Raw genomic sequence first — 144,179 nt, 5'->3', positions numbered from 1 at the left:
AAACCTCCGCTGAAGCCGTAACTCCGTACACCATCTGCTATGAACGTAACTGAAGGAGGAATTGGCGCGCCTGTAATAGAGATTAGGCGCAAGAAGTTTCTGAAAGGAGAAAAGATTCTCTCTATTCCTTTTGAATTTCAGATCCGCACTGCCATTGTACCCGCCACGCATCGTTTGGATGTTTCGCGAACTCAGTCAATCGCGTTATCTCGGGCGCTGTCGCCTGCTTTATGGTGCCGGTCACAGACACTTTGGCATCGTGTTCCTTCAAGTGCTAGCTGTGACCTTCGAAATTGCAGATTAGCGAGACCTGCACGGACATGACGGGAACCTCTGCCTGCGCTCGCCTCCTTGGGAGCCAACGCTCATTTCAACACCGTGAATGAGATTTTCACTGCTGTTGACGAAGCAGTCAGCATGTTTGGTCCGCACAAGAGTTAGCACATCGTGGAAACTGATTATGCAACTGTATGTTAACTGAATTCAATTTATGTCGCATATATTAGCATGCAGTGAAAGCCATTCACGTGTTCACATAAACATGCACTAAACAATTCTTGCAATTATTTATGATAGTAAGGTACAGCCGGCCAAATCTTTAGCTGGCGTGCGCGACGGCTGCTTTTTCCGTGCTCCTGCTGCTCATGGCGGAACAAACTTTCGAAAATATCTCTAAGCACAGGCTCTAAGCACAGGCTCACCAAGCCCGTGCCTAACATCGAGCCTTCCGCAAGCTTGCTTCGTCACAAAGCGCAGGAGCGCAGAAAAAACGGCCATCGTGCACGCCAGCTAAAGATTTGGCCGGCTGTACATCATACATGCATAATTGCAAGCACTCACTATGCACAGAATAATCCTTATGTATTACATGAACAGTATACACAGATCAACAGCATGTATTGCGTGAATGACGCACGAAATGATGTACTGAACATGTCGGCTGCGCCTGGTGCGCCGACACACATTATCTGCATTGTACGAAATGCTGTAACATAGACATATAGTGTATTTTTAGGAATATTTCTTTTAGACTGAAAATAACGGGAAGGATATGTGTCAATAAAACCATGGAAAATAGCACCGTGGTTACCACCGTTGACCAGTAGCCTAACCAGTTTTAATATCCACAACAGCAAAGAAACAGTAAGATGGAAAGTTGGCAGAGTTGAAGCGCTCAAGTGTCTTTCTCCTACCTTGTCCTCATTTTTGGCACTAACTACATAATGAGCAAAGAAATGGTGTAAGAAAACCCAAGTAATACCCCTGTCACACGGGCATTTCGAGGGCCCTCGAACCGATAGTCTATCGACTCAAAGGCGATCGAGCGCTGCCACACGGGCAGTTTCAATGGCGATCGAGTCAATAGCCTATCGAGTCAACGGAGTAGCGCAGAACTCCATCGAGATTTCGAGGGCCTTCGAGCGCTGCCCAAGGTTGCTAGCGTTGCTCCGAGCGGCGCCAAGCGCACTTTCGTACACGACACATTCACGGTGAAAAAACATGAACAAACATTATTCGCATAAAATTTAATGTAAGCAGCCTGTAAAATTATTTTAAAATTATATTAGACTGGTTTTAAGCGCATTCATTTTGCGTTGCAGTCTTTGCGTTGCTTGCGTACTTAACGTTGACAACATGGCGGCACCCTGCCCGCCCGCTTCACAGCGATAACAGCTTCGTCGCTAATCCCTCAAAGCAATATCGTGTTCTAAGCTGTTGTATTCGCCTTCGATTTGCCCATTCTTACTCTCGCATAAAGTTTCAAGAGAAAAATAGCTCTTGTTTTTCAGATATCATGGCGATTTCCCAGGTCTTAAGCCTGACGAAGCAGCGCTCCGACGCAGTTGGACTGGCTTGGTTTTGGCTCGTCTTGTATTAAAGTGGCTACAGCAGTGTATGCATATGTACGTCGCGTACGTGCAACTAAAAGGGTTTTTAACGACTTTCGCGTATGCCTGTATTTCAGCATTTAGTATACATTTATCAACTATTTTTGTTATTTTTGCAAAATCCAAAGTAGCGATTGTGGCGCCACTCATTTGTGGCGTAAGACACGAGAACCATTTCAATGGCCATTGAGATTTGCCGTGTAGCAGCGGCGAGTTCGATGGCGATTGAGAATCTCGAAGACCCTCGACTCGAGGGTGATTGAAACTGGCCGTGTGACAGGGGTATAAGGCTTGGCATGCAGCCGCACGCAGAGCAAAGGGCAATGATACATCCGCCCACCTACCCTACTGGGCGCAGTTTTGGACCACTCCGCATGTGAAGCAAATGCCATGCGAACACCCCTACATGCACGTTTCGGTCGCCCATTATCATGGGAATTAATGAGCTTTTATTCGTCCCCCAACCACTATGAACATAACTTGAGGAATTGGTGCTAGCGTAATTCATGGCTGCTGGGAGGTATAGGAAGTTTCCTCCCTCTGTCACACCTGTCTTTTTGACACCGAAACTACCTGAAAGAATAAATTCAATTTCAAGTTTGGTACTGAGTGCACATGGTGATTCTGCTTACTAATGTATCACACATCATTCGTAAGCAAAAGTACATTACGAGAATTTGGAGCCTCTGTCCCTTTAATGCGTCTTTCATGTCATTTTGCCATGTGCTAGCTATCAGCCGTATGAGAAAGTTCATTCTTGTGACAAGCACGAGATTGTGCAAGCTAGCAAGCACTGTTTGCAAAAACCAAAATTTTTGAAGTTCAGGGAAGCAGGAAAAGCCATGATTTTCGGATATTGGTTCCGTGCTTCGAACGGGCAATGCGCAGTGCGTGTCAGATTATGCTCACAAGCTATTCAAAACTGAATAGTTTTATACCCTTGCTTTCTACGAGTGTTGCATGGAAAGTGTGTGTAGCCAACATGTCGAAGCACCAGCTTTGGTTTTGTTTCAGTTTTGTTCTCGTCAAAGCTTTTCAGTTACATTTGGCGCTGATGTGGTGCAAAATTAGGTTAGCAAAAATCAATTCCGTAGCAATTAGCACAATTTGCCATCTGGCGCAGCAGTTCCACCACTGATAATGTAGATATTGACTACCTGATTTATTTGTGAATAAGTTACGTGCCAAAAAGCTAATTATTTGTTCCTCTGACAGCAGCAAGACAGATGTGTTCATGTACATGTACAAGCAATGTGAAATGGTTTGGTTTATGGGGGTTTAACGTCCCAAAGCGACTCAGGCTATGAGGGACGCCGTAGTGAAGGACTCCGGAAATTTCGACCACCTGGGGTTCTTTAACGTGCACCGACATCGCACAGCACACAGGCCTCTAGAATTCCGCCTCCATCGAAATTCGACCGCCGCGGCCGGGATCGAACCCGCGTCTTTCGGGCCGGCAGCCGAGCGCCATAACCACTCAGCCACCGCGGCGGCTCAATGTGAATGCCAGTTAGCACATGACTCAATTCTCTAACTCCTGCATTAAATTTCAAAATGAAGTTTCAATCCTTGCGATGACAATAATGTGAAAATATGTCAGTAATGTCTGCAGCTAAATCAATAACCAGGAAAGAAAAAGTAATGAGCACTAACCCAGTAACAGACACTTAAGCACATTTCTTTCTGTTGTAGGGCAGGAACCAGAGCAGACAATAGAGTTTTAGCACCATCATATGATAAAATATTCTAATTACAGTAATTACGACCATAAGCAAAATAAGGCCAACAAAGTGCAGCAGCAGTGGCAGGGCATTACTATATTGTCACTACTGTGCTAAAGTTCTCTAAAGCCACTGCAGCGTCTCAGTGGTTATGGCACTCGGCTGCTGACCCAAAAGACATGGGTTCGATCCCGGCTGCGGTGGCTGAATTTTGATGGAGGCGAAATTCTAGAGGCCCATGTACTGTATGATGTCGGTGCACATAAAGAACCCCAGATGGTCGAAATTTACGAAGCCTTTCACTACAACATACCTAATAGCCTGAATAACTTTAGGATGTTAAACCCCCATAAACCAATAAGAACCAGCAATGACCAAGGCTGCATTTATATTGCGAAGTGTAAAATAAATACAATGCATATTTAAATGCATACATACTGAGGATTACTTGTCATTTACACAACACCAACACCTGAGAAATATACTGTAAATTTCCGAGCAAGCGCCCCCACCCCGCAAGTCGAAATTATTGCAAAGTAGGAGGGGGGCGCTATCCCGGAGTGCGCCGAAATTCAAGATGGTGGCAACATTTTCCCGCCAGAAAAAAAAGAGCAGTCCACATGGATTTAAAACGTCCTGCCATTCTTTCCTGCTCGAAGTACTCGAAGAACGCATCATCCACGCATTCACTAAATACTGGCACGGCATTACTCAACTTTCTTCGAAGTTTTGCTCTAGCAATTTCTCGTTCTTGTCCCATTCCCATAACCGTTTCCGATCGAACTTGAAGTCTCGAGACATTTGGCGAACACTCCGTTTTCCCAATGCCATTGTATGACCTCATGTTTCTACGCCATTGTGTACAAATGCATTGCTGACTTGACAACGCCAAAACAAGACAAATGGCGCGTTACAAACAGGCATGCAAATGGCTTGAAAAGCAGCATTTGATTGGGTTGTGTTCTTGGACTGGATGGCGCAGGCCAGTGTTGCCTGGGATTATTCTAGTTCCCTGTAGCCTGGGCGCGGTGCGTGATAAGGGCGTGGAGGGAGGGCGGGGTGGCGCTTTCCCAGAATAGCGCGGAAATGTGAAATTAACAGTGAAGTTTGGGGGAGCCCTTGCATGGGTGGGAGCGCTTGTTCGGAATTTTATGGTAAGCAAAAACCACTTTCTCAAGAATCCGTATGACCTCTCACTGAGGAAGGATAAGCATCCTGCATTAGAAACAAGCATTCAAAGGTGATGTATAATGCACTGCCCACCTGAACTTTCACAGCAGGCTTCATATTTGCATTTTCCAGCACTGAAGAGTGGGACAATATGCAGTTAAAGATAAAACCAAAATGAAATTGTGATGCCAAGCAAACACATCTGTCTTTGGCCACTGCATTTCCTTGACACCGTTGCTCACTGTTCACTTGAAAAAAACAAGGACTGGCCACAAACATTCATGTTACAACAATATAGCATCTCACGGCAATTTGAAGATATCGCACCACATGACACACACTGTCAACGTGGTACATGCTGAAATATCCTCCTGGATTTTCACAATAAAGACCGCACAGGGAAGTTTACAGGCATAGAAGGTGTACTATGATGACAGCCCACAACTGTGCAACTCGATGCTCGTGGAATACCGCACAGCTTCACAGAACAGCAGATGCTGTCAGATTATATAATTTCTGCACATGGTACTCCAAGTGTAGACTGTACTTATATCCCCTGAAGCAAAAAGGCCTAAAGTAGAGTTCAATTCTTGTGGCACCGCAAGTGATGATATAGGCCCGAATTCTGAGCAAAGGCCATGGGACAAAGGTGGCAATGGTACGGCTTCTCGCCTGTGTGGATGCGAATGTGGTCATTCAGGGTGGCCTTCTGGGTGAAACTCTTGTTGCAATGATTACACTGGTATGGCTTTATGCCAGCGTGGATGAGGAGGTGCCTTTTGAGGTATTTTCTCATCTTGAAGCTCTTGCTGCAGTCACTGCAACGAAAAGGGCGCTCTCCGGCATGCGCTGTCTGGCATCTCTTGAACTTGGATTGAACATATGTGGCATAATCACAGTCATGAGGCAGGAGCTGCAGGCTTCCTCCTTGCATTCTGTTCACGCATTGAGCGGCGCGTGGTATGCGCTGTTGCCGAGCCTGTGTAAAAAAAGGGCATTTTTCTTGAAAGCTGAAGCTCATGCCTCAATGCTCTCTGAAGACCTTTTTAAAAAGCGATAACGACTGATGAGGATGCTATTACTCAGGTTGGCATATGAGATATCAAGTTTATTGGGCAAAGATTAAGACATCTTGGGTTTCAACCAGTGATGCTCTTTTTTCAGGTTGGCATGCATTACTTATCAGCACCACGGCTACCAGTTCATCACCAAAAAGCCCAACCACATTGCAAAAAACAAACATGGCAACAAAAGGCAGCAAGAAGTGTTAGAAAGAAGCAAAGAAATATTTTACAACTTAGAATAGAGATGTGCATCAAACGAAGCCTTGACACCAAATTCTTCCCATCATACAAAAATTGAGAGAGGGAAGTAAAAGTGAACTCCATGCATGATTAAGACTGGATGTTGCTTAAATTTTCAGAACAGCATCACTTTCAATAAGTCAGCGTGAATATTCCATAACCTCGAACATGAATTCGGTCAAATGGTAAAGAATTTGAATCGATCTAAATATTTCGTATATTCAAAACCTTGAAGTATTCGTCTCAAGCAAATAATTTTTCTGGAATGCCTGCTTCGTGTGGTTTTGGTTCAGCGTACCTCACAAGGATGGCATCACAGCACACGCGCAGCCAAAGCACTGACTCTGCAGACGCCTGCTAGACATACACGCCTCGTGCCTGCGCGTATGTTGAAGCCGGCCTGTGCATGCATGAGGCAGCAAATGAGAGCAGGTGCAAGCATGGCACCCCCCTTCTAGGTGTCTGCACGCGTGTCGGTTAATCTGCACGGATGCGCAACGGTTCCTTTGACTTTCGCAGGACGAGCCTGAACTGACTGTAGCTGCCGCAGGCGCTCTTCTCCACGCGAAATACGTTATTCAAGCATGACAGGGTGCTAGCACAAAGCACATGGTGGTGGATTCCTTTCAGGAACTTGACGCGGGGTGGTTCCGTGCATGCAGGCACACACCTAGCAGATGCCTGTGGAGACACTGCTTAGGAGCAACACCTGTGCAACGACTCAATTGCAATTATGACCAGCAGTTGGAGGTCTCACAAATAGGTCCCACATCCCACAAATACAAGGGATCTGCATGCAGGTAGACTCCCACAATTTCCGACAGCCATTTTGGCTGGAAGTCGACACGGCTTCAGTGCACTTTCTCTTTTACACGCAATGGCCTTGTGTGTAAGAAAATATGAATCTGAAAATGCCTATTGTGCAGTTCAACCTTTTCTCTGTGCCAGAAGTAACCAAAATATTGGCCCTGAAATTACTAGAAGAAAATGACTACTCGCTTCTAACCAAAAAAAACAATCACACAGGCCAACTTTTAACTATTCCCTGCCTGTACAAGGCGGACTCCATATACACTCCAAACATTGGAAAAAGACTAAACACTAGTGTCTCCTCAAAGCCCACATCACCTGTAGAATAAGGTTTTCAAATAAGCCAACACATTTGTTTTGAACTTAATATCAGACTAAACAGGGTTCAGTCATTTTCAGCCACTGCACGATTTATCAGAAAGGCAGCACACTTTAAAGTTGACCCGTAACAGGCACTGATCTGCCATAATGAATGCAAGCTTTGCTGTAGTTACAATATTCATTGGTAGGATGTTTTATCCTCCCGTCTGTTACATAACATTACACAACTGTGGAATTTGTTCAAACTACTTCAGAATGCAACAAAGAGCATGAAATATGGCAAGGATGTAAAGAGAGAGATTGGGCACCACAAGTGCCAGCTTTTAGCCAGCTTATGAGGATAAAAGCTAACATGAGTAAATGGAAAACACAAAAAGAAAGGCAGGAATCGGGTAAAGACTGCCATTAAGTCATCAAAAAAATAATTACTCCGCTGTATCTACAACACTGCAACAGCCATGCAGAATCGCTGTTACCGTATTAAGACATGTTTGCACACAAAAAATGACTAACACTACATTTCCTCAGAACGCCTAAAAACAGATGCAACGCAACAGTTCCAGGCAAGATTTACGTTCCCCAATGTCAGCAAACACGCAAAAAAATGCATGACAACTACATTTCCTCAATCAACTGTTGTACACAACAAAAAACAAGAGATATCGTTTGGACTTCTCACAAAGCTAGCTGTGTTCTGTGTACCTCACAAGCAGATGAGATCAACCATAGCAGTTTCAAATGAATTGGTAACACCCTACAAGACATGTTCATAAAAACACACACAGGCATGCCAAACACAACATAGAAATGAAGCGCTGACAATGACGCAACTGATTAATCCTAATGCCCTAAATCAAATCCCTGCAAATTTTCTCACGCAAGGGACAGTTGAGGTGTCAACACAGTGCACTGCACTGTTTAGGCACCTTGTGCCGTTGACAAGGGTGCCAGCCAGAGGTGGCTGCAGATCCATGTCACTTCAGTGGAAACACGACAATACTAGCTTGCAACCCTCATTTCAGTGATGAAGGTCGAAGAGTGGCAGGTCATCACGTCCACATTCCAGAGGCATTGCTCCTTCGATAAGGCAGTGCTGCGGACAACAGGACTGGAGCAGAAGCTAATAGAGTCCATATCAAGTCAGATTTTGGGAGGAAAGAACGACAAAGCCTACTTGGCACCTTGCACCACTGCCAACTGGAACTATTTGCATGATTCCATCTCAGCTTCTCTTTTATGTCTCTTAATTTTGTCGTTGTCTTCTACCCAATTTTTCTTCATCCTCTATCTGGCTTCAAATTTGTTTTGGATCTTTCTTCCTCCCTGAGAGTTCTCATTTTTGTTCTCCTAAGTCTTAGTCTTTTTTAGTTCACTCACTTCTGTCCTCTAAAACAGATTTCTTGAGCTTTTTTGCTGCTTCCAGCACAGGACTCAAACAGCACCCCACTTAAGAATTCACTACAACACAGCAAACAAGGCTCGCCAGTGCACTTCCTTGGTGGCGTTGCTCACCAATCACCTGTTGAAACTGATAATCATTCAACCAAAAGTTTATGACCTCTCATAACTTTTCAGAAATATCGTACCACATAACATACACTGTCAACATTGTCCTTGTCAAAATATCCTCATGGATTTCTTCAACAAAAGCCCCAATGCCAAATGGGCAGACTGCTGAAACTCAGAACGGTTGCCACCAACTGCACTACACAATGCAGGCACAACACTCCATAGCATTATAGTGAACAGGATAAAAATGGCTTCATTTGAACATAATCTGGCCACGCTACTTCAGATGCAGCCTGATTGCAAATCTACTGGAGCAAAAGACACTTGGATTGTGTTCTATTCCTGTGCGATTGCATGTGATGACCTAGGCTTGACTTCGTTACAAAAGTCATGGGACACAAATGGCATCGGTACTCTTTCCCATCCCTGTGGCGGTCAAGATGCTGTTTAAGGCTGGAAATCTGTATGAAGCTCTTGTCGCAATGATTGCAGTGGTATGGCTTCTCCCCCGTGTGGATGCGAAGGTGATCCGTCAGGTGCCCCTTCATCATGAAGCTCTTGTCGCAATGACTGCAGTGGTATGGCCTCTCCCCTGTGTGGCTGCGAAGGTGTTCCGTTAGGTGGCCCTTCAGCGTGAAGCTCTTGCCGCAATGACTGCACTGGAAGGGGCGCTCCCCACTGTGTTTTCGCTGATGGTTCTTGAAGCTTGTGTTAAAATCTGTGGCATAGTCGCACTCAGGACACAGGAATCGGTGCCCTCTTGTTTGCAATTTTTGCTCACGCAATGAGCCACACCTTCTGCCAGCTCCAGATAAACCTGCACAACAAAAACGAAGCATATATCTCTTCAAATGTGATTTATATGCCTCAATGTATTACTAAGAGCTGGCCCCTCTTTCAAAAAAAGTTAATGAATGCAGAAAATGATCTTACTCAGGCTGGTATATGAGTTCGAAACCACTGAGCCCAAGGTCAGACAACTCTCTTCAAACAAAATATGCTCTGTTGGAATGCACATCACAACAACCAGTAAACAGTTGTCATTGTGTATCAAGAAACACAGCTGACACTTCAGCTGAGGAAAAAGCAATACAAGACCAGCTCAGCCTGTACTCGTGGCTTAAGAGGGAACGTGGCAATAAAATAGCCAATTTGGTGAAAATTTTCAATTTCTCAATTTATTTTGTATAACCTTCCGGCCTATATCTTCTGAAGAAAGGTTTGGTTTGGTTTACAGGGGTTTAACGTCCCAATGCAACTCAGGCTATGAGGGATGCCGTAGTGAAGGTATCCAGAAATTTCGACTTGGGGTACTTTAACGTGCACCGGCATAGCACAGTACACAGGCCTCTAAAATTTCGCTTCCATCGAAATTCGACCACCACGGCCAGGATCGAACCTGCATCTTTCGGGTCATCAACCGAGCGCTATAACCACTGAGCCGCTGCGGAGGCATCTTGCGAAATACTTAAATATGCAGATTAGTGGAATATGCAGAAGAAATATAGAAAACAATGTTTTTTATGTGTGAGCATCGAAAACTGAGCTATACATGCTTAGTTCTTATGGTCCCGGCTCATCGTTAATTCCACAGGTTTGCAACAATGGATCAGCATCATCATAATATCGCCATGCAGAGAAGAAATTGGAAGATCACAGCTCTCATGGGCTATAATGCCTCATTTCTCCGACAAACAGAAAAACCTTCCGAGGCAATAAGCGAGACCAAACTAGGAGAATAAACATTAAGGTTGATTTTCTCAGCTTTCACTTCTTCAGCATGTGACATCACTCATCGCTTTAGAATTTCGGTAAAGAATGATAGTAGAATGATTCTGTTAGCTGCGAGTGGATCCTGAGGTGTTGAGGACTTCAATAAAACTTGATTTTTCTACGTACATGTGCAATAGTTTTTATAGCGAAAGCTCCACTTCACGACCAAAGCTACAAAAGCCAGGACATCATTGAAGCCTTGAACTTGAATAAATAAATAACATAAATATTGCTATGGCTGGGATTCGAACCTGCGGCGCAATGAACAGATTAGCTTCACTGGCCACTGCACGACAGCATTACACTACCACTGCAGCCGATCACGCCTCTTTTTAAAATGCAACACACTCTCGCGCTGTGCATTACACCCTGTCTTTAACTTCAGTCTGTGGCATGAACATATCAGGTCAGCTTAACCTCAATCAGAGCTTATCCTGAGGCCAATACCATTACCAGATGTGCCGACGACCCAGCAAAGCAAAACCATGAGCTAATCAGGATAAACACTTGCTTTCGCACATCTACACGGTTTAACTATGTTGAAACCCTGCCATTTTTTAAAAGTTACTTTTGTAAAAAACGTTTTATGCAAATATGCATGCTGGGCACAACTGGGCACAAAAAAAAAATCAGTGCACAGAGCAGAGCATTGTGAACATGCCGACAGAAAAAAGAAATTGTGCACTTTCTCTTAAAATATTTAATGCCTCGGGGACGACTTTACGGGCATGTTACTTTAAATTACTCAACTATATATGTCCTGAAATCAGTACAAAAAGTTAGATACGTGTGCCAAATATGGTTTCATTTGATGCGTAAATAATGAAAATAGTTTTAATTGGAACGTACCCTCTTAAACTGCAGGCACAATATTTTTGCCATAACTTCCCCTCAAACACCCATGATAATAAGCATGAATCTGAAATGCAACAGGCTTGAATCGTAGTGGTCGCTGTCATTGACTCAGCATTCTGAACCATGTAAAAAGGATCAAATGGCACGAGACAAAAATTCAACCATAAACTATCACAAAGTTAAAATTTGGCACCTTTGCAGATATGGCATCATTTCCACCAACATGTTAACTGAAAACTGGTAATCGGAGCTTAATTAGTAAAACATACATGGACAATAAGTAAGCAACAAGCTTATTTCCTAGTCATTCTAAAATCAAGGTTTTTTAAAAACATTTTGCTGTAACTACACTGGTGAAGCCACTACTGGCAGGGTGTTTCATCTTATTCACTGCCTGGTTCACCACAACGGTGTGGAATCCACCAACTATTGAACAGTTCAAGAAAAATATAAACCGAGTGTTTCAAATTGGGCTAGTTGGTTATTAGCATGGCATTGCATTGTTGCACTTTTGAAAACATTTTAACACAAAATGAGAAAACACCACACAACACAGATGTGCAAACTGTTACCAATGCTTTTTTCAATGGTACAACAATGCAATTTCAAACCAATAAGAAACTGACAAGGAATAGGCAGCAGGATTACAGCAAAAGGCGCCAATTTTTAAGCAGTGTGGCGAATTTCGTTGGGGGGGGGGGGGGGGGGGGGGGGGCTGGGGTAACCACCCTGTGTCAGTGAGAAATATTCTTTGAAAGAACCATGAAGACCATTTTTTGTCAAAGAAAGTTAGAACAATGAACTGCGCAGATGGAACTCCCCCTCAACTGCCCACTCCAAGAGTCACACACAAATTCGCCCGTTCTCTGAGGGCAGAAATCAAGCACAGTGAATAGATTAAGAAACACACAGGAAAATCAGGAACTCGACAAAGGTCAGGAAGCTGTGAAATCAAACATTAGTGTCTCACGTTTGCAAAAACACTGAAACGACAATGCAACAATGTTGCTACCGCATTAAAATACATTTTTGCATGAAAGATGTTTGCCCTCTCCCTCTCTCCTGATCTCCAGAGCACATGCAGCAAATGTCACAGCATAGCAAGAGTACAGCCATTTAGCGAGAGTACAGAGCATCCAAGTTGTGCACGGTTGACACCGGCGTGGGCAGCCAAGAGCAAGACACTGAGTTTTTGCATTAAATGTGCAAAAATGCATTAAGAAGGGCACCGTCAACTGCCCAACATCCGACAAGACAATAATGTGCAGCCCATTATATGCACGAGAAGACTTGCACATCAGTACAGTGTAGTGGCAATGATTTTTGGCAAAAGCAAACAGGACTCCCACACCACAAAGACAGTATCCATATTGAAACTTTGATGAGAGACAATGATAATGTAATCTGGTGCTGCACTTCTGGCTTCCAAAGGCAAGTAAAGGAGTCATGTTTCTTATGGTTCCAAACCCTACTAGTTCTTACATGACCTAAGCAACAGTGTTGTTACTGTTTTCTTTGGGAATTTTGTGCACCACAACAAACATGAAGCATGAGCAAAAGCATCATCAGCGACTCATTCAAAACAATCTCATGTCTAGATACAGGCCATCAGATGTGCCCGGAAGCGATACTTCGATCATGCAATGGGCAGGCCAAATGCGATCTCTCTTCAGTGGTGTGGTGGGCTAACACATGGTGCAACGATGTATTCCAGCCTACTGTCACAAGTAACAAGCCTCAATGCCCCCACAGTGCCTGCGAGCACTGTCCGACTCATTTGCTAAACCCACAAGCCGTCTTCAAGAAGTCCAGCTACTTTTAGGCTCATGTCTGCAGTTTCACCTCTGGTATACTTCAAGCTGCGGTACGAATGAAGCAACAACAATAAATCGCGAAATAATGTCGAAAAAATTTCTGCTGGGAATGCAAGAAATAAAAAATGTATGGGCTAAATTGGCACAAATGTTCACAAGCTGGTAAAGTGCGATTATAAATGTCTAACGACGAAGACAATGGTTTGCTGCAATCTTGTGTTGACTTGCAGGGCACGTCACAGTGTACGCTTGCACACCCTTCAACGCAAAGCACTACAGCAAGGACAGCAGGCAAGGCATAGATGCATGGCCGAGAGTAATGCAGAGAATGCAGCAGTGCAGACATGCACTCCATCAGAGATGTCACAAGGCAGGCTCACTACCTGAAATACAAAAAGGGAAAATATGTCATAACTAGGCAGAACTCCCTCCAGTTTCTTTTTTTAATACTTTGCCGGTACAACTGCACAAGAGAGTGCAGGCTGCTTAATACAACAGGAGAATAAAGGAGGAAAAAAAAGTTACAAAAACCGAGAAGGGATGACTAAGGTGTTTTCTGAAGAATTGCTCTCAGTGTTACCACAACTCACACTAGTTTCTCCGGTATTGACATATCATGTACCAGGGCCAGCTTTTATTTTGAAGGCTGCCTCTCTTACTGATGAGCCGCCAAGGTGGCTCAGTGGTTATAGTGCTTGGCTGCTGACTTGGAAAGCACAGGTTCAATCCCAGCTGCAGCAGCTGCATTTCGGGCCTCTAAAGCGTTCCAGGCCTATACAGGCCTCTAGGAGAAATGCTAGAGGACTGTATACTATGCAATGTCAGTGCACATTAAAGAACGACACGTGGTCAAATTTATCCAGGGCCCTCAACTACACAGTCCTTAATAGACTTAAGTACGCGGTACTTAATAGGCACAGTGACAGGGGTCCTTAATAGTCCCCTGCCACACAGGCATCGCAAAGGCCTTAGAGAAGCACGTCCCTACATCCAAAGGTGTAAGGAGTGAAGCTACACGGCGAAAATATTGCACCTTTGCCGCTAACGTCCTTGGTGGCGAAGGCACCCGTCCGAGTCCTTTGGAGCCCAAAGGAACGGCCTAGGAGAACCTGCGATGGCACTGCCATCCAACGTCAAAAAGTAAAAGCAATGAAAAAAAACATATGCAGCCAACAATGTTTGAAAACATCTTTTAAAAATATGACAGGTGTGCTTGGCTTTGCTTTTTGTACGGGTGTTTATATTTTATGTCCAGATTTTAAGACAGTAAAGTGTTGCACCAACACTAAGTGCCCCTGGTCGCCAATGCAATGCATAAAACCCGCTGCTGCCAATGAGAGCAGCTGTTGAAGCTGTTTCACGGAAGCAATTAGAATAAAAAAATTGTCTATCTGAGCACAACAAATGAACAGGATTCCCCACTTTAATTTTAAAACACTCACTTCAGCCGGCTCGAGCGCAGAAGCGGGTGCTAAGCCTCAACGACCGTTTCACCTTTGGGCTGCACCGTGTAGCAGCGCCGCTGCTCCTTTAAGCTTTCGCTCCTTTAGTGAAAAAAGGTGCCTTTGCTGGAAAGGCCTTCGAGGAATGCCGTGTGAGAGCGGTATAAGTTGCTTTGGGACATTAAACTCCGTAAACCATAACCACTTTCCGCTGATGACCAAGATGCCTGCAATATAGAAAAAACCTTTTCTGGCACAAAAAGATATGCAGAAAAAAAGTGTTTCGTTATCCCTGCATCAGCAAAAAGCATTTGGTTGTTTACCTAACTTGAACTTTTAACTCAGTAGAGATACTCTAAACAATGGCCACAGGTGTCAGCCACAAGGATGGTTCCATACAGTAACAGTCTTTAGCCCATGACAGAATCTCTCAATAGGAGCTTTTTTGAGAAGAGACATCGTAGCAACGGGAATGGCTGACTGCCAGGAAAACCACAAGGCACAGTCTTAATTGATTTTGTGGCACCGTAATAGCTTCTGTGAGGGCAAGTAGAAATATATAATGGAAATTTATAAACACACAAAACTAAAGTGAGAAACCTACAGGCACAATATGCAGCAACAGTGCATGAATGTGAGAAATGCCAAGACCCTAGTCAACGAGCTGCAATACAAAGAGCAAAACTGACAAATAACAACTGCTTGGCCATGACTAATTTAGAGATGGGTGGATGGAGACATGCAGTTAATTGAAAATGAAACCAGATTCATGTTCCATAAGCTTCAGTCCCCAACAGAACCTCTTAATAGATGCAATATTGAAAACAGCAAACCAATGTTTTTAGCCAATGGGCATAACACTCTCAGGAAGCACCCTTACAAGCATGAAATGGACGTATTAGGCACAGTTTTTATGTGCATTATGTGATCTGTCACTTGCGCCGTCACAACTGTCTTTCAAGTTCTGAAATCGAAGCCGAAACTGCATGTAAGAATAAATTCAATGTTAAGTTAGCCCCTGAACATAGGTGAATTTCATGTGGCGATTTATTTTACTAATGTCTTATGCATTATTCGAATGCAAAAATACACTATGAAATTTTGGTGTCTCCACCCCTTTAAACACTTCTGATGCACATTTTTTTCAGCTTTCCAGCATGAACACAGAACAAGAATGCAAAAAGTCTATGACTGCTAAGTGCAATAGAAAATTGCAGAAGCAAAAAGTTAGGGGAAAGCTCTAACCTTCGCTAAAGTGGCCAGACACACGAGATAAATTCAGGCATCCTGAGAAGGCATGCTGTTTCACTCCTTATTGATGAATTCAGATATCTGAACTCTGCCAAATACCCGCCATGGACTGTATTCATCTAACAGCATAAATTTGCGGAACAGTCATACTGCCCACTATCACACACAAGACGCACTCAACGAAGGTCGAAAATGGCTGCCTTTTGAGGTACAAAGTCACATGCATTCTTAAAAGCTGCAGAAAAGAAATAAATTCTAAAAAATTATCAATTTGACACCTAAAATGTTAGACTCAGTAACAGCAAAACACTAGCGTTATTTGTCGTGCTTATGCATGCTTCCAAGATGAGTACATTGAAGTTTGGTAACAAACACAATCATGACATCAGAAGATAGCAACAATGAAGACAGCAATTCTGTTGAGGCAGCTATTCATAAAAATGGCAATAGCAAATATGAAGTCATGACAGAATGTTTAGGGTGGAAGGTTCCTCAAATATAAGCTAATATAGCCACAAAAAAATGCAAAAAGGATCACATCAAGCATTACGCAATGGCAACAAAGACTCTACACATAACACACGGGCCTACAAAAACATTAGCACAACTGGCTGTCAACGACAGTCCAATTCATAACAGTGCTATTACCCTTGGCAAAAAGAAATGAGATCTGTGTTACATCACTGTGCCCCACACACAAGGGACTAAAATCACTGGACATGTTATTTCATGGACTATGCCTTCTGAGCTATAAGTCAGCCCATTAAAATTGGCAGCAGCGGCTCTGAAGCACTGTTCACCTCAGACTTTATTTTCGCTTCTCTGTGTGAGCTCCAATGCCAGCAAAAACAAGCAGTGATGCATCATGTTTAGTGTGCTGCTTGTTACATTCTGTACGCAATGCACAAGCAAAAAGAAGTAAAAATTTTAACTGCTGAGCGTGCACCACCAATTACGACCGTCACTGTACACAAAGACAGTGTCACAAGCAGATGTGCCTGACTGCACTAACCATTCCACATGCAGACCTTGGGTGCTCATCATATTTCTTGACTCTAGCAAGTCCTATGCAGGTTTTTGTTCTGCTTGGTCATGCAATCTCCAACCTAGACCTTGTGACCTAAGGACAAACTCCATCCAAGTTCTCTTCATAAAAATAAATTGTGTGGCTCTTTCTGAGTGGGTTAATGTTTGCCTGGGAGCAAAAAATGCATTTATTGCTGAGAAAATTATAAATATAAATTTTTACATCATTGCAGTCAAATTCGTGACGTCTACACCGAAAGACACACTCCGCGACCATCATTTTGAGGTGAACGGTCACGTAGCCTAGCCTCCGGTATCCATGCCCAAAAATTTCTGTAGGAGCATGCAGTTTACTTCCGAAATCAGCCAATGATGACACATCTGTATATCATTCTTGACTATTTCTAGCTTACAAACCCCCCCTTGCAGTGAACAAAGAGGTTTTAATATCAAAATGCGATAATTTATCGATACAGGCCAAGTTCAATTTGTCCTTAGCATCCCTTTGTGCTCACATGCCTTCTCTCAGTGTTTCATCCCTGCTTGTGCAGACTTCTGCCACTGAGCACTTCCCAACAAACCCAACTGGCACCTCACAGGGTAAATAATGCAGCAAGCAAGACCTAATAGGTGTGAATAGTGAAAAATATTCTGATAAGTAATAACAAAAACACATTCCCTAATCTTTAAATCACACTTTAAAAGGATGTTGCAAGGAAAAAAATGCTATGAATTCATTACCATGTAAAACCCATATTTACCGCTAGTCATGGACTCTGGTGGACTTTCCATTGGTCAGTACTGAAATGCCTGTCAGTTAATCACACTTCAGCAGAGCCATTAACAAACACTTCGGTAGAAACATAACATTCAGCCACTGATCATACAAGAAAACTGAGACATGAACTTCAGTGATAATCATGCAGTGCATACATTATTCACAGAACCTGTCTATGTAACAGCTGATGCAGTGGTGAGAGCTACAAAAGAATGCACCCAACAAAAAAGAAATAAAATAAAGCATCTTGCTCCAACTGCCAATGACACAAAGCAGTCTCCTTATATCCTACAGTCTAGCACGATAACAAGTGGTCCTCACTGCCGGCTACCAAACTGCGGGTTGGGTGGCCTTCATTAGCATCAAATTTTGGTACACAGCCTATTCACAGTCAAACAGCAAAGCCCTCCCAGTCATGAAGCATTAAAAAATGTGATGGAATGGGCAAGTTTTAATTAAATACAAGCCTTCTACCTTGTACCAAGTCAAGGCCTTACTCCAGCGGTACCTCACAAAGAAGAAATGTAGTTAAGGGTGTGAACATAGCATATATCAATGCCAAAATGTTAGGCTCACGAACTTTGGCAGCACCGTCAGAGCCCCACCCCGAGGACCTCCGTCCCTTGCAATGATTATCCTGAAAAAGAGGGCTGGTAAGTGGAAGCAGCCAATGACAACTGTACTAAGCAAACTACCTGCTTAAACGCACAGCATTCGTAGCTGACAGAGCAGTCAAATAGGCAGCACGAAAGTGGTACAAATTATGGGTTACAAATTTTTCTTCCAGCTAATGTACCTAATTAATTACGACTTAAGTTACCTGGAAGAAGTGCTATGCCTAGCTAGTCTTTCGTGTTGCTGCTTTTGCATTGACTTATTCACTTTTATTAGCTACACACAATGCCAACTTGGCATGCGTGCTCCATACGGCTACTCTGACCCCGACACGGTATGTTGACACGTACGATATGTGTGCGGCACTCACAAGTTGTCGGCAGGAAACCAATACGCACACCTTTCATGTCTCACTGCACTTCGTCGACCGGCCAGCGTTTCGAGACGTGGTTTGAAAAAACGATCGCCGTCACGGCTATATGCAAAGACCATATGCACAGACACAACATCACGTCCTGTTCGTTTCAATGCATACATTTAACCTACTAGGAAGAATGCCAAGTGGCTGTTCACCGCATAAGTGAAGTAACAGCCTACGACCTACTTGATGCGTTGTGATGCATGGACCCATCAAAGAAGCGTTGAATCCACTGAGCAGCTCTCCGAGAGACCATCTGTGAAGCTTGTAAGACACATTCGCTGGCGCCAACATAAAAACGAACACAAAGACAGGTGGTAACCCGCCGGCCTCTCCTTTATGCAGCGCATGATGAAATTAATCGGTACTAATGAAAGCATCACGGTGCCCCATTAAAAATTGTAGAGGGCCCTTGATATCGGTGCATTAATTTAGAGTATAGCAAACGCTCACGAGATGCTACCCGCAGCAGACAGAACGCGATACAAACACGCTTGGATGTCGTCCACAAAACGCGGGGGTTGCTTCGCGCAAAACAGAACAGCCACGCAGACGACGCTCGCAGCATGATGATCGGTACACACACATCCATGGGTGCAAACACAGAGCTTACGGGTGCACATCATGGAGGAACGAAAACTCTATTCTCTCACACATTTTTGACCAAGATGTGCCGGCTGGCTTTCTTTTTTTCGCTGCCTTCTTCATGTGGCTTGACTAGCGCTTGCCCCCACGAAGGTTTGAAGTTTTCGTTCACCTTTACTGCTTCTTTCCAGTTTTTGTGGCAAGCAAAAAGCTTTCAGTACTCTGAGATATAATATTTTGAAGCCATTATAGGACCTCCTGCATGTTTGTAAACAAACGAGGTGGCGCTGCAGTCGCTAGCGAGCTCGTGGTAGGCAAAAGGTCGGGGAGTGGCGTCGCGGATGTGTTGTGCGCGGGTTTTCAAGGCATGTAGGCGCGTTTCCAGTTTCTGCGAATCACAGCAATGGTCGATGCTTCCAACTTAGTAATTTGTCGAAGTACACGAGCTCGCGTTGTCCACGTGCGGCCTATAAAGAGAAATAGTTTGCCACTGTGTATTGTATATATTGTTAGTAGTAAACATGTAGAAAGCGTTCCTGCCGTTTATTTATGCGCTAGGCATTGAATAAAACAAGTTTTGACACTCTGCACTAGCCGGAATGATTTTACTTCGGGACACTAGTGAGGGGAAGCGCTGGCGTTGTTTCGCCGGAGCAGACATGCGCTCATCGTCTGCTGACATACGTACGTGTCGCGCTGCGCGAAAAGTGGGGACAGAGTCGTGTCCCCGATCTCCTGTCTCGCTTAGCGCCGTTTTTAGCCGCATGACCACGCACCAGCCAGGCCGACTTGTCCTCTTGTTAAGCTGGTCGATTTGGTGAAAATTTTTGATTTCTAGAATTATTTCCTTTCCTAGCCCTGAAGTCTAGTTTCGTGACGAAAAATTATAGCAAAATATTGAGTACAAATTTATAAATTACGCTTTTTAGAAGTGTGGTCGTCAAAAATTGTGAGGTAATTTCTTTGATTTCAGTGCCGCATTTCTTTGACCAAAGCGAAAGCGAAGATGCCATAAACGAGGGAATAAACTTTAAGGCTCGTTTTCTGACCTCTCACATTTCCTGCGACCGGATCACTCACCTTCGTAATTCGCATGAAAATCAAATGATTCCATTTGTCGCAAACTATTCCTGAGACGTTGAGGAGCGTAATAAATCTCTCGATTTTTTTCCCTACACGTGCAGTATTGTGTTAGTTATTGTTTGTAAGAAACGTTTTCATGTAACTATGTATGCATAAGTACTGATCATATAGAAAAACAACTAATCGCGTCATCATACAGAACAGGGCTTTATGCACATGCTGGCATAAAAAAAAAAACTGCGCACTATCTACTCAATTAGAGACCTAGCTTGGGGGGACTTGACGACGGTGTTAATTATAATTACCCAGAACTGCGCCAGGTATAGCTATAAATAAAAGGAATGACTGAAACTAGCGTAGGAATTTCATATTTACACCAAGTTTAGTTACAACGAAAACACTTTTCATGCCGCGTCCCCTCTCAATCTCGCCACGTGTCTGTTAGTAGCACGCCTGCGGCTGCTTCTTTTCAAACAAGCTTCGCGATCATGTATTACCTCATGAAACATGACACATGCATGATGCAATGAAAAAGCATATGGCGTTTAGCACACTTAAGGTACGCTATTCTAAGCACACCAACGCGACCGCGCAAGATTGACACAACTTACCAGACTTCTTTCTACTCGAATGAAATAATTACGTCGTCATATCAAGAAACAGTTTCAAGTAACTATTAAATGTCACAAAACGCGCCATTTAAACATGGTGTGCTATTAACAAAAAAACGCATTCCTTGGGGGCGAGTGAACCTGTCGGCGCCCCGTGCACTCCGGCTCAAGGTGATAAGTACGTGTGCAGCTACATGTCTTTTTTTTCCTTGAGCAATTATCAGCCTACTATCCTGAAGTTCAGGTGAATGAACGCAGTAACTTGCATGCATTAAGTGCATAAAGTGGCAGTGCCTATCGACTCCCAGACTTCGCGCTTTACTACCGTGGCCCAATGCCTGTTAGCCAGTTTCCAAATACGGCATTTATGCGCGAGAAACCTATCGAGGCTAATTTAATATTTTTTATGCTACTACGCGGATCCAGCAGTGACGCAGCTGGTCAATATATGCTGCTTCTGCAGTGCACAGGCTTGAAGCAGCCGCCGGTAACTGCGGCAGCTGCGGTAGGCACGGGCAAGCGGAACCTGTTTTGCCTACCATGCGAAAGTCGCTGCTAACATCAGCGCCACCGCATCTTCGTGACGTCGCGGGGTGAAGGAGGTCCATAAAGGAACAATATTCAAACTGAACGCCCAATCAATGCCTCCTGAAGAACATGCCTTAAGCGTCCCGTCGATTTCAATGGGCATCCGAGATCACCTCGAAATTGCGCAGACTGGCCACTAGGCGGCGCTAAAAAATGGGCAACAACTTTTATTTTCTTAATGACAAAAAACATGTTTTTGAAGAGAAGTCTGAGCTGACTTCCACATAATACTGAAAAAGGATCATCAGTTTCGATTTCGAAATCTGAAAGTGTGCTATGCACGCCGTTTTATCAGGACATTTTGTCTGCTGCAAAACCAGTAACTTTTGGACGGTTTACAGCAAAAGTAACATGTTCGAAACATTCATATCGCAACAAGTGCTTGAAGTGGCTAAAAATGCCGCAAAATACGTATTTACATTGAATGATGTATGGTTGTATATTGCACTGTTGCCAATGGGAAGAAAGCAACTACTTCGGACAAGCAAAAAGGGAAAATAATCCATGAGATATAATAAGGACCGGAGGAAGACCGGAATTACCTGAGCTCTCAACTGTAGCCAGGTGACCCGTGGCAACTGCATATGGCACTCAATGAATGGAAGCCGGAGACGTCGCGGTAACTTGCCTGGGGGGTCGCTGGCCCGCAGGGGGAACATCCCTAATAATAATGTTCTTATAACTTTGCGAAGCGCACGTCTGTTACAATATTGCTGCCGGAGCATTGCGAGAGTGAATTGGCTGAAGCAGATCTTGGAGGGCGCAGCGCCTAGCTGCGCTGTTTATGGTCATTTTTCCGACGAGCTTTCACCGAACGGTACTTCCTTGAATAACGTTGACAAATTTCAAATAAACACACGCCCGTTTTCTCTATTCTTTCCGCAAGAAACACAGCTCGATCACTATGTTCTGTTATGCACACTGACACAGTGCACAATGCACAGTAACACATGTACAACAGGCCTAGCGGTGAAGCCCTTTACAGAAAAGTATCAAGTGTCCAGCCGTTTTCTCCTCCTCTCCACAAGCACCGCACAACGTGTTAGTCCCGTGGTACCTGACTCTATATGTCTTCATACGTCGGGACCAGTATCCCCTTCCCCCCACTTCATAGCAACAACCACCACCCAGTTCGCAAAACTACCGTCCTACCCTCAAGCTTTGGCTTTTCTTTGGCAATTTTTAAAGATCCTCTATGTTCCCAGTGCCGATTTCGTCAGCATCCTTGTTTTCCACAGAGCTCTCTCTCTCTCTGTTTCTTTAACCTTTTTCTTAACCGATAATAGCTGATTTGCACCCCTACTGCTGTCCAGATATTTGCTTGTCAATTTTCTATAGTTCGCTTTCTCCATTTCATGTCAATATTCCTTATGTTGTATCTGAAAACTTTCATAGCCCACCGCTTTCCCCCCATTTTTCTCCATCGCTCCTCAAATGCTATCTTACGACTAGCTGCTCTCGAACGAAGCCCATTCCATATCACCCTAGTACCCCCTGATTTGGTGCAAATAATTTTGCCATATGTGCTCCCAAAGCGAGACTTCCCACGCCACGTTGTTTGATTTCTAACCTTGCTTGAACATCTGGTCTCATGCACAGGACTGCATTGCCGTCAGTCTAGGAACCATCACCCCTTTCCAGATTCCTCTTACGTACGTACCACTTCATACCTATTTCCACAATGCCCTATTTTTCATGGCAGCTGCATTAATCCTACTATATATAGCTATATTCACAACATATTTTTCATGCTCTGTCAGATACTCAGCACCGTTATATTTATCCACACTCCAAGATACTTGTACTACTACAGCGTGAACTGCACTCTGGCACTCGCCTCCCTCATCGTTAAATACATCCTGCAGATTTTTCCTTCTAAACTTGAAACCTAATCTATCTTGTAGCACAAATGTCGATAACTTCTGCTAATCTTCCTTAATTGTTGTCAACTGTATAATTCATTCTCCTTGTTTGAAAAAGAAAGGTTGATGCTTAGTCCGCTCCTCTCTATAGGCCCTGATGCATTTTCCCCATTTTATAAGCACCGTGTTACCTTTATATCCATGCCTTTATATATATATATATATATATATATATATATATATATATATATATATATATATATATATATATAAAGATCCTTCTCCCACGTCCGATGTGCCCAGTCTGTCCCACAAATCCTCTTGAATAACGTTGTCGTAGGCTCCCCCGATATCCAGAAATGCTAGCCATAGGGGCCTGTTTTCCTTTACAGCAATACACTGCGTCAATGAAAACAGATTGTCCCCCAACCTCATTTATTGTTTCCGGAACCCATTTTACAGCCTTCCTAGCACCCCCGTCACAATGTCACAGTGAAGAATACAAAAATGAAGACCTCATACTTTTATCTCCTCATGCAGGGCCCTAACAGCTAGCGCATAGCGAAATACCAAATGGCTCTGCTAAGCCGGATTTCTTTGTATGTGTGAATATATTTCATACAACTTTTGCTTTATTTTTCGTACCCGATCGAAATAAATTTCTTTGCCAGATTTGTATTCAACTATAGACCAATCATCCATTCCAGGTCAGTGCATTCTTCCTATTATCTACACAGCACTAGCAGCAGAAAGAGACATCACAGGCATCATGGAATATCATTGTACAACTTTCGCCATTTAGGACAATGTGAATACATATATATATATATATATATATATATATATATATATATATATATATATATATATATATATATATATATATATATATATATATATATATATGACATCAAATCTACATCTCTTAAGCCTTATATAAATAATGCATGCTGCAGGTTTTACCTGAAAATAATTTTTTCTAACACTTTCAGGAAATATGGTTTCACGTATCATGTAATTCACTTCGTGAATTCTTATTTGCTATAATAATCACCGAATTTCATTAAAACATACATCTCTGTTCAGTTTAAAAGTCTGGGTTCTTTAAATTTTGCCAGCTTAATATTAAATTTCATTTAATTATGATAATTTTCATATGTGGCTTGATAAATGGCAGCTAGTGCCAGCTAGTGTATATATATATATATATATATATATATATATTTCGCTATAAGGCGCCCGTGTGCTGAGCGATATCACATGCACGTTAAAGATCCCCAGGTGGTCGAAATTATTCTGGAGCCCTCCACTATCCGCTGCACCTAGCTATGGGCTCCGGGCGCTGGTATGGTGGCGCCAGCAGCGACCACATCGCCAGCGCCGCCTCGTGGCACTCGCCGCGTTAACCGGACGCTCAGTCACGGCCGGTCTCTCGAAGGGAGAGCGCGTGGCCCCCTCCATGGTGTCCCTGCGCCTTCCTCCGTGGCTAGAATACCTATCTAGTTCACTGTATCCGTGGCCGATGCGTTCGCGTCAGCCTGGCCGCATAGCAGACGCGCACTGACCGCGATGCCATTCTAATCAACGCCTTCTTCTCTGCGGATTTCAACGCATTGAAAGCCTTGACGCCACTACTGCTGCCTACCCGCCGCGGTGGCTCAGTGGTTAGGGCGCTCGACTACTGATCCGGAGTTCCCGGGTTCGAACCCGACCACGGCGGCTGCGTTTTTATGGAGGAAAAACGCTAAGGCGCCCGTGTGCTGTGCGATGTCAGTGCACGTTAAAGATCCCCAGGTGGTCGAAATTATTCCGGAGCCCTCCACTACGGCACCTCTTCTTCCTTTCTTCTTTCACTCCCTCCTTTATCCCTTCCCTTACGGCGCGGTTCAGGTGTCCAATGATATATGAGACAGATACTGCGCCATTTCCTTTCCCCAAAAACCAATTCTTCTTCTTCTTCTTCTTCTACTGCTGCATTTAGTTTCAATTGCTTTCAGGTTGGGCTGATCACCGATTCCGAGCAACCATGATTGTGTTGCAGTCCCGACGGCACTGCAATATCTGGCAGCGCAGTTGAGCTTATTGAGATTAATTAAGTACCTTTACAGTTTGAGAAACAAGGCTCCGGCCCAAATAATGAAATCAGCTATGTAATTTACATCCACTGTGACATCGACTATGTGAATGGTCGGATAGAATTGCGAAAAACGCAAACTTACTACACATATATATCAGATGATAGTGTTCTATATCCTGCAGGGTCGACACTGCTTTACTTTGTGTATTCCTCTCAGAGAAGCATAGCTCTAAGCATACAAAAAGACGATGGGTTTCTTGCTAAGTATCTTCCACAGGACTTTCATTTCAGGAATTTTATGAAGACACCAATTACATGAATTATTTTGGTCGTATTTCTCTTTTGGTAAATACTTAACTACAGACAGGCCGCCGCGGTGGCTCAGTGGTTATGATCAGCTGCTGACCGAAATGGCTCGTGTTCGATCCTGGTTGCGGCGGTCGCATTTCGGTGAAGGCAAAATTTTAGAGGCCCGCGTACTGCGCGATGTCAGTGCACGTTAAAGAACTACAAGTGGTTGCAATTGTCTGGAACCTCCTACTATGGCGCCCCTTATAGTCTGCGTTGCATTGGGACAATAAACCCAATTAAAATCAAGATTAATTCCCGAAATTAAGGGTTTAGCGATGTTGTGAAATCCAAGAAATATATATAGAGAAATTCGAACCACTCTCTATTTTTCTTTTTATTCGTCTAGAAAAGGATTTGAGATCTCATAAATGCAACAAATAAAGATACAAAATTTTAAACCACTGAAGGAAATAAAATGATGCAAATTATTACACAAAAGCTAAGGTGAAACAATGGGAAAAACGACATAAGCACTATCAGAAGTACGACGTCGCTCCCACTGCACACACACACGCACGAAAAAAACTACAAACAAAATTGACACGCTGAACCACAGAGGAGCATAATAAACGAATACTTAAACTTCAGATGCTAGCTCCAAGAACTTCACCGTAAACCATTTCCATGACTGACTGAGTGCATTCCTTCGCTCTACATAAAGACATAAAGCAGCTCCTACCAATGATGGCACGTTCAATACACCCCAGTCCCAGCTCCCACCCATGAATTTAATTCCACAGTGCAGTCATTTCCAGCAGACCCTCTGTGCATGAGCGAGCATGCACAATCTCCAAGGAAAGCGTTTAAATATATTCGTTACCTTGACTGCAGTGTTTTTATAGCTTTTATGACATTGGGTAAACACGGCAGTAGGTAGAGTACCCATAATTATCCAAGTTGGTTTTCGCCTTCCGACGAAACGCTTCACCGCTCGCCTCGCTCACTGCAAACTGAACCAGAGAGCGGCGTTGGCTGCGTCCGCCTTTCGCCACCGCTGTTAACCAGGTGGCGCCACTCGCGCGCACCAAACTGCGCTCTTTCTTCTTTCATTCCTTCCCTTCCCTTACGGCTCATTTCAAGTGTCGGCCGATTTGTGCGACAATCAGGTATGCGCCGTACTTCCTTTAATTCCTCCAAAAAACAATTTTCAACTTTTTTTCCATCGCTGTATTTTTCTCCCCAAGGATCCTGTTAATTCACAGCCATTTACGAATATTTACTGTTTCTTGTATGAAGATTGATTGCAATTTATTTTAGATATTTTTAGCCGCCTTGTGTGTCAATTAAGCGTTGCGATCTATCGATTTTATAACAGTCATGCATCGATCAGCAGCATATGACTGCAAACTACGCGCCATTGGACTACTTTTTTTTTTAGTTCAGAAGGCACATGACGTCCAGTTTATTTTGTTATTTATTTATATTTCTTATTTCATTTTAACATTTATTAAACATTATATTTTCTTTGCATCTTTTTTTTACTTGCACTGGAATTTCTTTATGCATAACCTAATTTGAAATGGGCAGCTTATATATAAAGATCTATAAACATGATCGAGCGATCTAAATTGCATTAGAAAAAGTTAGCGCGCGGCATTCTTTTGAAATGAAATTGCTTTTTGTGGGAGGTATTGGCGCAGTGTATATCTGTCTCACATATCGGCAGACACCTGAACCGCGCCGTAAGGGAAGGGATAAAGAAGGGGTGAAAGAGGTGCCGTAGTGCAGGTCTCCGGAATAATTTCGACCCGGGGATCTTTAACGTGCACTGACATCGCACAGCACACGGGCGCCTTTGCGCTAATTTTGCCTCCATCAGCCGCCGCTACCGGTCGGGCTCGAACCCAGGAACTCCGGATCAGTATAACCGAGCGCCCTAACCACTGAGCCACCGCGGCGGGTCCGGAAATAATCCGCCTTTTTCACAAGGCCGCTCTGCGCATGCGCGCCTCTTCAGTTCCACTGGTTGAAATATCATGTTCATGTTAGTGACAGGCGCATGCAACAGTAGCAGCAGCTGTCTCTCTCTCTCTCTCTCACACGCGCGCGCGCACGCACGCACGCACGCACGCACACACACACACACACACACACACACACACACACACACACACACACACACACACACACACACACACACACACACACACACACACACACACACACACACACACACACACACACACACACACACACACACACACACACACACACACACACACACACACACACACACACACACACACACACACACACACACACACACACACACACACACACACACTTTGCCACTTTGTTGGCGCTCCTCGTGGAACCTGATCGCGCCTACGTCTACCATGCGCCTTAGCAAATTTTCGCCACTTCCCAATGGGCGCCAAACTTTGCAAAAAGGCAGATTCTAGCTGCTAACCATGCTCATGCACAGAGGTCAGTTAGTCAAGGTCTGTTGAGAACAGGATTATTTTAAGTTATTCAAATAAAATGCTATTAGGACTGGCTACGATGCCAACAAGCCCAGCCCCACCGTGCTTTGCATTAATAACGTCTAGAATCGAAGCTTTTGCAAGAAATCTGATCCGAGTGCTGGGAGGGGGCGAGGGGCACTTCCTCCTCCGAAGCATATTCAGGGTGGGGGGATCAGGTCATGAGGATCTTTCCCTTTGCCACCCTGTTTCAGCTAGGATCCTTGACATGCACACAACTTCATCCAATTATTCTTCTCAGCAAAAATTGATTGTCTATACTCTTTCTGGCCATGTTGACATTTGCCCGGAAACTAATTAGATGAATTTTTTGGCGAGAAAATTGTGTTTGAACATCGGCTACTGATCCGGAGTTCCTGGGTTCGAACCCTACCGCGGCAGCTGCGTTTTTATGGAGGAAAAACGCTAAGGTGCGCGCTGTGCGATGTCAGTGCACGTTAAAGATCACCAGGTAATCTAAATTATTCCGGAGCCCTCCACTACGGCACCTCTCACTTCCTTTCTTCTTTCACTCCCTCCTTTATCCCTTCCCTTATGGCGCGGTTCAGGTGTCCAATGATATGAGACAGATACTGCGCCACTTCCTTTCCCCAAAAACCAATTATTATTATTAACATTTTCCTGCTTGTGGATTCAAACTCGTGATCAATCCTTACAAAAAAAAAAATGGGTTGTCACCGTTTTGAAGTGAATGGCAGTGTAGTGTAGCCTCTGAAATCTGCACCCAAAAATCAGTGTTGACGCATGATTTTACTTTCAACATCTGGCGGTGATGACACCTGTTTTCATATTTTTTCATCTTTTCTAGAATATATAAAGCTCCGTTTTCAGTGAGTATTGTGGTTAGAATGTGGTACCCTATGGGTGCGGCCAACTTCCATAATTGTCCCCACCGTACTTTAAATCCCGTCCAGGTCTAGCTCTTCATGCAGTTTGGCAGGATGATAGTATGGCAGGACCCCACTATGGCCCAGGCCGATTATGGGCCTTACACCTCGCCTTGGCATGGCTTGCATCTGCTGCTCTGCATAGCCTCCACTCGTCATGCATGGTCTTCACCGTATCTCCGGCTATACGCAGGCATTCTTGTGGCAATGATTCGAGGAAAGTAACGCACTCAGCCATCACTGATGCAGGCCTAGTATTGAAGGCACAGAAGCAGGCCTGGGACTTGGAGTTACAAACTTTGTATATGAGTTTTTCCATCGCCGCACCTTGAAATCCGGAGTAGTGGCGATAAGCCCAAGATATACAGAAACAGAGTCGTAGTCCCCAACAGAGCAGTCATCTCGAAGTCTCTTTTCAACCTGGTGAGGCACAGTCTTGCTGTGAAACTGCCTACAAACACCAGGAGTCCATGCACTGCGCGTTATATGGATATCATGGTTTGGATGGAGCCTGGTGAACCGCTATGCGCACGACCAAAGCGTAGTGCCAGGCTATCCAACATATGCTGGACACCATCGCAGCGTATACTTCCCACAAAAGGCATGGTTTACATGACGGCGTGGATCACAGCATGTCCTGCAGGCTGTGCATTGCGCGACTGAAATATCGCTCATATGCACGGCTGTTGCTGCCAACGCCACCCTCCCCGCGTAAGAGGGCAGCGTATGCTCCACATTTAGTCCATAGTGAGAAACAGACACGAATTTATTTACTATATTTACTTCATTGGTGAGAAAGCGCTTGTCTCGTGCATTTTGCGCTGCTTTTTCTTTTTTCTGTCACGGGCTGGCTTAGACTGCGGGTTGAAATAAGCCGGATTTGCTACGCATACGCGCGATCTTGATGGGTAGGACTTTACTCTGCGACTCGAGATGGCGCAGAATGAGTGGGCTCCGTAAGGTGCCTCAAAACGTTATCACACTACATCGAGGCACCCTGCGGCTCCGCATCACGCAGCTGGCGAGTATGAGCCAACCACGGAAGTGTGCCAGTTGAATGTCACAGTGGACGGTCACAGTGCTGCTCCTTCCTTCTAACCTTCTCTCCCACCGGCTGTACATAAACTATCTGAATATGAAGTCACATATATGATCGACGTGTTTCCTTGCCTAAGACAAGAGTGAAGGGTACACGAATTTCTTTCAATTCCCAATGCAGTTGGCCCACATCGCAGTATTGCGTGTCTATTGGCCCGTCGCAACCCTCTGTGCCACTGCACATGCATAAAGCTACCCCATAGACATCCGTAATCTAGCAGTAATATTGCGGCTCTTGTTGGGGTAGAATTACCAATAACTCATACCTTGCTATGGGTCCATACAAGGCGTGCTCACTGACTTGACGTTAATTGCGCACACTGCGAAAATTTCTGTAAATTTGTGATAAAAAATTCGAGCTAACTGCTGCTTGATGGAATTTCAGCAAAACATAATGCACAGACATAGAGAATAGTTTATTTCAACACTGCAGAAAATGGGCATTGCAAAGCATCACAGTGACATTACAGAGCAGAGAACCAGCAGCCAAAATGTTATGTCAGCAAACCAGAATTTATAAAAGTGTGAGCTAATGAAAAATCTAACAAAAAAAATCGACTAAGATAAAATAGAACTATATGTAAATGAAGTGAAAATACAAGTCTCGAAATGGTTCACCTTGAACCGTTCATCAGAGGGCAACCAAATACTTCATTAGGTAATAACAACCATTACAAGTATCAAGTTCTGGTGGTGCATACTGATAGTAATGGTTAGGTGAATATTGAGCAGATTCTTGAAATTCTCAAATGGTTGTTAATGCTGATTGCAGAAGAGTTGGAAAAACTGATGCACAGTGCACTGTGGCATTTAACTTGCATAACCACATTTAATGAAGGGGACACAGATAAAACATTAGAAAAATAAAAAAAAATGTGTACCAGAAAGTCCACTGTAAAGCAAATCTCAAATAAGAAAAACAGAATATTCGCACCAGCAACTCATGGCAAACATTCAGCTGCACATTCTCTAGTCAGTTGCTTATTGATTCGTCAAGTCAGTATTTATCGTTAAGGCATCAGTTATCACAATTTCCCTTCTCGTCAAACATTTGACGAAACACTGATGGTTCAGCTGTGTGACAAAAAAATTTTGGGTTACTGACCAAGTTGTAACTTAAGGTTGAACGTTACAGGTTCTTACGGAAAGCCTTGCATGTAATCAGGGGCTTCACAAGGAACCAACACTGAAACGCACATTTTGACTCTGGCAGTGGTGCAGTTTTTTCTCATGAAAAAATTCCGCTCGCAACACCAAACAACTCTCACAAACCTTCATATACTCAATACACAGGGCTCAGGCCGAAACAGTCATAACCTAATGACAATATCTACACTTCAAAACTGTTGCAGAGCTTCCAAACTAGCAAACAAAAAACAAATTCTCACATTCATTCCGGGGCTGCTTGTGCAAACAATATGCTCTTGAAGTAGTAATTTTATTGCACAGGCAAATTAATGAAAGAGTGGCAGAATTCTCCCTGACCTCGCAACATTTCGCCCAAGTCGTCCCCAGTTTATACTTTTCACGATGTTCAGCCCGACGGCGCTCACCGAAGCAACAGCCCTTCAGTTAACAACTTTGTGCTGGCAAGCTGCATGTTGTGTTAACGAAATATGAATAGAGTGTTTTGCCTTTCCTGTATCTCATTTTGTCTGTCCCACAAAGTATTTGAGATGAAATGGTTTTGCTTTGAAGATTTGGTCCAGCCTACCCCTAATGGGGGCGACTGGAAGAAATTTCTATAGATTAGGGACGACTCTGCCGCCTTTTCCTCACTTAAAAGATTTACTACGAAAGCATTGTTCACACGCGTACTCCTGATTTGCGTTCAGCAGGTCAAACAGCACGTGCCAGCACAAGCAACCACTGACCTGAAAGACATGCCTTGCTAATTTGCTCTTAAGGCAATATTTGATCCATAATACGAGGCTCCAGACAGAGTTTACACTGGCACTTTTCAACTGGGCTATAAGCTAAGTAAGAAGAGAACTTTGTACACTGCACCAGTAAAAATGACAAAAGTGGACGGCATAATCGCCTCATGGCAGTTACAGCAAACAATGTTCCTTTCGTAGCCTGTCAGTTTTGACACTCAAAAGATTGCAGAAACAACGAATTGCTAGCCAACGCGGGAGGCGGACTTAACGCTTGGAGTCGAGAGTGAACTGAAATGCAACAGAAGATAACATGTGCTTTGAATTACATCTTTCAATATTTTTATGTGCTTCGAGCAGTTTTGGCATCTCTATTTAGTCATCTTTGGTAATGAGAAAGCACCATAGTTAGAGAACAAGTGTTTTTATTCTCAGAGATAAAATATGGGTGCTAGGTGTGTCAGTTCTGCACATTTAAAACATAATCAAAGATGTTTTATAAGTCTATCACATGCAAAACATCTGTGTGAACAATTAAATTCATGGTGTTGTGCCACAAACAACTCCAGCAACTTGTGTGCCCAACTTTGGCCTCAACGTGCCACAAAAGAAAAAGGCGCGCCGTAAGTCAGACATCATAAAAAAATCGCAACTAAAGCATGGTTTTGACGATGAGAACAGTGTTAAGAATGTTTTCACACTGCCACAAATATGTTAATAACAAGACCACAGACACATTTTGGGCTATGTAACAGCAATGTACAAGACAAGCATGTAAAAAGCTGAACGTACAGAATCTTGTTACTCCAGTACGTCCGTTTCCTTTCATCTGTTAAGTTTTGGCAGAAAAACCCAAATTTATGTCTTTTTTTTAGAAGAAAAGAAAGCACAGATTGAATGAATAATACAGACAATATAGATTTATTTTAACAGCTATTTATTACCCACAGCTGTACCATTATGCCAAACATGTGATTACTCCAGACAAAACTACAACGAAGATATCAGCAATGTACTAGCACTGGCTGTTCTTGACTAGGTCAAGAACTAGTGCAATAACAAAGATGAGGTTCGCATAGTGACCAGACCTTTTTCGCAAAATGCATGTGCATGATATAAAGAAATATTGCTCTGCAGGCGCAACACGCAAGTATTGAATGGATGAAGAAAGCACGGTACTTGTGCATGACATAAAAAGCTATGAAATGATGAACTCAGAACATAAAAATAACTTGAAAGTAGTTATCTCCTACTCCGTCAACACAGCACAGTGAGAACACAGCGGCCAAATGCCCAATGGGCACTGGAGCTTCACTGGACGTCCGCAGGACGTCTCAGACGTCCTCAGGATGTCCAAGGGAGTTTCAGTGCCCATTGGGTGATAACCAGCGTTTCACACATCTACTTCACCATCACAACCGTCATATTCATCACCAGCAGAAAAGTGCAAAAAAAAAAAAAACAACGTAACGGTGAATGAATGCTTGCAGAAATAATGGCTTTGAATTACCCTAGACAAAAAAAATCCTACGGTACAGTGGCAGGTTTATAGTATTTCACACGTGCTGCAGAGCACCCCTACAAAGAGGCAGTGAGTGCATAGTGTTTTCAACCAAAAATTTCTCAAGAATGAGAAATGAAATTGCTGGTGACGATAACATGAAGAAACAATCAGTACAATAAAGTTAATATCAGTGGTTTTGGGCACACAACTTCCCCTGGCTCTGGGACACTGCTTCACATAGCAGTTTTAATGCTAAGCTCTCAGCAACCCCTCAACAAAATAACCTAAATACACACTACAAGAATCCACATCCGTATACTGTTCAGATCATTTTGATATAGTGCGGCAAAAGGCAGCAGTTATGTTCAGAGATTTCATTTTTTATAGCTAATGGCCCAGTCTTTTTTTAAGCACTGCATTCAATTTGAAAAGAAAATAAATAACCCCCCTCGACTTACTGTATACTCAATTTTTCATCAGGAAATTGAAGAATTTTATACTTTTTTTGTTAAGAAGCACCATCATAGAGTCGAGTGTAAGAGTGTGAGAAAACCAAAGAATAGTACCAAGCAATTTTGTTTTGTTCATTACAAGGCTTAAAGAACAGTCCACTGAAATTATCGCAAACGACTCAAGCCATATGAGCCTGAAGAAAATGTTTACATGACTGCACCTGTAGAAAATCAGTGAAAAAAAAAATACATACAACAATCCAACAGGATAATTAAAATCAGGTGGAACCATAACATAATAGTTCCACTTGGTATGAAAATCCGCTGCTCGTTCGGCAAACTTCAAAGCGTAAAACTTTCTCCTAGTCTGGGATAACAAGCAAACCCAGAAAGCTCCCACAAATAGAAAACCAGCCGTTTCGAAAGTCGCCAAACAATACAGCAGACAACAAGAAACTTAACCACTTTCTCTCCATCCATATCACCTCCCAATGTTCCACAAAGATTCGTCCAACAGCATAAACGTTCACACCATCTTCACAGGCACTTCACTCACTGGTCACTTTCTTAAGCCGTTGAACCTTTTCACACACACCAAAAGCTCGCAGCATCACAGCAATGCAAGGACAACGGCAGCTTGTCTGTTCACCCCGACTTGGCGAACTGTGAAGGCTAGAGCAAGTGACGTGGCTCTGGCGAACCTCAATGACCTTAACAGTCGTCGGTACACTTGGAGACAGCTTTTCATGGCAATGAAAGGAAAGGCACAGTGGGCAGAGCCTTTGTAACTATGCCACTCTGCCAACAGCTTGGCCACAGTATGACCGCTGCACATGCTGCTCGCTGCACGGTTTTCTGCTCCGCCGCCTATGGAAGCTTCTTGGAACCGGATATGCCTACTAAACAACTCATTCTAATCAAAGAAACTGCTTTTTCTGTGATTCTCTCATGTTAAAAATGCCCATTTATGTAAGAAATATGCCTTATATAATGAGTGTTACCAATATACTATGTTTTAAGAGGAAACTAACAACTGAAACCAGCGACTATATTCGAGGCGGAGGAATAAAAGGTTCGTTTCAGCTTGTAACATTGGCTCTAATGCCAGGAAAAGTCGTCGTGGAGTATATCATGAAGCGTACAGACATTACAATGCTTCAGAAAAGTGTAAAGGCAAAGGTATTTTGTTCTTTGTAGACTGCAAGTACACTGGACGGAAGTAAAAGGAACAGCTAAAGCAACAAGCCACGGCACTGTTATAGCCAAGCTTGTGGCATTAAAAATTAAATCACTGGTGACAAAGGCAGTGTGCCAACAAGGAGGACTCAGCCAGCGACCTCTGTATGTTCTCCAGTGCTCTACCAACTAACTTTCAAACTGAGGCACACATGCAAAACCCAGTGGATATGGTTCCACACTTTACTGATACCGAACATCAATCCAATGACTTTTGATGGGTTTTTTTTACTAATCACTGAGGAGCTGGCAGTAGCTGTTGTCTCTGCTACTTTCGCATTTACGTGCAGATTTATGTGGTCAGTTGTAAGGGCATTTAACTAATACTAGTTTGCAGTCTAAGGACCATCAAGTATATTGTGAAGAGAGACTGCTAGGATCTTCACCACATTATTGGCATTAGCGACAACAACCTTCCAGCCAAAGTACAAAATCACTACGCAACTCAGAGCAGAATATTTGATATTTGCACTTCAGATGATAATCCGTTTTCCCACTTGTCAGCTGGGAATTCCCAATTTCTCAGTGGCTCAACTAAGCAGTGGCTGATCACAGCTGCTACCACACAAAGGGTAGAATTCAGCTGAGAATAGGCAGTAGCACTGGATAACTTGTGCGTGTGAGAAGGGCAGGTTTGCCTGGTTTTAGAGCACTCCATATGGCTATGCTGTTATCGAGCAGGTCATTCCTGACTGCTTCTAAACCACTGACCTATTGTCTGTAACCAAAGTGATCAGTGGCTAACCTTGTGAATTATGCATTGAAATTACGCATGAAGTTCCAATAAATGCTCCAGCTGTTCAGCCAAGAATTGAGATGTCATTTTCGCTGCATAACATGTGCGTAAACTTCGACGCAGTTTTATGCGCTGAGTTATGTTTTCACCCCAGCAGGCTGCCTGACCAGTCAGACTGAGCAGTCGGACAAACTAGTCGCACTACGCAGTCAGACCGAGCAGTTGAACCGAACAGTTAGACTGAGCAGTTTGAATAACCGTCAATCTGACCAGCAGACTGACCATTAGCAGAAAGCCTTTGCCTTCCTACGCGAATGTGCTTGCCCAGCCTTCATCATTCGCCAAGTCGCAGTGAAACTCGACACACATCAGCATAGGTGGCGCTCGCAGCCAGCAGCGAGAACCACGACATGGTAGAGCACAGAAAAAGCCTGAAGCGTCGACTTGCGGCTCAATGGCTCAGAGATTGCCTAAACGGGGCAGCACCGCTTGAAGCAGCTGACGGGAGCTTCGGTTGTCGCCTCTCGCTGTGACCTCGCAAACGCCAGGAAGATCTGCTCCAGCGTGGTGTCGCTCACAATGTAGTCTTCGAAGGAGAGTTCCTGCTTGAGCGACTCGAGCGTTTCAAACAGCTGGCTCCACTTCAAGGTGGTGTCGGTGACGTGGAAGTGGAGCAAAGCCTGGGAAGAGAGGAAGAGTAAAAAGATAAAATGTTTGTGTCATCTGCCGCTGTGCTTAAAAGACGTTTTTTGGGAAAGAAAAAAATTTTGGCTTGAAATCAAATTTTTTTCCTTTAACACCATCAAACATGCATGCAGGAATGCGCAAGTAAGTTGTGCTGTTGCGGCAGCCTTGCCAGCCTAAGGTACTTGATGTTCAAATGTGGTACGTGGGGTTGAATGGGCGAGAACTCCACACGGGCTATGAAACACGCTGTAGTAGAGGGCTCCAAAACAATTTCGACCACCTGGGGATCTTTAGTGCACACTGACATTGCACACTGACACTCCATCGAAACACGATTGCTGTGGCTGGGATTTGACCCCATGTCTTTGGGCTCAGCAGCCAAACACCTTAGGTGTTAAGGTGCAGGTGTTAAGGTACCTGAGCTAATGGATCAACCTTCACAGGCAGAAGCACACATGCACAAAACAACTTTTTCACCAAAAGTGAACTGCTAACCCTTAAAAAAAAAAGAAAAGACGAATTAGCTGTAATCTGATTCAGTGCAATTCAGTAAGCCTTGACAAAGCCAGACAAGGCAAACAAGTAGTACAGTCGTGCTCAATATGAGCTGCAACGTGACCGATTTGAACAGAGATTTTCACTTCATAGTAAATCAATCCGACTCCACATAGACCACTCAATTTGCACAAAGATTCAGTGTAGTTTTTTCTTTGGACTGACATGTAACTGCATCAATTTACTGCACCATTGTACTTGCACTGCTTCAAGAACTGACCTCCTGCCATATCTCTTGTGTTGCAGCTCATACTGAGCACGATAGCACGTATGGGAAGGCCTCACTGAAAGACACAAGGCGGTGACACTTTTCATAGTCAGCACGACAGTACATGTGGGAAGGTTTATGGTTTACGGTGGTTTAATGTCCCAAAGCGACTCAGGTTATGAGGGACACCGTAGTGAAGGTCTCCGGAAATTTAAACCACCTGGGGTTCTTTAGCATGCACTGACATCGCACAGCACATGGGCCTTTAGAATTGCGCCTCCATAGAAACTCGACCTCCACAGCCGGGACTGAACTTGCGTCTTTTGGGTCAGCAGCCGAGCACCATAACCAATGAGACACCGCGGCGGCTCAGTACGTGTGAGAAGGTCTCACTGAAAGACATACGGGGTGACAATCTTTTGTTAATCTTTTTTGTTAGAATTTCCCGAAACTGGAACACTTTGCGAACTGGCACTGTTTTATCTCATCAAATTTTTTTTTCCGTCACCTCCATATTTAACATGTTAGCCGCCCTACGGTAATGCCCTATGAGGCGATGCAGGTAACCAATAAACAAATAAACAAAAGGCAGCAACAAGAAAACACCAACGAATGCATTTGAAAGAGGGATGCAAACAAGAAAGCAATAGCCATGCACTGCTTACCTGGTGGCTGTCCCTCAGCACGCAATGGTCTGGAAACTTGGCCAGCATGGCGTTGCAGATAGTTGTCATGGCACTGGAGCTAGTGGCTTGCTCCTGGCCCATCTTGACGATGACTGTGAAGCCCTCGCCAAACTTGGACTTGAGGTGCTGCGTCGAGCCCAGGCACCGGAAGGATCCGTTCACCATGATGGATATCCGCTGACAGAGGGCCTCGCACTCCTCCATGCTGCAGCAGGCAATGACCAGACCAATCAAACACACGCTGGCTTTGCAGCAACAGCAATGCATGAGATTTTCCCCAGGGTAAGTGGCATTGCTGCGGTATGCTGCGATCGTACACTCGTGAATTCGCTTGCATGGGAAATGAGAAATTAGACATGTAAGCCAGGGAGTGTGCGTTGCCAAGAGTAATGTGCCTCATGAGAAACGTGGCATCACGAACAGATGTGGTGCACGTGACAGACCAAGCAGATGCGACTTGACATGACAGACAAACGTATGAAAGATATGATATGCTAGACATAATTTACCTGAAATGATACACTAAAGACGTGCCATGCAGACACGACAGATACGACATGCTATACATGACAGGCATGACACAGATATGCAGGCACGACAATGCCATGCAGACATGACAGATATGACACGCTATACAATGGAATCCACTTAGAACGATACCAGATATGATACAGTCAACGACCGATTTTTCGGACTCTCTAGGGACCGCGAAAACGACCGAAAAATCAGGCAGTCCGGAAAATCAAATTTCACCGAAAAAATCACGGACTTATTATCAATATGCCGGAAAAAGGCGTCAGTTGTACTGCTCATATTCTAAAGCTCCTCATGACTAAATTTCACCCCACGACATGTGCACGGACAAGGACGGTGACCGCTTCCGTGAGCGCGGCCTGGCTGTGCTGCCCACGGCATGTCGCTGATGAACGCACGGGTTGGGATAAAGTCTAAATTGGCAAGCAAACACGCGACTGCGGGAACTGCGCTGCGCCCGCAGTACGATGGACCTGGAACGAGAACGCGAAGGTTGCGAGACAATAAGAATCGAGAAACAGCCGAAGCTAGCGCTCCAGCGGCGTTGGCCTTCGTCATTAGGCCTAGCGACTAGAGCCGAAATCAGCATCGTATCCGGCGATATGCGCTCTGTGATGGCGTCTTGCCTGTCATCGAAATGCCAGTTGTTTATGGCTTTACAATAGAAAAGTCAGGGTTGTGGTGCGTTTTGCCGCGGTACGCTGACCTCGCTTTGAAATGCACCGCCATTTCCTCCCGCGCTCACCATTTCCGTGGAGCCATACACCTCACATGCGCTTCGCTGCCACCTCTTTCCGTATTCAGGACGAAAGACTCGGCACAGATGAGTCCCACGAACTCTGACTACAATCAAGAACAGTACGAATTTAAAACCATGCAGGCGCAATGTACCGACTCGCGCAGAATTTCAGCATCTGAAGTTAAAAGCTTCCTTTAACCTTAAATTTAGTTCTGTTTGATCAAGATTTCGATCTCTCCTGCAGTTTGAATTAATGAGGTACCACTGTACGCATTAGCGTATTTACTCGCGTTATGAACCATTCGCATAATGAACCCGCCCCCACTTTTGTCGGTCAGAATTTACTTTTTTTTTTTTCAGCCTTTAGCCTTTTGTAGCTGGTTCCTCAGTTTTCGCGCCGACCTCAGCGCAGCGCACCAAGATGCTCCCGGCCACCGATAATATCACTTGTTAATCTTTTCAGGAGAGCTCCTGCCATAAGAAAAGGGGGGGGGGGGGGGGGAACACAGCAAGCCAAGATGCTGAACGCCTCGGATAACACCACTTGTTTGTTTTTTGAGGAGAGCTCCTGCCAGAGGGTGGTGGAGGGGAGGGGGAGAGCGCGGCGCGCTCGGCGAACTTGGCAGAGCGCCAAGGCCATGGAGGAAGACCATTTTCTTGCTCCGTGGCCAAGGCTTTATTCATTCGCATTACGCACTCGTCACCGTCCTGAGTGTTTTTTTAAGCTCGCGTAAAAAAATGCGCGCCTGACCTTCAGGGCCGGTGTTCGGCATGTTCGCATTATCTGGACGCGAATGGCCGGGGCGGCGGGCTACCACTAAATTGCCGGATCGATTGCGTCAAAGTGAACGATGCTTAACAGCAGCGGCATGAACACAAACCCGTCTGACCGCATGCATTTGTTGATGACAGACGGACGGAGGTATAATATGAGATATTGACCCTTCCAAAAAAATCTGTTAAAACTTTTTTTCCTGCGTAGTGAACCCTCCCCCCAAACTGATGTGAACTTTTCTGGAAGAAAAGTGGGTTCAATACGCGAGTAAATATGGTATATGGGCGGCTTGGGTATTGGCGGCGAGTGCGAACAAGGTCCGAAAAATCGAGCAGTCAGTTCCGGTGCATCCGAAATTTCAAGCGCTATTATACATTGGCTCCATGGGCCATATCGCGGTGCCGCAAAAAAGTCCGAATAATCAAGCATGACCGAATAATCAGGTGTCCGAATTTTCGGTCGTCGACTGTATATCATTTATAATGATCAAATTCATAAGATTTATCAATTCTCCCATTGCGACTATGTAAAAATAAACCGTATTACAACGATGCAAATATCGGCGAAATAACAGACATGGTGATAGGAAGGTGTTTATGACCAGAATTTGCCTGAAAGTTTCATAAAAAATAAAATACTTTGAAGCGAATGCTATACTCTGCAAACGGATCAGTGTGGTTAAATCCGAGGGGGAGAGTTGCCCACGGCCTTGGGAACCAAGCGCTATCGTCATCACAATCACTGGAGGGAGGAGCTTGCTTGGCGGCCGCCCCGCAACGCTGTCTCACACAAACATAGTTTCCTCCAGTCTGTGCGTTCATGAACTGGGCAAGAAGTGACGCCGATTAAGTGCAAGGTGATATCTCACAACCCCCTCCCTCCACTTTTGTCATTAGGATGGGTGAGAATTTTTTTTTTTTTTTAGTGCTAGCTTTTCTGGCACGTTCCCCCGTTTCAATATGCTGTGCGCTGATAACATCACAACGTGTTTATCTTTGATGGGAGCTCCGGAGGGGGTAGGGGTGGCTCGATCGGCAGACTTAGCACCGCACCAAGACACTGTGCTCTTGACAGGAGCTCCGGTGGCAGTGTGGCTGCATGCATGGGGTAATGTCTACGTGCATGGGGGAATACGTGGGAGTGTTCTTTTTGCTTTTTTTCTGCCGGTCCAGATATAACGATAATCGGTTATAGCGATAGGGATTTCTGGTTTTTCTTCATATCGCTACAAGTGGATTGCACTGTACCTGACAGGCATGACATGTCAGTCACAACAGACATGACATAGATACGCAGACATGACAGCTATGACAGACATGCCTGTACGTCCCGAGAATAATACTCGTAAAAAAAGTCAGGGTGAAATGGGTGCAACTATGACAAGGAAGGAACAGAACTGTCAAGCACACTTTCCTCAACCCTTTGTCACATGTCTAAGCCACCTTTCAAAGTCTACTCTGACTGTCTCTCCACTGAGTGAGGCAACTCAACTAGCAAGTACAGTAGAATCTCAGTGATACGAACACGGTCGATACGAATTCGCGAAATTCCCCGGCCAGAGTGCATTGTGTACGATGTGTGGAATTGCGGATGTTCCAAAATCTCTCCCTCGCCACTGCCGACGATACGAATATGCGACCACACCCTTGAGCACTAACTGCTGTCTGCACGTCGCCAAAGTCGCAATTGCTAATCGTGCGGTATGCACCGCGAATAGCGAGCTGTGGCCACACAGCAGTGAGTAAATCTTGTCAGCCGTAAACACGTGTGAATGCAATTTTCATGCTTCTGCATACGAATTTTGTTCGTTTGGATGACACAAAATTTCGGATCATATGAATTTTTTCGCGACCCCGTGAGAATCGTATCACCGACATTCTGCTGCGCTTTACAATGAACAAAATCAGCATTTTGATAGTTACACTACTTTCAAAGGCTTCATTTGTTATGAACACTCCAGGTGAACCCTTCTGTCCAATTTTCAGCCTTCAAATTGAATATAAAAATTTTTTGACCAACATTTGATGTCATTCTATTTAGCTTCAATAGAAACACACATTTCGCCACTTACACACCATAAATGAAGAATCGATTTCGGCCACAAGAGCCACTCACCTGTGACTGGTGAGGATGACAGCAGCCCCCATCAACTTCTGCACGTCATCGAGGCCTTGCCAGATCTTGCGTCGGGCCGCTGGGTCAACGCCGGCAGTTGGTTCATCGAGGAACACCACAGGAGGGTTTCCAATGAGAGCCATTGCAATTGACAGCTTGCGACGGCTCCCACCGCTTGAAAGAAAAATAAAAGGATGCTGTTAGAAAGCAAATACCTCTTCTCTCTTTTCTCCTTTGCAATTTCAGGAATCTCGAATGTGTTTCTTGCGTCAACTGCAAAGTCCTCTGAAATCGCGGAGCTGACACGATACCAATTTTTGCTACATGAAGAACACCTGACTGACACGGCAAGAATAGAGCAAGCCAGCAAAAACAGTGAAACCTCATTGATACATTCCTGGTTCATATGATTTTTCCAGTTCGTACGTTCAAAACCACTGGCGTTAAGGATGTCCCATAGAGTTACACAATCATTCTCCTGGTTGATCATGCCAGGCCGACAACCAGGCAGACCTGTCCTGTTCCATTACAGTCCTCCTTCTGGCTGCTACATTCCCAGCTAACACAATTTCCCACGTACTAGGTTGAAAATTTCAAGCAATTCTGGTCGCATAATACGGTTTGCGGTGAACAGCATGTGCAAGCATAAAAATGGTCCAAACACGGGGGCACGTGATATGAAGAGATGGAATGCAACAGCAGTCACCCGCTGTGGTGTCTTCTCTGCAGTACCCCTGTGAAAAAAGGTGAAGCGGGCGCACACAAACACAGACGCACACACAAAATATGGTGTGCTAGCATATTAGTGGACTGTTCCTGTGGGGACGCAGTGAGGATGTAGTGGTCACCACCTTGTGGTTAAGTTCATAGTCAAGAGATGGCGCTAAGAGCAAGGGGGCAGCAGCTTTGCATATGTATATACTCTACCCAAGAGCAGCAACCAAGCTTTTGTCGTCGTTCCAAAGTTGGAGGGCGGGCATGGGAGTTGCTCATCTCGCCACTCTGACAGAACAGTTTGCAGCCTAAAATGCTAATTCAAGTCTCGTATCAGACAAAGCGTACTCTGGAAATGTTTCCACACGTTGGAACCACGTTGCACAAGGAAAGGCTAACCTGTAGGCTTCAGTGGTCTTGTCAGCATGGGCCTGCAGGTCTGCCAGGTTGATCATGTAGGTGACGACCGAAGGCACACGGTGCACTGGGACGCCGCGGATTAGTGCAAACAGCTCCAGAGTCTCTCGGCCCGTCAGCTTGTCAATCTGGGCGTCAAACTGGGGGCAGTAGCCAATCTTGGACTGGAACTGCAATGAAAAAGCATTGTGATTGACTTCAATAAGTCAGCTATCACTGCTGGCTAATCCTGACAAAAAAATTAGCACAAAGAATGTCAGGGAAACTACAAAAAAAAAGTAGCATAGAGGGTGCTGTAACGCTGGTGCAGCCTGAAAGGATGAAAAACAGGTAAGAGATGCAAAAAGCTCAGTTAACATTACTGACTGTCAGCAAAGAATATGACATCTTCACTGACACATCATTAATGCATCACTGAGATGTTACTGAAGGCTGCATAATGAAATCGAGTCTATAAATATGACAAAACAAAGGCCATCAGCGAGTGGCTTGCATGGCTTGCTGTGGTCAATCTATGAGCCAAGCTGGAAAGCAAAAAGTGCGCCCGCGATAACACGTTGGTATGCACGCCTCTCACTGTCACTCATGTACAGCCTGGCACAGTGCATGATTACAGCAATGGGTTTACTCAAGGTAAGGAGTCTGTTTTCCAGGGCGACACTGAACAGCCAGAGAGAGAGGGGATATACAGGAAGGAACAGGGCTCAATCTCTCTATTTTTTTTTTTAAGGCAACAGCTGTACAGGGCATACTGGGCAAACTGATGGCGTTGTTGTTGGCGTTGTCCACGCATCTACAGTGCCAAGTGCAGGGAGCTGTGACCATGCGTCAAAGTGATTGCGAGCAAGAAAAAGAATGCGTACCCTGCCCAACACCTGCCACACTCCCAACTCCCGCATCCCACAACCAGTCACTGTGCCCAGATTCCCCAACTCTCCAAACATAAGGCTCGCAGCAGACTAGATCAGAGCTGTGGCCCTAATGTGAGTTTAGCTGCATAGCTGCAACTGACATATCACACCCCTGCCCAGTGTAACTAGATGTTCTGACTGGAATCAGCATTTCCCACCAAATCGGCTCTTGCTGAAATTTGCATTAACACTAGGGTAAATGCCCAGTCAATATTTTTTTCAGAATTTCATAAAAATTTAACAAAATCTTCATTGGTATTGTTCCCGAGTTCTCTCCCCGTCAGTTCAGCAGACCTACCTCCTGAAGGTCGTTCTGGAGGCTGGCCTCACCCAGGTAGGCATTGCCCGAGCTCATGGGCAGGTCGCCGGTCAGCATGCGGAACGTTGTCGTCTTGCCGGCCCCATTGACGCCCAGGAGGCCAAAGCATTCATTCTTGTGCACCGCAAAGGTCAGGTTGTCTACAGCCTACAAGAGATTTGAACATTCATAAAAGAACTTGTACTCACTCAAAGTGAAAACATGTACAGCAGTATTAACTGTGGGAGATAACACAGCAACGGTGCAGGCAGATTCCTTACAGCCTCCTCAGTCATTAATTCAAGAACAATTTAAAAAATAATTAGATCTAAGCTTACTTGTTTAGCACATTAGTCAGCAAAAGCTGACTTCCATTACCGGTAGAGAGGTCTGGAGTAGCAGGCTCATTTTGATGTCTCAAAGGTCTGTTTTGGTGTCTATACGCTCACGTGGATGCTGGGCCTACTTCCACTAGCGGTCGGTCTTCGGCTGGGTCGCGTTCCCGGCACACTTCATGGACTCTAGGTCCCGCTTGCATGAAGCAAATAGTAAGGTGGCAGTGGTGTCCACCTACAAATTGAGGCAGTTGGGTGTCTTTCTTATTTTCAAAACCAACTGAGGAAAGGAAAGGCTCACAACTGGCTCCCTGTGTCAGTGGACACTTCAATCAAGCGTCGAGGTACTTCATGGTGGTGTCCACCTAATACGTTATGCCATTGTACCCCCTTAAATTGCTTCTGCTAAATAACGTGTACAAAACTATTACAGCTTTGACTGCAAAAAAAATTGGCGGTGATTAGCTTTGGTTAAATCTGGAGTGACGCGATAGTACAGCTGGCGAGTGGAACTTGGCCACGTGACCAATCACGCGACGAACCACGTGATCAGCCACGGCGCCGCGCTGCCGGCAGCTGCTCCGCACCAAGTGACCAACCACGTGACAGCGTGGTGGCGCAGCCACAGGGTCGTGGCACCGCCACGCTGAAGGCTCGAAATGCTACTGTAATGTAGCTATTGCTACAAAAAAGTGGCTAAACTAGGCTACGGCTTAGTTGAAACATTTGGCAAGAACCGTCAATGGTCGCAAATCTAGAGCGATGGTGGCTGCTGCTTCGAGCTGATGCCTCCTACTCTTCAGCTGCTGCACTGCCTTCCTAGCATGAACCTCGCGACGAGATAGTAGTTGAAGGCCTGCCAGTTAGTCATATCACACCCCGGAATGTATGCTGAATAAAAGCGAGGGGCCAGTCCCAATATGCCAGGAATATGGCACTACCCTTTCTATCAGCATGCAAACGTAGTCAGTTTTAAACACTTTGCAGGTACTAAATAACTTATTAAAGTAGCAACAAGTAGCTAGAAAACAAAACGACAAAAGGAGGAAGACAGCCACCTGCAGAGCTCTGAAGTTCTTCTTCAGGTTGAGGACAACCAGTGCTTCCTTCCCCATACGCCCACTCTTGACCAGGTCCTCAACCGCTGCACGCTCCGCTGCCACATCACCGTCTTCTGCAGTGCTTGGTGCGTTTACACTCAACTCGATATCTGTGAGTAAAACCGTCAAACCACCTTTCAGGAAAGCGACAAGCTTAAGCCGCAGATGAAGGCACAGTAACAAGTTCTAGCCCAAAGTTGTGCTACGTTATGAGATGCACTCGCATGCTGCCCTAGCCATTAGACAATTATTAATCTCACGAAATTTCACTGTTATATCTCCAGAAAACTGTCTTCTAATATATGCTTTTCCTCTGAACCTTGCGAAAAGGCTGCAGAGTTCAGAAAATGTGGCAAAAGGCTGGTTAAACATTTGATCATCATCATCATCATCATCAGCCTGACTATGCCCACAGCATGGCAAAGGCCTCTCCCATGTCTCTCCAGTTAGCCCTGTCCTTTGCCAGCTGCGCCCACCATATGACCGCAAACCTTTTAATCCCATACGCCCACCTCACTTTCTGCCGCCTTTTGCTGTGCTCGCCTTCTCTTCGAATCCACTCCGTAATGCTTAAGGACCAGCGGCTATCCTGCCCTTGCATTACATGCCCTGCCCAAGCTCATTTCTTCCTCTTGATTTCAACTAGGAGATCATTAACCCGCGTTTGTTCCCTCGCCCACTCTGCCCGCTTCCAGTCTCTTAAGTTGCACCTATCATTTTTCTTTCTATGGCTCGCTGCCCTGTAGGTGAGTACCGGTAAGATACAGCTGTCATACACTTTTTTCTTGAAGGATATTGATAAAATGCTTTTCATGATCTGATGCACTCCACCGCATTCTTATCCTTCTCGCTTTTATTTCCCTCTCATGACCCGTATCTGCTGTCACTACCTGCCCTAAGTAGACCTTTACCACTTCCAGCACCTCGCTGCCAATTGTGAAATGGTGTTCCCTTGCTAGAATGTTGAACATTACTTTGGTTTTCCGCATGTTAATTTTTAGACCCACTGTTCTGCTCTGCCTGTCTAACACATTGATCATGCTTTGCAGTTCATCCCCTGAGTGACTCAGCAAGGCAATATCATCAGCGAATCGCAGATTATTTAGATTCAGGGTGTCTACCAAGTTGACGTTTTCAAATTCCCCGAGCTTTCCAGGTTTTCCCTGAGTGCATTTGTAAAATTCCCTGAGTGACATAGTACTTTGTTTTATGCGAAAACAAGCTGACACAAAGCCACCTGATGGTATCATTCTCCAGTAAGCATGTCAAAAAATAAAAACAACGATCTAATACTATTTGAATAATAAGGATTAGTGTTTATTTCATTTAGAAAAAGGGGCGAGATTAGCAAAATGCATAACAGATCGAATATCTTCGAAAAAATGCTAAAACAAACTGCAAATCGAATGCAAAACATTTTCAAATACGAACGAAAGGGAAGATGCATGCGGAAACAAATATTTTCAAATGTGAGATACTTCTATCTACTGATAGTAACAGCAATGGTGTGAGGCCTGAACTTTAGCGTCACAAGTGCGATTCTCTCTCAGCAAGTCTATTCAGATAAACTGCAGATTATAGAAACCTTATAGCGAATATAGTGAAAGAGCTCGGGCGTCGGGCAGGTACACATTTGGATAAGTTGTACAAAGCACGAAGAAATTCCATGAGTTGCCAACCTGTTGGTGCGTGTCCGGTTTTGAAAGCACCGTTCACAAATTCCAACGCACCTCCACGCAGTCTGCCACCGGAGAGGGACTTGATGCGGTACCAGATGCCGTAGACGTTGGACTCAAAGAACGCCAGCAGCAGGAAGAGCACAGTGCCGACAAAGAAAAGGTAGAGCATCTCCCGGCCGCTACCCCAGCGGTCCACGCTGAACGCCGAGTGGGGAATGTAGCAGTACGTGTCATTGCCACAATCTGAAAAGGACACCAAGTGACAATGGCACGTTCCCGTTGCAATGATGAATGACCATCTGGTTTTCCAACTGGTTATAGCTAATTTCCTAAAATGGCCATGGTCGCACTCACGTGCATTTGCAATTCAAGTTTAACACACACTGTAAACTGGAACACCCCACAGGCAAATCAATGTGCGATGTATCAGTGGTTTACGAGTCTTCAGGTGACGAATGACAAACTTTGTCTACGCATATCACGTGTTCAGCTGCCCATTACCCATTATTTACTAAGAACCCATTACAGTCGAGCCCACATATAACGGCCCCACTTAAGACGAACTTTCGCTTATAACGAACGAGACCTGCGTGACCATTAAAATATACATTGTTCCAATGGCACAAAATCACGCGTATAATGAACACCATTAAGCCCTGCTGATCGGTTACAGCAAACAGACGGTGTAAACCCGGTGCCGCGATGTGAGATAACCTGACTCTGACCCCTTCGTGCGCCCGGCACGCGGCATGTTTCTTTGAGCCTCATTCCAGGCAAACTGCCCACCTCGTTTCGTACCGCTCTCTGAAGCGAGCTACCCTTTCCGCGCTGACACGCCTTCCCGCCCCTCCTCGCAACTCTGCTCCCCTCTCCTCACTCTCTTGCAAATCCGAGCGTGGCCTCAGCGAACAATCGCGCCGCTGCCAATGCCGATCACGGACGCCACGCTCCATGAAGCAGGCTTTCCGTGGGAGCCATGAGGTGGCTGCACTGACGCTCGCGAACGACCCTCATTGGTCTCTCTGCTGGTGCTGTGCGTATGCATCTGTATCTTTAGCTTGATTGGCTTGATTGCCGCCTATGCACATTGCATGTCTACCCCGTTGCGCGCTTTTGTCAGTCTTGTTGTTTATCATGTTGAGGTGCGGGCGTTTTGTTGGCCTCGTTCAAATCTCGGGCCTTGGTTGTAATTCGGGATGGCGGACGGGCACACGGTGCCCATTTTACATTGTAATCAGCGGTAGAGGTGATGAAAGCGGCCAGGGCGAAGGTGACGGCCACTGGCGTGCGGAACTGCTTCCGCAAGGCCGGCTTCGTCGACACGGTGTCTGATGCAGGGCCTGATGCTTCGGAAGATGACCAGCTCGGCGCCAATTTATGGAAGTGTGTCGTCGACTCCGACATGGGGGTCATGACATTGGTTGTAATGATTTTATTTCTGCCGATGACGAAGCCGATACTACGAAACCATGCACGGACGAGGGAATCGTTCCTGAAGTGCGGGACAAGAGTGATGCTGAGGAATCAGATGAGGATGAAACTTCGGAGCCAGCACCCATAAGCCCTCTAGCAATGTGCTACATAGAGAGCCTCAGACAACTTGTCTATGCCAAGGGCCTCAGTGATAGCACGCTTCTGCTTCAAATAAACTGGAAACCTCCCTCGTCGGATCTGCGCTGCAAAAACAGATGTCCATCACGGACTTTTTCGTAAAGAAAGAAAATTTGTGTTTTGATAAGCAACTGTCTTTAAAGCTGTGGTCCACTTACTACGAACTTTGGCATATAACGAACGGATGCCACGTGACGCTCATGTTTGTTATAAGCGGGCTCAACTGTATTTACTAATAACATGCCTGGTATGCACCAGTCAACTTTTACTGACCCTGGACCAATGTCTGCAGCAGCCTCGTAGGATTCACCATTGAAACAAAAAACTCAAAATCAAAATTAAGCCAGACAAAGACACAATAGTGCAATTTCATGTACAACCAGCTGCAAAGACAGTACAGCTGACGGTTCAGAATGGAGCCCATGTGAGCCGCCCGCGGCTGTCGGCATGAGGCAACTCTCACCGGGCCTGGCTGTTCATTCACACTGCTGCCGAAGGCATTGCAGAGTATAGCTATGCCTTTGTTTTAAAGTAAAATTACTCGTCAATGGCAAACTGGTAACGAGTTTAGACCTTTCATGATGTGAAGCAGGCTAAGCCTGAATCGCCCAGCATGCCAGGGGGCAGTCAGTGCGAGAAGTGTGGCACTAGCACGGTTGCACCCTTGCATAGCAGGCAAGCATTGGGATAAATGTATGTTCCTTTCCTTTCTGACGTAAACGTGCAAAGCATTTCCCCTCCTTAATGTGCAATCAAAAGAGCACACATGCACCTCACCAAAGCTGAAATGCCTTTGGCTGGAAACCCAGTTTAAACAAAATGCATGCAGGATGAAAAAAGGGGGTATGCTCCTTAAGAGGAAAAAATTTGCAGGCCAATCTGTACTACAGCCACATGCATGCATGCTGAGCCTTGTTTTGTAGCTTGTGAAGCTGCTTCTGCTTTTGCTGCTTGTTCATTGTCTCAGCTCTTGCCAGTTGCGTGTAAAACCGGTTGCGCTCCTGCCGATCAGCCCCAGTAGTAGAGGCTTCCCGATATCGAAGTTGCCTGCTTATCTTATCCGCGTGGTGAGCATCATTCCTTCATCTCAATCTGGCATGTTCACAGACAGTCGGCCAGCGATGTTTTCGACGGCAGGTCCCAGCTAACCTCCCTTCGTAAACACTGGGCGAAATCTGCCCAACAAACCGCTTTTAGCCTCTTCCAACCCCTTAGCCTTGTAAGCACCGGCTTTTTCACCTTAGCGCTATTGACACAAAGGAGCACTCTTCGCATGTTGGTCCTTCACCCATCTCACAGATTCCCAGCAACATGCTTGCTCCCCGCCACCACTGGTGACATTTCAGGAGGGGCCTATCCTTGCAGGAGAAGTTAGGCCCTTCAACAACACTGTGCTGCTGCCATTCGTAGGATGCACGGTGAGCCCCCAGTGGTTTAGGTAAGTGCAAATATTAAGCAGAAACCTAACCAGTAGGCTTGCAGACATAGCCAGGTGGTCCAAAGAAGTGGACAAGCAAGATCCTGGTTGTGCACCAAAAATGGTGCGAGTCGGAATCCCAGCTGGGCCTACAGCTTCTTCTGGTATGTTTTATTTTCACGAGTTTTCTAGTGGCATGGATGGAGGAACAAAAATAAATGGCTAATGTTATAGCGTTGCTAAGCACGAAATATTGTGCAAAACCAAAGTTTTTTGCATGTGGACACCACCGCCGCGTCCACTGACCCAGGGAGCCAGCTAAGCGTGTCTTCAACTTTTTCATCGTCAAAGCCAATTCACCTAAAGTAGTATGTCGGCGGCCCACGCTCCAGTGCCAGGTTCCAGCAGTAACCTTGTCAACACCAACGTGTATTGCTCTAGTGCAGTGTTTCTGCCACAACGTTGTCCCCGGCAATGCATGCAGAGCACATCTCTCTCTCTCTCTACCGCCACATACCTGAAAGCGCAAATATTAGTGTGATACAGTGAAACCTTGTTATAGCGAACTGTTAAAAAATCGTAATATATTTCGCTATAGCCATAATTCGTAATAAAAAATTTCGCCAGAAATGTGCAATAGTGGCGCAGTTTAGTCACTGAAGGGACGGCAATTCAGACGATCCTTAGTAGACAAACGGAGAGACGTTTCCCCAGGATTTAGCGGTGTTTCAAAGGCACTCGCGGCTGTGTCACGTGGAAAGCGGTATGTCAGAGCGATAGCTAGCACCGTTTTCATCACCTTCGTGACAGCCGACATGAGCGCAAGAGTGTTACTGCAAGCTTACTACAACCACCTGCATTGCTGATACTAGGGTGTTGTCGATGGATGCCAGAGGCATGAACGTGTGCTAACTGCTGGACTACTTGACGCGCCGCTGTTGGCAAGCTCGGGATAAAAGCATGAACCTTGGCGCGAATGTTTGCCACATCACCACCAGTCACTTATGGAGTGTAGCAAGGCCTGCTGCCTGTCATGTGAACAGGCATCAATTGGTGCTGGGGGAGTTCGATATATGCATTTCATGGACAGTCGCATTCAATAAATTAAATGGAAACTGCTTGCGTTTGTCAAAAATATTTACGAAGAGTTCGATATAGCCAATAGTTTGTAATATCCATGTTTTTTTATATCAAGGTTTGACTGTAGTGGTATTAGTTGATGAAGAAGACGATGAGCAATGCATAGTGCGAGAGTGTGTTGCAGTTTAACACGAGGCAGGTTCAGGTGTGGCAACAGCCTAGTGCTCTCGTGCCATGGCCTGCAAAGCTGATCACTTTGCGCTGCTGCGGGTTTGAATCCCCATTGTCGACATCTATTTCATTCATTTTATTTGTTTCTTTCACATGGCACAAACCTACAAACATCCCAAGATCTTGCTTCGGGTTTACCCATCGGAATAGTGCTTTCGCTCTAAAAACGTGTGAACGTGAAGATGCAAGGATGTTAATGAAAACTGCCTTCCTGCATTAAAGGTTTTCAATTCGACAGCTCTGCGTTTGTTATGTGACTGCATACATTATGCGAATAAATATGCCATCTCTTTTGCCCCCTCTTCGATGTACAAGTTAAGCTTTTGAGTACTTTGTGTCAATTAGCCCAGGTCGGATGTCTCAGTGAAAAACTGCCACTCTGAAAATGCTTTGTGCGATTTCATCATACAGTTGACGACCAAAAATTCTGACACCTGATTTTTCGGACATGCTTGATTATTCGGACTTTTTCGCGGCACCGCGACATGGCCCATAGAGCCAATGTATAATAGCGCTTGAAATTTCGGATGCGCCGGAACTGACCGCTCGATTTTTCGGACGTTGTTCGCACTCGCCGCCAATACCCAAGCCGCCATATACCGTATTTACTCGCGTAATGAACCCACATTTCTTCCAGAAAAGTTGACATCAGTTTGGGGGGAGGGTTCATTACGCGGGAAAAAAAAGTTTCCAACAGATTTTTTTGGAAGGGTCGAGATTTCATATATCACTGTCCGTCCCTCCAGTGATCAACAAATGCACGTGGTCAGATGGGTTTGTGTTCGTGCCGCTGCTGTCAAGGCATCGTTCACTTTGACACGATCCGGCAATTTTGTGGCAGCCGGTGGCGCCGGCCATTCGCGTCGAGATAACGCGAACATGTTGAACACCGGCCCTGATGGTCAGGCGCGCGTTTTGTATGCGAGGCTAAAAAAACACACAGGACGGTGACGAGTGCGTAATGCAAATGACTATGCTTTAGCTTAAAGCATACAACGTCATGGCGCTCTGCCTAGTTCGCCGAGCGTGCCGCGCTCTCCCCTCCCGCCAACCCTCTGGCAGAAGCTCTCCTCAAAAAATAAACAAGTGGTGGTGTTATCGGCGGCAAGCAGCATCTTGGCGCACTGCGCCCCCCCCCCCCCCCCCCCCCCCTTCTGGCAGGAGCTCTGAAAAGATAAACAAGTGATGTTATTGGCAGCCGGGAGCATCTCGGCGCGCTGCCAAGGTCCGCACTGTGGACGGCGCAAAAACTGAGGAACCACCTACAAAAAGCTAAAGGCTAAAAAAAAAAAGTAAATTCTGACCGACAAAAGTGTGGGGGGGGGTTCATTATGCGAGTGGGTTCATTAAGCGAGCAAATACGGTAATGCATACAGTGGGACCTCATTAATTAAAACTGCGGAAGAGATCAAAAACTTGATCAAACAAAACTAAATTACAGCTTAAAGGAAGCCTTCTAACTTCAGACGCTGAAATTCTGCGTGAGTGAGTCGGTACATTGTGCCCGCATCGTTTTGAACTTGAACAGTAGTAAGAGTTCGTGGGACTCATCTGTGCCGGGTCTTTCGTCCTGGATACGGAAAGAGGTAGCAGCGAAGTGCGTAGGAGGCGTACGGCTCCACGGAAACGGCGAGTGCGGGAGGAAATGGTGGTGCATTTCAAAGCGAGGTCAGCGTACCCGAGGCAAAACGCACTGCAACCCTGGCTTTTCTATCGTACAGCCGTTAAACAACTAGCGTTTTGATGACAGGCAAGACGCCTCTCATTTACCGCAAGCCACAGCAGAGCACATATTGCCGGGTACGATGCCAATTTTGGCTCTAGTCGCTAGGCCTAATGATGAAGGCCAACGCTGACGGAGCGCTAGCTTCGGCTGCTTCTCGGTTCTTATTGTTTCGCCATCTTTGTGTTCTCGTTCCAGGCCCATCGTACTGTGAGCGCAATGCAGCTCCCGCAGCGGCGTGTTCGCTTTCCCATTTAGACTTTATCCCAACACGTGCGTTCATCGGCGACATGCCGTGGGCAGCAAAGCCAGGCCGAGCTCATGAAAGCGGTCGCCGTCCTCGTCCGTGCACATGTCGTGCGGCGAAATTTAGTCATGAGGAGCTCTAGAATGTGAGCAATACAACTGACACCTTTTTCCAGCATGCTGGTAATAAGTTCGTGACTTTTTTCGGTGAAATTTGATTTTCCGGACTGCCTGATTTTTCGGTCGTTTTCGCGGTGCCTAGAGAGTCCGAAAAGTCGGTCGTCGACTGTATATGGTTAAAAGTGCCCACTGAAAAGCAAGTCTTGCATCAAATGGTCACGCACCCTGGCAGCAGACCTCGATGCCCATGATCGTAGAAACGGGGCAATAGCTGCTGAGCAGGGTTGGTGTCAGCTTGGAACACTTCTCAGCATCACCCCCGATCTCGTGGATGTTGGAGAAGCCCCAGGTGACGGCGAAACCAGGAACAAGCCGCAGGAATCCCATGGACTTCTGTACGGCATCATCGTTGATACCCAGCGGGGGGAACTTGGCGAGAAGTGAGACGACTGCCATGACGATGCTCAGCATCACGCCTGCCATGATAAGGAAAAAAAGCACAAGGATCAATCGATCAATCAATCGATTTATTTCCTATCTTACAAAACAGATGAAGGGGCTGTAGAAAAAAGCTGCCAATGAACAGCTTGACGAGCCTACAAACCCAATGTTCAGCAGAGAGGCAGCACTGACAGTTATAAAAATTTTTTGAATAAGGAAGGAAGGAAGTACTAAGGAAGTTAGTAAGAAAGGAAATACGGAAATTCAATAGGTTTGGAGCATGCTGGCAACTGGTGCCAAAGCCCCCATGTGGTGAACAGTCAGCTCCAACATGAAAGGGAACACAATTTTTTCTTGCAAGCAAATTGACTCTTCCCTTTTATATCGGATCTACCTGCGGACACCAGCACACTGCATCACAGGGAGGGGGTCACATTTTGGAACGTACAAACGTTGCCTTGTTTTTTTTGTTCACAGCATGGTCCACGGTGTGACCTGCAGGCCGTGCAAACCTCTGACTTCTGACCCTTTCCAAAAGATTTTGCAGGACAAATTTTGAAACATTTGTATTTCGTCACAAAATCTTTTGGACATAAGCAATGATGAACATATGTTGCCCACTGCATGATATAAAAAATTCCAACCTAACCAACAATTCAAGATGCGCAAGTCTGAGTTGATTCACTGAAACTAAGAAAAGATTGGCTGCATCTTCGAAGCTCTCATTACACCTCACGTTTGCTTTTTATTTTTGTATACATTTATAAGTAACTTTTCTCCTCTTAAATTATTTTCTCTTCTTTTTTTCTCATTACAAGCAGAAGCATTTGTAGCATTTTCGTGCCCATTCGCCAGACCAGCTGGGACATGTGAGCTGCGGGAACATCCTTTCAGTGATGCAGCTGCCTTTTACACACCAGCTAGTGCTCAGTGCAGTGCTGCTATACTACGTCCAGGTCCCCCTTTGGTATCAGTCGCCTCCACCATCAGCAGAGCTCAGCCCCCTGCAGAACAAACTCCTCGCTCACAAAACCTCATCCAAGTGTGTAAGCCAATTCCTCCACCAAGTTTTCTCTCATCGTTTCCATTTCCTTGCATGTCCAATCTGCCACTATAATGGGCCACAGGTTACCGCCCCCTCTATGCATAACTTGTTTTGCCCAATTTCATTTAATACCACCTTGGATATGACCAATTTGCACTGCTGACTGATTCATTCCTCTATCATTTCCCACTGCATCTAAGCCGGCAGCTGCAGAACATTGTCGTACAACACTGTTCCTGTATCTTTGTACGGGTGACCTACCGGTGATGACGTTGATGGTGGTCAGCAGGGAGTAGCCCGAGGACGGCTTCTTCTTAATGTACGAAAAGAGGTAGCTGAACGGGATGGCCGCCCAACCGTAGAGAAGGAAGAGAATGTATGTAGCAGCTGAAAGAAACGAGACAACATGTGAAACTTCATCGTCACAGTGCGTGCACATGCATCCAATTTCCTTCCTCAGGTACCACCAAAAAAAAAAAAAGCCAATTTCATTATCAACCATGCTTGCAACAACCAGATTTGCCTATTCAAGCTGCAGCTTAAAAATCCAGGAACATCTGATTCTCATGTTGATGGATGCACACAGTTCCTCAAAATTACCTGGTGTGGAAAAGAAGTGCCACAGCCTATATGAGTTTCTTAAAAAGTGCTTAATCCATGAAGAGAATGTTAAAAAGTTTTGGCTCAGCTAGTGCTTGGCCAAAATTGTAGACACAGATGGGAAGTTAAGTTCAGGCAATTATATATGCATTTTAAACAATAGCGACTACATTACAGAAATACCTAGTGTTCTTCACTCAAAGAGGTTGAAAGGTCTTGAAGTTCATTGATTTTCTGAAGTGCTGTTCTTCTACGACAACACACCAACTAGCCCAAACATTTGTCTGAATTTTTGAGGTGTGCAAATAGCGGCTATATAGTCTGAAGCGAATTCAAACTGAATAGTAATCTTACAATCATCATCATCATCAGCCTGACTATGCCCACAGCACGGCAAAGGCCTCTCCCATGTCTCTTCAGTTAACCCTGTCCTTTGCCAGCTGCGCCCACCGTATGCCCGCAAACTTCTTAATCTCATCCGCCCACCTAACCTTCTGCCACCCACTGCTACGCTTGCCTTCTCTTGGAATCCACTCCGTTACCCTTAAGGACCAGCGGTTATCTTGCCTTCGCATTACATGCCCTGCCCAAGCCCATTTCTTTCTCTTGATTTCGACTAGGATGTTATTAACCCGCGTTTGTTCCCTCACCCACTCTGCCCGCTTCCGGTCTCTTAACATTACACCTATAATTTTTCTTTCCATGGCTCGCTGCGTTGTTCTTAACTTAAGTTGAACCCTTTTCGTTTGCCCCCACGTTTCTGCCCCGTAGGTGAGTACCGGTAAGATAGAGCTGTTGTACACTTTTCTCTTGAGGGATATTGGTGAACTGCCACCCATGATCTGAAAGAACCTGCCATATGCACTCCACCCCATTTTTATCCTTCTAGTTATCTCCCTCTCATGATCCGGATCAGCTGTCACTACCTGCCCTAAGTAGACGAATTCCTTTACCACTTCCAGCACCTCAGTGCCAATTGTGAACTGCTGTTCCCTTGCTAGACTGTTGAACATTACTTTGGTTTTCTGCATGTTAATTCTCAAACCCACCGCACTGCTTTGTCTGTCTAACTCATTGATCATGATTTGCAGTTCACCTCCTGAGTGACTCAGCAAGGCAATGTCATCAACGAATCGCAGATTATTAAAGTATTCTGCATTAACTCTTATCCCCAAATGTTCCCAATTCAGGCCTCGGAATACCTCTTGTAAACAGGCGGTGAATAGCATTGGCGAGATCGTGTCTCCTTGCCTGACGCCCTTCCTTATTGGAATTTCATTGCTGACTTTATGGAGGACTATAGTAGCTGTGCCGTTCCTACATATATCTTCCAGCATTTTGGCATAAGGCTCTTCTACCCCCTGATTATGCAATGCCTGTATGACTGCTGAGGTTTCCACTGAGTCGAATGCTTTCTTGTAATCATTGAAGGCTATATATAGTGGTTGGTTATATTCTGTGCATTTCTCTGGTTTATAGTGTGAATATGATCTATCATAGAATATTTCAAATACTTAAGGCACACAAAGGAGGTTGAACGACATGATAGGCGCTTTCAAAGTCATGTAGTACCTTATTTACGCGTATAATTTGCGCACCCTTAACTTATCACCCGGGTTAACAAAAAACATTTTTTACTCGCATATTTTACACACCGCGCAGCGCGAGACCACCATCATGCACGCGGGCTCAACCCTATGGCTCTACCCAGTGGCATTCGGCTATTCCGCACGTTTGTTCAGAAGGCTTTTTGAATCTTTTGTGCACTGGGCGTTCATGGTGGTGTCAGAGGCTGCTGTTACAATCGCGGCGGCACCAGCGGCATCGCCACTCGAAACGGCCAGCAGCGCTTGCGGGGAGGATCGGCAGCTGATAGAAGAGCCAACACCGCTGTTTGTTTGGCTGATGCACGTGACTGGACTGCCGGCTACGCTTTTCTTGGTGGCTCTGACGGCTTGTGTTTGGTTGTTCGGTCGTGTCTTGCGATGGGATATCACAACTATTCGGCAAGTTTCAAACTGCTTGTCAGCGCCTTATTACGGCGCAGAGCGGCGAAGCCAGCGAGAATAACCGCGTGTGCACAAGTTTGCCCATAGACGACAATCGTTGCGTCGGCAAACTAGTGTGCACGTGGCTATTCTAACTGGCTTCGCAGCTCCGCACCGTGATAAGGCACCGGCAAGCAGTTTGGTCGACGCTCGCGTGGTACTGTTAAAGAATTGTGTGGTGTGATAATTGATTTATTGATTCGCGCTTCCTATCCCGGACGAAGTTGCGAAAGCAAACTTACAGAATCCAGAACTACCGAACAATTGGCTGGGCCGCAAGCGATGACGCTGTTTTAGCGTCTTATTCAGCTTCACGCATGCACCTTCATGCCATCACGCAAGGGGAGGGGTGCGCGCCTTTCATTTAGAGTGAACATTTTGTCAGGAGGCGGCCAGCAGTTCTGACGTATACGCAGCAACATACACTATACCTATATTGCGCGTTATGAACTTTGTAGAGTTTTTAAAGTCGCGCTCGCGAGATCCCCGTGTAATTTGCGCATCCCCTTCTTCGAGCCCTGATTTCTGAATAAAAAGTGCGCAAATTATGCGCATAAATAGGGGGTATTTTTCACACACACGGGGCCACTTACACGAAAAAAAAAAAAAAAAACGGAGCGCGCGCGCGCACACACACACACACGCACACACGCGCGCACGCACACGCACACACACCATTTTCAAATTCAGTCTTGCCAGCCATAAAACTCAGAAAGAGCCGTTGAACTGATTTTTACAAAGAGTAAAAATCGGATACAGCTGCCCTTAGTGTGCGTCAAAATTATTATTATTATTTTTTTTTTTGCGGAAAATGAGACAGCATCCCCGAGAACTTTTCAAGAAGCTGCACCTGGCACGTCGGGGCTTGAGGTGTAGATGCCGTTGGGGTTGATGGCGAGGAGCGGGATCATGACGACCGTGCTGCACACAGCGAAGACTGAAAAGTCCCAGAGAAAGGTGACGCCCCAGAAGAGGATGCCCGGGACTCCGGCCATCAGTTGCAGCAGCTTGGCCTTGGACACCCGCTCGTGGGTTGGGAAGAGCACAAACGACGAGGACAGGAACGCCAGTGCAGTGGGCACGAAAACGGCGGCCAGAATGCGGGCCGCTTGGTCGTACTGGCAGAGAGAGAGAGAAGGAGTAGTGAGAGGCAGTCTCCCTCAGGGAACCCGCGAATCTGTGCTGGTTACTAGACACGCAACTCACAAGTTGGTTACTTCCAATGTGTCAATCCTACATTCATATTATCTCCTTTTGCCACCCAAGTTTGGTTATTGGCGCAGTAAAGTATTAGTGAATAAGTACTGATATAAACTTGCTCAATTGCACTACTGAATTTTGCTTGATTGATTAGACACTTCTCCGAGAAGGTTGCCGTTAGAAATTGATGATGGAAACGTCTGACTCTATTGAGACTCATGTGCTGTATTTTTGCATGTTCACTGTTAGGAATACTTGCCCCTCCCACTGTCTATTCTTCTGTCATGTAACCCTAGTGCAAAATCGGTCCAAGAATGTTTATGCATTACGCAGAAAAATTTTGGTGATACGACTCTCGTGGGGTCGCAAAAAAGATTCGCACCATCCGAAAATTGTATCACCAAAAGCGAACAAATTGTATGCAGAGGCACAGGCAATGCATTCATGGAGATCTGTTTACAGCTGACTGGACATATCCACAGCCATGTGCCTCTGCCTACTGCTCGCGGTGGGTGCATACTACACTACTAGCGATCGCACTGTCAGCAGCTTATGTGTAGTGCTTTGTGCTTGAGGGTGCAGTCACAGCTTGCGTGTTCGTATCATCCACATTAAATTCGGAGAGCGTTCAGAACACCAAAAATTCTGAATGCCGTGTACAATGCACTGCGGCCAGGGAATTTTACGAACTCATATCATCCTGAATTTTGTATCCACCATGATTATATCATTAACATTCCACTGTACAGTAGAACCCCTCTATACTAGTAAAGCGACTTGGACCATCAAAAATTACTATGTATATCAGCTGTTGGTGATGGCATGGCTCTGAAGATGTTCTCTGGTAATTAATTGGCAACTAACTAAACAGTGTTGGCTCATAGAAGAAACACTTGCAAATACCTTCCATCCCGCTCTTGTTGTCCCTTTATGTATTAATTATTTGTTTTCAGTTATCATATTTCATGTTATCACGTTTTCGGTTTTATTTACGTCTCGAGGAAGTATCGGATCTGAACAAATACAATGTGGCTACGAATATAACGAGAGCTTGATTTCATGTGAATTGTTGTAACAAAAATTTTGCGTGAACACGCCGTCATTTTCCACAGCGTCAAAGTCATTTAAGAGGCAATAGTGAAACGCGCAACGCAGCCAAGGAGCGAGCAGTGGTTCCGCTCACGCAGTGCGGCGGAGCATTTGTTTCTTGCTGCTGTGCTGCGAATGTTTGCCATTTTCTTCCCTTCCCTGATCTTCAATGCATTTTTACTGTCTTTCCTTTCTCAGAGACCCGCGCCTTGTTCGTTCTGCGTTAGTAGCCACTTTTTTTTTTTTTTTCGTGCGCGCATCACGCTTTGCCTTACGGCCCCAAGGACTTCAAGAAGTGAGCTTCTCCGTACCGCTTCTGAGCTTGGTAGCGAAGCTATCTCAAAAAGTACCGTTTTACTGTCTTCGGTGTGCAATTGCCTCCGAATTTCGGCCTCCTACATGCCGCGTTGTCAGCATTCCGCGGGAGGTATGTCGCCACGGCCAGACGCTCTTTACTATACCTGTTTGTTTTTGATCTTTACTATAACCGAAAAAAAAAAAATGTACAATTGTCTATGGGAGGCAAAATGGGACCGCAGTTTCACTTTACTATATCAGAGCTTTTACTATGTCCAAGTTTACTACAGTGGGATTCTACTGTATTTTGTCGCCAATTTTTTACACATATGCGTCCTATATTCATCAGGACTGTCAGATGAAGTAAATATCCTTAGTCCTTTTAAAAGCCATTGGTTCAATGCTTTCTTTCTCATATAGTTGAAAGAAGATAATGCTTTGAAATTCAAATGCGAAGCAGAAAAAGAAATCTTCACTCCATGAACCAAGAATTCAGTTAAAACTCAAACATATGTAAAGCAGAAAAATAAGCTAATAATTCCATGACAACAAACAAAAGGCACACAGACAAATGGAGCATAATAAAAACAAACAAACAAACAAAAACCAAGAAAGAAATGAGCACTGCTTTTTCAGCACCTGAGGAACGAATGGCAAGTACACTCACCGATGCCACTCCGATCTGGTCAGAGAGCTCGCCCGGGAGTGGCCAATTGGTGACTTGCACCCTGGCTGTGGCTTCGCCAGTGACGTACTTCAGTGCGGCTGAGTGTGCCAAGTTGAGAGACATGGAGCCAATGTGGTATGGCTCTCCATTGTACCAGGCCACTGCCTTTCTGTTGTCCACAGTTTCACCACCAACAAGGTACCTGCATGCCGAGCAAACCATCTGCTTACCAAGACGCTTCAACAGATCGAGACAGGAGGTGCCCTTCAAGTGCCCCGAGACACTTCCTTGTCACTTTGCATCACCTTAGTCACATCAAGGGCACCTTCTACCTTCTGCCACTGTAGCTATGGAGATGAAATGTAATGTTATCGAGTAAAGACCTTGCCAGAGGTGAGCATGTTAATGGACTCAGCGCCAAAAAAGAGCCAAGCACCTTAGCTGCTGCAAGTACTACTATCTTAATGAACATGCTTCATTACCTCGAAAAACTGAATGCAGGACATGGATTATAACAAATGCACCAAACAAATGCAACAGCAGACGACGCACAAGTACATCTCATGGTGAATTCAGCGCACAGTAGATGACAAACAGACAGGACAAATACAAACTCCTCCGCTTCCAACATCAGCACCAGCGTTTATCTAGCTGCTGCATCTTTCATCCTGCATTTGTGCGCTGCATTCAAGCATGGATGTACCAAGAAGCCTAATCTGACACCCGAGATAGAGTATGCGGGACAAGTGCCGTAATTCTTCATTGCTTTTAGTGTCCCTTGTGAAGTTTTCTAAAATGAATCTAAATTAACTCGACAAATTGTTCGCCTTGATGTTGCCCAATTATCTTCTTGCCCGCCAGGAGTACTGAGGGAAATAGAGAACTGCCACCCCTACTTCCCTCGTTCTCTTCCCTATGATTCCTCGATCTTCCTCCTTCGCTTATCCTCTTCGCACCATACCTTTCATCCAGGAATAAAGGTCATGGAACAACATGGCACAACCAGTGGAAACTGCTGCTAGGCCCTCTCGGCACCTTGCAACCTAATGCACAGCTGCCTCGAACACCCTTTTGAGATCTTTCAATGCATCTTTGCTTCAAGGAGGCCAAACACGAACGTCATTCGACTACAACACTGTATAACGGAGAACAACACAGAAATCGTAGTTACCCTGTATTAATACAGCTGAACCCCTCTGCAACAGACACATCCTAGAGAGTAGTTTTTGTCTATTGCACGAGAGGCTCCCCATAAGCAACGTTCCGTGCTTACATTATTTACCGATCTGCCCCTGCTTGACGTTGTCACTAATTAACTCATGACTTTCACAAAAGGAGGCTACAAGCATGGTGCACAAATTTATTAGCTGCAAAAGTAGCTGCTTAATTTTGTCTCCTTGACAAGTGAGGCTCCTGAGAAGGCCGCCCACTGCACTGTAGCTTGACATGCTGGCAAGCTTCCCTGCACTGATTTGCTGCAGAAAAGCAAATTAACCGTCGATACCTTGAAGTCACACGAAAAGTGAAATATTTCCGTGAATGGACTTCCGAGATAGGTGAAGTACTGAAATTTCCAGTGTGCTGATTATGGTGTTTTTAAAAATTTAGCAGAGCATTCAGCGGAGCAAACTCCAATACGCAAACCAGGCCCTAAATGTGATAAAGCGAGCAATGCTTAGCGGAAATACGCTCCAGACGAAAAAGAGTACACCCGCTCTGGTCATGCCATTGCGTTGATAAGGCGGCCGTGGCTATCTGAGGTGAGGGGCTCAGAGGTTCGCACCTTCATGCATGTCCCCTCGTTCCTGCAGAGAGTTCATAAGTTCACCAAATTCACCATAAATTCACCAAGCAACGAAACTGGGTGTGGAGGCAGCACACATCGGTTATCAATGTGGTACCAAAACTGTACGCAAGCGGTGGCAAGGATGGTGCACTGCTAGACCCACAAAGTTTTTTCTAAGGGCTGAATGCATTGCAGCATGCTAGTGGAGGTTTGCTTGTTGGTAGCTGCACATGGGCCGCACGAACCACTAGCTGATGGTTCTTTTACTGAGCTTTGGTGAAAGAGCGAAGTTTTGAGCTTCTTGTATTGTGGGAGAGGCAGGAGCAAGAAAGCCTGCTGCGCGCCCCCGCCGTTCTCGGCACGCTCGTACTCTTGCGCACGTAACCTCCCACCTTGGTAGGTTGAAAGCCCTTCTCTATGCAGCATTCGAAATTAAGAAGTTCTCGTGGATGCTTTGCAGATAGATCAACCACTGTGCATTAATTGCAATTGCAATAAAAATGGCGTGAGTGATCGTGCTTTGCCTTGAGCGTGGCTGCAATTTGCAAGCAATGGCGCCGCATCCTCGCCGCGTCCACGGAGTTGTGGCAAATTGCAAGAAGTAAAACGTCTATCACAAAAGTTCTTGATCAAAATTTAAAGATAACATGTTTCTTATTACCAAATTTCTTTGATGACTTCCACAAAAGAGGTCCACTTTGAGATAGGATGGAAAATGAGCCTTATTCCTGACTGTCTGTACATCCATACCTCTTATAATGGGGTTCAACTGTACAAGCAGGTTTGGCTCTCTGAAGTAACAAACCAAAAGGTGGAGCAAGTTCCAGAGAACCCAGCCAATGCTCAAAAAGAAGCCGCACCTAATCGAACAAAGTGTGACAAATGCCGAAACTTCCACCCACCTGCCATTGTAATCGGCCAGGCTGTGCCTGGCTATCTCCAGAAGGAAATCGTCGGGATCCTCTACGCCCTTCTTGACGTCCACCCTCTGCTGAGTCATCGCTGCCACAAAGTCCACGTCGCCAAGCTGCAGGCTACCATTGCTGAGGAAGCCGTTTGTGGAGCCGGCGTAGCTGCCGACATCGTAGACCAGCGTCTTGATTTCCTGAGCGCCCTGAATGTCGAGTGAGGTGTACAGGAAGAAGAGAGCCACGGGGATGACGATGGCGAGGATGGGGAGGAAGTACTCCCGCTTGGTGGTGTTCCAGCGCTTGCGGAACAGCGCCCTGGCCTGCTGCATGAGCAGCGGCTGGCCGGTGACGTGCTGGAACGTCGGGTACTCGTCGTCTGCAACGCAAAAGTAGTGCCGCCGTTCAACTTTCTCCCAAAGCGCTGTGGAAGGAGAGAAAAATGGCGGGCAACTGGCACCGCGCTTCGGTGTGACCAGAAAGGGACCCTGAAACACCTTTGAGCTGATGTTGCCGTTTGTAGTTTCGCGTGCGGAACCAACGGAGCAAATTCCAATGCACCTTCTACACGTTAGTTTAGAATGAACAAACGCCGTGTTTGTTCCTACCTACACATTTGCTCTGCATGCAGGGAAATTTGTTCAGCCGCAAACACAGCTAAGCCACCACCACCTCATATATGCGTCTCTTTCTTCTACCCAAGATTTTTTTTTTCCAGTGATATGATTGTGAAAGCGCTGTCCTCTCCTCATACAAAAAACAAAAGCAGCAAAAAGCAGACAAAGGTGTTTCAGGCCCTACCAAATATTGAAAAACAAACAAACAAACAAAAACAAACAAGCAAAGAAGCATGTGACCAGAAAACCCTGGTTAACTCTTCTCTCTCCTGCAATGCCAAACAAATGATAAAAGCAAAATGAAAAATTATGAATAAACAAATGAACTAAGGTTCACTCAATTATGTGCGCTAAGGCCTTTACATAAGGTCAGATCAGGTTTTCCCAAGTCTAAAAATTTTACCTGTCTCAGGCCACGCAAGAGGGTGCCAGTAGCTAGCTATTGAATAAAGTTAAAATAGTTAGGTAACTCTGATATTAAAATTTTGTCTAATTTTATACATGACATTTCGACACAGCACATACACACAGTAAAGTGAAAAAAATTGGCAGTGGCTTGGCTCGGCTATGCCAGGTTATACATAGCGGAAGCTAAGGCATAGCTTGGTTAGCCTTGGTTAATCTTGTTTGCAAGTTCGAGTTAGTCTGGTTAGTTGTCACATGGTTTGTCACGCGGTTGGTCATGTGACCAGTCACGTGGTGCGGTGCGACCATGGTGGGAATGCGAGCACGGCGAAACTGCGAGTTCATAACTGGGCTCAAAAAGCGAAGCCTATATGCAATATAACCACCGCCTCAACCGCTAACAGCTGCTAGCAGTCAAATGCAGTGATAACTAAACATTACCAGCTACTATGTTTTAAACTGAACCCCTTCTCTTTACTAGCAATGGTTTTACTGCTTTTTACTGCAAGAGGAGGCTAACATGTGGTTCTGCGTGCTGAAGTGTTTTGAAGCGAAACCTCCATTCCAGGTTTTCAACAGGGTAGTGTAGTTCCGTTTATGACCTTGAAAAGCTTTAGAGGTCAAACCGTGCTGCAGTCACATAGGCCATGGAGCAAAGTCACGTAGGACACGGTGGCACATACTATATGCCAAACCAAGATGGTGGGCCACCCCCCAAATCTCTCGAAGGTCAAGGTCAAAGGTTGAAGAGCTTGGAGAACTTGCGATGCTATATGACAATGATCTCATATAAAAGGAATTTGAATAAACAAGCACATCAATCATGGAGATAGATACTCTGCTTGACAATGAGGGGGGGGAGCCATCGTCTGTGACGTCAATGGATAGCTGTGTGTATATATATACCAACGGTGAGCTGGCGGGGGTAGAAACTGGTTTTGTGATGGTGAAGGAAGAACATCCTGCTGTGATAGCGCACCGGAAAGCGAAGCTTCAACGTTTCAATGAGGCTACGAAGAAACGCCATGCCGAAGAGACAGAAGAAGAACGTGCGACACGAGTCGAGAAACGACGGAAGTGTGCTCCTGCCAAGAAACAGAAGAAAGTACTTCAAGCGGTATGTCTAACCAGTGACGCAGAGTCCGAGGTTTCTTTGGCCTCACCAGGTTTAACCAAAGCTAAACCACAGCTAATTTTTTTTTCCGGTGCTATAGTCCTGTACGTCAGCCAATATTTTGGTAAGTCTTCTAGACTTACGGCACTGTTTCAGTTAGTCATTATATCTTTAACAAAATGGCCAACAACGCCGCGCCGGCTTTTCTGCGACACGGGGCCCTTAACGCTATTACGTTAGAACAACCAACTGCGGTACTCGTACGCACCTTCAACTAGGCCACCGATGCGGTCGCTGCCATTGTGAGAACTTGATGGCGAGCCGCTGGGATCAATGCTGACGTCCGCCAAGTCGCCAACCCTGCAAACACAGAAAGAGGCTCAACAAAGAATTGACACACCTTCACATTTTCATTGCCTGCTGAATCACCTACATTTCAAAGATCTAGATCCGTCCAACAAAAATAGCGAACACTTACTCCAAGAGTACGACAAGTGATCGGCACTAGCTGCTTTGCAAATTGATTAACGCGATAATGATGCCATGCATAACAGCACAATGACTGTTTATTTATGCAGTAGAACGCTTACAGTGAGTGCTCAATGGTTTTCGGAATGTATGGGCATGGGCTGTTGAATCCTGTCTCAAAGCATATTTGTTGCCAGCATCCGCAGCATGTTCTCTCCATGTCGGACTGCATGCATGTCCAGCTTACGTGCAGCCCTACCGAGCCTGACACTCTGCCTCGACCTTATCACTGTATCACAGTTACCTTATCACTGGTATCACTGCTCACCTCTGATTTTCTTGTACCAGTTCCCACACAGGGGAGGTAAAATAAGCTAACTCTGCTACCTCTGTTCATGTGACCAGGTGAATCCTACACATCCAATGCACCCTGCTCTCAGCAGCTGAATGTTTTACACACTGCATTGGCTGTGCGTGCACTAATGATGTATGCCAGAAGTGTCACATGCATGCACGAATGCCCACACGTACACGCGAGCACACACTCACATGATAGCGAAAATTGGGATGATTTTTACCCATTTCTACAGACAGAAAACTGAATTTTTAATGCCCTTATTTGGTTGCTCAAGGATACACTCGGACTGACTTTCAAAGCAATCCCCGTTTTTGCATTAACTTTGAGCGACGAAGAAAACAGATGCATGAGCCGTGGCATGAACACGAGTATGGCATGGTTGCGGAACGGCTCTGGCAACTAAATAAGTGACATCTTGTTTTGGTGAGCTGCATTGATGACATTTTTTTCGCCTTTGGTTTCTTGCACATGCGAACATGCATGGGCTGGTTTTAATCATACAAACCCGCAACCTTATTGCACTCAGGAACAGATAATCACCTAAACAGAATTTCTGTAGCATTAACTGCATTAAAGATCGGATACTCGAATCTTTCTTCTTGGTATGCGATGCTATCAGAGTAATGATGCAGTCCAAGGGTTCTAACCTACCTGACAAGTTGTACTAGCCTTTACTGGCTCTTAACGCAGCATGGGGCACAACTCATAGCTATGAGCAGGCTCAATAGACATGCTCCCTCACTGGCACCCATCCTCACTAAGTATTTGTCGCCCATCACAGCCATGGAAGCTGGTCATGCAGTGTGGAATGCCAGTGGATGCTAAAGAGCCCCGTGTGTCAAAAATTAAATCCAGAGCCCTCCACTGCACTACCTCTTTCTCTCTTCCCTCTTTCACTCCCTCCTTGCTCCCTTCCTTCAAACTGCTGCCCCTCCATCATGAGGGAGACAGTTACTGCACCTTTCCTTTCGTCAAAACTGATTTGAAGATAGTCCAACCTTGCACTGACTGCCTTCTGTCTCCTTCATAATATTTGTTTTTCACTCCCTAACACAACAGGGCCTAAATACTTAAAAACCCGAGCACCTGATGAACACATCCTCCATGGTTGTGACCGAGATCCCGAGGCTCTCAATGCCGAGCTGCTCCTTCTTCTCCTCGAGATTCTTCAACAGGGGGATGACATCGGACGCGGGTGGGAAGCCCAGGTTGAACATTGCCTCGTGGCCAATGTCCGATGTCAGCTGAGCAGCAGGTATGGCTGCCGTCACCTGTTCCGTGACAGCGCCCAAACTGCAGTCACTTCCTTTTGCTATCCTCATGCGATATCCAGTTCCTGGAATGAGAAGCAATAAACATGACGTTAAAGGGGCTGTGAAGGGGGATCTAATAAAGTTGCGGCATGCATGGGATATTGAAGCACACCGCTTCACAAATAGTGTCCAGCAAGGATTTTTTAAATGCGCTTTGTAGAAGCCGAGTTATCTGTAGTTAAATTGAATTTCAGCGTCTTCGCGCTTTTCCCTCTCCTCTCGTCACTTTTTTGCAGGCTGGAAAGTAAGCGCTCCTTCGCCGACCCCCTCTGGGAGCGGAGCTTCCCAACCCGCCGGAGCTAAGCGGCTTATTGGCCGCGGCCATGGTAGCTGCCTGACGTCTAAAAGAATCTAACCAATGGCCACCTCTCACGTTGTCTACGCAGATTCGGGGGACGGAGGAGGGTGCGAGCATGAAAAGTCGCCTGGAAGGGCTCGCCAACTTTGACACGTGATTGTGGGTCGTCTGCTGCGTCTAGAAGAGTATTATTTGGCTCTGGTTTTCATGGCAACACAGTGATTAAGTGAGCTAACGTGCTATCCTTGGAAGGCGTTTCAGGGCGCCTTTAAGGGGGGAAGAGGGTCTTAGAGAAAAATTTTTTAATATTGAACTTAGCATAATGAAAACCTCAGCTATTGTGTGCATGTCAAATATGGTGTCCATTTTTGTGTATATTATGTCGTTTGTCATTAATTCAAAAATTTCGGTAAAATTTTTTTGACAACTTTTTTAAAAAATTGGCTACTCAGATTCAAATAATTTTTATCCCAGTAGATTCTACTGTTATTAATGCTTGCAATAAGGGTACTTTCGGTGTTCTAGCCCTTCTGTAACCAAAGTTACAATGTTTTGAAGTTCACATAAAAATGGCGAGGAAAAAGATGATTTTTATTTATGCCGTTTAATATTTTCAAATTTTATTAAGAGTGCTGTTAATGGTTTTATTGCAAGGTCCAATCATTCAGCTTTCAAATAAAACAAGAATGGTGAAAATCGCGAACCAAAGCCGGGAAAAGCTTGTCAGCAGTGTGTAGGGTGGTGCAGGAAATGAAACTGAGAAAAACGCAAAGAACGAAATCAAACATTTTGAAGCTGTGTAAGCACATTACAGTGCTTAATTTTGAAAAACAAACAGCTTAGAAGGCGCATAGTGAATAGTCTGAACTACATTTTTCCCGTTGCCGCTGCTTAGCAAGCTGCAAAAATTATTTCGAGGGTGCACACTGTATTGTGAAGCAGTCTGTCGATCGCCACCAAATCTACAACCACATCGGTAACTCCGCAGGCAATCGAGAGTTGGCATCTACATGCTCGTTCGCTAGCGTCCACATCTTGCGCTAGGTTGCAGAAACTGCTGCTAAACTGGCAATTTTATCAACGACATGGTTCGCAATCCTCACGGTAAGCGTTGGGCAGAAATGTGTCTAATCTGACCCGCTGCTGCCAATCTCGCCCGAGCCTGCAATCTGCTCCGTGTCGAAGGCAGACGCCGAAGCTGGTAAACAAGCGCTTATCACGACCGCCGAATTGCACTCCTGTGCCTCGTTATTCCCTTATCCCTCTTCCAATCACTTTTTAAGTAAAACCACCCTCCGGCTCTCCGTCATCCTCTGCAGCCGCGATATGCACCGTGCTCGGAACGAACGCCGGAACGGCTGCCAAGGTCGCATCATCCGCCGGTTCACGCTCAGGCACTCCGCTGCTGCTGGTTGACATCACTGCCAACGAACTTATGTCTTCCACTTGCTTTCTGCGGCCTTTTTTAAGTTTTTTCCCAAACTTATGCGCGCTGCGAACTTCCGATACGGTTTCAAGCCACGGTGGTCTTTTCCTAAATGGCGTCGCAGGACAAGCGCGGAGTGTTAAAAAAAATGGCGCCGGCCAATGAGACGCTTGAATTTCACCACGTGGTGTCCAACAGCCAATAGCATTGCCGCATTTTATATTTTGTTTTCTGTTTTTTTCTCGACAACCAATCGCAGTAGACCTTTCGTCCTGGCGGGAAAGAAAGCCAAGGCGTTGCTCTTTCAAACGAGTCCAAAGTCAGCTAGCTGCGCTGGCCACTTTTGACGCAACACGTGATGCAAAGCGGGCATTTTTTAACCTATTTTCGCGAGCTCTCTCGTCAAAATTGCATTTTTGCGTGTCAATTTGTCGTAAACTACGCAGTATTCAGCCATGAAACTTGAAATTAAGATGGAAAATGATGAGACTTATCCAACTATGACCAAATTGAAAAGTCGATTTTTTCGTGATTTTTTGGTCCCAAAGACCCGCGTCCCCCATTAAACTAAGTTAATGAGAAACTGTCACTCGGCGGACTCCACGCATCTCAATCATTTACGGAAGATTAAGTGGCCATGGCTGCGGGAAGCGTAGTGCCTGCACGGGTGCATGCCAGTCCTGCATTCATGCCGCAATTTCGTTTCTGCAATGCAGAAGAGCTGCACTAAGGGCTCTCCACAGCAACTGCCCCCAAGAAGAGTCACAAACCGTATCGCTTCTTGAGGAAGAGGGGAGATCCGCAGCACTGCAGCCTCCCGTGGGCTACAAATGCAATACGGTCGCCCAGAGCGTCGGCCTCCTCCATGTAGTGGGTGGTCAAGAGGATCGTCTTGCTTCGGCGCAGGTTCTGGAGCAGTGTCCAAACTGCGCGGCGTGCCTGTGGGTCCATGCCGGCCGTTGGCTCGTCCAAGATCAGGATCTGCCGGCAGACCCAAAAGGGGACGTGTAACTGCAAGGCTCACTGCCCCACATTATGATTCCGCTTAGAGTTAAATGGACATTGGTGACAGCTCCATCCAATATTTCTCAATAAATAATAACTCTTAATTAAAACGAATTCTGTGGCTCTTTCTGGGTAAGTTGATATTCACTTAATACTGAGAAAATTGGATTTAAAAAATTTTTCCTCTCACTTGATCCAAACTCGTGATTCCAAGACTAACAAGGACTCCGTGATCCCTATTTTGAAGTTAATGACAGTGTAGCTTAGCCTCTGTGATCAGTACTTGAAAAAAATCTCTTGATGCAAAGACAACACTTGCACTTAATTGTCCTTTACCTTTGTTTAGTTTTAAAAGCCCTGTTATTCAGTGAAAGTATAGACTCTTTCTCATCAAGAACGTGCTTATCTATCGATGCAGGCCAGCTTCAATTTTTACTTGGCATCCCTCTAAAACCCGCTACTGTCCAAAAGCCCCAAGTGAAATAAACTGATTTTAGCCAGTAGATTGGTTAGGCTTGTGACAGTCTTAAGTTAATGCTAACACTACATTCACAGCTTTGAAAAACACATTGGATGATGACCAAGAAGAAGGCATGCTCTGAAAAGAAGACAAAGCTGCCACTACAGTCTTCGTGAGACTGCCAACTGAGCCAAGCACGAGTTCGCCAAAATGAAATGTTTCAGTTTTCTAAGTCCTGCTAACGGTGCCATGTTGTGCGAGAGGGTATAGTGGCCATGTAACAAGTTGTGTGACCCATTAACTGTCATATGGCCCAATGACTCGCTGTCATTGAGTCGCCCTCATATGACTTACTGACCACGCCCCATGGCTGACCCAACAAACAAGCCCTGCACACAACTACTAATGGAAAACCGAAAAGCAATTCACACTTTGAAAATGTCACCGAGGATGTCACAGACTCACTTTGGAATCTCCGATCATGGAGTTGCCGAGTGAGAGCTTGCGCTTCATGCCGCCCGAGAGGTCCTTCGCCAGCGCCGACCGCTTCTCGGCCAGGTCGACGCTTGCAAGGATGTCGTTCACGTGAGTCTTCCAGCTGACGTCAGGGCTCTCCTTGAGCTATTCGCAGTATGAGCAAGAAGAAAAATTGTGTTTTTCATTGCACAGAAAGATTACCCTGCATTTTTCTCCTCCTTTTCTGTGAGTTATCCAACTCAGCTCACAAAATGCATATGCTAACTATTGGTGAAGGGGTAAACAGTTTCTCAGGTCATGCATTCTCTTTTCGTAATCAAAGATTTGTTCCTATTGTCCAGTAATAATTTTGTCACATTCCCTCGGTTATAGCCTACAGTCAACTGTAATTTGAACTAATACTCCAAGACAACTTCTTCTGGCAATGAAGCGGACGCTATCGAGCAGAATCGCACCTTCTCTTCTTATGCAGCACAATAGTATAGCCTCAATTGCAGTTATTGTTAGTTTTCTCTTAAAACATAGTATGTTCTCAATATTCGTTACTTAAGGCACATTTCTAACACAACTGACAACTTTAAATGTTAGCAAGCCAAAGAAAAAACAGTTTTCTTTATTACAACGAATTAGCTGGGCACGCCAGCTGCACAAGCTCCAGAGTGAAGTTACTGGGCATGGGGCGAAGTGCCAGGTGGCTTGGTGCATCGTTGTGCAGCCAAGCTGTTTGGCAGAATGACACAGTGACAGATGGTCCATTCCTGTAGCCTTCTTGTCATTGTCAAGAAAGGCTGTAACCGAGCGTGTGCTAAGAAACCAACATTTGTTCAGTGATGCAGCTTTAATAAAGGAGAGCCTTTTTAAATACAGTGTACTGCCGTTTGTTTCAACCCACTTAAACAAGTAACCAGTTTATTCAAACAAAGCTTTGGCCCAGTACACCCACCCGATCCTGATTTGAGGGCTGCTAGCCTTGAGCTCAGAAAACAAGCAATCAAGTGAAACGTGCAGAAATGTACTCTATAAAATCTACAACATCATGAAACACCGTTTCAGTTTTATTCAATGCAGCATGATTTTTACTGTTATGTTGTCATGCACCTGCCTGGGTAATTATGAACAAATGCAGTGCCAACTTGCATGAAACTAGCTGTAAATCCAAGGGCTTTCTGATAAGAAGTGCTTCTGTTTACTTTTATTTGGTTATAAACCCATTTGTTTGCTATCATTTGTACAATTATGTGTGCTTATAGAGCCATATATCATTTTGCATGCCAGCTTGTCAATCTCTGTGTCTGAGTGGGTAAAAGTAGCAGCGCTCTGTACACATGAAGTGCACTCGAAACTTTAATCGAATTCAAACGTGCTCATGTGACAGCAAGATAAGTCTATAAAGCTGTTTTCTAAGCTATGACAGCAATGCCCATATGCTCTGTTCAAAGGGGTAAGTACAAAAAAAAAATTACGGAATTTTCGCCTAAGTTCTATTAACGTGGCAAAGCAGAATTGCATGAACAATAACGAAGATGATGAAGACAGAGAATTCCCTGACTGTCTTCGTGCCGCAGATGGAAGCTGGAGACGACAATATGCAACGCACAGCACGAGTATGTGTTGCAGTGTGTTGCACAAGTATGTGTTGCAGTGTGTTGCACGAGTATGTGTTGCACTGGAGGCATGACCGGCTGTGACAATAGACTAGTTGTCTCGTGCACTGACCAGCAAAGCTGACCTGTTCGCACTGCCGCGGGTTTGAATCCGTTGCGGCAATATTTGCTCGATTTATTTTTATTTATTTATTTCACTAGGCACAAAGCGTCAAACATCGCAAGATCTTGCTTGGGGTTTACCCATCGGAATAGTGCTTTTGCAATAAAAGACAAAGATCAATAAGTGGTTGCAGAGTCACCACAAAAACACCCAGTTTTGAAGGAAGTCTTGTGGATGAGAACTCACACTGTAGAAGAAGTAGAGGTGCTCTTCGACTGTCAGTTCATCGAAGAGGACATTGTGTTGTGGGCAGAGGCCGAAGCTCTCACGTGCCTTCTTGGTCTGTGTCAGGATGTCGTAGCTGTTGATATGCACCCGGCCTCGAGTCGGTGGGAACAGCCCTTCAGAGTTAACAACACACATTTAGAGTGACACCTGAATGCAATAATGCCTTTTTTTATTATAATTATAACAGTTCATTTTTGACAACTTAAACTCAAGAGACTAGAAATATATTTTAATTATGCAGATTTCAAATTAAGGGGAGCCTTTTTACGTTGCTGGGATCGTAGCATCAATTTCAACAAACCAGGTGTTCAAAATAAGCAAGCTACAACTGGCTTTTATATATATGACATAAATACACTGGGGAATGCAGATTTATGTACAAAACAGACACTGCTCTAACTGCTTGCCCCAGTGACAATTAGGAGTGCTAAAGGCGCAAAACACAATTAATGGCCAACCACCATTCTCTAGTGTTGAAAATTGCAGCCAACACAACTGCCGAACATAACTAGTCTTTGCAGGTAGCGGCAATGCAACCTTGGGTTGGACGAGTGTGACTCGTCATTGGTGATACTGGTACAGTCACCCACAACGAGTATAGCTTGTGGTTGGTGGTTAAAGGTTTAATGAGCATTTCCTGCCCAAATAACTAACATTACTGTTCAGAACAAAAGCAAGGTACATGCACAAACATTTCATGAACTGCAATAAATTTAGAGGCCTGAAAGCGGGTAGGATGTCAAGTGCTTGCTACTCACCAGTGATCATGTTCATTGTGGTTGTCTTGCCTGCGCCATTGTGGCCCAAGAGCACCGTTAGTTGCCCGTCGTAAATCTGCAGGGACAGGTCATCGACGGCTTTCTTGTTTGAGCCCCTGAATTTCTGTAAGACAGAAAGAAGGATGTTGCAAAGCACAATGATAGAGAAGGCAGCACGAGGCACAGTAACACGAATTCCTGTAAGCGGATTCATTTCTAAACTTTATGGTTTCTTTAATTCATCAAATTTCACAAAAAATTTCATAGTTACCTTCTTAAAACGATACTGTGGACAAACTGAAGTTTACATGTATCAGCAGGTTACCACATTTCAATAGTAAAAGCTACTTGCACATGAAAAAAGGACTTTCATAAGCTAAAAAAAAAGTTGGAAAAAAAAAAGAAACATATCACCACTGTCGGCCAGTTCCACAAGCAAACTATAGTGCCAACACACACGTGCACAGTATGCGCGTTTGAGACTATGTAAGTGTGAGCACTGCAAATACACTAGATTCAGTATTGAAACATGCGGTTCTTTACACACAAAAAAATGTTTGCATTTTGAGCAACATGTTTACCTTGGTAACGTGTGAGAGTGCAATAGTCGTGCGCGCGTCCTGCGGCGGGGGTTCGAAAACAACATCGGAACTGGTCTCTTCCGCCCCACCGATGGTGCCTTCCCGCTCGCTGTCGTGCTCCAGCGCTGCGTACCAGTAGGATTTCTGGAAGACAGACCAGTTGGGACCAAGAGTAAAATTTTTTTTTTTAACGACTGTCGACTGGAATGCACAGAGCTTCAGTCAGCACTGGTATTCTACCTAGTTTAGATGCTTCTAAATTTTTTTTTTTTTTCCTACCAACACATCTACAATGTACAAGCAACGTCTGTGAGCTCGCCAGTCCTGGCCTTTCCTACACTTCATGAGGTAGAAATCAGGTCCTTTTAATCGTTCCTCTTGAAAAAATTCTCTTCTCAGACATGACCTTTATACAAAGAAAATTAGCATGGAGGGCTCATTTGTTGGCCTTGAGACAAAGTATTATACCGAAGGAATTGGCATAATCTTTACGAGCCATTCAGAAAGCACATGAAGTGCACTGAAAAATTAAGTTTTCAAAACGAACAGGCCTGTGCGTCGCTGTAATAATGGATGTTGCAGCAAGGCATGAGAGATATGGGACTAATGGTTGCCACTGCATTTCCAGCATTGTTACAGAACACTGACAGATAAAAGTGCAGAAGACAACGGTAAATAAATTAAGTTTAAAGAACTGTTCGTCTGCTTTGCAGGCAGCAGCAAAACACTTACTTCGTCTACACTTACTTCTACGGTGCGTGGAAACCTCTGCATTAGCAAAAGCACAAGAAAAAGAAAAGACAAACAAAACGCAAAAAGAGAACTTAGTTTGTAACTCAGTATGCACTTTTTGTGGAAGAAGATTTGTTAGTACTAAACGTGTCAGAATAGCCAAAAACAAAAAAACAAAAACAGAATTAGGGCAGCAGGCAAAACAATCAAATTTAATTAGAGCCATGATAACTGCTGATCACAGACTGCTAATGGGTTAGTTTCTAGAAAGACAAAACAATGCTAGTTGTTTAAGAGGGAGAAGAAGGTATAAATGCCATCCTGAGCATGCAAAATTGTTACAATACTTTCACCGTGTCATGCCACAATATGTGAAAAGTTTCTGGCATGCTTCCTTAAAAGGTAGCAAGCAGAACAGGTCACTTGTACCTTTTAATGCCTTTTTCAAGCATTCCACTCATGATACTCTTACCCTAAAACAATACCGTGCTCCCAGGAAACTGCTTTTTTTTTTGTTATCAGCTAATATAAGAGTGCTGGGAATTGCAGAAAAAAATCTGGGGCGGTATATTGTAACGATTCTCTTCAGAGTTCAATTTTTTGCTCTCCTGCCATCGGCTAGCATGCCGGAACCAGTGAATGCCCCTGCAAGTTTAGCTGTCAATTACGATGTCACAAGCCACAGTTACCAATGGCAGATGACCGAGATAACTAACTAGGAAACGAATCGTTACAAGATACAGCCCCTGCTCATGCCCACAGGTGAATAATAGAACGAGTCAGTACGAAACAACGGTGAAATAATCAGCATTTTCTTGATAAGCGAGGCAATGTGAATATAAGCCATGCTCACCGCTCTCAGATAACGATTTACAGTGTTTCAATGGCCCATCAGCATAGTGAAATGAAGCCCTTGAGCCCGCATGCATTTGTGCACATCTACCCAATGCACCCGCCATGCTCCAGCCAAAATAAAATAAAGAGCGAATAAAAAGCTCCGCATGTGCATGAACCATGCGTAAATCATACACGTAGAATTCATTCACTGTCACCAAACCCAAACAGCTCCTGAAGTCACCAGAATCAACATTAGCCTGAATTAAGTGACTTTACATTGCATGAATGATTCTCAAATTGAACGAGATTCACATGCTGGCTCGAACTTACTCGCAGCCATTCCATTTACGCACTCACAAAAAACACAGCGGCATCATCCAAGCCACCCTTTTCTCTCACTGCTGTTCCTCATGGCTCCTTTCCGTTTAAAAACATAGTTACCAAGAACTAGACAAGCTCTCGCATATCTCTGCTCACTGCTACATCTCAAAATTTTAGCCTTAAACTAAAAAAAAAAAAAAGAAACCCAGTCACTTTATAGAGTTAGGTTTGAAGCTACAAGGCCATTGCACTGCTTATGCTAGCGACGTCTTGCAACAAATTTCTATGAGGCTTCATTACAACAGCAAGTGCGCATTACATGAAAGGATTAAAAACCAAAGCCTTCAAACAAACTTTGAACAAACTGCAGAGAGCAAACTAGGCAATGCAGAGTCCATACTTCAGCAGTCATAAGTTCATCTCAAGAAGTCACTCTCACTTAAGTCAGTACTGTCACAGGTCTCATTCCTGAGAAAAAGGCAGCATACAAATTAACAAAGTAAGCTAAAAGCCTGGTCTGCAGAAGGGAGGTGCCTACCTTTTTGCTGCTAAGAGAGATGACACAGATTTCTAGTTCTTGTAAGCATAGTCATGTACATTGATGGTGTTAAAATTTAGCTGTTTGAAGCTTGCAGGAAATGACTACGTGAACCTCACAAATCCAAACACGTTGAATTCGAACTTCGTAGTATGTTCGAACAGAGGCTTGGCCCTGACGACACTCGAAGGCTCCCCCTTGATTCATACTCCGCATACTTTGAGCAAACTTCCAGTCCACTTTGAGTTCAATTTTCCGTGAGTCGACTACATAGCTTCACCTTTGAAACGTTAAAGCTGCATCTCAAACACAAGTACTGCTAACAATCTTCTCTGCCGGGTCCAAAAAAAAAAAAGGACTGGAAAAACAACATTAAAAAACTCGCAACACAATAGCACTAGAAGCTGTTGCTGTCTTTACCAGGAGTGATTTCATTTCTTTCCAGCCAATAGAAATTATCCTTTCTGGTGAAGTCACTTACCACCAGCCAATGGGAATTATCTGCTTTTTTGACATCACTAAACAAAAAGGCATACTGTCAACGCAACCAGTCACAAGAACAGGTGGGCTTTGACGGCGCCCAAAGCCCACCTTTTTCTGCACACAATTTCTGCACAGCCGTGAAGCTGCAGTCAAGCTCACTACATTTTGCAGAATTTACTGACCGGCCGTGCGTTTCAAGAGTACACAGGGCAGCTCCTGCATGAACCGATCACATGGGAGAGCTCCTCGTGCACTCTGGACGCTCTAGAGTTTACAGGCAAAGCATACCAGGTCTAGAGAGCCTTCAAGAACGACTACCAGTCAGTCTACTGACACCACCAAGTTTATACACAATGAAAAGTGCCGGCAGTACCGGTTGTACACAAAGCAACCCAAACACTTTAGGAAAGCAGTTTACTATGCAATTCTTGCGTAGCGAACTCCTCCGCCGCATGCAACCACCCGCCTCCAGGTGTACCGCCCCATGCTGTACCGTTGACTAAACCGCGCCCGCACTCCACGTGCAGGAAGCAGCGTGCACGTAAACCCGCCCAGCATAGTCCAGGAGACGGCAGGGATGACAGCTTACCTTCCGAATTTTAGGCTTAAGTCGGTTCCACACGAGCCGGTAAACACGCCGGTACCACCACTTCGACTTGTAGAGAGCCAAATGCCGGTTGTGGTGGTATCGCTTCCGGTTCGCTATTTTACTGGCGACGGCGAGACTCTGTGTCGCCGAGGGACAGGAAATTGCGCGCAGAGCGGCAGAAAGAATTTCAAATTCTGCCCTCAGCCGCGGGAAAGGTTACCAAAGCTCATTTTCATCAGTGAGGTCATTTTGCATCCAGATAGTGAGCGTGAGTGTGTCTACAGACCATGTTCACTTCATGTAATGTGTGGTAAGATACGACTTTGGATAAACAATTCCACTTTAATAGAGCTGTTTTTTTCCTGCCCTCATGAACTAATGACATTATTCGTGGCGTCATTATTTCTGGAAACCCTGATGGGCGGGTTTTGAGTGACACTGATTCTGATCAAAGCCTTCTGCTTAGTCAAACCTGATTAGAATGCCTTGGCTAATGGCATGGTCTGCTGGCCAGGAAAAATTTACTTTAGTAAACATCACAAAAATAACCTATGATTTATTATTACGTGACAGAAGCAGTGCACACCAACACTGATAACACTGCCTGAGGTTTTTTGTTTCTGTGTTTCGTAAACAAATTGAGCCGTGCGGCATGACCAAATGGTGTAAATGTGCCATGCGACCATAATCTTTAACAAACTGTCGTTATCAATTTCACTACATCACCTTAAATTTAACGGGTTCCGATTTTCTCAAGAAAAGCTCGGGAAACACAGCCTTACAAAATCCCTGAAATCTAATTTAACCACAGAACTATAAAATTGCACATCATTATGGCAGTTGGGCCAAACCATCTTACTCAACCATCAATAGCATAGGTATTGCTGTAGAAGGCATGCTGTGAGAGTTACCGCCATTCTGATTGCATACATGCTCAAACAGTGGCGGTAGCTTGTTCAAAGTAATGCATTTTATGCCTTGCAACACGCATATGTTTTAAAGCGAAACTTTTGTAAGGACAAAGCTAATATACGTTGCTTTTGAATTTTATGTTTCCAGCTTTAACTAGGTAAGTTCAAGTTCACAAGACATTAGCAGAAAGCCGATAGTGCACTTAATAGGTGACTGTGACCTACCAGTTTTGCCTTGATATATTATTTAGCCTCATGTGGTTCAAGTGCTGGCATGGCAAAACAGTAGTTCAGTTGGACGGCAGACACCATGGCGATGCATACTACGGAATCATAAATACAGTACAGCGTGGCACACTCACAACGTAAAGCCCACATTATCCTTAACACAACTGCTAACCTATATGTCCAGTGCGCAATCTTCGTCGAACGAACACCTCTTCTGCCATTCCATCGTAATGTGCAAGTTACCTTCTAATGTTAGTTACTGTTGTAGTTCCGAATTTCAAGCAGAGCTTCATTCCTACTGCCACGATGTACCCTGTTATCTCAACAATTCAATATCTATTTATTTAATTACAACACTCCACCAGGTATTTAATATTTCCAGAGGTGCTCTTACTCTGGGGAATACGAATGGACTTTCTACAGTGAAACTTAAATGCCGATAATCCCACAGTGCCAAGCCAACGTACCGTCAGCTGAAATGGCTTTCAAACATTTTGCGAATGCCACTACTGCCAGTACAAGCAACTATAGAGTAAACTACAGCAACATGCCAGTCTGCTTGCTGCTAGTACTAAGTCCTTTAAGTTTGCCTCCTCTGGATTCAAACCTGCGTATCAGTCAGAGTGAGTTACGAACATGATGAGTCCATGTACCGTAAAAACCGGACTATAGGTCGGACCGGAATATACTAGGTCGACCCCCCAACTAACCAATTCTAAAAATGAAAAAGATCTTTTTCAATAGGAAAAGTACCGAAAGACATCCTTACTTTGAAACAAATGCGACTCGAGAGGTTGCACAATGGTGAAAGTATTTAATTTCATTTAAATGCTGCTTGTATGTACACCCGGCAAATTTTTTAACAATATTGCGCACCAATCGGCCCGCGTGTTTGTTTCTGGCACAGGCAAGTACGGCGCCGTAGAGCAAAGCCCTCCTCTTCATGAATCGCCGCAACCAGGATGGCGAGCCTTTGAATTGCGCCCTCGTGAGTCTAGAGGCACGCGCGATCTCTGCCGCTTTCACGCGGATGCATTCGGCAGTCACAGGCAGCGATCTTGCTCGCAGCGCAACGTTGCCTTCCTATTCTCGATACACTACGGTCTGCCCACGAAATGATGTTTTCTTCTGGGTTGCTGCAAGTTGTAATACGCAGCTTCTGCCTCCGCCAGTACTGAATGCTCTTTTCGGATACTTCAAATTCGCGCTGTGCCGTCAGGTTCCCGTGAGCTTCCTCGTACTCAATCGTGTTTTTCTTGAAGGCGACGGTAAACTGCCGTTAGCTTCCGTTTTGCATCTACTGAAACGGAAAATGGCGGCACTGCTGCTGATGGCGATGGTGATGGAGGCTGCTGACTTCAGCCACCCATTGTTGCAAGACTTCCGTATTTTTTCCGCCAATGACCGGTATATAAGACGGGGGTCGACTTTTCACCATGGTTTTTTGAAAAAAAGTTCGACCTATATTCCGGTTTTTACGGTAATTAGGCCTGGAAGAACTAAACAAGCTTGACGGTATGTAGGTATATTTGGTTTCATGGTCTGGTTTGGTTTTATGGGGGTTTAACGTCCTAAAGCGACTCGGGCTATGAGAGACGCCGTGGTGAAGGGCTCCGGGAATTTCGACCACCTGTGGTTCTTTAACGTGCACTGACATCGCACAGCACACGGGCCTCTAGAATTTCGCTTCGATCGTAATTCGATCACCGCGGCTGGGATCGAACCCGCGTCTTTCAGGCCAGCAGCCGAGCGCCATAACCACTCAGCCACCACTGTGGCTGGTATGTAGGTGTATGTCTGAGCGAGCTGACGTGTGCGTGAGTCACACTTCTGAGTGAATCCAGCAGAGTTGGGTGAATTTGACTTTGTGTAAGTCCACGCGAGTTTCAGTAAAACTGGGGCTAAGTGAGAGAGCCTGAGTGAATATGAGTCTATAAAAGTACTCGCTCTGTGCAAGCAAGCAAGTCCGTGCAACTCCGCAAGTTAAAGTACATAGAATTATGAGTGAATATTAGTCGGTATGAGCAAGTTTTTTCAAGCTCTATGAGTCAAAATAATCGGCAAAAATAAGTTTGGTCCAGTATGGGCTTGGTAAACCCAAGTGGATCGAAGCCCAGGCGAGGCATGAACAGAGCTCAGCACAACCTTCCATTGTCGTGAAGCTGTACACGCAAAAACGAAAAGCTCTTTTAATAAGACAGCGGAACCTGTTCACAAAAATGCCCCTCGGCAGACGCACCTGCAGAAAGAAGAGCGGGTGCTTGGGGATGCCGTACTGGAAGGGCCACACATTGTCGAGGTACCACAGCAGGAGAGCGTAGATGAACACCGAGACGAGCATCATGAGCACGACCTGCCCGAGTGTGACGTTGTCGGCAGGCACGGCTACGACCCCCAGGTTGCTCCATTTCGCACCGATGCCTGAAGGAGAGAGCATCAGGTTTAACTAACGAAAGAAGGGAGAGAGTGGGCTGTGATCCTCACCCAAATACCGGTTCGCACTTTGTTCACAATGTACAACTAGTGAACTCTGTTCCTAAATTTTTCGGTCCTTCCTTTTTTCAATGCGGAAACCTGTACCCCAAGAGTGAAATAAAAAAAATACCTAAGCTCTGCCTTAAGCGTACGACGCAATAGAGTAATGGATTAATTCCTACATAGGCAGATTATCATTCCCTAGTTTAAATTTATAGATCTCTGGGAGTCCTCATACCCCTCCTGGTGCTGTGGTGCAGCGCTTAAGTGATGCGCCACTGCTCTGCCATGGCAAGTGCTCTCATCGGTGGGTTTTGTGAGGCCCAGGTTGCTCTTACGAGCGAATAATCATTAATTTAAATGCCACCTGCCATGGTGTGCAGTTTGTCCACTATCTGGTGGGCATGTTGTGATGACGCCATAAGTTCACGTGACCTACCTGGCCCACGCGCCTCCTACGTTGCTCTCTGGGCAACCGCTATCAGAGTCATGCTCGTGACTTTCCCAACGCTGACAACGCTGACGCTGGATTTTCTGGGCAAAACGGCCTTTAACACTATCGCATTGATAAATAGGGAAGTAATGGGTGAAACAGAATGGCTCCCACCTTGGCCCTCAAAAAAGGAGATGAGGCGGAAGGCCCAATAGAGGCCGCTGTTGGGCAGCAGCGAGGTGGACAGCTTGGCGGCACGGCTGATGCTCATGTAGTTGTCCGAGCCAAGAGGGTCCAGAAGAGTGGTCGGCAGACTGTAGCTGGTCACCCAACCCACCGTCGAGAAGATCACCCCGATTACGGCTGCAAGGGGACAAAGTGGCAGGGTTTTAACACAGTTAAACCGAGTAGACGTGTGAAAGCTTGTGTGTTTAGCCTGATTGGCTCATGGGTCGTCGGCACGCCTGGCAAAGATATTATACTCAGGTTAAGCTCTGATCAAGGTTAAGCTGATCTGATCTGTTTGCACTGCAGATGGAAGTTGATGATGTGTAATGCACAGCGTGGGAGTGTGTTGCCGTTTAACATAAGGCATGATCAACTGTGGCGATAGCATAGTGCTCTCGAGTAGTGGCCAGTAAAGCTGAGCTGTTCGGCGGCGCCGCGGGTTCGAATCCCAGTCGCGGCAGTAGTTTATTTATTTATTTATTTATTCGAGATTAAGGTCAAGGCTTCAGCGATGGCCCAACTTTTGCAGCTTTGGTTGTGAAGTAGAGCTTTCGCTCTAAAAAAAGGGAGTCAAGAAGTTGGTCAGTCTCGACAGCAATGGACAGAAAGGGCTAATCAGGGAACAATAGGGGAGACCTTTGTTCTGCAAGGGACATGACCTGGCTGATGGTGACAATCTATGCCACTGAGCCACTGAGATAGGCATGCAATCACTGAGACAAATACCCAGTTATACAGACAAATGTCTAGTCACAGAGACAGATGCCAGGTCACACAGACAGAAGCCTGGTTGCTGAGACAGGTGATTAGTGATAGAAAGGTGTCTAGTCACCGAAACAGATGCCCAGTCACAGACTAAGCATCTGCTACAGGTCACAAAAAATGACTTGCAGAAGGTATACCTCGCTGAACATTTGAGTGTGCAATTGACCATTTGCGGAAAAGTTTCAGCGCATGCGCGGTGAAGGCTCAGCCAGTGCCTTTTGTTGGTGATCTGGTCTTGGTTGGAAAACATGAGCCAGCATTCCTGCGCTGTAGTGCGCTGTAACTGCCATGTAACTGCAACGCGTTTCTATCTAAACTAACCACGTGTTTTGCGACAGCGAGATTTGGGCATAATAAAGGCTGTGACAAGATAGAAGACGCACAAGACGAAGCCGTTGATGGGGCCAGTAATGCACGCATCCAGCACATTTCGAAACAGGTGTTCCTGCTATATTTCGCGCTTGCTGCCATGTGCACACAGTTCGGTCGTCTTAGAAGAGTTTTGCCATCGACGCACATGCATATTCGGTGCAAACCGAATGATGTATACCAATATGAACATTCACCTTAAATGCTACAATGCCAAGCTGTGCTATCTGCGCATTCTAATGCTCCTGCTGCTCGTTAGCACGCAAAGCAATGCTCTGCCGTATCAGCATGAGCCGTGGTTGAGATAGTACAACTGGCCGTTTACAATAATCAGTTAAGTGTGGCCCGTGGCAAAAGGTGCTGATGAAGTTAGCAGAAACCCCTGCCCTATCAAGGAAGCGCAAAAATAAACGTCTGTGCACATAAGGAAAGAAGTGGATGGCATTATATTGTTACACTCGCCCCCGCATAGGCGCACATTCATGCACATTTTCCTTTGCTCATTCGGCATTCCGTTGAGGTAGCAGAGTAAAGGTATTGCCATACATGGTCGTTTTTCAGGCTAATACATGAAAACTCTTAGCTCCACCCCATTTCTAAAAACAGAAATGGGGTGTTCTTCTCCTCTATCATCCTCTTTCGTTACCAAACGCACGTTTCCAGCAAAGAAACAACACTAAAACAACAAAACAAGCGCACGTGAACTGCTGAACACTGTCTTGCACATGTTTACTCGAGGAGCCCTTTCCAACCAAAAGTGCCAGCGGAGCTTCCCAGTTTACACGACAGGTGGTGCTCACTTTTCCGCAAATGGTCAATTGCAGATAACATATCACATTGTGTAGATAGCACTGAAACTGTGGTACTGCCACAGAGCAGACAACACTCAAGATTAAAAAGAAAAGAGCAACTTCTGACAATGAAAAGAACTAAAGAGACAACAAAGGCTCTAGGATCCTGCAACCACTTTCAGCTCAACTACGGAGCTCATCAAGCTTCCTCAGAATGCTTGAATAGCTCACTGCACAACAAACAAAGTAATCTTCTCGGTTTCAAAAACAAAACTCGCATATGGGTCCAGCCACATATATGCAAGCATTGTAGGATGAAACCAGAAGCAGCTGTGTCAGTTCTTGCCGTCTTCGCTTTGGTGTGCAAGGCTAAAGCACCAAAAACAATGCAGACAAGGCCTGCACGTACTCACACATCTGAGAACAAACACAGTAGGTGTTTACAAAGCGTATGCAGAGTCTTACTAAAAGCATGTTGAAAGTGCGTGCACCCACATTACAGAAGCTGTCCATCTCAAGTGATACAAACTACACACGGCTTAAGCAGAAATTTCCCGCCAATGGCTGCTGTGCCAGCAGTCTCACCACTGTTGAAGATGACGGTGAACAGAAGCAGGAACAAGATGGCCGATGTGGCATAGATGAGGCAGATGAAGAGGAGGAGGCTGTAGTCGCTGTACAGGAGTACGGCGGCCAGGGGTGCAACGGGGATCTTGAACAGCACCAAGCTGATGGTCAGTGTGGTGGCCAGCACAAGGAAGCCGCTGGCAAACGTGCCGATCCAGTACACCCAGTCAGTCAGCCCCATCATGCGCATCAGCTCCTGTTGGTGGGCACATGCACGAGTGCTTTTAGTTTAGCACGCTTTCTTAAAAGTGCTGGCCCGTGCACCACCTGAGTACCGACTGCCATGTCACTCATAGAAATAGATGTAAATGTCTCTTCCACTCTAACCCCTCCCTGCGTGCCAACTTTGAACATTTATTTCTTTTGCACGTGTGCCTTCACCTTTGCATTCCACCGTTCCCTCTAGCCCACTCCTTCATGCTGGAGTGTCTAGTTGGCATTGCCCCAAAGGGCAGCCAACTAGCTTTGGAGTCAAGCTACTGATCGATGTTGTAATAGCCTGTTCATCACTAGTAAGGTGGAAAGTTGGGCGAGTTGAATTAGATTCACGGCGAAAGGTGGCGCGAAAAGAACAAGGACCAAAGGAAGAGGCAAGGCACTCTCGTGTCGTAAGCGCTTGTGTCTCGTCTTGCCTTTTCCTTTGGTCCTTGTTCTTTTTGCGCCACCTTTCACCATGAACTGTTCATCACCACCATCCCCCCAACCAGCTACAGTACAGAACAAAGGCTGCTCCCACTCGCCTCCAATAAATGGTATTCCGGGCCAGCTGCGGTCGCCTTACCGTTCATTTTCTCATCCACCTATGTGACTCTCCAACCCCTGCTACGTCATTTGCCTTCCTTTGCTATCCCCTCCATTACATCAAGCAAACATTGGTTATCATGCCTTTGCATCACATGTCCTGCCTGTGCCTGTTTCCCCTTCTTGATTCTGAATCCTAAGATTACAGCTATCATTCTCCTTTGCACAGCTTGCTGCGTTGTGGAGGAGTCTGATATGTGACTGCAATAAAGTATCCCCCACACCCCCCCCTCCTCCTTAAATGACTGGAAAAATTGCACTCAAGGTCCACACACAGGTGTTTCCTGCGGGTGGTCTCCGAGCACCATAAAGTTCAATAACTAAAACTCTCCCATTCAATCAAAATAAACTGGAGTACAGTGCTACCAGTGGTCAATCAAACTAAGTGGGTAAAGAGGAGAGAAAAATGCAGGCGAGGGTGGCATAAAGTCTGACGAAGAAGTGAGATTAGAAAAACTTTTGGGATGGAATGGCTGCAGTTCGCACAGGGATAACTGGAGACCAACGAAAGAGGCCTCTCTCCTGCATCGAACGTTGTCCAGCTAATGCACACTGGTGACGGTAATGCCTGAAGATAGGCTTGACCAAGACAACTTCGCACAAGAACTACTGCACAGTGCGTCACCAATAGGCACAAATGGCCAGCCGAAATAACGAATGCAGTAGGCAGGAGGTGCTAAGTGACTGAGAGTACCTTGCCAATCAGGCTGCAAAAAATTCTACACTTTGTGCCTGGCATCACCAATACACAGAGAATGGTGAGAATTAAAGGACGCATAAGGCAAAAGGCATTACTAAATTTTTTTCAAGGCAACCTTTCGCATGTTTCTCGCATGTCCTGCATGTCAGAAAAAAACGACCAGTCTGTGTGCCACCACGACTTGCACGAAGACTGCAACCACTTCTCACCCTGATTCTGGATGACTTCTCAGAAATGACCCTTCGAACATAAATAGGTGAGAAGACGAGGTAGCTGTACACCACGAACATAGCGATGAGTCGAGAGATGAGGTCGAACTTGCTGTCGTCGTTGTACTCCGGATAGGGAAACCTGTGCATTGCAATCTGAAAAGAAGCGGTAAATAAATTGAAGGAAACATTAAATCCAAACAAAAACACCCTGGACAAATATGAAAAAAAAAAAAAAATTGTAGGGGTTTAAGACGTGCAACAGCAGGTTTTCATTCTTCAATTGAAGGAGGCACTTAAGCTAAGCCTTAAGGGCATGAGACGTGGCTTAATGTCCTTTGGTTTAACGTCACTTTGTGGTTTAATGTCCACATATGCAGAATTGCTCACTCTCTACTTAACATTCATAAATGGCGGCGAGTACTCATACCACTACCAGCATAGTGGGGCATCGGTTAAGTGATGCACCACTGCACTCGCTCAGGTGGCTGCTCCTATCACAGCTGCCCGCAGGGATTGTGTGACCCAAGTTGTTTCAGTTGTGCACTGACGGTACCCCCTTAAAAACTTGGCACAGTGAAGCTTTCGCTTCAAAAATACCAAAATAAATTTCATCACCACAAGTACGCTAAGCGTGACATGCAGAGTAGTGTGTAGGTGCTACTTCTGAAAGTTCTGTTTTAGACAGCTATTTATATTGGCTCAGACGTACATCACTTTGAATTCTGAACTTACCACTAGGCTTAGCACCTTCTGTCAGTGGCTTACTATGGAGATTACACTGTTATGTTCTTCACGTCTGAAACACCTAGCCCTGAAGCCACAACCCAGTTCCACTGAGCTACTAAAGATTTTCTTTGGGAGATCAACAAATCTCTTGTTTTGCTGCAAAATCAAGCTTCGACTGCACTGCTCTTTATGGCTCAAGATCAGCAGTATGCAACATCAACGCAGTTCACATATAAAGTGCTTGGGAGCAAGTTTGCACAAAATGGTTTGGTAAGATGAGCTAAAATGGCGCCTAAATCTAGTTTTTCTGAAATATCTGAAGCTCTGAATACTTCGTGAACAGTTTCCTCCATTCTAATTTAATCCACTGCCCTCTTCAAAACTAAAAAGACACAAGAGCCTTTCTCAAACGTTCCGAATGTTGAGTGAAGCCTTGGAGACCCACAGCATCTGAATCATTTTTGACATGCTGAGGTTCTCAGCACAAAAGGAATATGTGTCTGCTCATGCAGATCAGAAAGAAAAATTGGCAGTGGCTTAACTTGGCTCACACTGGAATTCAGCGAAAAGCAAGCATGCTTGCTAAGCGTCTGAGGCTCGTCCAAGGCAGCTCCGCTACACACTCGCGACAGCCTTTCTATACATACCCACACGACCTCGTGGTTATGACGTGGTATCACACGGTCTTACGACACCTCCATCGGATGTCATCACGTGGGTTCACATCACCCCGTCGGATGTTCTTAAAGTCAAAAGTCAACCCAAAGGTCAACCAATGTCAAAGATCAACTAAAGGTCACGGGTTCGACACCATAACTTCACCACATATGGTCATGCACAGCTATCCCTGGTTGGGTTGAAGGTCGTTCAAGGTCATTCTCTGGCCTACGCAATGACTGCCTTACCTAGCATAATGAAGCTTTTCGCTTCAATATCTGCTTCTCGAGAAATGCAGAAATCAAATGATGCCTCTAAGTAGCTTGAACAACATCACAAAACAGTCCAGAAGAGAGGCCAGGGTAATGAACAGGATGAAGCTCTATCAACTGTATGTTTTTATTTGGAAGATTCTGCTTTATGCACACAAGCTGATGAAAAAAAATCAATAACAAAACTATTGTGACAAATATGACAGCCTTTTCCTCCAAGACTTTGTTACTGAAAAGACCGGGAACAAATGTGTGAATGTGTCATCTATCTCTCTGCAGCAAAAAATTGGCGGTGGTTTAGCTCTGGTTAAACCTGGAGCGACACGATAGCTACAGCTGGCCGAATGGAAATAGGTCACGTGACCAACCACGTGACGAACCACGTTATCAGCCATGGCGCCGCGCCACCGCCAGCTGCTCTGCATCACGTGACCAACCCCGTGACAGCGTGGCGGCACAGCCACAGGGTGCCAGCGCCACCACAGGGTGGCAGCGCTGCCACAGGGTGGTGGTGCCACCACAGGGTGGCGATGCCGTCGCCACACAGTGGCAGCGCTGCCACAGGGCGGCGGTGCCACCACAGGTGGCAGCGCCGCCACTGCCACGGCGCCGCCGCGCCAAAGGCTCGGAATGCTACCGTAATGTAGCCATCGCAGCAAAAAAAGTTATTATATCGATTGCAACAGTTTTGATGCAGCAATAGCACAACCCTCTGCAGTAATAATGATGTCTGGCAACAAAAGGTACATTTACTGCAGAGAGAAAACGAATAAAAAAACCCTTTTTTTTTTCTACCGCTTGTGAGACTTGTGAAATCAATACCGAAAAGGAATCCACGATCACAGACCGTAATTGAATGCCAGCGAGGCCTAGCCTCTGAGATTTGCAGCTTGCAGATAGAAATAAAGAAAACTGTTAAAGCCATTGCACTATGACGGTGGTGACAACACCTGAAGTTCATATTTTGACATTTTCTAGCTTATGAAAGCTCCTTTCCAGTGAATGTAGTCCCTGTGCCATTACAATGAGCTAATTTATAGATACAGGCCAATCTTAGTCTGTTCTCCAAGTCCCTTTCCGTTTCAAAGCACTCTCTAGGCAGTCTCTTTCTGAAAACACACATTGCCTTCAAGTTTTATGAACAGATAAAAATAAATTCAGTTCTTGGGAGCAAGTCAAGTATTCCCGTGCTCGTATACCACTGGTATTTCATTGTCAAGTAAGCCACAGCTTTTAAATCATTACTGCGTGCATTAAAGAGGTTGTGACACCGAATTTTAACATAGCGAAAAGCTTGCCAAAGGATTCCAGCGCATACAAAGGGGGCCTGTAGACAAGTCTTAAAGGCAAGCACACTGCCAAAAGCAATATTCTGTTTTGATTTAAAACATGCTTGGTTCCCTTTCATGACCTAGGTATTGCGAGCATGATCGGCATAATGCGTGAAAATGGGTTCAGAAACGCACCGTTCCCAACGTGCGCACATGTGACCACCAGCGTGGTAGGAGACGCACATTCCAGTGCTGACAGTCGTGATGCAGAAAGTGTGAACGTAAGGCAGCATGACTATGCCTGCCAAGTTATGACATGTTACCAAAAAAACCAACTTGCAGAAATTGAAACCAAACCTACTGCATAAAAGTTCTGCAATATTAAATAACCACTGGTGAATAACAGGACATGTACTGATGCCTTACACATTGTTAACAATGAAAACAATGCAATTGACAGAACTGAAGTCTCTACTCCTTCAAACAAAACAAATAAGCACCAAAAGTGAAGCAGGCCGACATCAAACAAACAATGCAAATTTTTCACGTAGTGTTGACTTTTTGCTGCAAGCTGATATTATGTTCCCCAGCTTCATACATCGCAGCCTGTGACAAAAGCTGACACAACACTGATGTTGTGTCAATCTGAGATTCCTTTACCACACATAAGGCGCATCTCAGAAAGTGACCTACCTCTGGTTTTGGATGCTTAAGCTGTCCTGCCTTCTCCAGGAGTTTGACATGTTCTGTGAACATGTTGTCCTGCAGTCCCCACATCAGCGCTGAAAATTTGCACGCGCAGTAAGCACTGGTTATTTCCCCCTGAAGACAAAATGACTCTGCTTTTAGCATCTTCACAGAAGCAAAGGCACCAATTCTGATGGCATGATGTCAAGAAGACGTACTTGTCGTTACAGCCGAGAGGTGTGGGGCTGACTCTAGCTCTTCTGGTAGACACTGCACTTGTGGTTAGAACCAAGCTGCCTCGCTGAAGCTGTTCGTCCAGCTATCATCACCATCAGCCTGACTATGCCCACTGCAGGACAAAGCCCTCTCCCATGTCTCCAATTTACTCTGCCCTAGGTCAGCTGCAACCACCGTATCCGCGCAATCGTCTTAATCTCGTCCACCCACCTAACTTTCTGCCACCCTCTGCTGCACTTGCCTTTTCTTGGAATCCACTCAGTTACCCTAAGGACCTAGCGGTTATCTTGCCTTCGCATTACATGCCCTGCCCAAGCACAGCCAATATGCACTTTAGCCTGTCCAGATATACTGTGTAACTATATATAGAACCACAAGGTTTGCTGACTCAGGCTGTTGCAGGCCTGGTTGAAGTTTTTCAAAATGATGATGATAGTGAATTTTTATGGCGCAAGGGCATCGGCGAACAAAGAGCGCCATGGCACAAGGTATTTTTCGTTTTCTCTCATTAAGCTGAGCACCAGGCCAGGGGAAGCTTGTACCAATTGTATCACCGGTGAGTACCCGGCGGCACTGCGGATCGAACCCCACACCTCGCGCATGCCAGGCGGATGCTCAGCCACTAGGCCACCAAATTACATTTCAAAATAATTATTGTTCTGCCTACGCGTCATTTGCATTTTGTATCCCTGTCCCATAATCATCTTCACCAAAAAATGTTAGCTCAAAATTTTCAATTCCTGCTCTTGTTGCATTTTTTAAAAAGTTTTTTCCAATGAAGCTTACTTTGCATTATGTATTCTTTTGAAATCCTCCCCACTCTAACGCATTCTGCAGCACAAGAGTAAAATAAATTAAAGAGAAGATAGGCAGGCTCGAACAATAGTACCGAATCTCTCAAAAGTGAAAACAATGCAGGCTGTTTCCTCAACGCTTGGAAGGAAGCACAAAGCAGCCAAATGTACTCACTGCTGTACAGGTTGTTCTCAGTCCTGGGTCCCGGAGTCCTGAACGCTGACGTTGGGAAGCGGTCCCCTGTCTTGAAGTCGAAATTGGTCGTGTTGAAGCGCAGCGTGTAGTTGAGGTCCACTGGCGCGGATCCGTCAGGCGCGAGACCATGCAGGAGCACGGCCAGGTTTGTTCCGTAAATCGATGCCAAGGCGTGGCGGGCAATGTAGGCGTCGACCTCTTCCTCGGTAGCAAACCCTATGGATTCTGCAGTGAACAAAAGATACCGAGATGTGTGTTAGAGGCCCTAATTAATAATAACAATTGGCTTTTGAGGAAAGAAAATGGCACAGCATCTGTCTCATATATCGTTGGACACCTGAAACACACCTGAACTGCGCCATAAGAGAAGGGATAAAGGAGGCAGTGAAAGAAGAAAGGAATAAAGAGGTGCCGTAGTGGAGGGCTCCGAAATAATTTCGACCACCCGGGGATCTTTAACGTGCACTGACATCGCACAGCACACGGGCGCCTTAGCGTTTTGCCTCCATAAAAACGCAGCCGCCGCGGTCGGGTTTGAACGAGAGAATTTCGGATCTACTGCCGAGCGCCCTAACCACTGAGCCACTGCGGCCCTAATTAAGAAACTGGAGGGGACACAAGCTCCGCCTTAAAGGGCTATAGATACCTAATTTTATTGCGTGCTTTCTTCTTTCTAATGTGTTCGACATTAGAATACAATGATTACCACGTGGTATTTGCCTACGACTGGTAAATAATTTATTGAATTTCTTCTCTCCTGCTGTTTCGGTTTCATCAACCGAACGATGGTTGTGATGTATAGTTGGTGTTTAGGTCACGTGAGGCACTGGAAAGACGCTAATATAGTCACTGATACGTAGCTCTAATTCGCTACAACAATTAAGCCAGCCTCTTTCAAGAACTAGAATGAAAACAAACGACCTATCAGCAATCATACAGCAGATTTTTCATCCCTCCCGTGACCTAAACATCAACAACACGCCATAGCCATCGCTTGGCAGTTGAAACCGAAACTGAAGCAGCGTCAAGAAGAAATTCAATTATAAATTATTTAGTGGTCGAAGATGAATAGCTCGTATGAATACCACTGTCTAACCAATGTCTAACGCATTGTTTGAAAGAAGAAAGCATGCAAGCAGAAATTTGATGTCTGTAGTCGTTTAAGGGTATGATACAAGACCGTTAATGGGTTAATGCCAGTATATGCAGAACTGGTCATTCTCTACTTAACATTCATAGGTCCCCGCGAGTCCTCATACCATCATACCACCCCTGGCGGAATGGTGCAGTGGATAAGCGATGCACCACTGCTCTGTAGTGACAGGTGCTGTCACCGGTAGAGCTTGTCAGATGTAGGTTGCTCTTCCCTACAGTTTAACTGCCACCTGCCATGATGGGCAGTTTACTCACAATCCGGTGGGCAGGTTGTGGTGACATCACAAGGTCACATTCCCTTAGCCCACCTGCCACCTGGGTTGATTACCCGGAGATTTTTTGCTCATGTCGCCGCCAACACCAGGTTTTACGCTGGGTAGAACCACTAACACTGTTGCGTTAAGAAGTGCAAAAAACATCTGTATTAGAGGAAACCACTGCATACACAGTTGACTCTTGAGAACTCAAACTAGTTCCCTGCTCGTAATCCATAGAGTATGAGCTTTCCCCCTGGCCTGGTTCTTGGCTTCTCTCAGGTGGAATGCTAGGGCAAATGGGTCACTGATCCCACCTCAAACAGACTGAGCTGCCCTTGTGCCATTAAAACTCTAATCATTATCATCATCACCAAAACCAAGCTTGAGGAAAACTGAAAGTTTGTTTGGCAAACTTGGAAAGGGGAACTTTTTTAATATGCTACTCAATGGAGATAGGACCAAAGCATCAGTGCGAATAAACTGCATTTCAAATTAAGTGAGTTCCCATTAACAGCAGTTCATTGTAGCCGTGCTTTCAAGCCTTGAAGAACACACAGTCGTGCTTCAAGTGTAATGAAACAACTAATGACTATTTTTTCCAAAAACGACAGACGCGTGACAACTTTTCCAAAGTTAATATCGTTGTCTACTATTGATGTGGCACACTGTAACCTCAAAATCAATGACATTGCGTCTCTGCAGTCACGACATCTAGGTAGGCCGTCGGGATCATGTGCGTGATGGCTGCATGACCACTCCAGCCTCCACAGATAACATGCTGCATAGGTGGTGCAATCACACCAGTCAGAAAAACATTACGACACAGCACTCCCACTGACAAGAAGGTGATCCAGTGAACCCAAGGTGGTAATATCACAAAGTTCTGTGCAGTGACATACTACAACTAATACTGCCACTAAAGCGAGGGATGGGGGGGGGGGAGGGGCGGAGCTTTTGCCACCACTTCTAATTGGAGGGTGAGAAATAATGAAAGTTTTCGAAATACTCTGCAAAACCAAAAAGGAAAGTGTTGACGGTTTTGAATTACCAGTTGTAGCACTTCACATACAGCACAACAGGCCACAGTACTAATCTGCTGAAACATGTTTTAACCAATAACATCAGTGTCTCTTTTAGGACGACTGAAAGAGTCTGGAGTTTTTCTAGCCAAGGTGTACTTCAGGCAGAAGTGAACCACAGCTACGGATTATACACATACCAACTTTTCAAATCTGACCACATTGGAACAGAACCTCCTTGCATCAAAAGAAATACAAATAATTTGAAAATGCCAGCTAGGAAATGCAAGGTACTTTTTGTGCCAAAGCAGAGTTCCAACTTTAATAGCAAAAAAAAAAATGAAATGAAGGGCAACAGTGACCTGAACAAGAGTGTTTCTGTCGTGTCTTTGTTCTTACCATGGATCTAAACTGATATCGAACATATGACATCTGACAAAGTTAGGAAACGCTATGAACAATAGATAACTGTTTGCGAATCCATAATGCATCTAAAGACAAGGAATGAAGATGAGATGTTGACACATTATGGGCCAACCTCCGACAACTTAAATGATGTTCATGTATTTTCTCACGACCTTTGGTGTTCGACATTACATTTTTGTTGCGCTAAATTTTGAACACTAGCTTATGTGCACTTATTAACTGATAATGAGTTTTGCAACCACCAAGTATTAATTTCTTCTTTGCAACCAAGAAAAATAGCCATTTAGAGGCCACATATTTTGAAATATTTTCTAAAGGACACTGCAACAAACTCTAAACTATAACAACTAGCAGTGCTACTTGAGTTTGAGTCCTGGGGCCTGGCCACACAACACAGTACGCTAGACTTCTCTTGATCAGCATGAGCCCTTAACTGCTTTTACACTTTCCACTGCCTACACACAAAGGGGTGTTAACTTTTATGTACCAAGCTGTAACCATTTTATGAACAGAACTATTTATTGAAAGTGACAGTACTCAGAGATGCTACATTAACATGAAGACCGGCATGTCCTCTTTCCTAAGAACACACAACTAATAGACAGAGCCCCAACATCAAGAGCACAGAATATTTGGATAGTGTCCCGACAGCATATATGATGCATTTCAAACATCGCTGCAGTAGTCTCAGCCTGCTGCGGTGTTGAATATGACCAGCTGTTTTGCCTCGCCCACCTTACCAACCAAACATGATGTCATCGGACTGCAGTTTTTTTTTTCCCCGAACAATAGAATGCCTGAAGGGCATGCACTTTGCGTCTCTGATGAAAAGGTCGCCAATGCAATCTACTGTTGTTGTCGTCAACAGCTGCCCTCTTTCTATCACGGGCCGCCAGGAATACTGTGCTTGCTACCACAATCAACGCAATCGCATAATAAATGCACCCCACCGATTACCCGCTAAAATTTGGCCCAAATTTCAATGAACCACTATGTAAATTTCACCCACTGTAATTAATTCCCCCCCAAAATTAGCACCCATTCTTAGCAAAAAAAAAGTGCAATTTTTATGCAAGTAAATAAACTAGTACACCAGTGCCAGACTTGTGCCATCATGGGTAAGGACTACATAAAAAAAAATTATCTGCTCCTGGGAAAGAGGGCATCCGAAACACTCGTTTAAAAAATCTAATGCCCATGATGCAAACCTCACTGAGCACCCCTCATGACTGAAAAAACTGTCAACTAGATTTATGAAACCCAATAGAATGCCTCGAAAAGTTATGACCCAATTTTGTTGGGTAATCTACGAATCTGCTATCAATGCACATACATACGCCTTCCATGGAACAAATGTCACTCACTTTGCACTGGAGTTGGTACGCAACAGTCACCAATGGTAGAATGATCATAGAGTCACGAGACAACAACCCAATGGTAGAATGATCATAGAGTCACGAGACAACAACCCCTCCACTGCCTGCTTTATGTCAAAAGGGAGTAATTGCTCATTGGTATCCACCCAAGCGCAGCCACATGGCTACAAAGGAAATCTATACAGGTTTCTCAGAAACTCTGCAGTTAAAGAAAAATTCGTCCTGGGGTTTGAACCCAGGACCACCGCTTCACCGGAGCAGTCACTCTACCAATTGAGCTAACACCGGGATGGCAAGCTTATGGTATGTCGGTATGTCAGTACCATATGTCAGTACTGCTTTAAGCTATTTTCTGGTTCTGTCAGTTGCACAGGAGTAACTGATCAGCCAGATAAAAAGATATCCCGACACAAGCATCATTACATATCACTTCAGGGCCAAAGTGTCCACGCCAAATGCATTCAAGGACTTCTTTGAGAGGTTTCATGTCCGCAGTTTCTGAGGAATTTCACAATGTATCTGTGCTTTGACCCTCTGTATTAACCAGAACAAATGCACGCAGTAAGGTGAAATTAGCACCTTTGTAATGTCTGATCTCACTACTATCTGAAAATGTCACTCTTGAGTCACTAATTACACTTGCATTACATTGGTTGACTAATTCAGACGAGGTGGTAATAGCCAGACTGCGCATTTCTAGCCCTATCAGAAAATGACTAATCATGATCGCTATGCTACTTTAACCATAACCACCACTATAACCATCGTTGTCAGTGCTGGCAGCTCGCCTGAACAAAATGCAATCTGCAGCAGACAGATTCACAGGAGCAGAATGGACTGCTCCTGTATAGCATAGGTGCTGTACGGTACAGGTGAACAGGTTATGCATAGCTCCTGTATGGCATAGGTGAACAGCTTATGCTCACAAGTTTTGAGCCTAGTTTGTCATCTTTAACACTTAAGCTGCGATGCCTGCACAGGAAAATTTTTCCTGATTAAATTAAGTGACACGAGGCCCAGTGAGGGAGCTAGCACTGCTGCACCCATGATGTGGTAGCAGTGCATCAATTGTCAAGACAAAGTGAGGATAAATCGAAGGCGAACTGCATCGAAAGGCCTGTGCCACTAATTGCACATTTTTCAGCGAGAAACCCCGAACGCAAGTGCACAGCAGGCCGCCACAAAAAGGGGCAGACGAACAAAGGGAACAAAAAGAACATGCTACGAAACAGACAAGTAGTCGTGGTAGCTAGCAGCTGTGCAGCTGCACTAGAGCTCGCTGACACAGGAGGCCTCTAGCAGGCATTGGCACAGCCCACGCTGGCCCCCACCTGTGAACCGTACGTCCGCATGCCCAACCGTTGCAATCATCCATATGTCCCACAGCTCGTCGCAGCAACATCACACATTTTGATGCTCGCATTTATTGCTTTAACCTGACTTTTTTTTTTACCGGTAAAAAAACCCCGCTTAGTATTTGTTAAAAACACATTTTAAACTCAAAATTCTGCACTCCGTGTCAAACGTGTAGTTATGCTAATGCAGGAAAGGAGAAATCGAAACGAATCTCATTTTTTAACACCACCACCTACTGAAATGGATGGTGTGGGCCATCAAACTGGCTTTTCAGAGAAATACTTGTAGGAATAAACTGTGAATAGAAGCAGGATCTATTCCCTTTGCTTTCAGTATCAAATGGAGTGTTCAGCATTACAGACAACCGCAGAACCTCTCAGGCATGCTCTCCACTTCGACGTCTCTGCATTTTAAATACGAGTGAGACATGGCCAAGATTGATGTCATGCCATGATTTACGTTAACATGTTCAAATCTGCCAAATCAAGAAAGGTACAGAAGGTGATCTCGCAGGGTTCAAGAAAGCACACTGTGCGGAACTAAATGCAGTAACTAGCTTACCAACAAATGCTAATAAGGTTTATTCGTGCCCAACACATCAAAGTGTTCGCTCTACTAGTTACAACAGCTTGGTATTGTTCCACACAACACTAAAGTTGCCCTGATATGCCTGCTATTTACCCCATCTTATACACCATGTAAAAATAAGAAGTACCATTTTTAGTATTGTTTTCTGTGTTTGTTAAAAAAAATTCAGCATTGCTACCAATCATTCTAGCCTGACAATCCATGGCCTAATTGTATACTTTCGGATATTTTCAAACCACTAATAATTCCCAAAAAATAGCGCACCATGTCAACCTTGCATTTTGTGCTTTTAAAAAATTAAAAAGTGCCAGTAAATACTCCTCAGTAAAAAAAAACAACATCTAAGCATAAAAGTAATGCTTATGTTTATGGATGCAGTACTTCCATATCATTTGTAGGACAAAGCTGTTCTCACAAACGCTAGCGAATCTAATAAAAAAACCACAAAAAGTGCCATATAATCATTAATATATAATTTTAATTCAGTACAATGCTTAGGCTAGCCAGCTTCAAGAGTTTAAATAACAAAAAACAACATATCAATGGTTATACTGCAGTCTTTTTTATGCCTATTGTGGCCTTACTCGTCACAGCCATCATTCGGTAAGTGAAACCAAAAAAGCATGAGAGAGCATTTCGCATTCACAGGGGAGTACCATGTGGTGGTCCACATATTCTAATATCTTATCCACCATTACAAGAAGAAAACATGAACTAAAATTAGGTGTCTACAGTTCTTAAAACACACTGATATAATTGCATTACTAGCATGATGTGCAATTTCAAATGCCAATTTTATCTGTTGACTGCTCCTCGCTAGTCCAAAATTGGTAAGAACCCAAGAAATCGCAGTCACATGTTAGAATCCCAAAATGGTCTGGAGTAATTCATTCAAGCAATTACATTTCAACACTTTGTTAACTGGGCACAACAATGCTCAAAGAGAGACAGAGAGAGTAAACTTTATTAATATAAAGTAACTGCGTGGGTGGTTCACCCATGTTCGGGAAACCATTAGCGAATACGGCCCTCCAGGACTGGCTGATCCACTGAGGCTGAAGGGGGAGCTCTGTGCTCAAAAGTCAAGCTTAAAGCTTTTGCATACTTAGAATGCAAGTTTTTTTTTTTAGGAGTATGAACAGCAAATTTTGCTCGCGAGTTTTTTTTTGTATAAAGACACAAAAGAAATGCATTTTTTCTTTACAAAGACACGGAAGAAATTAGCACATGCAACTCACAAGGTGCAATTCAGTTATGCCCTGCAAATAGTTTGTAACTGAATTTCTTCTCTTGTTGTTTTGGTCGTGATTTCAACAGAAAAAATTAACTTCAGATCATGTGAATAAAAAAAAAAAACAGCTATATCGCAGTGCTTCTTCATTCCTGTTGTCGGATCAGGCTGACGTAATGGTTTAGTGAACTGAAACTACAAAAAGCAATTATACCTCAAGTGACATGGCCTGAACTTCGGCATCATAGCAACCATCTGGCTGCTAAACCGAAATGAAGACAGAAGAAATTAAAACAAATTATATACTGGTTTCAGGTGAATTACACGTAATTCATGTATATTAGCATCCCAAGCACCACTTGAAACAGGAAAATGCACTACAGTAAATTTGGCATCCAGACTTCTCTAAAAGCGTAACGCCCTGAACACAAGCTGCACTCAATCCCATGGCCTGATTCCAATATGTCACTGGAGCTCATACAGAGAGGAGGAAGACATGCCTGTGCACACAAGAGCAATCTGTCTGCAGTAAGAGTAGACAAAAGTGAAAAGAAGAAGAAAAAAAGACACGAAACACCAGCTGGTTCAATTTCCAATGGACATACGGCGTGCCCCACATAATGTTCCACACCTAAGCAGCCTGTGACCCGCAAATTTCTGCGCGCTTACAGGAGAATAATAACAAAAAAAAGAAGGCTGCCCCTGACACGGTTCTGCACCGAGCATACAGGATATAACAACAGAAATGAAACAAGTTGTGTGTGGTACTGCAAACAGCTCCCAATATATGAAACGTGCAAGGGACTGATAATTTGTTCAAATTACGTGGTGTACGAATTAAACGGAGGCTTTCTGATACACCTGATTCTTGTGTAACTAAAGTCTTGGTTCAAATTAACCAGATTCGAGTGTAGTGAGTTAGGAGCAATGAATTTTTGCCTATGCCTAAACTTAATGACACCTCTGCAATCTGAACCAATTGAGACGCAAATAACAATATTCTGAGCAAAAATTTCTGTTAATGCCTGCAAGTACCTAAAAGAAAAATTTCACTCAAACTAACTATGGAGTAAATGAATATATATCAACGGTTAATCATCAGTAAAAGATTATTAGACATTTGTGCTCTATGGTGCAAATATTAAACATTTTCCAATTAGAACTACTGAATGGTTACATTTAAAAGTAGCAAGCTGTCTAGTCTAATAATATTAAAGTTCTAGCCAGGTTTGAAATGTAAGCCCCCAATTAAAGTGTCAACTTCTGTAGCTATGTGCGATGAAAAATGGGAGAAATTTCACTACAACAATAAGTGGCTACAGTAAGCGTTCATGTCACTAAAATGAAGCGACTTTCAGGTTGTTCTTAGCATCCAATACAGTGTTGCAATAACTGGCTGTGTTATGCTTCATTATGTGAACACTCTATTATCATTGTCCCGTTTCCAAAGCTTGCAATGCATCTCTGCACTAAAGCCCAAAGCTGAGTGATAAGCCATGCAGATCCTTGTTCCACGTCACTGAAACCACATTCATTCTTGGCCTTTTCTGGCAGGCTAATAAATTCCTGAGAATCTCAATGGTATTCAAATCCTTGTAGCATGTAACTGGAACATATCAGCTTAAAAGAAAAATCGGAGGGGCATTTATAAGCTCCGCCTCAAGGGTATGATGCGATAGCGTAACGGGTTAATTCCCGTATACGCAGAAGTTCATTCTCTACTTTACATTCATAAATCTCTGGAAGACCTCATACCCCTCCTGGCGCAGTGGTTAAGCAATGCGCCACTTCGCTGTGATGGCAGGCTCTCCCAGTAGAGTAGTGGGCCTTGTGCGGTCCAGGTTGCTCTTCCAGAGTTACCAATCATTAATTTAGCTGCCACCTGTCACGGTGGGCAGGTTCTGATGACTCCTCCGCAAGGTCACGTGACCTAGGTGGCCACCTGCCAGGGCCATGCCTATGATATTTTGCTGACAACGCTTGCACCGGATTTTCTGGTGAACGGGGCCGTTAATGATGTCGTGTTGAAAATCGTGAATTGCGCTCCAGCGACAATTTCAATGCCCTGGCTTTGCCTTGCGGTGCGACTGCCTTTCCAAAAAGGGAAACAGGGTAAATACAGATCCTGACCGTTTGTGTCGCTCCTTTGCCCCCTCTCGTTGACAATGCAAACATCCCTTTATCTGCCTGTATGATGCTATTGTGCTAGCAGAGATAAGGCTCGGAGAAGGAATGGGCCAACTCTGTTCCCCCCTTACCTGCTGCAAGCACCGCTGCGTGCTGCCTTTGTGGCCCTCGGAACTAGCGGCGATAACGTGGTGCAAGCAATGTTAGCAATAAATTCCAATCTCAAGGTGCACGAGATAACCAATTCGAAAACCCTATACTTCATCTCACAAGCTGTTTGCAACGCCGTGAAAGGTAGAGCTCTCGTCCAATTAGGGCCAAAGAAGGCAAGAAATAGTCTCTAAGATATTTGTGCAGTGTTGTGGCTACTTTTCAAGCAGTTATTGCAAGAACTGAAAAGATTATTCGAGAGGGTGTTTCGCAAGTACAGTGAGCGTTTTATTATCTGGTTAAATTAGCAGATAAACTCCGCATGAACACTCTGCAGAGTCCTGCTCAGAACTGGTGCGCCGCCGTTCGGAAACATCGAGCCCACCGAGTCGGCCGAGTCTCCTCCGTGCACCAGCTGGAGACTGGTTCTTTCCAGAGATGAAGCCACCACTCGCACGGCGAGGGGGCGTAGGAACATGTTTTGTAGCGCACGGCGTTCTGATTGGCTCAGATTGCTGAAGCCTTCACAGTGTTGCAAACAGCTTGCAAGATGGAGTATAGATGGTGAGTGCCAACTTTCCCACCTAGCATAGTAAACAATGATATTGGCAACGACATTTATGTTTCTACCCCGTTAGTAGGGATAATATGTGACACAAACCCTGAGGTTCTTTGCTATCACTGTCACAATATGTTGGGTTCCCAGACATTCCACAAGGCAGCATGTTTGCAAAACGTCCTTTCACGAGGTCATAAAGCGTACTGTTTAGTAGGTACGAGTCCCGAAACAGCAAGCTCGTACAACGGAAAGGAAAATGATAGGAGTAACATTAAGAGAAAGAAAAAGAGCATAGTAGACATGGAAACAAATGGAGCTTAAATGTATCCTGGCAGAAATTAAGAGAGAATAGATATTGACACATGTGATGCGAACAGATGATAACCGGTGGCATGTTAGAGGAAAGGAGCGGAATCCGAGAGAAGGTGAACATAGAACAGGGCGGCAGAGAGTCAGATAAGATTACGGAGTTTGTGGAGACGGCGGGGTCACAGCTGGAACAGGTCAGTGTTAATTGGAGATCAATCGGACAGTCCTTTGTCCTGCGGTGAATATAACTGGGTTGAGAATGATGATGTTGAGTTGATTCCTTTTTACCTTCATGTTTTTCATCTATAATATATGTTCCATGATATATCCACGCATTCGTAATGTTTTCTTCAAGCTGAGCATACGTGGCAGTTTTCATAGTGTATTTTTTTTCTCTATGTCAACATAGTCCCGCTACCATCACTTTTGCTCTGTAATGAGGTCAGGACCCCTCTAGCTGGTTAGACAACCTTTTCACCGACATTTTCTTCGTAACGTCTTGTTGCAAAATAAAAACTTCATATTAATTTGCTGCAGCTATGCTAACAACACAACAACAGTCAGTGTGCACGATGCTTCGCCACCTTCGCCACAGTAGAAAAAGAAACTCTGCAATAAGTGTACAAAGTGGCAGCATCATAATGTTTGTTGCTCATTTTGCCCATACCTGACATTCACACCAGTGACATGAGTTCTAGTGACTGAAGCTCAATCTCGTTGCCGCACAAAATAAATGGCGAAGTATGAGCAATACTTCGTACAAGCAACTGTTTGATGGAATATAACATTGTTGTATCAGCATTTCCGGCATCCTTAATGACTTCCAGCTGAATCTCGTATGCTCTGCAGTGTTCTTCTTTCGCAAGAGTATTTTTGTTATTGTAGAGTCATGGAGAGAAGTTTGCGGGATGCGGATTCACAGAAAAAAAAATACTTTTGCGTTGCCTCGCTATCCAGTCATATGGTATTCTTCTAGCAGATGGAGAACGCCCATCTTGTTAAGCTTCTAATGCATTTCATCACCTGCTGTGCACCGCACTGCAATAAATTTTTTTCCGCAAATCCGCATCCTGCAAACTTTTGTAAATGATTGTACATTTGCTTATGCTTCTACAATCAAGTAAATTTGTGTCTTCGCACATATGATGAAAATTGTTGCTACATAAAACGTCACAGCCTAGTGAATGAAGTCCCTGGTTCGACCTCTGATCCTCCAGTGAGTGATCTACAGAAACCGAACTGAACTCTATGGCATCAAGTACTGCCATCACTGAACAGTGATAAAAAGCGCTAAACTGTGTCAAACACAAGTAATAAATCCAGAAACCTGCTGCAAGTGCTAGCAAACATTTACTACGATTATGCACATAGTACACGTGTACTAAATCAGAACCTGAGGAGAGGCAGGCAACTTCTACAAGCATTGTTAAAGCAATTGAAAAACCAAAACGAGAGAGAGACAGAGAGGGCAGTGATGCTAACCTGAAGAAAGTGCTGGTTTGCTACAGGCAAGTTAACAAAGAAGAGTGTCAAGTAGGAACATGCTTACGGCAATTTATAACCCATTATGAAAGCCCGATGCCCTAAAGAAAAAAATCAAAACAAGGAAAGCAAATGAACGCAACAAAATAAGGCTGCTTAAATCAGCTGCGGGGCTGCTTATCGGGCATAGTAAAAAGCGCTGCGGGACTGTCACATTACACACTGGACTTGTAGGGCTCGATAGCAACGAGAATGGGGCCAACTGATTGCCATAAGGGCCAACATGAAATCCTGGCTTACAGTGTAACTACAGCATTGCAAAAGCACCACCGATGTGAACCAACCGAGGAGAAAAGCGGCTTCATTGTAAGTGACGCCGTCTGTTGTTGCATTACAAACAGACATGCATTTCAGCCTCAAGATTAGGTGATCAGCAGCGTGGATTAACTGCCCTGCTTTCGAGTGCCTTTGTCGCACCGATAAGGCAGCCGCCATGGCTAAAAAAGAAAGCCAAACGGCAGGAAAAAGTACGCTGCCCCGCTGCTGATAAGAGACACTCTGTGGCAATATGGAGCAATTCTGTGGAAGTGAAAGTGGCGAAATACCGTCACAAACAGCATCGATGACTTTCTCAGCAAGGATTACTATGGTGAGAAGGATTTTCGCGTCCCTTTCAAAATGTTTAGTGAGCAAATCTGCAAAGCGTGGTGCACATAAATGACAGAATTATAATTTGCTTACACCTGATTGGTAAGTACACCTGACTACAAATATTTGTTACAATATGAAGTGTTACAGATGCCTTCATGACATAAACAGATCTCAATCATTTATTCCATCCTAAACACTTCGTAAAAAAATCTACTGAATGCCTTCAATGATGTGTGCATAGCGTGGAAGGGGCCTGGCACAAAGAAACTGTGCTTGCACTGTTTCCAGCAACTTGGTCAAATTAGCACCTCGTATTGGACAGATTTTGACATAGCCAAAGAATTTGCGCAGTTTCAAAAAGTAAATAAAAGCATACAAGTTCGAGAGCACAGTCGTAGAAGGGTGCAATTTAGGAAGAAACATATTGCTCTGAACCAGGGAGAAGGATGCCATCACAAAATCAACTTATAAATGCATCTCCTCTTAGGAACAAAGTAAAACAAGAGCACACAATACATCAAAACATGATGCGCTTGAAGCTAGACATGAGAGTTTTGGGATATCAAGTTTCAAAGTGATCTTTTTCAGCATAGGGCTTTTGCTTAGAAAAAGAAGGGGAAAAGAAAGGTATGCGGTGCTGCATACAAAAAAAAAGAAGAGACTAACGCTGTTTAAAGCTTTTTCTTGGCCAGAGGACTGAAGAAGACTGACACAGTGAATACACATCAAGAAATTTGGGATATATCACACACCAAAATGCAAAAAACTCCAGCTGCTGGCTCTTTTTGTGGGGGCCGTGACCATCAAAACCAAGCGAGAATTCCATGCCAGCAGTCTTGACAGAACAGGTGAGAGCAAGTTTGGCGAACAAACGTAACTACAACTTAAACCTGCCTTTCATATCTTTGCAACAAACTAACTGTCTGGAAGCTCAGGGTAATTTAAGTAGACGAAAAACCACTGAACTGAACAAATAACAATGGCTGAAACGGGTTAAAAAATGAAAGCTCTAAAGGCACATGGAATGGAATGGCTAAATGTATTTATGACTATGGCATGCCAACACGTTAAAATTCCACATGCCATGATCCTAAATTGGTGCTACAGGATTTAAATATTTCTGTCTAGAAAAAGGTAAAGATCAGTAGCAAGAAGTCATTCCAGGAGCCCTTCCTTTCATAAAGTTCTTGCAGCTTAAGTGACTATTTAGACAAAAACTAACATTTGCCAAAAAACCTCTCAGTGTTAACACACACATTCTTATCACTTTTTAGTAGCCAGCTCACTATTAATATATGTTCAACCGTGATTGAAACAAAGTTTGGCAGCAATTTTTTAGTGTCCAGCCATAAACTAAAGAGGTGCACACTCTAATTCTGCGCACTGCAATTTTTAAAAATGAAATCCTACACACACATAAACGAAAGACTATTTCTGTTAATTCGCGCATGCACTTCAAAAAAAAAAAAATGGCTCTCATAAAAACTTTGCCAGTTCATGGGAATAACAGACTGAGCAGGTTCCTTATTAAAAATACTCTATCATTTTCACCTCAGTAAACAAGTGTTTTGGTGGATCAGACAAAGCTCTTAGCAGAAAGGGGCTCACAGTGCTGATCAATAAGCTGCAATAATGAGGCACCTTTATTGTATCAGCATCATGCCACAAATGAGTAGCAACTGTATTTACAATGAATTGCATAAGTGGCAAGCAGAAAGCAGCAGCAAGTAGGTACGACTTTCAAGCCCTAAGCTGCAATTTATATAATACAAGTGTCCATACATAATATCCAAGCATACTGCAAACACAATACAAACGCAGAAACAAAGCCTTGCCAGGTCTTTTTATACAACACAACAGACATTCTATGTAGCCCCAAAACCTTACAAAAGGAAGGTTGCTGGCGACCCTGGAAATCCTATGTGCGAACACGCGATGCTGCCTTTGAAAGGCCTTTGGAAAAGCCGGTTATTCAGTCCGGTCTAAACGTGTCAGGCGGGGTTTCAAAGGAAGTCGACAGGCCTCTTCCGATAAGGAAGAGATGATATGATGACTCACAAGGCAACCACACTAGTTAGTGGAACAAGCGCCCGCAGAACAAAGACTTCAAGCACGCTTCCTCAACGAATTCCTTCTCCAGCTTGGACAGGGCACAAAATAGAAGTTGCTGCGACACCACAGCCAACTACTGTTTTTCTCACTGAATAAGCCTGACGTCTATTCTTCTGCCTGCCAAAATTAATATCTGCATTTATTTTATTTCGAAGCCAGAACATACAACTACGAATACATTTATTATTACAACTTGTCCTATAGCAGTGACAGGTGCCGAGAAAACACAATGGTGATGTGGCCAGAAAGGAATTTTGCTTGCAGTCTTATCAAACGCTTATGTTCTATTTCTTAGGCTGCAAGGCCTCCTAACAATCTTTATCAAGCAGCATGCCTGAGACTTTGCAGTTGTATTTTAGCTGCACCCCATGATGACTGGCTAAAAAATTACAAATGTCAAGTGAATGCACCTAATGCTAGTACAACAGCAATGTAATATGTCAACGAGCACAATTTTCTCACACAATGCATTAAGCTCCATCTTTTCAGCAACCTTAAAGGAAAGCCAATAAACATTACTATTACTACTGTCATTACTTTTTTTATATAATACAAGACAGGCATGTAAACTCTATTGCTAAACAACAAGTACGAAATACAGCTTTGTGAATTAAGCTTCCCCATACAAAATGTGCAGGGGCTTTGGTAGTCCCAACACTTCGCTATGCCATCCAAAAAGAACTTAAAGAAGATCTATTATCACCATAATCATTATGATTATTTACGTACATTAAGGACACAGCAACCAGATCCTGCATCAAATCTGGTAATCCAGACCTGTTCGGTTCTTATCAAGGATCTGGGATATTGTTATGTACTGGCCAATGAAATGCACACATCCCGGCACTGCAGCTTTCTGTTTCATTGTTACTCTTATACTATTATGCAAAAATTAAGCTTATCGAGGCATGCGACAAAAATAAAATTACTGCTGTTATTTTTAGTCGCACTTTGACATACAACGCATTCAGAGCAAGCTAAAACACACACAAAAAAAGGAAAAAGCTAGGCTCATTAAACAATGGTCAATACATGTAATATTCAGGGCTACTACACAAATCAAGTGTGGTAGACACTGCGTCAAAGAAACAAAAAGAAAGTGACTCACTGTCTCCGAAGACCGCTCTCATGAGAGCCTTGCCGTACGTCGTGTTGGGTGCGAAGGGGATAGGCTCGTCCAGTGGGTAATGCAGCTCTGGCTTGAACTCCTTGTAGGTGGTGGCATTCATCCGCACGATCGGCTCTTGGTCGCCACCGGAGCCCAGGCTCCGCAGGTAGAGTAGCACACCGGAGAGGGCCAGGGGTATCGCCATGGTGAAGAAGGTGAGCACATAGTGCCGCTTGAAGGAGTACACCACAATGTTCTTCCACAGGATGACACGCAGCTGTCTGAAGAAGGCCATGTCGCCGCCACCCCGACAGATGCCAATGGATTAAATAGTTCTAACGCTCCGTCTTCACAGGTGTGCAAAACACCTCCCCCTTTCCTGAAAACAAATAAAAAATAAAGTACTTTAGATTCTGTGACACAATCATCCTTGCAAAGGCAATGCTTTTGTGTTCAACTTCGCTTGCTTGTTATCGGAAAAGAAGGAAAATTTCATGCTACACTTGTTCCCTTTTTAACTATAAAAATGATGAAACCGCTGCTTTATGAAAACGAAACTAGTGCCACCGCATCCCCAAGGACACTACACTCAGCATTTTGTTTTGTCAAATGTGCACCCAAAAGCAAAAAAGTTGAATGTGCACTTCTATGCGTCAGGCCACAAAAAGCCAACGAAATATTGATCACTAATGGGTGAGCTAGACAGATGTCTAGACCATTTCTTATCAGTTATTTCTGCTTTAAACAATAATAAAAACATTTAGCATTAGTGAAAACATCTAAGACCGTTAGTATAGGGTAGATATATACCGGATTATAGGAAGCCGGCTGTACACACGTAGTGAACCGGTTGACCCCGTCTGGCCCTGCTCCTACCACTGCGCACACCCAAGAAGTGTACAGTAATCCGGTGAGTATCTATGCTAAACCTCTCTATTACCATTTCCATAGCAAGCACAGCTCTTCTGCATTCAATTTCATATCACCAAGAAAAAAAAAATGGCATTTCGTTTCAGCCTTCCCCTTATTTTCAGAATCGGACTGCACTTGTAGAGAGGAATCAACAGCTAATTAGGGTGTCAATATGATCCTACCCAAGACTTATTGCAAAACCAAAGCTCTAGATAATCAACACAGGCATCAAAATGCTCATTTATGCCATATAGCGTATTCGACATGGTAGATTTCTAATGAATGCAATCATTGGACAACTGCACTTTCTGCCCGAGCGACTCTACGAAATGTCATGTTCAAAGAAACAGCTGCTTTGATCATTGTAGCAATCATTAGCACCACCATGCAGTGGATACAATCCAGCTGATGATGACGATCAAAGTGGCCTAGAATAAAAGAACGGCAAGCTTCCAACCAGTCAACAGTCAAACGCATTCGTGGCACTTTACAATGGTAGCTATTGCCTCTTCATTAAATTACAAGACTCTCTGAAGGTCAAAGAATTAAATCATACTCTGCGATTGAGCGTGGATGATTCTGCGCTGTACTTATGTGCACTGGACCTAATGAGAACAACTTAGTCACTAAGCAGGCGCTTTGAGAATTCCTTGCTTCAGCAGTCTTCAGGACAAGCACCCAACTGAACTCTTGCTTTATTTAAGGCACATGTTTCCGCTGGTATGATGATTTTGCAGGGTGGTAACGGGAAGATTGCGGGGACATCGTTCCGCTCCTTCTTTGCGGCATGAAGCACTGAGCTCTAATGCAAGTGGTTTGCGCAGGCAGCATTCACAATCGAACAGAAGGGCAGTGATATTCTATGGAAGGGGTTGCAATCTGACTGCAATCAAATCACAAAAAGTCCAAGTCTAATGACGTCTTCAGAACCAAGTGGGTTCACATCTCAACTTGGACATCTATAGCAGTGAGCCCGTACTGGCGTTTATGCAGTTGCACCCACATTGCATAAGCTTTCCCATTTTGAGAATCGGAATGACCAAAACAGCCACCAAAACCAAAGGTCTTTTTAATATCCTCTCACAAAACAGTGGAAAGTAATATTAACCAAAATCCCATTCATAAGATATGAAATTGGTCTTTCCAATGTCGGGGAACAATTGTGATGTGTATGGTGAGTCTCGCGTGACTCTTTTTGTATCGGGAAATCAGTAGGCATTCGCCCGATTAATAAAAAATGGGAGGGACTACGAAGTGTGTCTGAAAGGAAAACATACTTCAATGTTTAGATCGATCCATGCGTTAGAAGTGGGCATTAGCACCGCACAAAAGATGCAGCAGTGGGCGAACGCCGCGAAAAAGTTTTTCGCGTGAAGATCAATACATGATACTGGCGAAGAGCTCGAGCAACTGTCGTCGTGCGCACCAAAGAATTCCTCTACTGAAGCTACTCCAACTGGCGTTCATTTAAGCCGTCATTTATTCCTTTTTCTTCTCCATCACAGCAGCGAGAAATAGGGCACCTTTCAAACGCAACGTTTAAAACTTTTCCACGGCGGTTACGCCTCGCAAATCTGTGCACTGGCTGCCAACTTCGATCGACTAAAGTGAATGCCACTGTCATCCTGATCACGGCGGTGTTAGAAAAGTATCCGTGGTGTCATTCAGCACAAAATCATTCCATGGTTTTTTTTTTATTTCCTTCTTTTATTCTCAAGCTTGGAGCGCATTCGCAATCGCACTGAGAAAGCTGGGTACCCCCAACAGAGTCGTGAACAGTCGGCCGACTCTCACCCAGCTATCAGAAACAACCAAGAAGCAAGCACAGGCTAGCTTTCCGCGAAAGCTAGAAATGGTGCGACTATTTCTGTTCAAGTTTAACTGAAAAAAAAAAAAAAAACGCGGTCGTTTACAACAAGCAAGCTGAGGAAAGTTCACGGTTGCGTCGGGTCAACGGCACTTTCATAAGTTGTCTAACAGGTACCGTACAAATGCTACAAGGGCACTAAGAGTCGAAACTCACCGTATATATGTTCGTCCGGTGATGCGGAGAGTTACAAGCTGCGTGCCATCGGCGACGGCGGCACAGATATTGATTCAGACTCGAGGGTGGGAAAGCGCTTCCTCAAAGGGCGAGACTTCGGGCACGTGACGTTGAAGCAGTGTAGTTGCTCCGGCGCCAGCAATAGGGCGAACGCTGTGCACCCCGTCTCGATGTCATGTTTTTGTTCTTTTTCCAATCGCTAGCCTTATCGCCCACGGCTCTGGCGATGCGGTGCTGACGGCCGACCCAACTCTCGCTGCACCATGCGGCACACCGGATCCGGAGGGGGTCGACCGCGGTTTGCCTCTTCAGGCGGCAGGCGCTCCTGTGTTGCTCCGGTTTCCGAGCCGCTGTGTCGACGTATACGTTACGAACGGACCTTAGACACCTGCTCGGAAGCGTGTCACTGTCAGATGGTTCCAATCAGCGCATTGTGCAAATGTGTCACGAATGCGGCGCCTGCCGACGGAGAAACGCCGACTGAAGCGAACACCTGCAGCTCATAGCAACGCAACGCCTCCAGCGGCAATAACAACGCTTATGAATGACGCCATATTGTTGTCATTGTGGCCAGCCGGCCTCTCGTTTACCGATGCGTCTGTCAAGCTGCGTGCGTGTAGCGCTGCACACATTCGATTCATTCTCTGCGTAGATATTAGGCTCCATTTTAAAACTGTGCTAATGAATTCATGCAGCATGTGCGCCTTATGTGAGTGCTTTGCAAATGGTTTAGTAAACCTTTTCGTAATGCCAGTGTTTTGTATCTTTCATTTAAGTTACTGGTAATTTCATCCAATCCCTCAAACAGGACATCAAAATCGGAGAGGTTGACGGATTAAGCTACGGTTCGGTGATTTACGGATTAAGCGCAGACATTTGACCTGCCTCTGCTTGAGAGGCAGTGCTGGGGGTCTTTCTTTGCCACTTTGTTAAACCAGCCCTGCATCCGGACTGGGGGTACCCACTTCAAGCCCCCGTGGTAGGCGTGTGCGGGACGCATTCGCAGATGCGCTGTTTGTTTTACTCAACCATCCAGATTCAGCAACGCGGACTGTGCGCCATGCTCGCAGTCCAACATATGCACCGGACCTTACGTGGTGGTCAGGACCCGGGACTCCATCGTGGCGTGGCACCTGGAGCCAGACTGCTGGGGTAGTGACCACCATCCTATCATCACCGGTCTCCATCCATCAAGGGCCCGCCGATTACGCCGTAGGTGTTCTGTGGTGAATTGGGACAAGTTTCGCACCACCGTCGAAGATCTCTCTCTGCAATGATCTACACTACTTGTGGGCTACTTACAAACTGCGCTGAATAAGGTTACTGCTGTCACCTGGACGGACGTGAATCGCCCGGTGCCGGATGTTGGTCTGCTTAACCTGTGGGCTGCTCGCCGACAAGCGGAGATGGCAGCTTCCCGAGACCGGACTTCTGCGCAAGCACGGACAAGGCTGAATTACCTTACTGCAAGGCTCGCAGATATGAACGCGATCTCTCGCGACGGCAGTGGCATACGTGGTGTGAGCAGTTCTCGACAAAGTCACCGAATGCTGCTCTCTGGCGAACGTTCCGTGCAATGGAACATGGTTCCCGTCGTCCTGACGCAGCGGCCACAGTATGCTTCGCAGCTAACTTAGCTCCGGATGATTTCGCCAGAGAAGCAGCGCGGAAGTTTTTCCCCAAGTATGATGTGTTGCCTCCAAGGGTCATAGGAGCCCCCTTGGCTGCCATTCCAGCATGTGTAGATAAGCTCCCATCTACAGCCATGACCGAGGGGATTGCAAGCTCATTTTCAATGCCCGAGTTGCATGCAGCAACAGACGAGGCCCGTCGGAAGACTGCGCCCGGTCCGGACTCAATTCCGTACGAGGTTTACAAGAACTTAAGTTCCGCTGTACTGCGTCTACTCCTCGCCACCATTAACAGGCTATGGATAGAAGGCGTCGTACCAGAAACTTGGAAATCGGCTATTGAGATCCCCGTACCAAAGCCGGAGAAGCCGCCGACAGACCTCGGAAATTTCCGGCCTATATCGCTTACGCCAACATTATGCAAGCTTACCGAAAAAATGCTTGCCACACGACTGTCGTGGTGGCTTGAGCACCATGGTTTCTACCATCCCACCCAAATTGGTTTTCGTACGTCCATAGGTACAGAAGATGGACTGGCTGTCTTGGCGTCAGTAGTTCTGGCCTCAACTCACAGCCACAATGTACGTACTGTACTGGCCATGACGTTGAAGAGGCGTACGATAATATCAGTCATGCTGCCATCCTGGAATCGCTTGACATGCTGCATTTCCTCGTTAGAGTGCGCAATTTTGTTAAATCCTTCCTTGAAGGCCGTCACTTTGCATTACGCCTCAGTGGTGAGTCCATCGTATCATTTGTGCCTCTTCGCGGCGTTCCTCAGGGATCGGTGTTATCGCCAACATTATTTGATATTGCTTTTATCCCCCTTGCTTGGCGCTTGCATGATGTCTCCGAGATTAAGTTCTTGTTGTATGCTGATGACATAACGGTGTGGAGCACTCACAACGACCTGATGACTCAAGCAACAGGACTACAATCAGCCATAGATATTGTGTCGACTCTTGCTTCTTCAATTGGTTTACAGCTTTCAGTGAGCAAAACCACGTTCGTGTCAGTCGCCAACCGCTGGGGGCGCCGCAAACTGGCTGCAACACCAATTCGTCTCCATCTATCCGGAACTCCAATTCAAGAAAGTTCGACCGTAAAAATATTGGGCTTGACAATACACGAGTCAGGAACAGGTACTGCTTGGCTTTCTCTGGCTAAAAAGCAAGCAATTCAGGCGTTGGGTCTGATTATACGCATTGCTCCTAAAGCAGGCGGAGCCCGCTCTCATGTTGCACGACAGTAGGCGCGGGCGGTTGTGCAACCGCGCCTCGTTTACCAAGCCCAATTCCATCATTTGACGAGGGCTCAATGGCATCGTCTAGAAGCTGTTAACCGAGAGGCAATGAGGGTCATCACTTGCCTTCCCCGCATTACCCCGATCGTGGAGCTCCAAGAACATGCGCAGCTGAATACACTAGATGAGCTGGTGCAGCAACGACGCGATGCTCGCCGCCTAAAGTCAAGCCTTACACACACCACGTGTGCACTCAGGGCATATGCTTCATCGCACTCCATTCTACATCCGCCCCCGCCAGTTCTTCCTCCATGGCGTTTTGTGCAGCTAAGCGACAAGAAGCCAACTGATCTACGTCGGCCATCATCTACGCGCGCGGCATCGTCGTTTCGCGACCGAATTATAGAGCAACACGCCAATCTGCCGCATGGCTCCATCGTTATGTACGTTGACGCAAGCATTCAGGCCTACGAAACAACAACAGCAGTTTACTGTCCTTGCAAGCCTGCTTTGAACAAAACGTCAAGGTTTCGCCTCTCAGAACCTCCTTCTGTGCGGAGATGCTTGCGGTTCAAGAGACACTTTGCTCTGTGGCCGCCGTTCCCAAGCTAACCACGGCCCGCATTGTCATTCGCACCGACGCCCTTCACGTCACATGCCTACTACGACGAGTCAGTCGCACCCCAGAAATCTGCCAAGACATCCATCGTCTAGCGGCACGCATCGCGCAAGAAATCCGTATTGAGCGGGTCCCACGTGACCCCCTGAGCGCACAAAGCCGCGCAGATTCTGCGACTTGCCTTTCGACCCCAACCTCGTCTTTGCCTCGAGTCCTCACTCTGGATGACAGCATCCTCCTTTTAACAAGAAAGGAACACCTCCGGCGCCGCACACGTGCTCTAATCCCTCCGTGTGCGGTAACCCTCCCCCGTGGTCTTACCCGTGCAGAGGAGGTTGCGCTTCGGAGGATACGTGTCGGGGTTGCCCTAACTCCAGCTGTGACACGCAAGTGACCACATTTCAAAGATTTATATCCCCGCCCCGGGTGTCCATTCTGCAAGGACAGAGACAGCGAGGCGGATATCCACCACCTGTTGTGGGACTGCCCGGCGCTGAAGCCGACGAGAGTGGGACTCTCACCGGACAATCCGGATTCATTTATTGCATGGACACAGGATCCATATCATCGTCCACTTCTTGAGTTCATAAGATCAGCTCAACTTTTTTTCATCTATTTAAGCATCTTACTCATCTTTCACTTCATAGTTTTTATGCCCTGAGGCAATAAACATCGCTTCAAAAAAAAAAAAAAACACCCCTGCGCGTCATAAGGCGGTTGCAGACCACATTTTTTTTTTCCTTTTTTTGGTCAGGCGGAACCGAGCCTGTGGCTCGTATTGTTCTTGGACAACCACGGAAGAGAGGCGGTTTTGCCTTTCCAACTTTGTACATCACGTCCTCGTTGTTAGCTTTGAATAATAATAATATAATTGGTTTTTGGGGAAAGGAAATGGCGCAGTATCTGTCTCATACACCTGAACCGCGCCGTACGGGAAGGGATAAAGGAGGGAGTGAAAGAAGAAAGAAAGAGAGAGGTGCCGTAGTGGAGGGCTCCGGAATAATTTTGACCACCTGGGGATCTTTAACGTGCGCTGACATCGCACAGCACACGGGCGCCTTAGCGTTTTTCCTCCATAAAAACGCAGCCGCCGCGGTCGGGTTCGAACCCGGGAACTCCGGATCAGTAGTCGAGCGCCCTAACCACTGAGCCACCGCGGCGGGGAGCTTTGAAGTGCATTTTGCGTATCCTGATATAGAAGACGCGACTCCGGCGCGAACCCCAGCGCGGTACTTTTTGGGCCCTTCTTAACGCTTTTTGAATCCCTCTGCCCCTGTTAATCATGGAGCTCAATAAGGGCAGCCTACCGCTTTCTATGCTACGTCAGTGGCCTTTTAAAGACATGTAAGCGCAGTAGCACCTGATGTTAACATCGTTGTAGACCGTGTGGTGGACATGAGGGGCTCGCTGTTGTTGCCTGTTGTGTCGGCGGCTCGCCGCTCACCGATGCGCCGCGCTCAATGGGCGCGCATAGCGTCGATGCCTCACCCAGACCATCTACGCGACTTTGTTTGGAAACTTGGCTGGGCAGTGTTGCCTACTTGTGATCGGCTAGAGCGGTGGGGTGTTTTACGCTCCAGTACTTGTCAGAATTGCCCGCTTCTGGAATCTAATCGCCACGCTACAGTCACCTGCGTGGTAGCGTGTCTTTTGGCGCACGGTTCATGCGGGATTCCGTGGGCAGGGCATTCCGAGCTTTGTCTCTCGCGGCCGTTTTGCTCACCTGTTAATTGTTGCGGGTCTTTTTAGTTTATGGCGCAATCGATGTACCGCGGTCGCTGGTGGCTTTCGACGCCGCGCTGTGTGGCCAATACTTGGTCTTCTTCGAAGGGAGCTCATCAACTTCTTATCAGAGGAACTCTTTTTTTTCCTTGGGAGAGGAAGAGTTCCTCCGGCAGTGGTCGTGCACATTCATTTCTGTTCACAACGATCGTCTTGTTCTGGTCTTTAGACCAAACTGGCGCTAAAGTCTTTTTTTTCCGTGTCAGATTCTTTCTGTTTCACTCTTCTGTGAATACGCATGCTATCCCGTCTTAAATCACTCACAAGGAATTCCTGTTAGTTGCTCAAAGCTGCTTATGCTACCTCTTTAATTGGCTTGCCTTACATGCTTAGAGTCATGTCTACTTGTGAATGTCAATGCATCCGGTAACCTTGGCATGTGTACATATATATGTAAATAAAATTTTCTTTTAGAATCAGGTAGGACCGAACATTAAAATAGCGTTATAAAATTGTTATGCAAGTTGCAGTAATGTTCCATGTTCCATTGTAATGTTACAATAACGTTAAAAATTAACATTTAACATTGTGTGTTATACAAAAACACGCTATTTTACCGCTCTAAAGAAACATTGTTTTAATATAGTCTTCGAAATGTTAATAAAATGTTAGAGTCATAACTATATAGAACAACATTACAAATATATTTCGAGCACTGATTTCCAGAACCTTTCTCGCTGTTTTTGCAGTAAATACGTTTTTCAACTAGCGGTGCTTTGCAACCATGTCTCTTAGCTTGTACTCACCATAGATTGCATGCACAGCCCCATTATTTTGTCAGAAAACTTTGGTTATTAGCCGTTCACCCCTATCACTCATAGGACACCCCTTAGTAATGGGTATATAAGCTTGACTACATGATATCCGCTCGGAGTTGAGTGAATACAAGTGTCATGCTGTGCTCTGTTGTGGAACTGAAGTGTCGCCCTCATTGCGCTGGTTCTTGCAAAGCGTTGTAATTTGTGTTCCAGCACACCCGGCGTGCCTGCATGCTTGTGCAGGGCTGCTTCACCATTTTCGAGAATGTTACATTTATGTTGTTTACATGTTTTATTAAAGTTCGGACAAGGTCTAACGTTTGTATGTAACGTTACAATAAGATTAGAAAAAAAAGACATTAAGCACATTGAAATAACATTTGAGCATGACAAAAATGTAACATTATCGTAACGTTTCGGTGCTACCAGGGCAGATACCTGATTCAATATCTGCTGCGGGTCCTTGGACCCAAGATATTAAACTTATTTTTGGAATATGGCGGAGTGCTTGGCTTGAAGCACTCGGGCATGGGCCGGCCCGGTATTTCACTGCCTGCGGGATAGGCCCGGGGCATATTAGCGCAAGCCTTTTCTGTCTACCTTTGCTCGCCTATCCTTTCTATCCTGCTTTCAGCACGCGGTAGCGAGCGTCGTTCGGCTTGAGCCAGTAGGCAGGTCCATGCAGTTTCCTTTTCTTTGTGTAGCGAGAGCTACACTGGACTACCAGTCGAGCATTTCACGGTACATGGGAGAGGTCAGTTGTGCGCATGCCCCTTTACCATGGCAACCGAAGAGGAGCAAAGTGCGGCGTGCGCTTCGCCGTTGCCGCGGCCGTCAATGCCGTCAACGTCAAAGCTGAGCGTGACGTCACGCGGATGAGTAGTTGTGCGCATGCGCCGATTCCATGGCAACCAGAGACCCCACAGCTGCGCCGCGTTCTTTGTCGCCGCCTCGCCGCACGCCGCTCTATCAACCGAACCCCGCGTCGCATGCACAGGATTGCTTATAAAAAGCGGAGATGTAGTGGGAGTCTGTATCACAACGGTTGACATGCATGCAGAGAAGGAGAGTCCAGCCGCTGGTGAACGGCGGTATAGACAAGAGAAGATTAACTCTTCCGATCCTGAGATTGTTGCCTGGCAGTTGGCTTGAACCAAATAACACTGGAATCTGTGTGTACGTGAAAAAGGTATCACCGCTGTCAGGCATCTCCCTTCGATCGCGGTGAATAATGGTGAAGCCTGCTGTGTTCGGCTTCTGGAAAGCGGCATTATCACCCAAGGAGTCTACGTGGCACCGGGAACATTAAGTGATTAAGTGAGTTTATATGCTCTCCTCGGAAGGCGTTTCAGAGCCCCTTTAAAAGAAAAGCGTTCGCAGCGTGTTCGGCGCGTGCTCACCTCGCATTCTCAAGGGCCTTGGTTCGATTCCTCGTATCTCCGCAACGTATTTTATTTGGAGATTGTCGTGTTTCGAGGACGACTTTTATTCGGATATAGTCGCGTTTCGACGCCGACAGCAGCTTTTCTGCGACACGGGGCCCTTAACGCTATCCGTTAAAATACAAACCTTGCACTCACCTTATACTACCAGGAAACCTTCGCTCAACCTTATATTCCACTCCAATGGCCTGTGCAATGTCCATGGGGAGAACTGCCGATCTACAAAGTTACTGATGGTATTTTCTTGTCTGATAATTTATTATTCGTGCATTTCAATTAAGTGACACATAAAATGCGACGTTCTGTTTAAAGTCTTGATTCATACCAGAGGAAATAAACTCAGAAATGAAAGCTTTTTATGGGCACACACACGCTCTCTACATAAAAAATTCCACGTAGAAATGCCTTGTATACGTCTGTGAAAGATTTTTAAATTTTACTAAAAATCACTATTCGTTTTTTGCGTCTTTGAGACATGCTGTGCTCAGTGAGCGGCGAGGCAGTATACTTGCGAGGACAGCCCAAAATGGGGTGCTAAGACTTCCGATTGTCATACGTGTGTTTCCTGTCATAGTTAGTCATTCAATCTCGTGTCTAAAATTTGAGAGATCTGCAAGAAGTCTTGCAAAAAGACTTGTAGCACAAAAAAGTGGGGGAATTAGGTGGGCTAGAAGGCGTCTACAAAGGGTTTCAAGATGCCTAGAAATGCTTTGTAATCATCTGCAAGATGTCTTGCACATCTTGTCAAGACGTCTTATAAATAATAACTGTCGCACAGTCAGTTGAGATGGCCTGTTGATCTTTGCAAGGAAGATTATATCTGTCAAGTAGATGTGATGGTGCTCCATGGGCAGGGAGTTTGCTGTCACGCGTGGGGCAGGAATCGCAGCAGTATGTCCGGGGCATTGAAATATTCCTGCCGTAGGCAGTTTTGTATGCGCGTACGTGTTGGTAAACAGTGAATGCAACTTTTTCTGTTCTCATGTTTCTGATGGCCACGCTTCTCTTAGATGTTTGCTGGTTAAACTTAAATATTGAGCCGCAGCTGCATATATAGCTCAAGCCGTAAAACGTATTGTGAGGAAGCCCTCCAGGCTTCTGAAGCAGAATGTCTTGAAGACAACTTGCTTAAGCGAATTAGTAAGCGACTTGCGTAGCTGCCGGAGGCGTAAAAATCCTTGCTAAGGCAGCTTCCGGACAACTCGGCTAGACGTCCTCTAGACAAGTATCAAACAGCGTCTTGTAGATATCGTTTGTGCTCTAAGATGTCAATAGATGACCATTACGGACGTTTCAACCATTATCTACAAGATATTCTGTGCTCAGAGGGGTAATGTACTGCGGATTAATTTCGCCCACCTGGGGTTTTTTAAGCGCAGTGAAACTGCACAGAATACGGCACCAAAGTAGTGATTATTTGAGTAACAACTGCAATTCTTCCCTCGGATTGTATTCACTATTTGTCGCAACAGTGTGCTTTATATTTCAAGTATAAGAGTCCGCCCTGTGTAGGGCTGCCAGGTGAAATAAACTGCTTTTCGTTCCGCGGTCGTAGCGATGTGACAAAGGTTGCTCGCACAAAGCACAGTAGCCTGGCAGACGACGCTAGCCCCTGCAGCAGTGTAATGGGCGCATACCTTAACCCTTGCCCTCTTTCCGGCCTGATTCGCTCCGCCGCCGTTGCGCTGGGCGGTCGACGCTCCCGGATATTATTATACGTATGTAGTAAGTACCATTGGGGGCAAAAGTAACACACCCTCCCTCCAAGTTCCGGCCGGGCCCCTCTGCGTGGGGGCGCCACCTGACAAAACATTTGTGATGTCGAGACCGCCGCAGCGGGCCCGTTTCGACACCAGAAGTGCTATTTCAGGTGGCGCCCTCATGCAGAGCGGCAGGAGCCGGAACTTTGAGGGGTCTGCTACTTTTGCCCTCGATGGTACGCACAGCCGTCCACACAGCTGTCTAGAGCGCGCCAAAGGCGCACCGGGGGGTACACTGGCGGAATTTCCGAGTGGCTTAGGCTCAAAAGACCTTATAGCATATGAACAACCCCGTGTATCGTGTTTAACTCCTCATGTCTTTAAAAGCTATATGGGCCCAGCAGGCAGCAGTGACTGTCATAAATGCACAAAACAGAGCACAGTTAGACTGCTCTAGACAGATGTAGGGACGACTGTACGTTTTCCCGAAACCGGAAAATGCGCCTAATACTGCTACCGCACTAAAAAAATTGGAAGGAACACTTAAAAAGGCTGTGAAGGGGGCTCTAATTTATTTTTTTTATTTATGCCCGGGAAATTGAAGCATGCCGCTTCACGAATAGTGTCCAGCAAGGATTTTTTAAATGCGCTTTGTAGAAACTGAGTTATCTGTAGTTAAAATTTGAATTTCAGCGTCTTCGCGCTTTTCCTTTTCCTCTCGTCACTTTTTGCACGCTGGAAGGTAGGCGCTCCTTCGCCGACCCCCTCTGGGAGCGGAGCTTCCCGACCCGCCGGAGATAAGCGGCTTATTGGCCGCGGCCACGTTAGCGCCTGATGTCTGAAAGAATCTAACCAATGGCCACCTCTCACCTTGACCACTCAGATGCGGGGGACGGAGGAGGGTGCGAGCATGAAAAAGTCGTCGGGAAGGGCTCGCCAACTTTGACTCATGATTGTGGGTCGTCTGCTGCGTGTAGAAGAGTATTATTTGTCTCCGGTTTCCACGGCAACAGAGTGCATTGATTAAGTGAGTTAATGGGCTCCTGTCGGAAGGCGTTTCAGAGCCCCTTTAATGGTATGACGCCATAGCGTTAATGGGTTAATGCCCATAGATCCCTGGTAGCCCTCATATCACTCCTGGTTCACTGAGGCAGCGTTTAAGTGATTTGCCATTGCCCTGCGATGCAGGTGCTGCCACCGGTGGGGCTTGCGCGACCCATTTTGATCTTCCCGTCCAATCTCTTGCAACCAATAATTAATTTAACGGCCACCTGCCCCGGTGGAAAATTTGCTCACAATTCACTGGGCAGGCCGTGGTGATGCCAAGGTCACGCGATCAAGGTGGCCCACCTAGGTTGCTTTAACGCTATCGCTTTAAAAATTGACCGACGACTAGAGCACCTTGATTTTAAGATAAATGGAGGCAGAAAACTTGTACGACGCTTAAATTACCCTTAAGAGTATAATGCGAAGCATTGCCGCTTTGTCGCGCAAGGCCTCTTAACTATATCACACTAAATGAACGGGGATGGTGGAAAATTTCCTAATTGGTGAGGTTGAGGAGAACTTCGGTTTCGGAGCGTAGCCCTTAGCCCTGGCCTCCAATGGTCCTCATGGCCGCCGCAGCCCAGGCAACCAGCTGGCTCTGATCAACCAAGTCGGGCGAGCAGAAGGCACGCTCCCAGCCAGCTACATTCGGGACGGGCAGCTTTGGGGCGACCCGAATGGCCTGGCAGGCACTGGCAAAGTGTTATAAGTGGCATATTTCTCGCATAGCTGGAAATTGGAGTGGTAGCGGGTATGGGCAAAGGCGGTGGTAACGCGCGACGTTAGTGTAGGTGCCGGTGTGAAGTTGGCAAGGGGAACGGACCCCTTGCGGCAGAGGCGAGGGTGAGCGACGGGGTATTGGGGGCGTTGGCAGCGAAAATGCTCTAGAATCTTGGAGACGATCAGGGTGTGGGGTCGAAATGAGTGCTGGGTTAGAGGAGGCGGCCGATGGGGAGTTAGTCAGGTAGAAAAGAGTGCGGGTCCAGGCATATTCGCCTGTTGATTTCCCTCCAGAGCCACGTTACCCAGAATCGAGACGAACTTTGGCACTTTATTAAAGAGCGACATACTAAGTTCTCAAAGAATCCTGGGCATGGAGCACCAGGCCACTCTCGCCGTCTGGTTGGTCTGACGCCGACCAGGTATACTCTAGGCAGGAAGAGGAGGAGAAAGGAAGAAGGAAGGTCGGAGGGCTACTGGGCACTGAAGGGGACAACGCTGCGGAATGAAAGACAGGTCTCCGGAATAATTTCGACCACCTGGGGATCTTTACTGTGCTCTGACATCGAACAGCACACGGGCGCCTTTTGCGTTTCGCCTCCGTCGAAACGCGGCCACCGCGGCCGGGTTCGAACATGGGAGCTCCGGCTCAGTAGACGAGGGTTCTAACCACTGAGCCGCAGTGGCGGGTATCGCAAGCGACGATTGCGCGAACATCTGATGTTGCACGCGGAACAGAGTGAATGCGTCAACGGCGATAGGATCCTCACATGTGAGCTGGCGAACTAACGCTGAAACTGTAATCTCCGATGCCGGTTCAATCGCATGTAATATCAGTGACCACTGGCCTGTATTCATGTTTTATTGTCCTCTTGACCACGCTAATACTTGTGCAGATAAAATGGTTACAGTGCATTGTGTTTCAGATGTGGCAATACCTGCCTTCAGGCATGACATCGAGGCATGTGACTGGTCGTTTGTTCAGGATGCATGCAATGTTAATGACGCATATAAGAAATTTATGCAAGTATTTTTGCAACTTTATAAAAAACATTTTCCCATCAAAACAATGAAACCATCAAAAATAGTCCGGAAACCCTGGGTAACCCTTGCTCACGTTAAGATGATTAAAACGAAAACCAGACTTTTTCATATTTTCTTAGCACTAGAACCGATGCAGCTTCAAATGAATTTAAGGATTTCCGAAATAAGCTAAATTCCGAACTACGGAATTCTAAGAAAAATTATCTGGAGAAATTATTTTCCAATGAGAATAAAAAAACACCCTGAAGCCGCCTGGAAAGTGGTAAATAATCTACTAGGCCGGGATAAAAGGAAAGACGCTCTACCTGATTACATTAAACACAATGAATGAGTACTTTCCGGTGTAGAGCTGGCAGATTTTTTAAACAAATATTTTGTTAATACAGCTAAGCCAAAAAATCCCTCGTTTTCACTGCATAATAAGTCGGCCCCGAATTCTGTTGATAGCCTATTTCTTACTCCCACAGATGAGCTAGGAGTATATACAACATTGATGTCACTAAAAAACAGTAGATCATTGGATATAGACAATTTGCAAATCAAGCCAATAAAATAAGTAATTCAGATCATTGCTCCAGTACTTAGTTATATCTTTAACCTTGTCATTGACGTTGGCGAATTTCCCAGTGTCATGAAAAGAGCTAGACTGTAGGTAATGTATAAAGGCGGTGATACGAAAGAACCCACAAACTATTGACCTATATCTGTTCTGCCCGTGTTCTCAAAGGGCTTTGAGAAAATTTTATACATGAGATTAAATAACTTTTTCAATAGGATAGGCCTTATTTCAGATGCGCAGTATGATTTCAGAAAGGGAAGGCCAACAGAGTCAGCACTCCTGACGCTAAAAGGACACATTATCCAAAATGCTGAAAACCAACAAATTACCCTTGGGTTGTTTATAGACTTTAGCACAGCTTTTGACTCTCTTCATTATGATATTTTAACGGGAAAACACTTAATAAATGGCGTTCGTGGTAAACCTCTTCAGCTATTCAAGCCATATTTGAAAAACAGATCACAATGCGCATGTATTAACAATCGAATGTCATCCCCATCACAGATATTAAATGGCGTCCCGCAAGGGAGCGTGTTAGGTCCTCTTTTATTTAATATGTTCATTAACGACATAGTTTGTGTCGACACGACAGTTAATTTCGTTATATATGCTGATGACTGCAATATTCTCCTTTTAGGTACCGATGCAAATAATTTAGTGATCAGATGTAATCATTTTCTTGAAAAAAATTGGTCATTGCTCCCAATCAAATCAGCTTAAAATCAATCCTAAAAAAACCAAGGTCATGCTTTTCAGGGCTGGAAATAAAGTATTCGTTTTAGATCAACCAATTAAATTTGATGGACAAGATATGGATGTGGTTGAGCTCCACATGATTCTTGGCGTTACATTCTCCTCATATTTAACATGGGATTTACACGTTCAGATAATATGTAAGAAGCTTTCCTCTGCAACTGGGCCAATATCACGTACACGCGCTTTTCTTCCGTTAAAAATAAAACTTCAAATATATTACGCTTTGTTTGCCTCACAATTAATTACTACCGCTTGGTGTGGCTAACAACAACTAAACAGAACCTAAACAAAATTCTCGTGCTACAAAAAAGGCTATTCGTCATATATTTTGTCTAGATTATCTATCTTCCACCCTACATTTTTTTCCAGCAGTACAAAATTCTTCATGCAAACTACATGTATGAATACTGACTCTTACGCTCACATTAATTTTCACCTGTCAGCTTTCGGTCACTTTTAGCACTTACTGGTCCATTGCAGCATCACACTAACGTCCTAAACACACGCAGTAAAGACACACGGCTCGTACACTTTTTCCGCACCGATTACAAGCTCCAGTCTTTACGTCACAATCTTCCGTCCATATTAAACAAATATCAACACATCAAATGTTTAACACCTGTTCAACTGCTACAGCTTTTTTCCAATTTGTAATGCAGTTTTTCGCTACAGTGTTTTCTAGTTATTTTTTCACAGTTTCCTTCCAATTGCTCACGATGATGCCTTCTCATTATTCATGCGATTTGTGTCAATCTGTAACGAAAAAATGCAGTGTTTATGTACACATTTGCTACTGACCTACTTGTGTTTCTTATTTTTTGTAAAGCTGAATATTTCATGTTACCCTTTTTTCTCCATCATTATTATTAGAATTGTTATTATTTCTTGCCTATGCTGCCTTGTAAGGGTTGCCTGGGCCTCGTCAAGCTGTTTGATTACAGCTTTTAGCCCAGGTGACCCACCAGCCTTTCTGGTAAATAAAGATCAAGTTCAAGTTCAAGTCGAGGTTGTGGCAGTGGCGCCAGGACCAGGATATGAGCGCCTGCGAAGACAAAGGTGCCAGACGCAAGACGAACCATACTAGTGCCACTCGGGCGTTTGAGTTTATTCGCCTCACGCCAACCCGTTGGTTTTGCATGTTAAAAAATGCTGCGAACTTGAGAGGCAGCTGCATGTTTCCCTAACCGCCTCGTCTGTCAGTAACATCATAGCGAATATGGGTTAAGTTTTGAACAGCGCTGAAACTCGCACGTGCATCTTTAATGGTGACCTGAGTTTAGAGCGAAAATGCTGAGCCTGAAGGTCATCTGGCTCTTAGATTTGACCTTTAACGGGAGGTGCACGTGCAAATTCGCACATGGTAGGTGACTCGATCTCCTTCATCGACGCCATAGCTACGAGCTTTGCAGTCACGTGTGCCGCTGTGCTGGCTGCTGCTCGGCCGCTCCTCCTCGCCAGTTGTTGCATGTGATGTGTCACGTGATTCAATCTTTCGCTAGGCAGTCACGTGCGCCGCTGCGCCGACCGCCGCTCTGGACTCTCGCTCTTGCTCTTGTGGCACATGATGCATCACGTGATTTTCCCTTGCCGAAACAGTTTGCTCTCGTTGAAGTCTTGAAAAAATAGGTTTATGGTTTATGGGGGTTTAACGTCCCAAAGCGACTCAGGCTATGAGAGACGCCATAGTGAAGGGCTCCGTAAATTTCGACCACCTGGGGTTCTTCAACGTGCACTGCCATCGCAAAGTAAGATGAACCAAAGCTAAACCGTATCGAACTAGGCTTAACAGAGCTTTCGCTCTGTGTATCCTGGCTCAGGTGAGTTGAGCCACAACCCCTTTATTATGCTTTCCAACATAAAAGGGGCTCAGATTTTTTCGGGTTTTTCTCTGGCTTTATTAAAAATCGTGACGGTTTGTTGCGACGCGTCGCAGTGGCTCATTGACTTTGGCGTTCTGCTACCGATCTCAATGTCGCGGGGTCAAGTCCCGGTCGCGGATGGAGGCGAAATGCAAAAGCACCCGTGCGTTGTGTGATTCAGTTGCGTGTCGTAGAACTCCAGGATGTCTATAAATAAATCCAGGGCCCTCCACTATCGGCGTCCGTCAGAACCCACGTATCGCTTCGGGACGTTAATCCACACATACCTCCCTCATACATCTTTCTTCAGTGCTCCATTTGTTAAATTTTATAAAAATCAAACCCTAGACCAAAAACACTCCCTCAGCTGGTGAAAGTTCCCGGCATAACAAAGGTCACAGGGTCAAGAACCTCTAATTCCAAGCGTCGCATTTTTGTTACCGCCAAATTCTCGGGCATTTGAGTTTCTCCTCATCGCTCAGCACATTCGCAAATGCATCAAGAAGGCTCTGTATTTGCTTCACTCTCAGCTCGATGACAACTGCTGCTTGTAGGCGGTCGTTTCCAGTCAATCCTGTTAGGAAGGAGCGCAGTCACTCATCGCGTCTTGTACCACGCTCGAATGCTCCAACCAATTAAGACACAAGTCGGCTTCCAAATCATATACAGTTAAGAAACGAAACAATTTCTGGCAAAGCAGTGGAAGCTATGGGAGCAAGCCGATCGCTTCCACAAATGTCCTGGTATCACGAGATTGGGAGAAAGCCATGTAACATGTTCCTTACTTTATTTAATAAGCCTTCGTGGAGGCTCAGTGGTCATAGCGGTCGGCTGCTGACCCGAAATAGACGGGTTCGATCCCGGCCGCGGCGGTCGAGTTTTGATCGAGGCGAAATGATAGGGTCCCCTGTACTGCGCGACATCAGTGCGTGTTAAAGAACATCAGGTGGTCGAAATTATCCGGAGCCCTTCACTACAGCGTCCTTCATAGCCTGAGTCGCTTTGATACGTTAAACCTCCATAAACCACAAACCATAGACTTTATTTATTCACTGACACTCTTCCTTACGCAGTTCATCTGTCATGTGCTTCAACTCGATAACTTTTCGGATAAACGTTTTGCGATAGGTGCTGTGGGGTGTGCTGTGCTTGTGTTTTGGTTTTCAATGTAAAATTTAAAAGTGCCGCTTTTGTAAGTGCTGTTCAGATTCTATTATCTTTTTTGTATTTTTCTTTCGTTTTGCTTTGTTGCCAATTGGCCATTTCGACGGTACCGCGGCCACCGCCCGTACCACTTCATCTGTGTCAGCGGGTGGACTTAAACACGGTCAAGGGCACAGCACAGATAACGCCTCCCGGTATTAATCGCCGGGTGTGCACGGAGCAAATGTTCAAATCCCTCGTCAAATCTGCAACTAATGCAGGCAAGGAGGGCTGTCAGCCATACCGATGAGAAAGGAGTACTGGCTGTATAGAGGGATACATCAAGTTGCTTCATGATAGGGCTGGCAGGATGGAAGTCGGAGCTGCATAGATCAGGGTCCAGGAAATGTAGACACAAATCAGCAAACGTTTGAGAGAAACGGCTGCCCGCAGTATTTATTAAAGGGGCTGTGAAGGGGCTCTAATAAAGTTGCTGCATGCATGGGATATTGAAGCACGCCGCTTCACGAATAGTGTCCAGAAAAGATTTTTTAAATGAGCTTTGTAGAAGCAAGTTATCTGTAGTTAAACTTTGAATTTCAGCGTCTTCGCGCCTTTCCCTCTCCCCTCGTCACTTTTTGCACGCTGGAAGGTAGGCGCTCCTTCGCCGACCCCCTTCTGGGAGCGGAGCTTCCCGACCCGCCGGAGCTAAGCGGATTATTGGCCGCGGCCACGGTAGCTGCCTGACGTCTGAAAGAATCCGACCAATGGCCACCTCTCACCATGTCTACGCAGATGCGGGGGACGGAGGAGGGCGCGAGCATGAAAAATTCGCCGGGAAGGGCTCGCCTATTTTGACGCGTGATTGTGGGTCGTCTGCTGCGTGTACAAGAGTATTATTTGGCTCTGGTTTTCACGGCAACACAGTGCACTGATTAAGTGAGTTAATGTGCTCTACTCGGAAGGCGTTTCAGAGCCCCTTTAAGCATGTAAGCGTGTGGTGAATTTCTTTAACGTAGTGCTTAATGGTCGAGATCAGTCGCTTGAAAACTGGATCTTTGCAGGTTCCTTCGCCCCGGTCTATTTATTATCATAACCGAGGCACCTTGTTCCGCGGTGTGCATTATGCATGCTGTCGGACCAGGCTGTCCACGTCCACGTGCTCGGCGAGCTCGTCACCCGTCTGCACAAGGATGACGGCGTTCGTGATGATGGAGCCGGCCATCTGAAAGCGCCAATTTTGCACCACGTACTCAGTACAGTATTTAGTTTACGTCGCTGTGTGTAAGCTTTAGGGCGCTTGTTTCAAAAACGCCAAAGCCACAGTGCCGGATGGTTGGTAGATAAGCGTAGTGCGTCCCCTTTGAAACGAAGTGGTGGCGAGCGCCACCAAGCTGAAAGTTATGTAACTTCAAACCCTTCCCTAATCTCAATCACTGTTATAGAATTAAGCCTCCTTTTACGTACAGCTTCCGATTGTTTTAGGACATACCAGTTTTACTCCTGAAAACCTTGTCCCTCGGTTCCTTCTCTGCTTTTAAACTACATATTTTTTGACCGGTTTTGATTGTTCTCTGCCGTCGATGCATTCGCGTTACCTTCGTTATTCATGAACCCTAGTGCCTCTACGACGCTGATATGGACTGAAAAAATATCGGAACTGATATTGCGACGCTGCAGCAGAATATGTTCATCTGTCTCTTCACACTTAATTACCACACAGTGTGCATGAATCATTCTCCTGGATATGTTTTTCATTAATCATTTTTTCGTTTCATTTCATTTTACTTACACCGCAAATATGTGGACAAGCTCAGGCAAGAAGTGAGCTATTTTCTCTTGAATGACATCCGAGCACCCCTGTACATGGCCATACAGTGAACACAACTACTCATACACTGCTAATTATGGATCAGTAACAAGAGCAAGAAAACACAAATACAAGCACATGATATAAAATTACCCTTCTGCTAGTTCAGAATTAACAAGTTTTAACAGGAACATGGACTTGATGAAACCAAAGCTGCATTTTTCTCCCGAAATGTTGCTGGAACAATAGGTATATAAAAATCGCGGCAATGTATAACAGAAGATTTGGCACACAGGTTGAGTTGTAGAACTAGGAACATGCCAAAATACTTGCTGTCGTTGTTGGTAAGTAGGAACATTGGCCCCTAAATCGGCTAGTTGCGAAAACGCATACTGATTTCTATTGATCGATTTCTTGTACCTAACGCTGAATCAATACTCATATGAGTCATGTACCGGGACAATACTGAAACCTCAGAATAGTTCTTGAGTATGGGCATACAAATATGTGCGCTTTCTAAGAGACACTGATCTTGCTTGAAAAAAAAAAGAAAGAAAGTGACTCCATATGATTTCTCTTTTTCCGCTTCTGTATACATCCATAGTCGGCTTCTTTCACATCGAGTTTACCCACTTCTACCTCTCCGAGTTTACTCTCTACCTCTTTGACTCTGATTTTAACGCTCTTTATTATCCCGTTTTGTATTAAGGCTATTTACTGGTGACTTTTCTGGCTGTCCTCTTCTACTGTTAGTCAGCGCTGTTTTTATACAAATAGCTAATTACCTCAGCCACTAATCGGTTTTCGCACATTTACCACGACTGCTATCCGTACAAGATTTCGTTCTGAGTTTCTAGGCTTCGAATGATGTCCATCCCATGTCCCATTGCACTGCGTTAGTGGTTTTGACGTGAGCACCTTATGTTAATCTCCGAACTGCTCTCTTCTGGTTTTTATCTAGACACGCTTGCGCCTCTTTGGGCACAAAATAGCATTTCCAAAATTAAGCCCTGACACCTTGACTCCTTTTCAGGTACCTTCAACACGTCATACCTTTTGCATCCTCACAGTGCTTCGTGCTTCGTTACCATGTCATCTCTCTTCCCTTTCAGCCAAGTAGACTGCTTCCGCTTTTTTATGCATACAGCCCCGGCCATAACATTGCGGAACATGCTTTGGACACCGAAGAATTTTCACGCCTTACCGAGCAAAATTTAGGATGGGCTTTATACGCAAGTTCGCTCATGCCGCTGGTGCGCTCCCGTATGAACCCAAGAAATCTTCATATCTTCTCTGCAGAACGCGTGAGAAATTCTGAAATGGCGAAGTGGGCTCCGTAATACCTTGGCTGCCTCTGTGTACCCTCCAACCCTGGATATTTTTGCGCCCCATCATTATAAGGCCTTTTGAGCGGTAACGTTGAATATCATTAAGCGTGGTTTATTTATGTTGTTTTTAAAGTACAAGTTGCCGCCTTCACTTCCCCAAATATTCACGAGGCTTTGTAGATCTCTCTGCCTGTCAGCTAAATTACATTATCGTCTGCTTACTTTAAAACCCGGGAGCTGCTTCTTATTTCTAACCCGTTAATCATGAATAGTAACGGCGATAACGGAAAACCCAGTCCTGAACTTCGACCGCAGCACCACTAGTTACTCCTTCCCATGCCATTTGAAATTTATTTGCCCGGCACACGCTATCTCATAACCAATTCACAAATCCATTCTTTGAGTACGCTCCATAAGTGTTCCCTATTTGCGTTGTCGGATGCACCATTAGTATACAATGAATTAAAAAAATTGCCGGTTGTTTAGCTGTGGTTAAACCTGGAGTGATGCGATAGCTACAGGTGGCCGAGTGGAACTTGGTCACGTGACCAACCACGTGACGAACCACGTGATCAGCCACGGCGCCGCACCGCCGGTAACTGCTCCGCACCACGCGACCAACCACGTGACAGCGTGGCGGCGCAGCCACAGGGTGGCGGCGCCGCCAGCGCCACGCCGTCGCCACGCTGAAGGCTCGAAATGCTAGCGTAATGTAGCTATCGCTACAAAAATGCGGCCTGCTTTCCGGGGTACCTAGTTATTTACATTGAGTACGCAGGAACAAACTATCGGCCAAGCGCCTTCCGGTTCTGAACCCATTTTGAAGTTCACTAATATGCTCTTATCTTCTGCCCATGCTTGCTTTTTTAATTTTATTGCTTCAATGCCAACCAACCTGTTTGCCTACGTTATCGTAATTGGTTTATAAAACTGAATACAATTCTATCTCTCTTTCCCTTTGCAAATTTAATTCACTTGACTGTGTCGTGATTTTTCTAGAATTTGCCTATCTATTGTGCCTTATTCCAGTGCTCGTAACAATACATCCTATTTCAAGGCCCTATCATACTAATTGCCGAATAGAAATTTCATGTAATTTTACTGCTGCACCGTGATGGTTTTTTATTCCGCTCCTTTCCCCTTAACATTGCTGTAATCTTTCTTACTTTCACCTTCGCGCTTTTTAAAAATATTCTGAATCATAGTAATAGAGCCGTAGTCTCCCCTAGCTGACTGGGCTATGATTTCTTTGATATAACTCAAGGCTTCCACAGACTCTTAACAATTGTCAGCAGGATATGTAATCCGCTTGTGCTTCATTTGACACTTTTTCACCAGAACTACGTGATAACAGAATTTGCTTGGTCCTCTCTTAGTGCTTTTGCGTACTTCAGCTATGCAGCAATAGCTGATTTCGTTCGTTTTAGTCTGAACGAAAAGCTCTACCTACAATTTTTTTTTTTTGTGCCGAAATAGCTCCCACTTTGTCTACTTCACCCGCAGGAAGCCACGCTTTCTTTTCCGCTTTGTGCTTTTACTGCGCTCCGCGCTCCGAGGACCCGGCCAACCAAGCCATCGCACACAGGCCGGGCTGCCAGCGTCATGAGCCTCCGGGACATGAACGTTTGAGTGCAGTGGGGCCGTGCGGGGGCCCAAGGACCTGCACGTCCTGAATTTCCTTGTGTGCAATATTCCACCACCACCTTTCCTAGCCGTTCGTCATTGTTCGATGGACTCCTTACTTTCTTAGTTCCACCATCACTGGGGCTTTCCTTTAATTTCATGTGTTCATAATAATGATAATAATTGATTTTGGGGGAAAGGAAATGGCGCAATATCTGTCTCATACATCGTCGGACACCTGAACCGTGCCGTAAGGGAAGGGATAAAGGAGGGAGTAAAAGGAGAAAGGAAGAAAGAGGTGCCGTAGTGGAGGGCTCCGGAATAATTTCGACCACCTGGGGATCTTTAACGTGCACTGATATCGCTCAGCACACGGGCGCCTTAGCGTTTTGCCTCCATAAAAACGCAGCCGCTGCGGTCGGGTTCGAACCCGGGAACTCCGGATCAGCAGCCGAATGCTTAACCACTGAGCCACCGCGGCGGGGTTTTCCTGTGTTCGGCTTCTTTTAGCTGTTGTAATTTCGTTCTCATGAGCCGCTGTAACAATCATAATTCGGCTTTCCCAGAGAACTGCTTCTCTGTTTTTTTACTTCTTGCTTGGTGCTATTTGCGCCTAATTTTAGTCCTTTAATTTAATCTTTTTATCTTGCGTTCTCATTATATCTTCCCTGGCCTGGTGTCCGATGGGCAGACAGATGCACTTATGGTCGCTTTAAAGAATGAGTGTCCGTCCATCGTCTATTTCCATTTTTACAAGCTTGCGATAAATCCTTTCTGACATCAAACACTAAACAATGGGTGACTAACTGTTTCAAAATTCTCACGTGATTTGGCCTTCACATTTCTGTTCTCCAATTATGTTAACTAGATTGTGGCCCTCGCATTGTTCTAGCATTAACTTGCCGCTGCTGTGCGTGCTCCCAGTAAGATCCTCAATATGGCTACTTATATCGCCAAATAAAAACACTTAGGCGTAGCCATCAAATTTCGTAATATTGGTTCTAATACACCGAAAAAGACTTGTTTTCCTGCCTGAAACCTGTCGCGGTGGCTCTGTGTTTAGGGCGCTCGGCTAATAATAATAATTGGTTTTTGGGGAAAGGAAATGGCGCAGTATCTGACTCATATATCGTTGGACACAAAAACCGCGCCGTAAGGGGAGGGATAAAGGAGGGAGTGAAAGAAGAAAGGAAGAAATATGTGCCGTAGTGGAGGGCTTCGGAATAATTTCGACCACCTGGGAATCTTTAACGTGCACTGACATCGCACAGCACACGGGCGCCTTAGCGTTTTTCCTCCATAAAAACGCACCCGCCGCGGTCGGGTTCGAACCCGGGAACTCCGGATCAGTAGCCGAGCGCCCTAACCACTGAGCCACCGCGGCGAGTGGCTCAGTGGTTTGCCATCGGCCATACCATGCTGAATACGCCGGTTCTCGCGGTTCAGGTGTCCGCCGATATATGAGACAGCTACTGCGCCATTTCATTTCCCCCAAAATCAATTATTATTATTTTGGAGAGAAAAATGCATGCGACGATTGGGCGAAGAAAGCACTGTTCTTTGCGGAGAAGCGCAGAACTGTTAGCAATGCGACAAAAGAGACTAGTTGGTATTGCTTTGCTTTGTACATTGAATGCGCTGAGTGGTCACAAGGACGGCACGAGCCAACGACTGTACGTCGCTTTGATCTGAGACCATTTTCCCACACATTTAACCCAAGAAGAATCGAGCGCCATGACGGGGGAAATCTTGGATCCATTAAGAACCCGGCGGGTACCCATGCGGCATCGGGATCGAGAACCCAGCGCCTCCCTAATGCGAGGCGAATGCTCTGCCACAAGCCAACGCTTCAACCAAAAAATGGCCACAAGTTGGCTTTTACCGCACCAGTCGAATGTATGTCCTTTGATGGCGGAAGTAATATATTTTTGACCCGTGAACGCAGCGGTTGCACTAGGCGCAGTAGTTGCCTCTTGTCATCCTTGTAATCATTCAGCGCATTAAAACTACCTGGATCAGAAATGCGTTTTGATGATGATGACGATGTCCTCAGGCTAACTGCGCTTTTCTCCTTTATTTCTTCCTCTCTTCCTTTCTTCCATTCCTTCTTCCCGGTGTCATGTCTCTGTACTGCGCGTTAATGAATAACGTTGCTGAAGACATTCGAGTCTTGGTGTGATATGCTCCTGATCACTGCCACCCCACACCTTTTGGCCTTTTGTTATCGCCACGTGTCCGTCAGAGCACACATGCTTAACCTCGAGGCTCGACTGGGGGCTCGTGCATGAACCGTGTGGAACTCTTCTTCCGGGTTGAGCGAACACGGTATTTCTCGTTTCGGGTTTTCGTGAAACACTTACAGACACGAGAAGGGCCTTGTTGAGGCGGAAGAAGCCGGCACCAGTCAAGCACATGGCCTCTGGATCGATGGTGTCGTGCAGGTACTGCGCCTGTTGAGGTTGGTACCGCAAAGGAATCAGTCAGTCGGTCAGTCAGTCAGTCAGTCAGTCAGTCAGTCAGTCAGTCAGTCAGTCAGTCAGTCAGTCAGTCAGTCAGTCAGTCAGTCAGTCAGTCAGTCAGTCAGTCAATCAATCAAGCAGTCAGTCAGTTAGTCAGTCAGTCAGTGTCAATCAATCAATCAATCAATCAATCAATCAATCAATCAATCAATCAATCAATCAATCAATCAATCAATCAATCAATCAATCAATCAATCAATCAATCAATCAATCAATCAATCAATCAATCAATCAATAAAAATCTGAATCTCTAACCACACAAAATGAAAAACTGTCACAAAGAATAAATGAAATAGCTATCATATCTAGTGTACCTGATCTTGGTAACACTCTGCGGTCCTATCGATGCCCGCACGTACTGCGGCTTCCTTCAACTTGTGAGCCTGAAAAAAAAAACATTTGAATACATTGCCGTTGAAAACGTTTCGTGCGCAACCGGGCCTCTCCCACGCGTTGGACTCGACACCATTCTTGAATTTAATTTTTGTTAATTATCACGATCAGTTGCTGGTCGAGAATTGTGAGAAGTGAAGGATGACGAGCCCAGGCTCGGAGAATGAATGCACTGATGATGAGGCTTAGAAAGTGAGCGCGTGGAAGCGTTAGTGCCCAAAATTTACCGAAAAAAACACACCCTTTCTTTTCTATCTTTCGCATTCGGTAGGTAAACTGGGAGAACGTAGAGAAGGCGAAGAGTTATGGGACGTTGAAACATCTGATGCGAAAATTCTGCGAAAGCGTTCGAATTTACCTCGATGATTGCTTCGACGCTTTTAACTTGATGAATGCTTTTACTCCATTCCTAGGCTGCACAGACGCGACTGAAATTATTCTGGAGGAATATGGTGGGCGGAGGTGGTTCTAGGGTGGCAGTATGCGTGTGGGAACCCCCTAGCTAGAGAGGTTAGGTGAGGTGGGTATTGCTTCTGGAGGGCAGCTGATTTTCCCGCTGCATCTTTGAATTTGTTTTCTCCGTCGCTTTTTCGTTCAGCTGCTGTGTAGGCTTTTGGTGGGTGAAGACCTCGTGGACGGTGGTGGGTGGTACTTCTGGAAGACTTAGTTGGGTGAGTGGGAGGGCAATCCCCTTGGTTAGGAGGTACGGTGGGTAGGTGGCTGGTGGGTGCTGCTTCTGGAGCGTGGAGGTTTCACTCTCCGAGGAGACAGACCAAGACAGATAGACAGACCGAGACAGACAGGCAGACTGAGACAGACAGAATGAGACAGATACGGAGCGCTCCATTCCGTATTCCGGAGCGCTCCGCAAAGCGCGCTCGCTTTAAGGCGCCCGTATTCCTAAACTATTCCATATGACAGAAATCTCGTAGCACATCCACGGTGAGTGATATTCGCCTCTAAATTTTTAGCCGAATCCGCTTTATTACGCATGCAAGGAGGCTACAATCAAAGCGAAACTCTTCTGGTAGGAAGCCGCTGCTGCGTCGGCGTTTCTGCAGTTTCTCTGGTAGAGATGTAAAATTTCAGAACATTTTTAAAGGTCGAAAATAAAAGCACGCTATTTTCCTGTATTTTTTTTCCCCAGAAAGATACGAAACATTGAAGAAAAAAGCCAGAGTGCACATTTTCAATAGGCCTATTTATTTCGTAACTCAAGCTTAAGTAAATGATTATATTCTTGCCCCAAAACAAAAATGCTGTTAAGCCTTTTGAGAGAAAAAAAAAATGATGGTATACTGAATTAAATTCAATCGCCGCAAATCACTGCATCAATCTGATTATCACTGCAGGGGTGGGGGGGGGGGGGGGGTAGTGCCTGTTTTGTGCACCTTCTCCCACGCTGAGGCTCGCATGCATGTGCACAAGTTGTTGCACGTGCTCTTCTGCAAGCCCGTTTCGCAGCTTCGTATGCGCTTTACGAAACTGCGACCAGCTTATTTTACTTCATCTAGACGAGGAAAGAATTCGGAGTAGGGGACATGCGACTGACGTCAGCAGTTCGTTGCTACAGAGACCTTGCCATCGTGTGAACGGCTTCATATGCTTAGCAGAGTCCCATACGGCTCATTTAGACCACATTTTGCAGTACTACGGAGAACACTTTATTCTTAAATTTGTAAATTTATTTCACTCACTCACATGTCTATGCGCTGGTCGAAAGTGATAGGAGAACAATTGTCAGCCGCAGTTGTTTCTTTACGCTGTTGGCAGGCGAACGTCGGCAGGCGTGGATCGTTAACGTCTAGCTTGCATAATCACGCGGGTTCAGTTGAAAACTAGGAAACGATCATTTCCAAACAAGGACGCGATACGAGAAATCTACCGAATGCGATAGTCTCTGAATGTGGCCACTTCCTAGTTGTGGCTTGTGGCGGTAAACTTGAAGGCAACTTGCTGCGGCTATTAAACTTCAAAAAGGGCGCCAAATAGGTAAAATACACAGAGATCAGACACATTCCGTAAAGAATTTATTTAGACAGTCTAAAGACTCCCCATAAATTTCTGTCTACAAAGTCTATATACTCTCTATAGACAAACACTACAGAACAGTCTATAGGCAATACAAATCCTATAGACAGACTATAGACAATCTATTCATTTATGACCACACACTCTTAGTAGACTTTTGTGTATAGACAGTCTATAGACTATGAATAGACAAAAATAAATGTTTATAGGAAGTCGATACAGTCTACAAGAAGTATATGGACTGCTTATAGGCCATTTTTCTAAGGGGCACAACAAGTACACATGCTTGTGTCGACGTGTTTTCTCTGTGTGTCTGGTGACATCTCTGTAGGCAGTTTATACCTTGGCGCCCTTTTTCATTACCATGTTGAACCCATTCGCCCAGCAGCACGTATTGTGTTGCAAATATATGTACAAAAAATTGCTTTGATAATTAGATGGCTGACGACAGTTTTCCGGTTCCCGTGTGTTCGCCTGGCCGTAAAGCCTGCGTGCCAAAACTGGCCTCGTGTGTGTACTTCTCATCGTTGTTAAAACAAGTCTCCAAAGCCTAATTTTAAACACCCTGGATACAAAAGTTTCATGCCAACAGGACGGGACTAGGGGCTGCCATGCTACTGCACTGTAAACATGAATACGCCAATATGGGATTAAAAAGCAGTAAGCTGTCCTCTATAGCGCACTCCCGTTTAGGCGCAACGTGTGCTGCCTAAGTTCCAAAGTAGGTTTCGATCGCTAAATATGCAGAATGCTTACTCTTGGCAAAGAAGGTGCATTCCCATTGCAAAGCATAGTAACTCGAGGCAGTTAGCAATGGGAGGAGGCTCTAAAACGCGGCACCGGAGGGAATTCAAATATCGGTTAAAATCTGGGTAACTGCTTGAACTTTGCATGCTTTGAAGAAGGAATTTGTTTCCGTTGCCAACAGTGCGTATCCTGAATCTTTAGTGATGAAAGTCTACCTAAGGGCTTGGGCAGCATTCCCTGCCCCTGAAAGAGAGCGCGCTAGGGGCACTAAAGGACAGCTTACTCTCTTTTTACTCCATACGAGCGTTTAGAGTGGGTGTCGCTGTAGGCGAAGCTCCCAAAACACTGCTCTAAAACGAGAAAACAAACTTCTTTGCATGCATTCCCCGTGAATCCGATTTGCCTCGATATCCGTTCTGTTTGCATTCTAATCTTCGAAATAATTGGCGACTGTGGTTTCGTGAGGAATATGAAAAATTAGCAGGCAAAAGGCCATTTGCATTAAAAAATTGCGAACATTAGAATGCCATTGATTCGCTTCTAGAGTAGAAACATAGCGTGTTCCTCGTAAGTCGGATTGAAAGGAAAACTGTGAACAATTTCATCCAATTTTTGTTCTTATTTAAAACTGATTGTGCGACTTTTTCTGGGCTGCGTTTTTATGGAGGAAAAACGCTAAGGCGCCCGTGTGCTGTGCGTTGTCAGTGCACGTTAAAGATCCCCAGGTGGTCGAAACTATTCCGGAGCCCTCCACTACGGCACCTATTATTCCTTTCTTCTTTCACTCCCTCCTTTATCCCTTCCCTTACGGCGTGGTTCAGGTGTCCAAAGATATATGAGACAGATACTGCGCCATTTCCTTTCCCAAAAAACCAATTATTATTATTATTATTATTATTATTTTTCTGGGTATCTTGATTTTTTTTTCGACAGCGAAATGCGCAATCACTCCTCAGAAAATTGCACTTGAAGATTTCGCCGCCAGTCGATTCAAATTCTTGACGTCTACACCGAAAAGCACCCCGCGCTCACAGTTTCAAGCGAAAGGCTGTGTTACCTAGCCTCCGGGATCCGAGCCCGAAAAGCTACGTCGACACACCGCAGTGCTTTTGCGAAACTGGCCGGTAACCTTTTTGTCGTTAGGCTGCGGTTTTGTATCTATACAGGCCAACATAAACAAGACTCTAGGGTCCCTTTAAGTGTGGGTGTGCCAGAAACAATTAAGCGCATGCAAAAAGCGGACAGAAATCTCCAGCTCACCTCATCGCTCAGAGCTTGGCTCAAGATGGCGATGTCTGCGAAGCTTATGGAGGCGTGCACAGAATAGGCCATCGGGAGCCAAACATCCGGATGCACAAAGTCACCGGCAACTATCGCGTACAGAGTTATACACACTATCAGTATAAGGCACGCTGCCCAAACAGCCAGAGCCGGATGCCACATTTCATTGATGGACCGCTTGAGACTCTTGATGGTGGACACGCTAAGCCTAACATTCTCAATTTCGTGCCGGGTTTGCAGGTACGGGCCCATGCGGCTGTCCTTTACACATAGTGTTGCGACTAGGGCTCGCATGTAATCGGCCAGGACATCCAAGCAGCAACTGAGAACAATGTACACGATGCAGTCATAAAACAACAGCACGAAAGCCGTGAAGATGTTTGCAATCATGGCGCCAAGGCGCCACCACTTTTCCTCACCTTGTATCAGAGACGCCACGGGAACTCTAATGATCAAGCCGTAAGAAACGAGCAACGCCAGCATGCTCAGAAATTTCCGCGCCTGGGTCCGCCACTTATACCGCCGAATCTCGGAGTCTTCGAAAAGGACAAAAGACGCGGTCTTCTCGTAGGACTGAGAGTCTCGGAGGAACTGGAGCAACCTGGACGATCCCCGTACCATGCAACCGAAGTTGAGGATGATCCTGGTCGTCACGACGCTGTTCACTATGAACAGCAGGGACTTTGTGAAGGACTGGGCTATGTTGGAGACTAGGAAGAGCTTGCCAATGAGGATTATCGACACTGCTAGGCTCAGCAGTATCCATGCAACGGTGCAGAGAGTGTAAATTCCAATCATGCGGACCCTGGCCTTCTTCAGCGAACGATCCCAGATGCCATCAATGAAAAGACATCCAAAGAGCCGGCAAATGATGATGTATTTTCGAAAGCGCTTCATCATGTAAGACCCTTCTTCTGCGGCCACCGCTTTTTGCCCGCTTCGAAAGAATAACACCTTGCCTTGCCTACCTGTAAGAGAAAAAAATCACATTTTTGAACCACACAGCGGTGAACACAGGCTACTAATCTCGCTTGTGGCCACTTTATTTTTCACAGGGCTTGTTGTCTAGCATTAGCCATAATAGTTGTAGTAGTATTACCACTAGCAGCATGCAGTTCTTGTAGCAGCAGTTGACAATTTTCCCCTCAAAACAAAATTTTGTGCATTATGTTAGGACCTGGCCTTGTATGAAAAATATAAATTCTTGTAGAACTACATAATTTCCTGTAGTTCTTGTCGTAGCGACAAACGACAGGCAAGGTCGCGACAGAAAAAGTTGTCGTAACGACAGGACGAAACATTTTGTCGCAATTTGGGACCGACTCTGTCGTATTTTTCTACTGGGTCGTAGTATACTAGCTATTGTGGAAGCCGTAGCAGTAGTAATAATTTTATTAGGGTGCTGCTGCCTGCAATCTTCATGAAACCTTGCACCGCCGTGCCACATGTTACCCCGTGACGTCATGGTGATGTCTCTCAAGAATTAGGCAAAGCCATCTCCGCTTGGCAAATGCGCGTGTTTGTGCAACTTCCGTTGTTTTGCTAAAAGTGAGTCTTATGCAGCTGTTTTTTTTTTCTGCGAGAAATACGCTTATAGAAATGCAACACGTGGCCGCATGTTTAGCTCTTGTTCGAGACAGCACAAAAGCCGCCCGAATGTTTCCCAAGAAGGGTCTTGATGAGTTCATGGATGGCGCCGTTTACCAGTGTTTATAGTGGATCAGTGTTTATAGTTTATCAGTGTTAATACTGGAGCGCAGTAAGCAGCACTGCGATGATTTGTCAGGGGGTCCCAGGGCGTTCTGATAGATTTATTGAAGAAGAAAAATTTAGGTATATGCGAATGATTCCCATCAAGAGAGGGGAATTAAGTCGAGAAAACGCAGAACATTTTTGTTATTTTTTAAACTCTGAGTGGCTCAGGCTCTTCCACCAGCATAAGTTTTTGAGTCCTACGTAGCGCGATGAATTAGGACCCTATTAAACTCCTTATCACAACTTATACCGATTTTTTTTTCTTGTCCATATAGGGTCTTTTCTCTCAACTAACGTGAAAGACACGTCGGTGCGACCTGTGCATGCGGACTCTACGGCAAGGAGGCGAACATTATATACAGTTGTCCACACACCTGTCTAGAGCACCGGAGCAGCGGTCTAAAAAGTTTTTAAAGACATTTGAAGTTAAACACGGTCCATGGGATTGTACACGCACCATATGGACATGTTTAGAGCCATAGGTCACTGGTAAATGACACAGGTGTAGTTCCTGGAACGCCGGTCGAGCACTTTAGACAGGTGATTGGACGACTGCACTATTGAGAGCCCAAGTCTGCTAGACAAGCGGCTGATGATTTTGGCCTGTGGATTAGATGTCAACCAACAAGTGCATGAATCTGCCAGCACACATGAAAGAACTGAAGTCCAACTTTATCCTCCTCAAGAATGGTCTGAAAGCAACGTCCGATAAAAAAGCCTTGTGCTTTGGTTGACATCTAAAATCACAACACCACACAAGAAACTTAAAGCATTGGATAAGCTCCTATGCTGATGGCCTTCAATTTCGCATGGAATATTCCGCTATAAAAAATAATGCTTTTTAGTGAATTTTAGTTAAGTAATCGTTTTTCAGTTGCACTCTGTCACCGGAGTACATTACTGTTTGCGTTGGTATATTAAAAACCATAGCAATGTATCTATTACTGCTTTGAATAAAAAATCAATATAGACTAAGAAGAAAAGCCTGTTATAATCCCAGCTGTCTTTGATTGTACCAGGTACGCAGTGATTTTTACCGACAGGATGCATCTGCATGCAAGCTCACAAACTGTAGCTCATAACATATAAGTTGGTAAAAGTTGTTCTTAACTATTGGGAGCTTCTCTACTTGAATCAGTTGTAATGAGAACCGTAGAACGCGCGATAATGGAATACCATTTCATAAGTGTAAAAACGAGAAGTTGACAAATTTTTGAACTTTGAGTGACCCCACTATCAAGAATCCATCACTTACATATTTTTCAGGCACATTTCAGCTCTTCTTTTATAGTGGGCTTTGCCAAGAGCAACAAGATGTGCAGAATGATGTTGCTTAAAGTCTTTCGTTCCAAATTGCAAACGACGTTCTAATTTGTGACATGTTGGGTAGGTGTAAGCCATATCCTAAGTAAGCTTAAACTGTGGATATTATGTACATTCGTCATGATTTGTTAAACAGACGGCAATAAAACACCACACTTAAAATTTATGACTTCCGGTGCGACACAAATAGAAAGGATGCCGATGTTCACCTTAGAACGTTCGTATTTGCAATACTGGGTCAAGTTCGAGTTGACTGCGAAAACCTATGCCTATGCTTTTGATGGACAGAAAAAGTATACCACTTACGACGAAAGTTGTCCATCGCCTGCTATCTTGCCTTCAGCTCCACGAACGCAACACGAACGCCCCGGAGAGACTCGAGCGTTGTTCACGACGGTGAACGTAGCCAGACGTGTCTTGCAACCTTCGTCCGGAGTACAGTTCAGCAGTGACAACGTAATAACATAATCCCACGTGAAAAACAACTTTGTTGTCCTGCTGAGCCGTTAATTTGCTGGAGAACTCGATAATGTAAATGACAGGCGTCTACTCACATAAAGCTGTAATAAAGATAGCCCATAGAGATAGCCCTATTTCGCTGAATGCCCGAAGGACCGTGACGTCGCACGATGCAGCAGTGACCACTGAGGAACTAATAAAGGCACCAAGGTCGGCCTCTGTAGTGAAACAGCTATTCACGCGGGAAAGAAAGGCAAGAGAGGCAGTTGAATGCGGTCTACCAGACATCACGACGGGAGGGGAAGCTAGCTACAGCTCACCTCCTGCTTTTCGTGGATGCACCTTTCTTTCGGTTACTTCGTTGATCTGACAACGTACGTATCGTGGTGCATGGGTAGGAACTTCCGCATTCCCTGCAAGGTCAAAAAAGGTACTGGCCTGAATTATGCATCGTGCCTGCGGACGCCTGACCACAGGGCGCCAGCGGTTTCAGCTATTTGACGAGAAATAAGCATTTCGTGCATGAGAGGCCGTGACAGGTTGGTGGTCACGCAGCCTGGTTCAGCCCATCGACAAGCGGCTCAACTATGTGCTGTGTCCGGGAACCGCTGAGCAGCAGTTACATGATGCAGCTTGCCGAGCTGACGTGAAGGATGTCGTTAATGGTCGGTCGCATCGGGAAACAGTCTCCTAAGAGAGATGAAAAACGGACATTGAGTCATTAACAAAAAATATACGATTCCGGGCCGAGTTCTTGGTTCGCAATGAAAGCGGAGGCCGAAGGTCGTGGCTTATTGCATGATAGATGACGCAGTGAACGTGCGAAGATCTCGGCAAGATTGTCCTATGTCCGAAATAAAGAGTGCTTTGCGGTTCGAACGTGGAGAAATTCTCGAAGCAGGTGTGATCACAGGTGCACTTCTCTGAAGCGGTTATCGAGGCGTTGTCCCAATCGACATGGCGATTACTGGCGTTGGCGATTACTGGCCGGCCCTTGGCGTCGTCGTTTTGACGCTTCATTTTTCGTCGTAGTTTGAAAATCACAGCTACTGACAGCCGTGATGAACAAGCACAAAATGTTGTTATTCTGTTTAATTTCGCTGCTGAAACTCTTGAGGAACATTGTTTTGTAAACGTCAGGAAGTGTGACATAATTTGGCGAGAATTCATTTTCCATCTATATTATAATTCTTTATCGCCAG

General features: G+C 45.2%; 2 protein-coding genes across 8 annotated transcripts; both read right to left on the bottom strand.

Moving 5' to 3' along the window:
* Positions 1-5,044: 5,044 nt before the first annotated feature.
* On the bottom strand, positions 5,045-19,506 carry LOC144103994 (uncharacterized). Of its 4 annotated transcripts, none has more exons than XM_077636754.1 (4): positions 18,883-19,506; positions 18,240-18,300; positions 14,200-14,286; positions 5,045-9,541 (listed from the first exon to the last, which is right to left on the bottom strand). In XM_077636754.1, exons 1-4 carry the CDS (start codon positions 18,988-18,990, stop codon positions 9,030-9,032), a joined length of 768 nt encoding a protein of 255 aa, XP_077492880.1. In that variant the 5' UTR covers positions 18,991-19,506; the 3' UTR covers positions 5,045-9,029. The 4 variants fall into 4 exon arrangements, with proteins under 4 accessions (XP_077492880.1, XP_077492882.1, XP_077492881.1 ...); XM_077636756.1 differs by having other exon boundaries at positions 5,045-5,759; XM_077636757.1 differs by lacking the exon at positions 5,045-9,541 and adding an exon at positions 12,067-13,549.
* A 14,612-nt stretch (positions 19,507-34,118) lies between these two features.
* Positions 34,119-111,935, bottom strand: LOC144103990 (phospholipid-transporting ATPase ABCA3-like). 4 transcript variants are annotated; one of them, XM_077636751.1, is made up of 27 exons: positions 111,385-111,935; positions 108,450-108,828; positions 92,523-92,768; positions 91,323-91,411; positions 87,701-87,856; positions 85,949-86,186; positions 83,385-83,573; positions 82,542-82,723; positions 75,664-75,807; positions 75,083-75,206; positions 74,283-74,437; positions 72,318-72,473; positions 71,158-71,368; positions 68,437-68,686; positions 66,793-66,884; positions 64,383-64,767; positions 61,695-61,896; positions 59,292-59,559; positions 56,055-56,180; positions 54,532-54,783; positions 47,931-48,122; positions 46,159-46,310; positions 44,766-44,933; positions 43,539-43,726; positions 42,426-42,599; positions 38,242-38,467; positions 34,119-36,806 (listed from the first exon to the last, which is right to left on the bottom strand). In XM_077636751.1, the coding sequence occupies exons 2-27, from the start codon at positions 108,742-108,744 to the stop codon at positions 36,597-36,599; spliced, it is 5,070 nt and encodes a 1,689-aa protein (XP_077492877.1). In that variant the 5' UTR covers positions 108,745-108,828; positions 111,385-111,935; the 3' UTR covers positions 34,119-36,596. The 4 variants fall into 4 exon arrangements, with proteins under 4 accessions (XP_077492877.1, XP_077492874.1, XP_077492876.1 ...); XM_077636748.1 differs by having other exon boundaries at positions 47,880-48,122; positions 64,383-64,812; positions 111,385-111,838; XM_077636750.1 differs by having other exon boundaries at positions 64,383-64,812; positions 111,385-111,838.
* Between the last annotated feature and the right edge of the window lie 32,244 nt (positions 111,936-144,179).

The sequence above is a fragment of the Amblyomma americanum genome, chromosome 9 (genome assembly GCF_052857255.1).
Source record: "Amblyomma americanum isolate KBUSLIRL-KWMA chromosome 9, ASM5285725v1, whole genome shotgun sequence".
NCBI classification, from domain to species: Eukaryota; Metazoa; Arthropoda; class Arachnida; order Ixodida; family Ixodidae; genus Amblyomma; species Amblyomma americanum.
This window is presented reverse-complemented; position numbering and strand designations above follow the sequence as displayed.

Excerpts from the sequence above, each read along its gene's own strand:
- LOC144103994 (XM_077636754.1), bottom strand. The coding sequence starts at position 18,990 with ATGTTGGCGCCAGCGAATGTGTCTTACAAGCTTCACAGATGGTCTCTC. Across the intron at positions 18,301-18,882 it reads CATGCATCACAACGCATCAA|GATAATCATTGCAAGGGACG; the intron begins GTAGGTCGTAGG and ends CCTCTTTTTCAG. Across the intron at positions 14,287-18,239 it reads TGACGGTGCTGCCAAAGTTC|TGCCATCGCAGGTTCTCCTA; the intron begins GTGAGCCTAACA and ends GTTGGATGGCAG.
- LOC144103990 (XM_077636748.1), bottom strand. The coding sequence starts at position 108,744 with ATGGCCTTCTTCAGACAGCTGCGTGTCATCCTGTGGAAGAACATTGTG. Across the intron at positions 48,123-54,531 it reads CATCGAGGTCTGCTGCCAGG|ATTGTGGCAATGACACGTAC; the intron begins GTGCGTGACCAT and ends TGTCCTTTTCAG. Across the intron at positions 36,807-38,241 it reads TGCTGAGGGACAGCCACCAG|GCTTTGCTCCACTTCCACGT; the intron begins GTAAGCAGTGCA and ends CTCTCTTCCCAG.